This window comes from Protomyctophum bolini (assembly GCF_963924005.1).
Source record: "Protomyctophum bolini genome assembly, chromosome: 17".
NCBI classification, from domain to species: Eukaryota; Metazoa; Chordata; class Actinopteri; order Myctophiformes; family Myctophidae; genus Protomyctophum; species Protomyctophum bolini.
The window spans coordinates 10,101,480-10,245,658 of record NC_137878.1 but is presented as its reverse complement, the minus strand read 5'-3'; the positions used below and the strand labels follow the sequence as shown (position 1 = coordinate 10,245,658).

The window sequence follows — 144,179 nt, the reverse complement described above, 5'->3', positions numbered from 1 at the left end:
AATACCTAAATCTCGTTTGCTGATGATCAAGCATGTTTGAGGCCTCCTTATGCAAATGTAGGCAGACTGAGCATCTAAACAGTCCAACCCATCACTCAGACTCCCACCCACCCACTCAGCCTCTGCTACAGCATGTATTTGGCCGCAGACCCCCATTTGAAAAGATTTCTCAAAAACAGCAGATTTACAAGCTCACTTGATAGCTTTTTGATTGGCCTTTTTTTTTGAGTGGTGCAACCACTCCAAGGAACAGCAATGTCCGTGTTCACCTATGCCGGCCCATCACCTATGTGTCCGTGTGACGTTAATGAGCACGAGTATAACTATTAGTACCAGTAGGGGCGCTGTTGTGCAAGAGAGAGAGAGAGAGAGTGTGCTGCACTGTTGCCTGCTAATGAGAGAGAGAGAGGGGGGGGGGGGGGGGTTGCACCACTCAGTTCACAGATTTTTTATATAATAAAAAGTATTTAATTGTTCATCATTTTGCCCAGCTGGAACCCCCTCAACGTGTACCCGGACTCCACTTTGAGAACCAGCGTGCTACAGTAGCCTACCAACCGCCACCTCTACGTTCATGCACAACACCCGAGACGTGTATAGCTGTCGCCACATCTACCAGAGAGCCGCGGACGTTTTCTCTGTCGGCCAGCTTCTTTTCCCTTTTTTTAGACAGCTGGTGGATGGAAATTAAGCTCCACCCACGCGGCTGACTGTGCATATCACACACACACACACACAGCATAGTTAATACATAAAGTAACGATAAGTGAGTCACTGAGTCATATTCTCAATCTGCTGTAGGGCTGTCGTGTTTTACTCGACTTATACTGTGAAACCGAGTCCGGGGGAAAAGATACATTTGACAAACACAATCCCAGTGTTCACGCTCTGCAGAGGCGCCGTTTGCAGCGACACAATGGCAATCATGAAAATAATATTAGTCAGGTTTGCGCTGGGGCTGAATACAGAACATTTTATACAAGGCCATGGGCTGGCTTTTGGATGTGGCTCATTAAGTTTTGTTTGTGCAGCGTCCTCTTCGGTCCCATCACTCTCCATTGTGTCGTGTCTTATGAAGCGGAAATGTGGTAAAACAAAATTTACGGTATATAATTTATCTGCAAATAACAAAAGCACAGGCTAATGCAGCCTGTTTAGCGGGTGTTTTGTGCCTGTGTACGCGTTCGTGTTCGTTTCTCGGTGGCTTTCTGCAGGCATATTTATAGCCTACTATACTAAGAGTGCTCAATGTGTGTATGGCTTTATCTGGGTGTCAGGGCAGGTCACAGCTATTTGGCTGTCGCGTTATTATGGATCCCACCGTAGCTATAGGCAAACCCTGCTGTGATTGGCCACACTACGCTGTGATTGACACTTCACAACTATAGTCCTTAGGCCAGAGGCCTTAATTATTATCGGATATCGTTGCCATAAAAAGGGACAAAGTGACAATGTGATTTTTCTATTGCTACATGTCTGTAGTTTATGAAATGATGTGATGGCAATGTCAAAATGGCAGCTGATTACTTGTTTTTGGCCCTTATATCTGATATATTGGATGATTCTGACATCAAAGTATACATTTTGTTGATTTAAGAGGTGACTGAAGCAATTCAAGTTCAGGGTCATGTGTCAAAGGTCAATGTCAAGGTCATTTTGGATCCAAAATGTCCTATAATACTAACGTTGCACAGGTTGTGGAAGAGCGCCCTCTATCGTAAACACTGAAAACACCAAATTACCTCTATAGATGTCATTGGCCCGGTTTCCCAAAGGACACATGGTGTGAGAGGTATGGTGTAGCACATGCTCAGATGCCCTCTAGGCCGCACACAGAAGCCTTTGAACATAGACATTTCGTGCATAGATGTGACACGCAATGGTAGGCCTCAGGCCTGGTATGGTAGGCCACCGGTCTACCATTCTGAAATTTAATTTAATAATATTTGGACTGCTGGCCAGCTGACAGTAGGCTCTCTTTACTCTTTAAATATATATATATACACACACACATACACGCACGCACACACACACACACACACACACACACACACACACACACACACACACACACACACACACACACACACACACACACACACAGAGAGAGAGAGCCTACTGTCAGCTGTCCAGCAGTCAGTCCAAATATTATTCAATTACATTTCAGAATGGTAGACCTGAGGCCTACCATACCAGGCACATCTATGCACGGACTGTCTATGTTCACATGCAGGCTTCTGTGTGCGGCCTAGAGGGCATCTGAGCATGTGCTACACCATACCTCTTACACCATGTGTCCTGTTCAACTGTAGGCATGGAATCTTCCTCAGGTGCTTGGTTTGTACAGGTCTGGAGTTTGCAGAGGTCTGTACATCTCAAACCATTGCTGCTGAGACAACTGCAGTTAGGAAGCTTGCATACTTGTGCACATTTACAGGCCGAAAACTCAAGGACTACATCTGAATTGTTAACTCTCCACCATCAACAGTTGTCCATCCACTCTGTATGGGATCTGGTACAGATGGTCTGCAGAGAGCATCTCCATATTCTAGTCTGGTAATTGGCATGGAGGGCATGGAGAAATAGACATTCTCTACATGGTGGGAGTTGACTGGAATCAGCCTCCCCTCTCCTGGCACAGAAAAGATGGTAGCGGATCTCGTTCACATCATTGGAGGTGGTCCCAGACAGGTACCATGCAGCTACAAGTGAACTGCTGCAGTCGGTCAAAGAGCTCTGTTGAAACATCCCAAGTCTGGCCAAGTTATTTGAATGTCTCTTGAAAACGTCTTTCTTCAATAACCTCAGTGCATTCAGATTTCCATGACCAGCAAAGGCACTCACAATTATGTCACATCCTGTAAATATGTGACAGACTCTCACAGAGGTACTCTCCCAAATCAAGGCCACAAACCGTGTGCGGTTTTGTGTACCACACTTCTGATAGATAGGACAAGGGATGTGTTTTTGGAATGCTAAACAGAGAACCATTTCAGTATCTCCAGAAGTAACATAATACTGTGTGTGTGTGTGTGTGTGTGTGTGTGTGTGTGTGTGTGTGTGTGTGTGTGTGTGTGTGTGTGTGTGTGTGTGTTCATTTACTACGTTTTCCTGAGTTGCGTTGTGTGCTGGGGTACAACCTTGAGTTTGATAATTCCTGACTCTTCAAAGTAATGTCTAAATGGTTTATACATACTCATAAACTCATAAAAAGACGTATCACTCATGATTCTATGATGTTTCATTCAGAAATGTAAGATGTACCCTATTTCAGAGTGGCAGGTATTGTGGATTTGCCCGGTATGGCGACAAGAAGTATAATTCAGCATGTCTGTTGTTCTATTATGATGTTGGTCATGCCCATCCATGGTTCAAACATCAGAAATGTGCATAAAAGTGAATCATTTTGGAGTTTAGATAACAATGAATTATATGGTTTTGCATAATCAGATTATACCCCTAAAATTATATTCAGCTGCCCTTCTGAAACTGCTATCACACAATTGAGCACTCCTGGATGTCAGACGAACAAAATGATACCACATACTGTATGTCTTGTCCCTTTTTAGGGCAACGATATCTCACCCGGCCTAAGGACTGCTATGCTTGACCCTAACCTCAGTAAAACTATGCCTAAACCTAACCCTAGCCGTAAACCTAACCTCAGTAAAACTATGCCTAAGCTTAACCCTAGCCGTAAACCTAACCTCAGTAAAACTATGCTTGCCTGGGAGCCAATCAGACGGTTCTATATCCTAGAGCTGTGGTGGGATTCATAATCACGCTTGACTGTGGCGTGCACAGACATTTAGAGGGGCAGGTGATCAAGTGAAAAAAGGGCACCTTGTGCAGTGCGTGGAACCGTCCGGTTGCCTTAATAGTGTGAGATTTATAGATTTTGGGGCATAAATAATACATTAGAAGCTTTTTATCAAGAATTGATCAATGTCACCATGGTCCACATACTGTACACTGTACACTGCAGGGGGATCTTTGCACGCCACTGACGCTTGACTGTCTAGGTAACTTAATACAACTGGCAAAATAATACAAATTCTCATAACAGAACAGAACACCCACAACCTCTTGCACTTGCCGTCAGCAATTTTAACTACTAGAAGTAACTAATTCTAGTTCCACTTGTCCAGGGTGGCCACTTGTTCAGTCATACTATTTGGGTGCGGTGCTGTACCGTACCGTACCGTGTCTATGGGCTCGTGCGTGGACATGAACCATGTGACTGTTCTGTTTTCTCACCCCTCAATATCGCAACTATTAGATGGCTCTGACCGTACCGTACTGTACTGTACCATATGGTACTGTACTGTGCTGTGCTGTACTGTACTGTACTGTTGGAAAATGAATTATGTTTTCCACCTAATGTATAAGCCCAAAATAGGGATGGATTAAATTGATTACATTATTGCAACTGTTTCAGTCCTACATATTTGTAGACCTGAAACAACAAACTCAAACTGACTGGTTATGGGAAAAGGATTTCATGAAACATTTGAGACGGCAACATTAGAGGACCTACAGTAGAGCCTAGAGCGGTTGCATAACCTTTTATTTGGTTATAAGCCAATTTAGCCAATTTTTCATAAAATGAATGATTGTTGTGTGACACGTCCACTAGTCGTAACTGGTGTATAATGAGGATAAGAACTCCCGTTCATCATCTCTGGTGTCTTTGGTCTGTCTCCCTTTGACTTGTTATCCCAGATATAAATCCAGTCGTTAGATACAGCTTTCACTTTGTAGAGAGAGAGCTGAGAGACTTAGATTGCTTCTTTTTTACCATTTTAATGGCCTCCACATTAAATACAATTCACGTCACTCTCATTTGTTTTGATATTTTCAAGCTTGTAATTTTGCTCTCACACATATTTCAAATCCTTTCCTCAGCTGGTTCTCGTTCTCTGGTTAATGAGATGGTTCAGGCAGGGGTTAGGGGGGGGGAAAAGCTTGACAGATGGAGAAGCAATAGTAAGGGTCAACCCTAGAGTGGTGGTGTAAAGACGTTGGCGACAGCTCTATTCACTTTAATGGACCAGTAATGCTTGAGGCCATTGAAGAGGCTGCTGCAGCGGTGTACAATGGTAGGCCAATGCAATGGCGCAGACACGATTGTCCTTTTGTTATAGTTTTAAAACTCCACGTTAAAATTAAAAGAACTAGACCGGTGCCCGGCTGTATAGAGCACCGAGTCGGTGACGATGGGATTTGGAGATCCATGCCCTGCATGCACCCAGCTATGCAATACCCGTTGTACCCGTGTCAAGTACCCGTTCCACCCATCTGTCTGTTTTCCTTTTATGCCCATATATGGAGATTTCTGGATCTGTCTCTCTGTCTACCTTTATTCCTATATATGGAGTTCTGTGTCACGCATGCCCAAATATGGAGTGTCGTGATGTACGAACAGGCCAGCTCCATATATGGACCCTGGGCAAGGGACCCTGTCCAGAGCCCGGGCAGTGGAGGCCTTTTGTGGCGGGTTTGGACAACCGGGCACTGCACTCTCGGTGGCCGTGTGAAACGCGTGTGTCGAATTTGAAGTCAGTGGGGCGAACGGTTCTCGAGAATAAGGATTTCAGACCCATAGTGATTATGAAATTATGACATTATGAAGAATACGGGTCAAAGAATACTGTCAGTTTACCTATGAGGGCTGTGGTTTTCACACTTTTAATTATAAAACACCTGAACAAGTATATAACGGGAATCACACAAGAGTGCTCTTTTTATATTTCTCATCAGCTTCCAATACAATACAGTCTGATATTCTGGTGGCAAAGAAGTTGAACTGAATCCATATTTAATTCATTGGTATGCGTACTTTCTCACTAACGGAGTAAACTACTAATGTTGTTGGTGCTCCTCAGGGTTGTGTAAGCTTAGCTTTACTTTTCACTCTTCGTACTGAGGAATGTCTGTCTGAATGTCGCACTGGCACACCAGACAAATATATTTTAAAGTAGCTATATATTCTGATGATTTTTGATCATTCTAGTTCCTGGACTGCACCAGCACTGTCTAAAAAATACAAAAGAGATTATTTTTCTGTGCACCACCAGAGATACCCATAGGGCCCTATTTGCTAAAGCCCTTATCCCTAAACGTATTTGTCCTTTATTTTTATTTATTTTATTTTTTTTACTATTGTTCAACTGGATGATTTGTTTATTTTCCAAACACAGTTCTTATATGAGGCGATCTAAATCCCCCAATGGGGACTACAATGCAAATAAAAAAGTACACAAACCTGTGGACTTGGCACCCTCTACCAATATTGACGTCAGACAATAATGATGCTGACCCCCCCCCCTCTGCAAGTATGCTGGAGCACAGGAAATGGTCCTGCAGGCCCATATGATCTGGTCCATTTTCGAAGCCAGGGACAAACACTTGAACCCCAGTTTGCCGAATGGAACATTGACAAAAGATAGCTGATCTACATGCTCACAGCGTACGCTGTAGATTGAATATTTCTGGCAGGGCTAGATGTAGACAGAAGAGAAGCACTGTCCATGTACGTTTGTAACTTAGGGCCGTTTTACTATAGAGGTTTTAAGTCCTCAATGATATCTTCATAATCACAGAAACACAGTAAACTATCAGGCGGTTGAATTGGAAACCGCTTGCTCTGCAATCGGAGATACCCTCGAGCTTTTTGCTTGGTTTACCATGATCCTCTATCCATCTTTTCCCCCCAATTAGGAACACATGGATATCTTCCATCCTTATAGGGGAATCCCCAAGTGTGTCCACAAGCTCTGTGAGGTCATATCGATGTTGTGATATAAAAGGCTATTAGGCTGCTATATGGTTCACTGTGCCTTTGACTCTTTGCTGAAGGGTTGCCTTCAGACAATTCCAGGCCCTGGACAAAACCTGTACTAAGCTATAGTAGCCTATGTATTGTGTAGCACAATTCACTCTATAGTCTCATGCCATTGGTTTTGCTTCTTCTTACTTCCCTCTCCTCCTCCTCACTCTTTCTGTTGCCCTTTCATTTCCTGATGCTGTGGTGACATTCTATTCTGTCATCATTTTCATTGGGTTAATTATAGGTCATTGATTGATACTTTTCATATTTTAGCTGACTAATTAATGACTCCCCATCGTACACTACTGTGTGTGTGTGTGTGTGTGTGTGTGTGTGTGTGTGTGTGTGTGTGTGTGTGTGTGTGTGTGTGTGTGTGTGTGTGTGTGTGTGTGTGTGTGTGTGTGTGTGTGTGTGTGCGTGCGTGCGTCCTGTTTTTGACGTTGCCATGCGATTCCCAGTGAGCTTCCTAACTGACAAGTGACCTTCTCCTTTCTGACATCATCACCATGAAGTCATCCAGTTGAGTTATCGGAATAAAAAATACAAGATGAATTAAAACATCACATTTAGATAATGGGGTTGTAGATTTAAAGTGTATAGAGCTTGTTTAAATAATGTTAAAATCTATTAAAGATCAGTGGGGAATACCAATATGCCATTGCCGTAGCCTCACACATTATTACAGCATCATCAATCCCAAATTGATTATAGATCAGTGGTTGCAGTCTCACTTGTCTTCAGAGGTTTGGTGTGGTTCTTTGCCTAACCCTAACTGAATGAATATCTTACCTGCAAATGTAAGTGTATTATGGTTCTAGAATGTGTCTCTCTGTGTGTCTTCGTGGAATTGCTTAAGACTCATTTATTTTGAGTATCCAATTATTTGTATACCTTTACCCCTCAATTTAGTAGTTGTGTTGTTTTATGTGTTTCCGCTGCAATTGTATCCCACTGGCTCACCTGTCAATGAGAAGCCCCCACCGGGAGGACGTAGCACCTCCATCCATCCTACTCCTCCTGTTCAACACCTACCGCTGACAGTGACAGGCACCACCTTAGCTTTAGGTAGGAGTGTTTTGGTCACTTCACTTCGCGACACTGCAGTATATATCTTTTCTCTGTATTTTCACGTCCACGTTAAAACCCCCCTCAATTCATGAGCCAAGTATACCCAAATGGTTACTTTGCATAACAGGTTAAATTCAAAGTGAGTGTCCTCACTGCTCGCATACACGGTAAGCAACACGTCGGTTTTGGGTTCAGTATAGCCGCCGATGCCAGTATCCTATCTGCACGCAACAATGCCTTTTAATAGCCACCGCCAAAGGGTAACAAGACAACTCACCCCTTTTCCGTTTTCCTCCCGGAGTTTCCCCCAGTGACGGGTGGGAGAGGCTGGACGGCAGATGGCTGGACTTTGAATTTCTCTAACTATAAACTTTCATGACAGCCTGCAGTATAAATATAATTTATGAAAAGCTACTACAGTGAAGTCTGTTCACAGAAGTTGTTGTAGGCTATGTGGGGATTATCTGAAGAGGTACCATTTGAGTGGGCAAAACCTTACATATACTAAATAATACTAAATTGTTTATAGGGTCAATATAAGTAAAATAATATAGCCTTTCCACAGGAGTATCTTTTTATATTTTTCCGAATAGAATACAAACAGCCAATAGCATATTATTACAAAGTTATCCCCCTCACTGGGGAAAATCCCGGGAGGAAAAACGGCCAGTTATCCCGCCAAAGAACATAAAGATACTTTGTTCAAAGCAAACTTTTAGTTTCAGCTGAAACATAAGGCAAAATAAAATGTGCACAAACGCGCTTGCCGTGCGACATTATTAAAATAGTGACCGTTCCACCAATAAATAAAAAATCACGACAAAGGTTGTCGTTCCTGTTGTCATCCCCGAATATGGCCAATTGTGTTTGTTAGACGTTCGGTCAAGCCGGCAGCACTGCAATGGATTTGATCCTTACACTGGGTGGGTCTAAGTCTAATTTATACTCCATAGAGTCACTTGTAGTTTATACTCCATAGAGTCACTTGCCTAAAAGAACAGGTCTACAAGCCAACAACATGCAGTGTTGCGAACTTGTTATGCGTTGTTACAGTAGACTGAGTAGAGTATAGCTTGTAGATCAGCTCTTACCCAACACCCCTCATTGTGCTGTTGAATATAAATGAAGGGTTCATTTAGCACATTTTCTCCTGGTTTTCATAAGGAGCAGTAACCTCCCAAGGCCCCTGCTATAGATCCCCAAATATTGGATTCCCACCTCATTAGTATGCCACAGCGGCTGTCTGTAGCTCTGCTACAGCATGGAAACCAACAGGAGCACCGCAGTGATGAATAGAAGCCCCTCCGTATAGAAGCGCACGCTGTGTCTGTGATGGTCATCATCATCCTAACAACTCTGCTGTTCCACCACAGGGGTTTTGTTTTGTTTTATATTGCTTTTTTGTACTTTGCGCTGTATATTATGCTTTTTAGAAACTGCCAGGCATGAATGCTTGCAAAACGTGCATAATAATTCATGCAAATGTGTGTCTTCTTTTTGTCATATTGTACTCACAATCAAACACTTCCACTTTCCAGGCACTCAGATAACACATAATTACATATATTGGTAAATTCCAGAAAGTGCAAATAAATTAAAACTCCAGTCGTTCTCATCAAAATGGAGATGGATCACTTAACAGTAGGCATGCAAAATTATACGCACGCACGCACGCACGCCACGCACACACGCACGCACGCACGCACGCCACGCACGCACGCACATGGACACATTGGTGTAGACGGAAACACAACCATACCGATGCTCCAATTATCTCTCTTCCATACAGCCATTAGCTCTTAATGGCTGTACCCGCTAATGGCACTCCATCATAATAAACGAGCATAGCATCGCTTCTGTTATGCACAGTAAGTAAGTGGCATTAGTGTGACTCTGTAGCTCTGCCGGTTGTACAGTCTGCTGTAGCCGTGTAGAAACATAATTGACTGTATTACTATACAGTACACCATGAAGATAGGCCTGGGGAGAGGAAGCACGCTGTTACAGTAACTATATTGCTAGTATATCTGGGATTTCTGGGATCTACTGTAACTGGTATCTTGAATATATCTATCTGGTTGTATTTTGTATTTCTGTTGCACAGCTGGTATCTTTTATATCGTTACTAGTTTTATCATTGTTATTGGATTTGGTATAGTATCTACAGTAGCTGACGTAATTGATATCTAGTTGGTATACCGTATATCTTTGATATCTCTAGTATTTTGCTCGTACTGTATTTTTGATATATCTGACTCTTTGATATGTCTAGTATGATCTGTAGCGGCATTGCTGTTATCTGCCATCTGTCGTCCAGATCCGACATTCCTGATATACCTCTCGACACAGACATCCACTCTTACCCATTCAGTCGTCGCTCTCAGCTTTTATTTGGCATGTTCAACCCACTGACTCGTGACTCATGGTGCACTTGACATTACGGCTGATCATTTCCTGAAGCATACCGTGATTGATTGATTCTCAGGGAATCCACTGGAAGTAACGAGAGCCGCCCATGCATTGTTTGTCAAGATAACAACCTCCATCTCAACATTCAGAAAAACAAGATACAAGATACAATTAATTAACCCATTTTGGGCGTGAACCCCTTTTGGTGTTAGCATTATGTTATATGCTTTAGCTATTGAAAAATAGCAGATCTACGAGCTCATACTGTAGCTTGTAGGTCTGCTATTTTAGAAAAATCGAAGAACGACTGACATAGAAACATATAGCTTTTTCAGAGAACTGTCAAGATGTAGAAGACATTTTTAGAATCTGAATCAAAATGGGTTAAACGAGATAATTGCTGCCGTCGGGTGGAAACCTTGTATGTCCAACATTCCTATAGTCACCTCAGTGGTGGACTATAGTTCACCCTGGTGCCGTCTGGCAAACGGCACCAGAGCATCGGAACGGGGATCGATGCAGCAGCACACTCGGGGACGGTTTCTATCCCCAGGCTAAAAGACTTTGAAACAGTTATAGAATGTCCACACTGTGACTCTCTTATCTACATGCATAATCACAAATAGTTTGCACTGGCTCACTACTTGTATATCCACACCATTTGCGTTTTTTTTCTTCACTTAACTTTTATTGAAGGAAGAACAGACAAAAAAAAACTCAACTAACAAGACAATACGGGAAAGAAAAAGAAAAGAAAAGGACAAAAAGTAAAAGAAAAAAAAGGCTGCCTTTTTCATATTACAACAAACATTCAATGAAATCCTATTGCAATATATCGCTATAGGCTGAGAGAAGAGATTCCACTTTTCCCACTTTTTATAGAATTTATCCTCTTGTAGTCTCAGTATGAATGTTAGTTTTTCCATAGAATACAGTTCCTCAATAATGTCCATCCATTGATCTTTCGTTGGTGGGTCCTGTTGGTACCAGCGTCGTGTGATTGCTTTTTTTACTTGATGCTAAGAGGATCTTGATTAAATATGTATCGTGTGTTAGAAACTCTTCAGGGATGTTTCCCAACAGTAGAAAAGAAACAGACGGAGGTATCTCAAAACACAGAATGGTCTCCAAGGTGGAGTGAATATCCTGCCAGTATTCCTGAATTTTAGGACAAGACCAGACCATTTGCGTTTTAATGCAATTGCAATGTTGGGACGGTTTCGAAGAATCAAGCTAATTCAGCCAGGGGAGACTAGAGGAAAGATTGAATGCAATTTTATTCAGAGACGAGTGGATGCATACGAGACTGGCGTAAACCTTGGCACCGACTGACATGGGGATCCATCTTCATATACGTACATCTTACAGTACGCATCAAGAATATCTCTCTACCCTATACAGTATTTAATATATATGATTAGATGTAAAATATCCCCTATACTGCAGTGCGGAGCCAGCGAAGGTCCTGGCCCCTGGTGCAGGTGGGCGGAGGTGGCACGTCACTGACAGTGACGGATGTGTAGTTACCAATGACAGGTGTATCGTTGAAATGCATTCATTGGTTCACGCGAGCACAAGACTGACAGACGGAATGACCTGTTTGAACTGAAGCACGGCGGACACATCACCCGTCAACTATTTCTGCCAACTATTTCTATCACTGAAATCTTCCAATCTTTCTGTCCTCCTATATAGACAAATGGGCGCAATAATAGCTTGCGGTGTCACATTAAGTGCACTTGACATGGCAGCGTTGATTGCCTACAGGGCACCGCTCAGACTTGGTCTTGTCTGTGGGAAATCTTAGATTTTCTCTTTTTACACACCATTAATGTTCTTATAGAAGACCCAATTAGTGAGTGTGAAGTCTCCAGGTTTTCTTTAGAATACACCTATTTAGAGTCCAACATACTATTTGTGGTTTTATTTGCACAGACCCCCTTAACTCTCACTCTGAGTGTACAAATGGAACCAAATTGACCCGTAAGGGTCCATTTGAACACTCAAGAGTTACAGACCTGTTATGGTGATTCAGGGCTAACAGTGTTGGTAATATTATTGTCCGCACATTTGTATGTCCGTGGCAAAGATTCAATTTTGACATGAATGTCCACCACGATGATCCCTGATCTTAACGCAGCTGTTGATGTAGCAAATTCAGTCGTTCAAAATCAAGCCACATTTTATACAAGCGGACGGTGCCCGTGGCAATGGTCCGTCGGCGGCTTATTCAAATAGACCATTGGTCACTCATTATTATTATTATTTTTATTTTTTTAAACATATGTTTATTCATTTTCTTTATATTACACAAGTATTTTCAACAATTGACATATATTTTTGGTCACTCATTATTAACAACACTGACCCTTACCCTAACACACTGACAACGTCACTGATGCAAGCGTCACTGCCGTGCATCAAGAGAGCTCTTTTGCTCTTTTGCATAAACGGTCATCAAATCCAAAGCGATCTTGGGGACGTTCGTTCCCTTCGTGACGCACATACACGACTCAAGTTTTCACAGATTATGCTCAAAGCAGTTCAGGACTCTTCTGCTTCTTCTGTCGTCAAGCTATCTAGAATGTTGTCGGTTATACAGGATTTACCCAAACTTCAAAACCAGTGTTGAGGTGGACATTCAGTCACATGCCTGCAGGCTTTGTCTGACTACTGTACATACAGATACACACGTGCGCACGCATGTACGCACGCACGTACGCACGCACGCATGCGCACGCACAGACACACACACACACACACACACACACACACACACACACACACACACACACACACACACACACACACACACACACACACACACGCACACACGCACACACACACACACACTCACTCTGGCACCCCAGTAGAGTGTGATGTGTGATCATCTGTCCACAGTGATCAGTATGGTGCTAATGAGTTGCTATTATGAGATCTAGCTGAATGACCTCTCTATGACTTGAATAGAATACAGCCTACAGGCACACCAGCAAGACACTGCTGCTCCTTAGACTTCAGTCTTTAAAAGTGTCCCTAGCCTTTAATCGAGGCCACCATGCTGCTGTTCCACATGAGGACACAGAATAATTTGGGGGTTTTGTGTTGTTCTACGTTGGTGTCATGTGCTGAAACCCTCACATTTTGTTTATTTGCAGCTGGTAGCCATACTTTATCTTCCTTCCTCTGCCGAATATTACAGTATATCTTTATTATTCTAGATCAGTTCCTGTGATCAAATTGTGATGGTATCTTTAAAGCTATTCTAAGCTGGGAAAAACATAATGAGATTCAGATTGAGAACCAACAGTGCATTATTCTGTTACTGTGTGCGTGCGCGCGTCGTGGTCCAAGGCTGTTTATTGTCACATGCACGTCCGATACTGCTGCTATAGCCAACATTGCAGGCAGTGAAATTCTTGTACTTCTAACTTCAATCGACCGTGTGGAGGACTGAGATAAAAAGATACAAATAGTCTGAATAAACTCAGGGAATTGTTATTAAAATAGCAAAGAAAGATAGCGTGTGAATGTGTGTGTCTTATCAGTGTATGCACAATTACAATTTAAAATGTATCGAGGGAGATTTACAAGGTGCAAGATTGTAGTCAAACCCTAGACATTTCATAAATCGATGCTCTCTACTACTTCATCATACAATAGTGTCATGCAAAAAAAAAGCTAAGCTATAAACACATTTTGAACTTGTACTGTATACATGGAATTTCTGCAATTTTTTTTTACATTTTGGAAAAGTGAACTTGCGTCCCAATACACACAGTATCTTTTTTTTTCTCTGGGACTGCAAGCCTAGAGCTGTGCTGTGATGCATCAATAATGGATGGGCAGTAATGCAGCCGTCGCCCAGGCTAGTGCGCCACAGAGTGGCACTATTAGCGATGAAAAAACACTCACTCTATCTGCACCACTCAGTGGGACATCAATTAATTACTGCTCAGCTCTTCCTCAACTGGCTGCTTGTAACTCAGCCCAAAGTTTAAGAGCCACGCCACGTACACACAAACACACACCCCGGTCCCAACACCCCGCAGAGCTGAGGAATGTTGTTCGGGAATGTGATCCCAGAATGTTCAGAATGCTCATGGGTTGTTGCTCCTGACAAAGTTATCCTCTGAAGTCGGACGGACGCACTAGGCCTACTGGCTTCCCGCTGTGCGGTCGAGGGATGTGGTGGAAAGACCAAAAAATGTTAAGAATCCCAGCTTGAATAGTGATGATCAGATGATTGCATGATATGCAATTAGGCATTACTTGTTAATATATTTTTCAATCATTCTCCACATTGCTTTGTTGCACAGAATCTTCCAGCGAGGGGTACTGTGCACGTTTGTTTGTTCAAAATCTCCTCGCCTTTTTTAGTGGCCTGCTTGGTATCTGAAACTTGACTTGAAAACATTGCAGACTACTGTAATAATAATAATAAACTTTATTTGTATAGCACTTTTAATACAGAGTTGCAGTTCAAAGTGCTTCACAGGCAGGACACAAATCAGGTACTTTACAGTTAGGTCATAACATATCAGACACAATCACATAGTATGCATATAATCATCAACATAAGAGGGGAATAAAAGGTCAGGCATAGAGTTAAAAAAGACAATAGAGTTAAAAAAGACATACATAATTATAAGATCATGAAAATAACATTCATTAATTTAGGTCTAAGGCATTTGAGAGAATAAGCACGGTACCGGGAAACCTTCTATAAAGTGCTATGGGAGGATTGAGAAGGCCAATCTAAAGAGGTGTGTTTTCAATTTTTGTTTAAAGATGTTGATGGAGTTGGCCTCTCTGATTTCCTGAGGAATTGTATTCCATAGTTTTGGTGCATGGAAGGCGAATGCGGCCTCTCCCGTTTTCTTTAGTGGTTTCTTTTTCCTTTTTGTGTCAAGTAAGCCTGCTGTGGAGGATCTTAGTGTTCTGGATGGAGCGTATGGTGATAGAAAGTCTGTTATGTACAGTATGCGGGAGCCAGTGGAGGGTGTGATGTGGTCTCTTTTCGTTGTACTGTACCAGATTGGTCAGAGAGAATCATCACTATAGCAGCATGTAGATTGGCTCCAGAACATTAGCGTTAGCTCTGGCTTTAACTGTGAGTGTGTCAAATGGAAATATTTATATAATATTTGGGACCCCAATTAATCTACACTCTAAAATGTGATAATTTAACTCTGATAGTGTACACATGGGAACAATTGATTCCATAAGTACACTCTCATTGCTACAGACCTGTAACCATCCATTTGGACCACATGGTGGTGGACTAATGGACCATGCTCTCTCTCGCGCTCTCTCTCTCTCTCTCTCTCTCTCTCTCTCTCTCTCTGTCTCTGTCTCTGTCTCTGTCTCTCTCTGTCTCTCTCTCTCTCGTTCTCTCTCTCTTTCATGATCATGAATTATTATAAGCACGGGAGATGCTATTTTGGGGTTTGCTTGACTGTGCCACTCAACAACTATGTCCCCTGTCACCCCCTGATGCCACTGCCACCAGCCCACCACTCACTCTTCCTCCCCCATTCTTAGTCAGGGAATATTATTGCGAACGCAGTGATTGCGAATGCAGTGAGCACTAACTATAGAAGCTGGCCTAAACTGTGTGTGTGTGTGTGTGTGTGTGTGTGTGTGTGTGTGTGTGTGTGTGTGTGTGTGTGTGTGTGTGTGTGTGTGTGTGTGTGTGTGTGTGTGTGTGTGTGTGTGTGTGTGTGTGTGTGTGTGTGTGTGTGTGTGTGTGTGTGTGTGTGTGTGTGTGTGTGTGTGTGTGTGTGTGTGTGTGTCATGCTGTAACACCACTGGCCCACCACCCCAGGGCGCAGCTGTATCACACACAAAAAACACACACACACAAAAACACACACTTAAAAAAAAACGTAACTTAAAAAAAACTAAATCACACCCGTGTGAACCGAGTGGTGCAACTCCCCTCTCCCCCGCCCCTCCTCCTCCTCTATCTCTCTCTCTCATTAGCAGGCAACAGTGCAGCACTGTCTCTCTCTCTCTCTCTGTTTCTGCATGGCACAACAGCGCCCCTACTGGTACTCATACTGGTGCTCATTAACGTCACATAGGTTAACCACACATAGGTGAACACGGACATTGCTGTTCACACACACACACACACATTATTAAAAAAATAAATAAAAAACCCTTAAAGTACGTAATTTATTCTAATTGTTGTTATTGCAATTTACGAGCTGCGTTCGCTTCCAGCGTAAGCGCGTCTTACTTGTCAGTATAATGTCAAATCTGGGAATACATTTCTTACCAAGAATTTTCTTCACCAATGTGTTTGTAAAGGTGTCTACTAACATATCCAACATTGGTTTCTATTCAACCACCCTATGAATCTTTGACAGCATGCATAAAGCTAAATGTTCTAAATATAGACACTTTCCCAAATGTGACCTAATGTACCCAAATGTGCTGACCTCATCACATTTGTGATGAGGGCTATGGCCTTTTTAAGCCCAGGGAGTGTTTTTCGTGCAAAACTAATGCTTGGAATGGATTCAGAATCATGGAAACACGTGACATGCTACTTAAAGCATAATGAAATTCAGAACATTTAGCTTTATAGAGGTTGTATGGTACCCTGTCAGCAGCTGTCAAAAATCCCCCTAGGGTGGTTGAATAGAAACCAATGTGGGATATGATAGTAGACACCTTTACAAACACATTGGTGAAGAAAGTTCTTGGAAAGAAATGTATTCCCAGATTGTATTAATATCCCCCGACTCTCTCTCTCTCTCTCCCCCCCCCCCACTGTGTCTCTCATCCCTTCATTGTTGTCCTCTTCCTCCCGCCATCACAAACCACTCATTTAGACGGTTTCCCATTTGCGCTCTCTCTCTCTCACTCACTCACTCTCTCTCTCTCTCTCTCTCTCTCTCTCTCTCTCTCTCTTATCTCTCACATTCCTAATAGCCACCTCCACCTTTCAGGCCTCGGCTCTGCCTTCTTCCGAGGAGAACCGGCGATGTTCTGTCTGTCACAGGAGGACACTGGGCCGGGATTATTATTGTCATTGTCGGAGTGCGTTGATGCTATAGCTGTTATGCTGAAACACCTGTCCGTTTTCAAAGGCAATGAACGGCGGCCATGTTTTGTTGTACAGAAGGCATATGCCCTCAGGTGTCACGCACACTAGACTGGAACTCACCTATGCTTTCTAGGGCATATAGGCAGCTCCCGGCAGGATCCGCCGGGAGAAACTACACGCAGCTGCAGGACATGAGACTAATTAATTTGAGAGAGAGAGGAGGAGTGTGCGTGTGTGTGTGTGTCTACGTCAATTTAACAATGGTGCAGACGATCAGAAATCAGCAGAGGACTGAGGGACTCGGCCCCAGACTCTTTTTTTTTCTCACCCTGGTCCCCAAATCCTTTTTTCACGAAAAAACAATCAAATTCTACTACACCTGTGAGGACATTTGGTCCCCACAAGAGGGATACAACACGAGCGCACACACACACACACACACACACACACACACACACACACACACACACACACACACACACACACAGTGGCTGGAGGTCACAGTCTGGTGCTATTGTGTTCGGTGGCTCTGCACAACGTTCATTGTGCCCTTTAGCTGATTGCTATCTGCTTGTTTCATTTAACTGTAACGAAAGCCTTTCTCAGACTGACGGCCTAAACGCACACATGCAAGCACACATGTTCATATACACACACACACACACGTACACATGTACACACATGCACACGCACGCACACACACACACACACACACACACACACACACACACACACACACACACACACACACACACACACACACACACACACACACACACACACAGTTTCCCACACTCACTCACCCATGTACACACACGCACGTACGCAGACACACACACACACACACACGATAGGACGAAAACCAGAGGAGCTCGCTCTTTGCCAGAAGTCAATACTAAGCAGTTTGCTATGGCAACCGTTCTCAGTCCAGGCCCCCGGCAGCAGGGCCTGTGGGCCCCATGTACATACAGATACAGGCACGCACACACACACACACACACACACACACACACACACACACACACACACACACACACACACACACACACACACACACACACACACACACACACACACACACACACACACACACAGATCACAAGCTCAAGGGTGCTATATGACATGTGGACATTGACTTTCAAGGACAAGGATATACTTTAGCATAAAGACGAGACACGGAAGACTTTGGGGACACTCCTCCGTATCAGAGGAAATTTAGATTTATTCTGCATCACACAGCAGTATCGCTTGGCGCTTGCTGACAAAGAACCGATATTCAGAGCATCATTGTGCAACGGCGATTTGTTAGCTTGAAGATCCGTTCTTGAAAGCACTTTCAATCTGGTGTCTGGTATTTTGGGCATGCCATCACAGGGGAACACTTTCAAACAAACGTGACAAAGTTTATAGGAATTAAGTGGTTAAATTAAGCAGAAGGGAAATGCTTTAAAGAGCTGGAGGAAGTTGGAGACAGCTGCTGTGAATAATTCGCACCCCGCAGGCAAACAAACTGAGAATAATTTCTCTTTAGGCTATTTCTTTCAGGAACTTTTTAGGACACCCATGTGTCCACAGAGGAGGCCTAGATTTGAGACGCCAAACCAGAAGGGGAAACATTTTTTAATGAATTATGCGCCGTCCCAATTAGTCCCTGCACCGCGGCAATTATAACGGCGCGCAACGCCCTGTGCGCACACACGCTGCATACGCAGACACGCGCCGCACGCACTCGTGCATCAATCAAATCTTGTTGCATTGAGAACCCGGGATGTCCCAAATGCACACCGCATGACAACCCAGAGGATTGTGGGACTTATTTTTATGCCAAGAGGTCAAACGTTTCAGATTCGTTTCCCTGCACACTAATTAGCTGGAATTAACGCGCGTGAAGAATGAAATTAGCAACGTGATATTTAATTCCTCCTACAGTGTATCTCCACCTTCAGGATCTGCAGTGCGTGAGTGCGTGGGTGGTTGCGGGTGTTTATGAAGCACAGTTTGCTCCAACTTGTAATAATCAGCTTATCGCTGTTGCTTTTGTTGTCAATTACTATGGGCGGTTCTTTTTTCTGTGCTTCCTCCTTGACAGGCTTAGCATTTCATCTCATTGATTTGATCCTACGATGGCTGAGTGAACGGGGCTAACTGCACGAGAGGTCGATGGGGAAGGGGTTAAAGGCTGATGTCTTACAAGGCTTGTAGAGAGAGAGAGAGAGAGAGAGAGGGAGAGAGAGAGTGGTGGAAAAGGGGTGATCTAATCCTGATTTGTCGAAAATTGCTGATCTACAAGCATGACGTTGCGAGTTTGTTGACCGGCTATACTTTCAGCGAGTGACACCATTGTACGACGGAGTGGGGAAAAATGAAGCATTAGATAAAGAAGGATAAGTGGACAGAGCCGGCCGCGGTGTATAGTAGATGAGTGCTGAAGGTCTAATGTCAAAGCAAATAATGACAGGCCACAGACAGGAAGCCATTGACTAGACTTGATGGCTTAGCCTTTGGCATCTCGCAAGCTTTAATTAAAATAGATTGGTGATGGGCACAGAAACGGACCCGAGAAACGGAGAGAGGAGGAGGGGGCTGTTCCCATGGAAACTTAGTGAGCAGATTGAGTTCTTATGGCTCTTAATGGTTCTTAACGGGGTGTGTGTGTGTGTGCGTGTGTGTGTGTGTGTGTGTGCGTGTGTGTGTGTGCGTGCGGCCCCGCGCACATGCTTTGGTTCACACCTGTGCATGTACAGTAATGCACTTCTGTGCGTCTCACACCAAAAGGTGTCTAAAGCAAAGCAAAGCAACTATGTTTACCCAGGGTAACTGGACTAAGCTCAAGAACTTGTTTACAGCCAGGCCCTGCCAGTGCTCATAGAACATTTCATGGTGGTAGGGGTTCAATGCCTTGATCAAGGGCACTTCAGCGGTGGTAATTTTAACGTCACAAACTAGCGACCTTCCGATATCAAGACCACTCTGCAAACCATTCGGCCACCGCTGCCCCAACTACATGTCTACCATGTTTACTACATGCTATGCTTTATGCCATACTCGGGGGGGGTGGGGGGGGGGGGCATACAAATTGCCATGTTCATGCCATGATGATTGATGCCACGCTGGATGCCATGCTTAATGCCATGCTTGATGATGCCACGCTTGACGCATTTGAACATGGTGCACTGCATCAGCCCACAGGCAGCACGGACTGGAGGGGAGAGGCTGAAAACTATTCATCAGTCACACAGGATGGGGTGATGACTTGGCTACTGTATACGCAGGGCCTGGGACCTAAATATAGCATCACTATATCACTATATAGCGCCAGGGAGGACCTACACTGGACACATTAGCATCATTGATTATAAGCAGCAGGAGAGACAGCGGTTCACATCTCATTAGTATTCTTCTTCCGATATTAGAGTAAGTTTTAATGGGGCAATGACTTGGGGAAATTCCTCTTGTAGTATTTCTTATACGGCATCTAGCCATCTATAAGTGTGTGTGTGCGTGTGCGTGTGTGTGTGTGTGTGCGTGCGTCATTGCCAGTAGGCTACAAGTACCTCCACACTACAGTTGCTTTTTTTTACATTCATTCAAGTTTTGTTTCTCGAAATTAAACTGAGTAATCAAACTCATTTTCAGTGTTGTCGAGTAATACATACAATCATAATAGAAAATACAGCAGAAGATCAGGAAAAGAAAAACAAAAGATATACATGTGAATTACATAGGTTTACAAATTTCAAAACGATCTAAAAACAGTTTCATATTGTGGGGGTCTGTATGCTCACCAAGGTCAGGGCTTGACATTAACTTTTTTTTGAGGCTACAGTGTAAATTTCCCATTCACTTGTCTGGGCATAAAAGTGGTTGGTTTTGGTGAATACATGTTTGAATATTTGTTGAATATTCTCAGTTTACAGTAGCCCTAGAATGTCTGTGATCTAACATACATTGTTTCTTTCTGCTCACGGTTGGCAGACTGACCTTGTAGGCATTTAAACTTGTAGCACTGTGTGTGCACTCACCCAATAATTAATTCCTAAGGCTTGGAGTCGTTTGGGGACTAGTTTCATATTCATTTAAAAGTTCTGGAATAAAACAGAATTTAGTAAAATATCTCTACTTTTCCACGAGCTGCACACGGACGGCATTCTCTCCAGTGAGTGGCCCGGAATGAGCGCAGGAGTCAGGACTGAACATATCAAAACTTCCTTTGGGAAGCACAAATGTATGGGCCACATAACAAGAGGTCGTGTGATCAATTACCACCTGTCAATGGTGTGCCCCATACGTTTGTGCTTCCCAAACATCAACTGTTCCCAAAGGAGGTTTTCATATTTTCAGTCCAGGTTTTCCTCGTGTAAAAGTGGCGATATTTTACTTAAAACACGTTTTCTGCCAGAACTTTCAAATGGATATGAGACTAGAGCACAATATCTGACTCCAAATCTTAGGAATTAATTACATGGGTGGGTACAAACGCAGTTAGTACAAACGCATTGCTACAAGTTTAAATCAGTTCTGCTAAACGTGCGTAGATAGGACCAATCTATTGCTGTGTATTTGGAATAAATGAAATCTATGTAAGATCACAGACATTCTAGGGCTATTACCAATATTGGAAAGGTGATTATTAGGAAAGCCAGACAATAATGCCAGACAATATTGTTGGCTGCTAGGAGCATCACAGAGAAAGTGAAACCAAGAGTCACATTTTTGATGCACTTCCGGAAAGATTTATTACTTGTCCCGGACAAGCCTTAATGTAAAGCCCTGAAGGTTTTACAATGACTCAACGTTACCAAACGTGGTCAGTTTTCAATGTCGTTTGCAGGTCATTCCATGTATTAGGGCCACAGAAGCCAAATGCAGATCTACCAAGTTCAGAGCTAACTTTTGGTACCTTGACTTTGGGGAAACCACTTGACCGGGTGTGGCAGTGCTCAGAGTCCCACTTCAGAAAATATGAGATTTATTTAGGAGAATCTCCAAGCATGGCTTTATACAAGGACAGGTGCCAATGCAGCTATCGTCTCTCTGTCAGGGAGGACCATCCAACCTTGTTATATAAGATACAATGGTGAGTACCATATACTCACCCGTAATAAATCTAATCGATGAGTGATAAACAGAGTCTAGGGATTTAAGAGTGGATTGCTGCTGCATGTTTTAGAGACTCTTTGAAATCTTTAATACACAATTTTATAATGGAAGTCAATCTGGGTCTGATTGGGGCGGAGACTTTCCCCCTGACTTTGAATATCATAGATATGTCACAGACACAAGTGATGACTGACAATCATAGATGATTGACTGACAACCATTGTGGATCGATGTGGATCCTGAGAGCCACATGATTGGATTCTCTTCTCTGCGATAACTATAGTTTTCCTCCCTCTGTGGTTTGTAGAGCGTAGGTAAAGCCAAGGTGGAATATTGATGGATTCCACACGCAGGAGCATGCAGGTCCATTAACAGACTAAAAATATCTGTATTGACTCTTGAGTCATACCGGTTACATTACGTTGTGCTGAGGCTTAAATAAGATTGATGTCATCGCGGCTGTATTCCTGTGTGAGCTTATTAAAATGAAATGTACTGTTAGGAGAAATGTTAATAATGCTTTGTAGCTGTTCTCATATATATTATGTACAGTAGTCTCCACCCCTTAGGGTATTATCTGTCACTGTATATGCACATATGTGAAATTCATCCTCCCCATCGTATAATCACTATATATCACAGTGAGCAGCTTCTATGGCACTCGGGGAGCAATTAGGGGTTAAGACTAGCGTTGCTCAGGGACACACATCGACACACTGTAGGCCTGGAATCAAACCTGCAACAACCAGGGCCTCTGGCTCTGCCTATAGGCAGGCTCACTAAGCATTCAGCCATGGCCGCCCCATAAATGATGTGCTCTTGGATTTCTGGCTAATTTCGTAAACATAATGTACAGTATAGCCATTAAGGTGAATTCGTTAAACAAAATAAGCATGCAAAGCTATAACGCCACATTGTGAAAAGTGTGGTGTGTCTCTTTGTATGTTTTTTTTTTTTTTCAATCTGTCTGTCGCTCTGTTCTCAGTTCTGACTCTGAGCTGTTCTGAATGATATCTGGGAGGAAATGTCTATTGCCATTATATCACCTCTTTCACGCTTTAAAAATATTTCTGTACGAAAATACTACATTTTCCAAGGCATTGTATACTACTGTACTAATCTTGATTCTATCAAAAGCCAAAATCTATACTCAATCATGCTCTCGGTATTAGAAACTGATTCTGATTCCAACCCTGTGCTCCTAAACCAGTGTGTGACTTCTATACCGAAGCGTAAAGGGGAAGTAAGGGGAGTTTCAGCATCACCAAGCTGATGGCTGCTCAGATGGTCATGATGGGCGTCTGGGGGGGGGGGGGGGGGGGGGAAGTTAGTGGTTAAAGGGACACTTCACCCTTTTTGCAAAAAAATATATGTTAATGACGTTTAGAAGCTTTAGATCACTTTCCTGGGGGTATTTATGTGTGTAATATGTGGTTTTAGCTATTTTAGATTGTAGCAGTGAGCCTGTTGTCTCTGATGTCATGGACACTGGTCTCACTACCTTCCTGGACTACAATTCCCATAATTCTTTGGTGCACTGCTCCTCCTTGTGGATAGGGGGGAGAGCTGTCTTACTGAGACAACATGTAGTCCAGGAAGGTAGTGAGACCAGTGTCCATGACATCAGAGACAACAGGCTCACTGCTACAATCTAAAATAGCTAAAACCACATATTACACGCATAAATACCCCCAGGAAAGTGATCTAAAGCTTCTAAACGTCATTAACATATATTTTTTTGCAAAAAGGGTGAAGTGTCCCTTTAAGTATATCTTTATCTTGACAGGGACACTTTGACACGACTACAGTAACTCTAACCACTAAGTTATACAACCGCCACAAAGCATTTTGTTGATGGACAAGCAGGATCAAGACTTCAGTTTCCATGGCAGAAGCAATGGTGTGTGTAAAGACAAAACTGAGACGGAGAGAGAGAGAGAGAGAGACGGAGTCCAACTCCCCAGATACACATTCTAACGCGCTCGAGTCTAATAGGATGAAACAGTGCCAGGGCTTTGAGGAATGAATGAGTGTCATGACTTGAAAAGAAAAGGAATAAAGACTTACCAAGTTGCTCTTGAAATCTCCGTCTTTAAAGAGCAACACTCCACTCACCTCCTTCAACTCGTGTCAAGTCATAATAAATTCATAAATTCATTTTACAAGCTCAAAACGCGTCGCAGTGAGTGACGTTGAGCTTGTACATCCTACATCCAAAAGTGAATTTCAACGTGTGCAGGATAAACACAATATTGTAAAGAGACATTTGATATGAATTGTATTTGTACGATTCTACCTGTCTGCTCTTCGTCAGGTAGCAAGAAAGGTGTTTTGATGTAATACCATTCTTTCTCTGCATATTGATTTACCTTTCCTGCGTAAAAGATTGAAAGTCTTCAGCCCTTTTACACATGCGGTAAGTCTTGTCATCTTGTCAAGCCCTCTCCAGCATTCTGCTTCTGATCAGGAGAAGGGGTCGATACTACATGAAGCTTGCGACTCCCTACAGGTGAATACCATAGAACGCTCACCTCAAAACACAGTCGCCTCGGGCATATAGCCAAAGCAAAGCAAAAAGCAAAGTTACTATATTTACCCAGGGTAACTGGACTGAGCTCAAGAACTTGTTTACAGCCAGGCCCTGCTCATAGAACATTTCATGGTAGGGGTTCAATGCCTTGCTCAAGGGAACTTCAACTTATTGTGGTGTAGTTGTAGTTCTGGTCTTTTTTTTTTTTTACATCCAACTACTTCCACACAAGTTTTTACATGACAAAGGGTCAGATCTTTCTAGGTTCACACAGAGGTGCTATCTGTGGTTGCTATAACAACGTATATATGTACACTGTAACGACGCATTCAAACCTGGACTGTACTAGATCAGGGAATTTTCTACTGTACATCAAATACATTGGAGGTTTTCAGTGAGCCACACAGTTTCTGCACTAACTACTTTTCTAGTTTCTAACCTTATTGTCACGGGGGCACGTAAAACGAACACAAGAATACTAGAACCGTCCCGCCGGCGTGTGGGGTTTGATCCTCCCAGCTCTGTGTGCGTGTGACGTGTGCACCCCATAACGATCTCTTTGATTGGCTGAGAGCCTAAAAAGTGACGATAAAAAGTGAGGACAGGGGGCACGGTGGCACAGTTGGTAGTGCTGTCGCCTCAAAGACAGAAGGTCCTGGGTTGGATTCCCGCTCGGGACGCTGTGGGCGCTGGGGGGCGTGTTTCCTCCTCTGCGTCATCAGTGCCCATTCCCGAGGCGGGGTTGGCGAAAGGGCCTTTCTGTGTGGAGTTTGCATGTTCTCCCCGTGTCCCCTCACAAAAAACATGCAGTAATCCTGGTCTCTAAACTGCCTCCCCCTGGCCAGCCGGGGTGCCTGATGGAGGGGAAAGGAACTGGTTGGAATAAAGTGTTCCTTCCACGAGCTACGTCCAACCCGGGAAACTCCCCCCTGTCAGGTGTAAAGGAGCAACTTGGACACTTGGCATGAAGGAAGCATGAGTTCAAGTCTGTTGCTCTCCCCATGTCCCCCATATATGGGGACTAGGTTGACGGAGGGTGTGTAGAGCCCAGGATCACATTAGATGATTGACACAGGGGTGAAAATGGGTTACAAAATCATGGGATAAAAAATATTTAGAACAAAAGAAAAAGTGAGGACGCCAAATGTGATTGGTTGGAATGTGATGATGTATGATGATAAGAACGCCCCTCACTTCACATGAGTGTGATTTTATTCAAAAAAATTCAGGGAGGTTTTTGCATGGAAAGGCAAACCAGTCAGAGTAATATCGATCTTTAGTGGCACCATCGGTTATGTGAATGCTTAATCACGCTCTAAATGTATTTCCATGATTGGCATGGAATGGCTAAACCTCGCCCATTCCTGGATTTTTGGTGAGCTCAATGCACGCCCGCGGGAGGTCTGGGTGTAATGATGTAGGCCTAGGTATTCAATGACCCTGTGGTGAAGATCGAAGCATTTTAATGATCCGAGTGTTGTTGATCCCGAGTTTGTGCTCTTAATATTTCAGTACCAGCGGGTACTGCAGCTCACTTGGCTCGACCAGTTTATTTTAGCTGACTGTGTAATCGCAGCATCTTTCAATTCGGCCAATACAAAAAATTTAATGCCTTTAAAATTTAAGGCATTACATTTTTTGGCCTTTTGGTTTAAGGCTTAAACAACGTAAAACAACTCATTCACTTGCCACCCCGCTATGCTAATGCTATGCTACTCTTAATTCTCAATCCACAAGCCTTTAACCTTTCAGTTTTTGAGGGGAGCTATAGCCCCTCCTATGCCCAGCTTTCCAGGTTTGTGTGAACACAAACATCCTATGCCCAGCTTTCCAGGTGTGTGTGAAGTAACACAAACATTGGCTGATGATTGGCTGATCACCCCATAGCGATGATTTGATTGGCTGAGCAAAGTACATATTGAAGATAAAAGTGAGGGCAGAAAAGTGATTTGCCGGAATGACATTTGTGATGTTTTGATTGGCTGAGCACGGAATGTGATGTATGATAATATGAGCGCCACTCACTTCACACAAGTGTGATTTTTTTATAGCGCAGACAGACATAAATCATGCGCAAGAAAGAGAGAATACAACCTGGGACATCGCGATAACATGCTCAACACGCTCTCCATTCATCTACAATTTAGACATTTAGCAGACACTTTTAATCTACCATCGTGCCCACTAGCCTTATTCTTTTTAACAACCTGCTAAGAACCTCAAGTCATAAATCAACACAGTAGAATAATATTTCCAAACGGATCCATGGGATTCTGTGGAATCCTTGAGGCCACCTCCTCATCAATCCATGCAAGTTATCAATACAGACCAGGATGACACTGTGGGGGAGCACATGTCCACCTTGATAAAATGACAGCGCGCGCGCGTGTGTCTGTGTGTGTGTGTGTGTGTGTGTGTGTGTGTGTTGGGGTGCAACCATGCATCTTCTCATTTGTCTCGTGCGTCGTCATGTGTGCGACAGGCCATCAGTCATGATGGAACCTCCATTCTGGGTCTCAGGCGATTACTCGCTGCAAGGTGGTCCACAGGGAGGCCAGATGGAAACTATGAGGCAAAGATGCTTGTGAGTGAAATATGGACAGCAAGAGAGAGAGAGAGAGAGAGACACGGGATAGGCTGGCCCAGGAGCTGGACTGACAAAGAGAGAGAATGAGAGAGAACGTACAGGCACATGAAGTGTAATTCGGAGATCACACCAGTAGTACAGTATAGTAAGTGTAAGAGATGGGGAGACATGGCTCTGCAGAAATTGGAGTTCCATACAGAACTTAGGGTTAGGCTGACTACATGGTTATGTCCACCAGACAGAGCAGCTAATCTCATACTAGTGAAGGGTCAAGACTAATATTTATTTTGTATACGCTCCCAATTTGGGATTGAATTCGTAATCTCACCATCCCTCCATGCTATGGGACATGTGTCTGCTGGGCTGTGGAGTGCAAATCCAGCTGTACGTCCAGTCATCCACTCCACGGTATGGGATCTGATCTATTACCATTGAGAGAGCGTGCGTGCTCCGACGCCACTGTTTCACGAGAGAGAGAGAGAGAGAGAGGATACAGAGTGACAGCGCACCTATGCATGCACATCGGACACAGAGAGGGAAAGAGAGCGGGCGAGAGAAATTAGTATTATTGTTGATCCACTGAGCGTTGATCCACCTTTATTGTATCTATTGAGTGTCCTTGGCAACGGGGCTGACAGCTCATTGATCCGTGCATGTGAGCTGGTTCTTGTTAGTGCATGTGAGCGTGTTCGTGTTGGTGCATGTGAGCTGGTTAGTGCATGTGAGCGTGTTTGTGTTAGTGCATGTGAGCTGGTTAGTGTTATGTTGCGTTCACATGGGCAGATGAAACGATGCAGTCTAGCATTCATTGTCAATGGAAGCCAGCGACATGACACAATGATGCATAGCTGCTCCAAATCAACTCACAACGCGCCTTTGCATCGTTTCATCTGCCCGTGTGAACCTAATGCATTAGTGCATGTGAGCTGGTTAGCGTTAGTCCATGTCATGTGATTATAACGTTCTCTTGAAAGTTTTGTCCAATATGATATACCTTATTCACAAGGACCAGTTGCTGGACTGTTCCATTATGTTCAATTATGTCTCTCAGTCTCATGACAGATGGGTTGGACATAATGTATTTGATCTTTTGAAAGAGCGGATACATAGCCTACATTTTTATGTAGTATTACAATACTCTGGGTTTGCTTCATTTTTATTTTTATAATCTTGGACAAGGCTACTGTTGGACTTCACCTTTGGGCCGAACTTCACTTATCCTTCTCGGTTCTGCATGGGGGCTTGGCCTAAACACACCAAGCTGACCTGGCCTGACATCTCCTGACTATGTCGGGATATCAGGTCGAGAGACGAGAGGTGACAATCAGCTGATGAGAGGAAATAAATCTACCATACTGGGTAGGATGACAAGATGAGAGTATAAGCAGCATAAATCATGTGTGTTCACCATACTCTCTCTAATCGAGATGAGGTGGGTTTTTTGGTCCAAACCATACTCTGAAAGGCCTCTGGCCGTCTTGGTCCAAAGACACAGGTGGGTGGTCTCCAGTCAGGAGAAAGGGGGAACTTAAACAAGCATAGTTAGATCATTCATTAGGGGAGACCTTTTCTCTGACATTTAGGAGAACACCTGCAGTAACACTGGTGAATCCCATGCATGGCGCTGTTAAGCTAGCCACCTGGAAGTTAGAATTTGATTCAGGGTCTGGGGTCTGTTGATCGCTTGTTGATGGCGAAGGCAGCTTGTGTTAATGTACAGACATATGTCTCTCAATCTTTCCTGTCCTCCCCAGTCAGTCCTATCGGAATGGAATGTGTCCTTACTTGGCCTGAGCAGATATAAATCCAGCAAAAACTTTTTCACCATAAATCAGCCTCATTTAATGTCCCAGTCTCGAACTTTACTGATGTGTTGCCAAATGATGTTAACAAGTGCCAAGAAGAGAGCATGTCCGCACCAAGTCTTTTGGAGTTTGTGATTCATTAATTTGTCTCCAGGCGTGCATGAGTCACGCAACAAAAGCAGAACATTTTCTTTCTTTTAAATAAATGATGTATCTTGGGACACCTGAACCACACACATTTGCATGTTGTATATCAACATAACTCAGGGGGGGGGGGGGTGTGTGTGTGTGTGTGTGTGTGTGTGTGTGTGTGTGTGTGTGTGTGTGCGCACGCACACATATGGGTTCCACTGTGGCAGGGCTTAACTGCATAGCTTAGAGGCGAGCTTGGTGTCTTTGGAACAAAGGAAATCCATTCTCATTTATTGTTAGGTTATACTGGGAAGAATGAGGCGGTCTAACGTGGTGAACACTCACTCTCTCTCTGACACGCGCACGCATGCACGCACACACATACACACGCATGCACCTATACACAGATAGAGAGCCTATTCAAATACATGTACTCACAGACTTGTGATAAACAAGGACAAACATGATTTATTGACAGTGATTATGTGCTGTCCATATAGGTCTACCATCGTTGTTGTGTAGCACCTATCAAATTCAGAGCACTTTAGATCGTTTGAGGGAAACAGAACCGTTCCAGTATCATTAGAGTAAAAATATCTATTCATTATTTTATTTAAGACACGGCCGTGGAATTCATAATGCTCCAAAACACATGATGCCGTGAAAGGGGACATGAAGCTACTCACAAAATAATTAACTTGAGTTATAACCGTCAGCAGACAGTGCCAGGTGGTGACTGCCTGACTGACTGGTGGTGAGTATTTGTTATTTGGGCTAAATTGGATTCATAGTTAAGACAAGTGATCTTTATCGGAGGCAACTCACATACCCTGAACGGTAACACCTGATTTAAACGCTGCTAAACAGAAATGGCACGTCTACAAAGTCAGAATAAGTTTCAGCGCAATGCTGTGGAGCAACTCTATTTTCGGTGCACGACATCCGTGTGCAGCTATAACTCTGCAGTCTTTATATCTTAAGCTTTTCATTGTGTAAAAATAGACCCAAAGGGACTGTGTGTACTATGCTATCTAACTAATTATGCAAAACACACCCCAATCACTTTCATTTGCTACTTGCAACTTCCACAAGTTGCAGCTAATATAGCCAAGCTAGTAAGTGTATATATTTGGTTGAACCTATATATATATATATATATATATATATATATATATATATATATATATATACATATATATATACACACACACTTTTAACTGGTTCATGTAAAAAAAATGATGTGTATATATATTTGGTTGAAGCTATATATATATATACTTTGAACTGATTAATATAAAAAATATTGCGATTAAAAACAATTACGCTTTTTAATCACGTTTAGTTTCAGGCGTGCCGATCAGACCACCGATCAGGCCCAGTGGATGAGAAATTTTGATTTAAAAACTCATTTAATTGTCATTTTAATTGAAAGAATAAATAGCTTTTCAGGTCAGATATTTATATGCCATTAAACATTGCGATTCATTTTGATAAATTAATTACAAAGCCTCTAATTAGATTCTTTTTTTAATTCAAATTTACTACAACTTTTCCTGTATGTTTTTTTCCCCCAGTATGGATGAGCTAATGAGCCTTTAATAATGCTGATTGATTAATTTTCTTTCCACATTGTTCACAGCATTAAGTTATTATTATTATTATTACTTTTGTGAATTTTCTGGTGTGCCTTAATACCAGACATTGTAGAGAAGCGTTTCCCACTCTGGTCACAATGATAGGGTTTCTCTCCAGTATGGATGCACTGATGAATCTTTAATGATTGTGCTCGATGAAAACTCTTCCCACATTCTTCACAGCTGTAAGGTTTCTCTCCAGTATGTTTTAGTTGATGTCTCTCCCGTTCGGGAGAAGTTTTTAGTACACAGGCTACAGCTGTAAGGCTTCGCTCCACTATGGATGATCTGATGAGACTTTAATCTCATTAATTAAGTAAAACTCTTCCCACATTCTTCACAGCAGTAAGGCATGTTTTTTCTGGTGTGTTTTAAGACTAGACATTGAGGCAAAACTTTCATAACACTGTCCACAACAGTGGGCTTCTCTCCAGTATGGATGAGCTGATGAGACTTCAATCTCTTTTATTCAGTAAAACTCTTCCCACATTGTTCACAGCATTATGGCTTCTCTCCAGTATGGATGAGCTGATGAGCCTTTAATGTACTTAATTGAATATAACTCTTCCCACATTGGTCACAACTGTAAGGCTTCTCTCCAGTATGGATGAGCTGATGAGCCTTTAATGTGCTTAATTGAATATAACTCTTCCCACATTGGTCACAACTGTAAGGCTTCTCTCCAGTATGGATGAGCTGATGAGCCTTTAATGTGCTTAATTGAATATAACTCTTCCCACATTGGTCACAACTGTAAGGCTTCTCTCCAGCACTGTATTTATTGATTGGGCCATAAACATGTCAAACTTGTTCTGTGCTCGTTAGTGCTCTCTGTAAGCAATCAAAGCATGACAGACAGGCACCTGTTGCCTGTCTGTCAGAGAGAGGAGGAGGAGGAGTGTGTTTGTACACACACAGACTTGCCTAGTATACCTTTAAATATGTTATGCGCACGTTTTCCCCACAATACAGATGCTGGGGTTTAAGTGGTTAAAGGGGTATTTCAGTTTAAGTTTGTGTTCCGGTGGAGCTCTTGCCGAGAGAGCACTGGCAACTCAGCGTATGAGTAGCACGGCTTGGGTGTGGCAAGTCGTGCGGTAAGTCCTGGGAGCTGACGGCAGGTGTGGCACTCCACCTCAGCATTCCATCTCCCAGAGGTCTAGTGCATTGTAACGGATAGACTCCCATGTTCTCAGCTGATACCAACAATAAACCTCTCCGACCTACAGTACCTACTTACTTAGTTTAAGTTCCTTCATTCAATATTTAGGTATTTGATATTCATTTAATCAGACATTCCCCCCCCCCTGTCTTCCCCCAATGTTGTCTGAATGCTTGACTTGGCAAAACTCGCATCATAATTGTCATATACTGTGTAAGTTCCTCCATATGATTATTCTGACAGCATCTCCAATAATATTTAAGACCTTTCAAAAATGAATTAAAGATAAATACTGTATGATGATTTCCCCCTCTATATTTCTTTATAATAATCGTATCCTGCTCCTCCTTACTTAGGAATTCTTCCTTATCGCATTCCTCTTCCAACATCAGGAGGATCCTTTGATATTGTTCTCTGTCCATGGCTTGAGTTGGAGAGTTATAATTATTATTATTATAACATTATAACATTATTATGAAAACATATATTCCTTTCTATAGAGAGGAACAGACTGGCATTCCGTACGTGGCTTCCACGTGCGGTTATAGGATTATAGCCATGGGGACAGATTTAGTAATGTGGTGAGTCAGAATGGCGATGTGTCGGAATAGCATTTAATTATCGGAATAGTCGGAATAAGCTTTGGAATGCTGGTGTGTAAGTTTGTAACCACATTGAAGAAAGGAAAACGCAATCTTGATAGTATGATCCTCTGATCCCCGCCCCCTCCCCTCCTTTCTCTGTAAACTGACCTATACCTAAAGTGAACCTATGATTCTACTGAGCAATATGTTTTGTAGTGTATTTTTATTGTATTGTATTGCATTGTATGCATTACGATAGCCGATGCATTGTAATCCCCATAGGGGTATTTTAGATCGCCTCATATAAGAACTGTGTTTGTTGTTAGAAAACGCTAATGTTACTGCTACTGAATTAGTTACATTTTCGCTAGAAACAGACTGTATCATATATGAGTGATTGACTGTCGCAAACGATGCAGAGACACCTTTTTCCTGTTCGAACCCGGGCTCCTCCAGAGTTAGTGTCGAAGTGTCCTTGAGCAAGACACTGAACCCCAAATTGCTCATGATGTGCTGGTTGGTGCCTTGCATGGTTTCCGCCGCCATCGGTGTATGAATGTGTGTGGGTGAATTGATGCACAATCTATGTAAAGCGCCTTGGATAAAGATGCTATATAAATTTACCATTTAGAGAGCATGAAACATACCAGTGTCCCTTCCACTTCCCTCCCACACACACTTGTCTGGAATGAAGGAATAGAATAAGAACATTAATAATAACTTGACTACTGCATCACACTTCTCATCGGGATCCCTAGCGTATCCAGAAGCGACCAGTATACATTCAGAAGAGTGCTGCTAGGATTCACTCACTCCCTCACTCCCTCCTATCTAAAGGAACTCCTACAACCACCGACATAGCCTACAGGCACTTTAGAGAGATTGTCACCCTGAATGGAGTATTACAGCAGAGTGGTTCATCAAAATATACTTCAATACAAACCTCCTATGGCTCCTACAAATACTTTAACAATGTTTATTCAGGCCTGTGGAGATTTTTTTTAAATCATGCATGTTTTTTAGCTGCTCGCAGACCAACAAGTCCAGCCCAAATATTCCACAGTCTGTTATGGTGTCTAACACCTGTTTCTCCCATTAACCATTCTACGTCCAAACTACATGCAGTTTCTGTCTGCTATAAACAAACTGTTGACTAGAGCAGGGCTTCTCATTGTGGGCGCTGTGGCACTTGACACAAGTCCAGGGGTGCCTCAGACTCAGAGTACTGATAATATTATTTGGAATTTATTTAATCTATGTCACTTCAGTTTAACCACTTCTCTATACTTTATCAGCCTATAGTACACGTGAAGTCTCTGATCAGCAAGTTCACGTTAGGAGCTTGTACTGTAGATTGACTATTTTTGGTAAAATTAATGTTTCCTGAGAATAAGAATTCTGGGGTTTAAAAGGTATTTGCAGTCTGTCCTAATGGAAACAAATATTCTCTCCAGTTTTCATATAGTGACATTACTGTATCTTTGGGGGAAAGATTTATATATTTACATTCATGTGACAAAGGGTGCTATAAAGTAACAACGTAATTCAGGGGTGCCCTGGATGAAAAAGTTATTTACATGGGGTGACCTGAGCCAAGGGCCTTAAGGGCCCTAGATGATACGATAAACACAATTTTACAATGATGAAAAAATATATATATCATTATTATCACCACCTGTGTGAACTGTGCATATCTGAATAGGATAGGGTACTGTATCAGTCATCCTTGGAGAGCCAAATAGTTTCTGTGTAAAAAGGTTGAGAACCACTTATATACAGTATATATACAGTACTTAATGTTTTCAGTGATCATATCAGTGATTATTAAACAATAGGCCTATAGACTTAATATGTCAGTGATCATGATAAAACATTACATATACCGGTACCTATTCTGTGTAACCTGATTCCAACATGGCGGTCTGCATCTCATGCTAACCCAGTTCTCCTCTCACACTGATGTTGGTAGTCCTGGACATGATGATGAATGATTTATGAATAGCTTCTCTAAAATAAAAAGAAAGAAAAAAAAAAGTCCCTGATCAATTCAGCTGTCGTTCTAATCATGCATTAGTGTCCTCGTCTCTGCGTTTTCCCTGTTATGTGTCAATCAAGTAGCAGATTCACACAAGAGAACGAGAGAGGGGGGCGGGGGGGGGGGGGGGGGGGGAGCTAGAAGGCAACAGGTGTTCGCATCAATCACACTGGCAGCTACAAAGCTACAGGCCACCATTTATTTTCAATGGAAGCCACGCAGCGATGTGAAGATGCAAGGATACTTCCAACGTTTGTAGCTGCTACAACAGCTACAAAGATACAGAGCTTAAAGCTTTGTATCGGCCAGTGTGAATGCTGCATTAAGGGCCTTGCAAACATGTGGGAGCGATAAAACGCGTCTATAGTTCACTTTCAATGAGACCTGCGTTTTTGCTTGGAGAAGTGTGACAACGCAAGCGTATTTACGTGAGCCGGTCCCGTGAATTTGGGTCCAGCCAATATATGGAGCTGAGTGCCTGATGATGACACATTGAAGTTAGAGAGATCTGCATAGAGGATGAACGCACCATTGTAGTTAAGGCAGTGTTTCTCAACGTTTTTTTACACCAAGTAGGCTACCACCTCAGACTTTATGACATCAGACCTTATAACTGATGTTAAAATACAGTATACACTCTGAGTTGCCCTATCCCATCCTATTCAGTTATGCACAGGACACACACACACACACACACACACACACACACACACACACACACACACACACACACACACACACACACACACACACACACTTATCCTGATACAGACTTACACCTGCTGTCAACTGCAGGCAGCTATCGGCTGCCTCAGCCAAGCCATTAGAGTGTCTCTGTAATGCCAAGCTCTCCCTCTCAGAGTCTGTTGTTGTTTTCCGACCGGCTTCAAGATGTCCACCGTTATGCCTGTCCCCAAGCACCCCGAGGTAACATGTCTGAACGACTGGAGACCTGTGGCCCTCCTCTCAGTTGTCAGCTAAATGCTTTGCGAGGTTGGTGAGGGACTTTGTTCCATGCGTGCCAGCCATGCTGGACCCCATGGCAATTTGCATATACTGTCAAAATAGATCTACTGACGATGCGGTTGCCATGGCGCTTCACGCCACCCTTTCTCACCTGGACGAGACTTGTGTTGTGTTGTGTTACGAATGCTGTTTGTGGATTACAGTTTCTGCCAAGCTTGACACCAGGCCTGCACGCGGTCACGTGCAGCTGGCCACATGGATTCCTGTCAGGCCGTTGCCAGGTTGCCATGCACAGCTCCGACATCATCAAGTGTGCTCACGGTGGCCTGGGTAAATCAGCATGACGGTGTGTTGCGGGTTCGAGTCCCGATCCCCACAAACTTTACTGTGTGTCCGTCTGTCTATCCCCCCCCCCCCCCCACACACACACACAAACAATTCTTGAGACAGCAGTGATGGACAGGTGTAGCACATTAAAAGTGTCTGATGAGAAGTTCAAGCTTATTAGTCCGCAATCACAGTGCCGGCATGGCATTTGCATTGGCATTCTCTCAATCAGATGAAGTTGGAAACAAAGGAACAGGGAAAGATTGTTAAGGCCTATTAATATTTCTTTATTAAAGACTTTGGGTGATGAAGGGCACAATATTTTGGGACACTGATTGGCTTGTCATCGTGGGATTGCTGCATGTAGTGTCTGCCAAATCATCCAAATGTCCTTCAACCACCTTTTTCCTCTCAAAGGCTACTACTACTACTAGTTTAAAAGCACACTACCACACACTTAAGTTAGATGAACCAGATCTGTCTTTGGGGCAAAAAATAATACTAATATCCAGCTCCCTCTGCCCTCCCCCTCGCCCCTGTCTGCGTCTCTCTCTCCTCTCTCTCTTTACTCACCTTGCTATGTTCTTGTCAGACTCTCATTCTCACACCTTGTGCCATTTCCTAACACTACATGGAGGCCTAGTAATAACCCCTGCGGCGTACGTACTGTACTGTACTGTACTGTACAGTACACCCACCCCCAACCTCGTCTCACCTGCAGAAGGCCACATCTGGTCAACCAACACGGTAAAAACACCATTGTCACAGTAATACATGCAGTTTACAGCATGGGTCTGCAACCTTTTTCACATTAAGTGCCATGTTTTCATTTTCGTGATAGTCAGTGTGCCATATATAATTATGACACCACATCAAAATTAAATATTCCCAACTGATTTTGATTGTCCATGGGATACACCTTAGAAATACTTTCTTTCACATCAGGATGAATACCATTAAACTCAGAGCAATAACCCACCTATCTCCCATCCCCAGTCATGAGTTAGGATTTTAAATGTACAATTATGTGCAGGATGTAATTTGAAGATGTGAGTAGACTTAACTTTTTTGGAATGAAAAGAAAAAACTTCTCTCTCTCACACTTATACCAGTGTGCCAGTGATCACCCTCCCCTGTGCCAATGTTGGCACTCGTGCCTAAGGTTGCCTACCCCTGGTTTACAGTATACTCTGGCTTATGGTCTCTTTATGCAACTCCTATACTCCTTTCTCATTTGCTCATGAATGCGTCTGCAGAATGGATCCTTTATTAAGTACATCCTATGGTAGTGTAAGATCAACCCCCGCTATATGGTTTCCGTTTAGCTTCAGCGACCACTTACAGAATATGATCGCATTGCAGTTGAATTTTAGCGCCTGATGATCGTGTGAAGTGATGGAGTACTGTATTATTCTGTCCTCTTTCAGTCCCCGGGGGGGTCTTCTCCTCATATCGCTCTCATTGTTGTTCCCCTTTCAAACTGATTGGAGGCCTGTTGTACAGCTGGCAACCTGCGTGTGCGTGTGCGTGTGCGTGCGTGTGCGTGCGCGTGCGCGTGTGTGTGTGTCTGTGTGTGTTTATTATGAGCAGTTGCATCATCTCACGCTTAGTAAACACCAACAGAATCAGCCTGCCACTACTGAGGTCATAAAATCTAAATTCCTCAATCTATCAACATTTAGCTGCACTTCCTGTCCCTGTGGTGTTGTTAACAATATGGGGCCAGCGGTTGGCACTTGGCAGTCACTCAGATGCTCTTTATTATTATCATCACACCCCAAACTCAAAAACTCCAGCAAGACCCAGTGAACCTGAATGAATATTATTAGCACTATCCGTCAGACATCAGTAAATGTGTGAGCTGTGAGAGGTCAATGGGTGGGTAATTACCAATACATCCATGATAAACAATTACTAACGAAGGCATATTTTCTGTTATTCCAAAGCAGTTAAGGCCCTGCAGTTGATGCGTTTGGAATTTCCGGCTGAATCACTTGTATTGAGTTTCTCAGAATTAGATATAGGAGATGTGATAATAAAAGCATGCTGTTATGAAAGCCACATGTTAATACAATGCTGCCACCCCATGGCCTGTAGAAGAAAAGCATATCACAGATTTCCAATGGAGATTATGATAGGCGTATACATATTCAACAGCCAGGGGAAAGGGTACAGTACAGGATGACTGGACAAAGGGCATCATTGTGAAGATCCCAAAGAAAGGTGCCCTCAGCAACTGCAACAACTGCCGTGGCATCACCCCTTTTGTCTATCCCCAGCTAAATCCCCAGACAAAATCATCATACAAGGAATATCAGATGCGATAGACAAACGACTACATTGATTGATTGATTGATTGATTCAAGTCAAGTCAAGTCAAGTCAATTGTATTTATATAGCACATTTAAAAACAACAGCAGTTGACCCAAAGTGCTTTCCAGAACAGGTAGACCGTATAGTCTATCACAGGCAGTGCAATAATAAAACATGTAATACAATTTAAAAAAACAGGCCAAAACAAACAAAATAACAACAATAAACATTAAACTATTAAAAGCCAGACTAAAAAGGTGTGTTTTCAGGTTGGATTTGAAAATCTCCAGGGTGGGGCTAGCCTTTATGTGGAGTGGAAGACTATTCCGATTGATTGATTTATTAACAGTTTGCAGAATTACAGTACATTTCAAGTACAACTCAATACAAAAACTGTTAACTGTAATTGGACACACCATAAACTAAGCATTACACTTGTTTACAATAGGGCCCACCATTTTCAATTCATCAAAAAAGTAGTGTCAGAAGTGGGATACAAACAACAAAGAAAGGAACAAGTAGTGTTCCGAAATGATGTGTTGACCATGTAACATCAATGAGCAGTGTAGAGAGTGTTAGAGGCAACTGTATCAACTTTGTGGATTTGGAGAAGGCTTTCGACAGTATTCACAGAGACGGCTTGGAGAATATACTCATCGAAGATTCCAAAACATTTTCTATGTCAACTTCAAATGCCAAATGTGAAGCAGTCAACAAAGACAACTGAAAAGACTGAGAATATTCTTTCCTATTAGTCTAGTAGCCCGGTGAACCCGGACATGTTGAGTACACCAACGTTTTATGTTATAAATGTTTAGTATGGGTCCCCGACTCCCCAGCATGTAGAAACTGCCGGATGCTAACTTGCATTATGTTGAGCATGCATTTTCGTAATTGGCATAATATGTGACGGTTGTGACCATACCATTAACATGCTTTATGTAGCATGTGACATGTCAAACTAGGGGGGTTTTCATGATGCTGAATCCATTCCAAGCATTAGTTTTGCAAAAAATCACTCATTGGGCTAAAAACGGCCATTGCCGTCATCACAAAATTATGTGATGATGTCAGGACAATTGGGCATGGCCGTTTTTAGCCCAATGAGGGCTATGCTTGGAATGGATTCAGCATCATGAAAACCCCCTAGTTTGACATGTCACATGCTACATAAAGCATGATGAAATTTTGAATTTGTTGCCTTCTATAGGTTGTTAATGGTATGGTCACATATTATGCCAATTATGAAAATTGCCCAACATAATGCAAGTTAACATCCGGCAGTTTCTACATGCTGGGGACCCATACTAAACATTTATAACATAAAACGTTGGTGTACTCAACATGTCTGGGTTCACAATGGGGCTCTATGGGCTGGCAACTAGACTATATATCCAACCAACATCTACAGGGCATTAAGTAAGTAAGTACTCTCTGTGTTCAGCAGAGGGCAGCAACAGACAATAACACTAGCTGTTGAGCCTGTTGTTGGTAGAGTCAATCATAGACTTATAGTCAATGGGCTCTCTATGCACACAGAATAACTCTTCCTACTTCCGGGCCCCTTCCCTACTTAATTCCTTCACAGATGTTACCGATGATAGCCTGCTAATTAAGGCTCTGTTCCATTTAGTGTATAGTGGTTCTCCCCATACCTCCCCATAACTTTGAGAGTTTACAAATGGAGCCAAATGGACCCATATAAGTAGGGTTGTCCTGATCTGATCACGTGATTGGAAATCGAGGCTGATCACGTCATTTTCTAATTATCGGAAATCGGAGCGGGAGCCAAAAACGTGATCGGGGACATCCCTAGTATCAATATTATATCCATATCATGATATTAGATTGGATAATGTTTGTGATGTTGTATATTGTACTATTGTGATATGGCATAAGTGTTCTATAAATTTTAAAAACAAATATATATAGAGGGTATATATGCACTATGCGCATGCATAAAGTGAATGGCAGATCGAGTGGCAAAGTTAATTGAATGTGTTTAAAGTCGTTTAATGCGATCAGACAGGACTTTTCTGTTTGGATGTTGGGCTGTCAAGGCCAGAAAGTAGATTTAGCCGCTATAGGCATTCCCGCATAACTTCCGGGTATGATGATGATGTCACGCGCATACCCAGTCTATTGGATCGGGAAAAATCTGTATGGGCAGATACTCAAAATCAGGAATCGGATCAGGAGAAAAAAAACTTGATCAGGACATCCCTATACCCGTAAGGCTCCATTTGGTTCCATACAGACTCGTACGGGGCCCCGTGTACAGGTAGACCCAGACGGGGCCATTTGGAACCCACTCAAGGACACTTTGAGGCTCACTGGTGTAGCAGTGTTTCCAGTGAGCCAACATGCACAATAGCAGCACCAGAATCGACCGGAGCCTTCATTAGTATCATAAAGTATAGGGAAGGGGCCCATGTGCGCATAGAGCCCATTATTGTTGATACAATTGTTGATAGAGTTGATATAGTTCTTGTGCGTGCGCACACACTGTGTCAGTTCACTGTGTCAGTTCATGAGCATGCATTTACAGAGCCACTCTTTTTGGGTCTTGTTTGCTGCATTTGTTTCCTATCTTCACATTTGGATTGGAACTTGTATACTCATGCCTTTCAAATTGACACAATATATAAGTGTTAGGTTTTTGACATGATGATACGTTGCTTCCAGAGTTCTAGTTCAGTCAGATATACTCGAGCGGCTTCATGCTATGCTCAAGGGCGCATACATACTCGAGGGGTTGATACGCTGCATTACTATGTGGGTGTAGTGTTTGCAAGACCCACATGTCATATATGCTGATGTGGCAGTCAGCTCTCATTCCCATTCCATGATGAATATTGGTTAAATCTATTTGTGGGTTATCTGACTAAACTATATTTGAACAATACTACTCAACACTTTATAATATGTTTTTTAAATATATTTATTTGAAAACCAAAACCATATGAAACCAAAATGTTCATATACCATACTGTCATCTACATAATCTCAGCTGCTGCCATGTACAGTAACACAAAATATAATATGTTCTGCTTATTGAATTTTAAGTTGCTGCTGGCCAGCACCTGTATATAATTTGCAATAGTCATTGCAAATGACAATACTGACACTGACAGTGACTTTTCAAAAGCATAAAAATAGATTTTCGATACAATTATTAGAACTAAGACACCGAATGAAATCCATAGCTTCCCTTATGCTTTGGAGAGTGACTCAACTCACTAAACGGTAAACACAGACACTATCAATATTTTCAGCATTTTTCACGCTTTAAAATGATTGATAGGCTACTTATTACATATTTCCCTAATTCCCTTTAATTGCTTAAAGTGAATGGCACATCGAGTGGCAAAGCAACATGCAACGTGAGTTTAACATTGTTTAACGTTGTTTCATGCAATCAGATAGGACTTTTCTGTTTGGATGTATGGGCTGTCAAGGTCAGAAAGTAGTTTCTTGACACTCAGTAGGCGTTCCCGCATAACTTCCTGGTTTGATGATGATGTCACGCGCATACCCTCTATTCACTGTGACCCTCCATAGCTAAACAGAGCTTTTTAGCCTAATGCCATGCGATTGAAAATGCTAAACTATACAATTTGACTGTAATCTCTGGGTGCTTCTGGGTTAATGGTGTATTCATTCAGATGCAAGTCAATAGTAAAAGTAATTCCGGCCAGTCTTTCCTCATACAACAAAGCGCTCATCTAGAAATGTCTTTTGTGCTGCTGAAGACAGAGTCACATTAAGCGGGGCTTGAATGAAAATGAAAGACCTATACTGTACTGTCTGCAGTCTGCACTTCCCATAAGGAAGTGCATGTATTTAAGTCGGTCTGACCAGAAGCAAGGATAAAACGTATCCTCCCAACGACAATAAAAATGAATGACCAGAAGGGAATATCAAAAGCAGTGGCATGGATCCTGCTACCCCCCCCCCCCCCCCCCCCCCCCCCCCCGGTAATCGAACCTGTACTGTATACTGTATATACAGCAGGGTTTTCATAGAGCCGTTAATTCAATGGGATTGGGAGCTGTAACTGGATGAACACATACTGTAACGTAACTCTGAGGATCAAACATCAACATCGTCTCAGGTTCCAGACCTTCATCCACATATGATTTCTAACATAATGTCTTAAAGATACAAAATAAACAATGGATTGTTACATTGTGGAAATGATACATTCCCTCATACTTTGCAGCAGTGATTTTCAAACACGTTGTGCCCCAGGTACACGGTATACCAATAGCCAAAATCAAAATCTCAAGGCACACCTGTATTCATATCCGTGCAAAATAGCCTCTATATAAATGTGCTATCGCTCTTATCACTGTGTGTAAACATGTATTATTTATGAAAATAGTTGAATTTGGTTCAATTTGTTTTTAGGGCATAGATTTGCAACTGTGTTGGAAAAAAGTATAGATATAGTAAATAAAAAAACATAATACTATCAGTAATAATTATTCATAACATGTATGTTTTGCAATAATAATGTAATAATGGTAATAAGTCGCTGTCACAAAATCCCAAGGCACACCTGCACGTGTCTCTCAGCACACCAGTATGCCCCGACACACTACACCGTTTGAACCACTGCTTAGTTCACAGTACAATATCTGAAGAGCACATAATCCAACGCAACACGGATGCTACTAAAACAACACATTCATTTTGGTTTAATTTAGATGTATTTTTCAACAGTGTTTTATTGTTCAATATGTCATCTTCTCACACGCAACTTACTCCACGAATTCTCCTATATTTGCGTGAATCTGAATCCGTTTTCACATTCTGTCCGTCCACACCCTTTCGGTATCTCAGCCCAGGCTAAATTGCTGGCATAGAGCTACTGGTTTCTTATGTTTTGCGTGGATATTTCTGGGCAATGCCATAGGGCACATGGGCAGCAATGGTGCCCATCTCCGCTGCTCCCTCCACGTGGAACATCTGGTCATCGAAATAGATGTGGGGTCTGATCTTCTCCAGCATGGGGCCCTTCGGAGCCCCGGCCAGGAACAGGGCCTCGTCGATCTCCAGGCCCCAGGCTCTCAGCGTCTTCAGGGCCCGGATCCCAGAGCTGGCTGCACTGCGGGCCGTTACCAAGTAGGTCCGTATGGGGCAGTCCAGACGATGTCCCTTCGCGTAGAACTTCTTCTGGAGCTTTCCCAGTGAAGCCAGGAAGCCCTTCAGAGGACCCTGCAGTGCAAGAGTGGCATATAGGAGAACACAAGAGATGGCAAATGAAGGCCATGCAGATTCAGTACCACACCTCTGCTAATGGAGCATAACATGTGGGCCGTGGTTTTCTGGACCCACTGAAAAGTCTGCCATTCATTTTCCCATAGAGATTTGCAAAAATATTATATATCAATTATTTTAAGCCTAGAATCAAGCCATCCAGGATCCTGGTGAATCAAGACCATAAAACCTTTGATTCTGTGAAGAAAGGAAAATGAAAACCGCTAAACAAAGGGTATTTATTAAATGTAGTATATGATATAATTTATCATTCTTTTCTTTTTTCTCACAGAATCAAAGGTTTTATAGTCCAACCCATCACTCGCTTGACACATTAAACTTAAGAGAACATTTGAACTAAAAACCATAGTGTGAAAAAAGCTTGAAATTAAATATTTATTGATAAGCACTCGATAGACATGACACTGAAAATAGCAGATGTACGCTAAAAATGCGTCACAGTGCAACACATTATGATATTATATATAATTAGGTATACAGTACATACATGATCCAGTAGGATGTCCTCATTTTCCCTCTCATGTTCAAAGAACTTGTCCAGGCCATGGGCCTTGAAGATGCGTTCTGATTCATCAGAGAAGAGCACGGCATCGCCATCAAACGCCACCCGTAGCTGGGTCTCTGATACCTCTGTCGATTTATTTGACATGAACATGGTGGCTGCTGCAATGCCTTCATTCAAAGAGAGAGCGAGACACAGGAAAATCATTATAAGCAAGACCTAAAACAAGACTACAAAATTACCTTTGTCAAGGTTGCAGCTTGTCTATGGCCAATCACGTGGGCCATAGGCAACATCATCGGACCCCTTGGCAAATCAACATTAAACGATAAGCAGTTCTTCCTTGCACAAGGAAGGAACAACCTTTTTGTCTTGTACAAATTAATTCAGAACTGCTTGAGATATCCTGCTAAAGGACAAACAAACAAACTGACAGGCTGGGTATATACCTTCTAGGGAGAGGTAGTTGATGCTTGCTACAGACAGAATTGCCTCCAACTACAGTATATGATCGGTTGAAGACAAATTGCCATTTAGCTGCTGCATTACTATGCATTGCAAAGATCTTATACACAGCCTGTTCAAGGCGGGGGAATGCCAGACATAATGACACATGCTGACGCCTGACATGGACATTAGTGCCAAGTATCAGGAGACAGTTGTAAGAAGAGGGAGACATTATTCCTGTCAAAAAGTAGAAATACAGAAATATTTGCATCCTATGGAGATAATGAAAAATCTCCATGAATAATACTTTTCACAGCTGTAGCGCTGTGCAGCATACAATGTTTGCAACCTTTGGTCTACTGCAAGTAGTACAATAATAGATGGCTATCCATTGATAAAAACATGTTGTACACTCGCTTTATTGTCTTTATTGTCACGTAACATTAGTGTTAAATGCTCCTGGTCTGTATAAGGAAGGACCAACAGTGAGGATTTAACAGTGCATGCTTACCTTCTGCCAGTGCCTCCCTGACCTTCTCAGCATCAGCGGACAGGTAGAGGTCAGTCCGCCATGCCTTCAGGTAGCCAATAGGACTGGTCCCTCCGGTCATGCAGAACCTCTCGATGAACAGGTCTGAGAACACAGTGGGGTTATTTTAGTCCTTCTTTTAAACGGAAAGTAATTTCCTTGAAGTGACATACAATGACAGTCAGAACTCGGAACACATTAAGGCTATTGGATATTGGTGAACTATAGAAAACGGCGCTCGGCGGAGCGCAAATCTCCACCAGGCTGGGCTGCCAGGGCTGTGTAAGTCGTGGGTCAGAACGCAAGGCATCTTTTGTGGCACACACACACACGGACAGGGGCGAAAATATCATCTCTGCCTCCCAGCCTGGTGGAGATAATAGCGGGTTAAACTCAGAGATCGGTTGTTATGCTTGGGACACTTGGGACACTCCAGAACAGAATGCACTCTGCAAAGGCGTATGTCTCTTCCTCTTCTTTCGTCAACAAATACTTGCTGAACCTTGTGCCTATCCTGGTGTTGATGGCTGTGAATCCCATGACCAGTAGAAAAGTGTACAGTTGCATTTTGGCTCAGTCGCAATATGCCACTTTGTCCTGAGGATTTTAACAGATGATTTCGGATTTTACTAGGAGGGGAGGCCTGAGGGAGGGTGCAAATGAGATAAGAGTCATATGAGACTGATTTGTAGTAATTGAATAACACAGTTACACCCTTCTATCCAGAGTGTTCGTGCAATTTAACAGCAGCTCTCTGCAAGTAAGGAAGTAATTGAAGGTGGATGTGACAATGTGAGAGGAAGGCGAGGATGGCAGTCACTCACCCAGGAGAGATTGGACAGACCTTTTAACTGGCAGAGAAAGTAATGAGTTGTGACAGCTAAACGGGAGGCCGCAGGGCCAATTATGTAGCTTTTAATTACGTACTGTAGGCTACTTGTTTCTTCAGTATTTACAAATGGCAATACTTGTACTACTACCCCACTACATCTCAGAGGAAAATGTTATACTCTACATTACAATTATTTGAAAATTGTAGTAACTATAGTTACAGGTGGCCTACTGTAGATAGGTCTGGGCCCACCCTTTTTTCCCTTTATATCATATTAACAGATTTTGATAACAGTAGCATCTACACATAACATAATGTGGATGCAATCACTGCATTCAATTTAGCGAAATATGGCAGTGGGTATGTATCGTGTGTATGATTCGCCTTTTCCTATTTGGCTTTCCATAGCCTCTGTGCCTGCGTAGATTGATGGGTCAGGCCTGATGTCTGACACCGACTGTTGTTTATTTGCTGCTTTTAGAATGCTGCAGATTTGTTTCTCTTTCCCCCGGAAACTCGCGTGTTTGTTTATATGATTAAATAATGAATAAAAATGAGAAGCCTTCTGAGCCTCACGATGCCAAACGTCTTATTGCAAAGCTTTTGGAATGTGTTCAGCATTCCCTGGAGGAGCTACAGCAGTTAATTGTATCCTGAGGATTTCACCTTTACTGGGTCGGCAAACTCCAAAACAGCGCCCGCAATTGATTATGGATTACTACGTGATTGAAGACATCAAAGGTCATAATTGTAATTTTTGGCCATTTGAAAATAGCAGATTTTTGGCTATTTTCTATTTTATACATTTTGAACTTGTGAAATTGGACATTCTGCATCAATCAATGAGCACTTTTACCTTTGGTACTTGGTATATTTTGCTGCTGATACTTTTGTGCTTTTACTTGTAAGTACATTTTTAATACAGGACATCTACATTGCAGTATTGATATTTTTACTTCACTGATACTGTATGAACAGAGAGGACGGAAATAGCCCTCAATCTCAAGAGAAACTGTCAAGATTCAATTTAATTCAATGTTTAATGTTTATTTTTGGAGTTTGGTTGTGGTGGATCTGAGCTTGAGTGCTGGCATTCTGTAGCTAATCATTTAAGATTGAGTGTTTTCCTTTCCTTGAAACTGGAGTGCAGGAGCGTGGGAGTGGACTATAGGGAGTGGACTCTAACCACCATGGTGTCTGTATCTTTTCCCTCCGCTGATGTTTTCTCGTCATTTATCATTACACGATCCACTTATAGTTCCGTTTATTTATTTACACAGAGGATCTGAAGCACTAGCAGCAACAGGAAGCTGACACGGAGTGAGACGTGGCACGGTGCAGTCACATGGAACTATGGTGGAACTATCCACATGGAACACCACCACTATAGTCACATCAAAGAATGACTGACTCCATGGTTGCTCCGGGTGTGAGCATATCTCTAGACCAGTGGTTCTCAAAGGGGGTCTCAGGCCTAGGGTCTTTTTCAAAACTGATATTTTCATCCTCTGTTTAAAAAAAATAATCCCTGCCCACACGACAAAGATATCTGTGTCCACACATGAACGCAGAAACGCATTGAACACAGGAGAGAATCACTGCAGTAGCAGGTTTCAATTTTGATTTGTTTTTAAATTTACATTTATTATGAGGGGCATAACAACCACACCTCATAAACACATGAAAAACTCGAGAAAAAAACAAACAAAAATCACGGCACTCCATCTTTAATATAACTCAGACATACCATTTCATGGTTCTGATTGTTATAATACTTTAAACTCTATAGGAAAATTTGACCTCAATTTGGCTTCATTTCACAACTAGGGGAGTCGCCCCCTGTTAGCCATTAGGAGAGAATGCAGGTTTACTTCAGGGTCACTCCGCACTGGCTTCATATTTCAGAATAGGAGCTTCTTGCTCGAAAGCAACGTGTACTGTACTGTATATTCTACAGTTACAGCACTGCCTCATTGCTCTGGGTGTGAGTAACGTAACGTAACATCATCCCTGGCCTGCACTGTCAGTCAGGGAAGAGACTGCACAGCTCAAACACGCATTTACAAGCAAACTAATCAACACACACACACACACGCACACGCACACGTTATTGACATGGCAGATTGGTGTCTGGCAATTGGTGACAGTGACAACTCAGTCCGGAGCTATCAGGAAGACAGGAGTCTTGCAATAATGTAACACCTTAATCTGGACTCATAGTTACAGTAATTAGATTTCACGCCCTGATCTGATGTTATGTTCTGACATCCTGTCCTCATGTTGGGCCTTTTTCTATTTTCTTTGTGTACACCAACACACGTGAAATTTCTCATTTGTAAAAACTAGCTTGGAATATAAATTGACTGAAGATGATTGATGATTTGACAATGATTTTTCTTTATTTAAAGGTATATTCAGTGATTTCACTTAATTCAAATATCACTTCTTTTTTTGTTTTGTTTTGTTGTGATAATCCTCCCTACTATAGAGTGTGCTGACCATATAAGGAGTTCCTCCCTGTCCCCAGTTAACCCCTGGGGTCAAAAAACGTGGTGTGTGTGCTGTTGGCGTGTCCCCCCACTGTAGTGCGTGTGCATGTGCACATCTTGTTACCGAGGTGGATCGGGGGGGGCGGGGGGGGGTCCAAATCTCCTTTAACACACTTATGTCCTAATGCCTAAAGGCCAATCATGTATACTCCACCCCAGCTCTCCTGTTGCTCCAGCACGCGTTATTAGATTATGTTATGTTACTCACCCGACCAAAGTCTATATGCACACGCCTGCAGCTGATTGGCAAGGCCAAACCTACTGTATATTGCCATGCCATAATACAGGAGCCATAATTGCCATGCCATAATACAGGAGTTGAACGTGACTGAAGTCACGTTCAACTCACATCAACATTGATACACTAAAGCCAGTCAGTGAGACAGATACAGGTCAATCAAGGCATTCATGTGGCAATTAAGGCATCATGAAATGACTGCATTTTATACAGTAGTGTTTACTGTATACTGTACTGTAGTGACGGTGGTGGGGTGGCGGTGGAAGAGTGACAGTTACGCGGTGGCCGGATGGCAACTGCAAGGTTCCCAGTTCGAACCCGGGCTCCCCCAGAGTTAGTGTCGAAGTGTCCTTGAGCAAGACACTGAACTCCTAATTGCTTCCGATGAGCAGGTTGGTGCCTTGCATGGTTTCCGCCGCTATTGGTGTACAGTATGAATGTGTGTGTGAATGGGTGAATGTAATGCACCATCTATGTAAAGTGCCTTGGATAAAGGCGCTATATAAATGCACCATTTACCATTTAGTGACCATCTTATCAAGCTTCACAAATCACACTTAATGAATAAATCGAAAAACAAAAACAAAAAAACAAACCTACAGTATATGGGGGACACGGGGGGGACTGATGAGGGAACCCAATTACTAACTATGACTTATGTGTTGGATTTGGGTTCGCACCACACCTGCATGTGCACACTCCTCCTATCAGTCTCTGTCTCCTTGATAAGCCAGCCTTCTCGTGAAATCATTGCTCAGACATAAAATCAGAGATGTTGCCCACGTGCAGATTTAAACGTATCTCAGGTTATCTCTTGTCTCTTTCTGTGCGATACACCCTCTATACCCCCCATGTTGTTCTAGTGTTTGCTTTCACTGCAGGGCCTATCTATCCCAATAACATAGTTTGTTTAGTCAGGTTCCGCAGGAAAGGTCAGGGTTAATAGCCACTAGAGAGATCAGACACAGAAGCAGCATCTGGAGCGACTTCTTCTGTTACTTTGATTCCTGCTCTACGGCACGTTTCTTTTTTTTAAATATAACAACCGACTTCAAGCCTTTTGACCGATTCTGATGTCCCACAAGACAAATGAAGCCTCCACTGTACGTGACCGTGCTATAGCCTGTGATGAAGATGACATTTGTGGGAAGTTTTATGGGAAGGATCTGACAGTCAGCTGTTCATGCACTTGTTTGTATTGCGACAGACTAGAGCTTGTGTCAGTGCATTTAAGGTTATTTTTGGTGTTTCCCCCTATTTTAGTGATTTCACCTTGACTACTGTAAAGTTGTTTTTTTCCAGACTGTCCCAGAAAACAATCAAAAACACCTCCAACTTGTTTTACCTCCACGCTCCCAGAGTCAGTATATTGAAAGACAAGAATACTGTAGTATGTAAATGGGACCGATTATGTTTACATTGGGAAGTGGGCAATCGTGACCAGGTCAAATCTTGCATAATGCATGTGCATGTATATGTTTTGTCAGACTCACTATGATGGTTGATGGTGTTGATGAGTCGTATCCCAACATGTGCATGATTGTAGGTCACCAGAACAATATCGAATAACTCTTCGCTCGCCGGGTACAGTTCTCTCAGGTGAGTATTCACAGCCTCCAGTGCCTGTCGGGAGACAACAAAGGCAGTAGCAATTAAGCAGTCAACCTCTAATCAAACTCATGACATTGGCAATGAGCCACTTTCTTTAGCCTACAGTATCTGACAACATTAATGCCCGTCAGCTGTGACTCACAGCTGACAGGCATTAATGTCACAGAAGCAATGTCACAGAAGCAATTAATTTCACTGATTCACAGCCTGTGAGTCAGTGAAATGAATTGCTTCTGTGATTCCGCAGGGACCACAGAAGTGGGGACAACTAGAATTGGTTCCATTACATTTCAATGCGTGGGTGGGTGCGTGTAAGAATGCATTTGTACACTTATTCAGAGGGCATGTACAGTGACCTTGACAAGTGGGAAAGCAGGTCCCGGGGCGAAGGGTTCGTTCTCGTGTTCCAGTTGGTATTGTAGGTACTCTTCCACCCCTTTTTCTTCGTACACCTGCTGCTCGCGCTCCGTGCGGAACAGGACCCGCGTAGACACGGCAATGGTCACTGCGTTCTCTGGTTTGGGCTGGAGAGGAGAAAGGAGAAAAACTACAATAAACCAAACAAAATAAAATAAATACAAAAATCGTATGAATCAAAGTGCAGGGAATGAATTAGAGTTCAATGGATTTTGACATCCTATATTGACACTGAATGCTGGATGCTGGGAGATTTTAAAAATACGTGCAATAGGAAAAGTAGGTATGGGTGCAAGGCCTGTTTCATTTCACTGTGTGCACATGCTACAGTGGGGTTTTAGAAGACACTTTCTGTAGCATGCATTGTCTGCGTCAACACATGCAAAAACTCCTGTAGCTACACATTTATAACCATTTTTGGCTTCATGTGTCAGTGTTCGCTGTCCATTTTTTTATTTCTTTATTTAACCTTTATTTAACCAGTAAAAACACGTTGAGACAGAATCCCTTTTTCAAGTGAGAACTGGCCAAGAGACCAAAATAAAATTAATATTAAAAAAATGTCAATTTGCAGAACAGTCACTAATACATCTATGATACCCCTAAAGTACATAAAATATAGTACAACAATCTCCAAAGTGATATACTTTAAGTAACCGGGCGCAAAATTGTGCACGGAGAAAAACTAACTATCTAACTAATTATACAGTACAGCATCCAATACAATACAGTGAAGGAGCCTGTCATTATCATAATTGTGGTGATATCTATTCGATGCTGTGTTGAGAATTGTAGTTAGTTACTAATCATTGCTTGAGTTAATGCTCTTATTCCCTATAGCATTAGACAGGGACCGATCTTTCAACAAAATATGCAAAATAATCCTCTAAGGTCTGATGAGCCAAAGTCTATACCATTGCTCTCTAAAAATGGGAGATGTGGTGATATCTATTTTATGCTGTGGTGTGATTCTATGCGTTACTATGACAACCAGATAGCATATAGGAGTAGTAGGATGTGACTATGTATGTTCCCGTGAGTGAATACAGCCTACAGAACAGTACGGTATCTGTGTGGACATTGCCTTATTACAAGAGAACACGACAAGAATGACATCATGTCTGCTCGTGTGTAGAGCTCGGCCGATGCCAGATTTTTTTGTCCGGTGCGATACCTATTTTGGAGAGTCCTAGACCACTGCATGGTCATATGTTTACATTAGATGTCGATCCAGAAGTAAGACCAACTCACAACATATTTCATATTTTTTAACACCTTAAGCATTAAACATTGGTTGAAGGGTGTGTGTAATCACAAACATTGTCCTAACACAAACATTAAATGCCATTGAAAAATGAATGGCCAGTTTTGAGTATTTGTGTGTAAATACAAACATTACGTAAACACAAATGATAAGAGCGCCCCTCACTTCACACTGGTGTGATTTTTCTTACTGTACAACACTCAAACTCAGATATCATTTATCACAAAATTATGATAGGTTAACATGAGTATAGGTTCACAATCACAACATTAATAGTGGAAAGGTTACGTATATATACACAGTATTTTAACTTACTGTATTATGTATTATTAATAGTCTAATAGTCTTATCAATGCTAGTACAATGTCCGAAAGAGCCAAACAAAAACCAATTTTACTCTTCTGTACCTGTACACAAGATGTAACGGTGAAGTGTGTGTGTGTGTGTGTGTGTGTGTTGGCACAACTTGGCAGGGTATACTGACAGGGGGGGGGGGGGGGGGGGGGGTTGGGGTGCATGCCAAACAGGTGTCCACATTGGGCGCTGACGTACGTTTAGTTCGGTGGGAGGAGAGGGGGTGGGGGGTCACATTTAGAACACAGACGGAAAAGGGAGTGTGTGTGTGTGTGTGTGTGTGTGCGTGTGTGTGTGTGTGTGTGTGTGTGTGTCTGACTGACTGACTGACTGACTGACTGCACCGGCATACTCTACAGTATGTGAGTTTAAGCGTCAGTGACTTAATTTAAACGTCAAAGTCTATTATTTATTCTCTTATAGAAATTACCCCTGAATGATGCCTGCTGGGTCAATTTGTGACTTTCATACATTCAGTCCTGCTTGCTGAACGTGCATGTGTATACCGTATGTGTGCATGTATACACGTGTGTGCCTGTGTGGTTGCGCGTGCACATGCGTGTTTGCCTATGAACGCAGATGGCTGCATACTGTGGCTCAGTAAATAGGCCATAGGCAGTCTCTTGCCCTGCACAATTGTCCTTGTAGTTGGCACAGTTCCCCAGTCACAACAGTTCTGCACTGCATGGTTCCAACTGACTATTACCTAATTACTCTCACTCTCTCACGCATGCACACACGCACGCATGCACAAACACATTTGATTTTGATTAAGTAATAAAATAAAACAAATACAATACAGAACATGCATTTTAAGCTTGTAGATATAGGGATAGGCTCTTGTCGCTGCTTAAACCATTTTGACAAATTATGCCCAAAAAGTGATTTTTAAGTCATAGAAGATAGATACATATAAATGAATACTGAGGCAAATGCAATCATAATTTTCTGTGTGAACATTTTCCTCATGCATGCATGCGCTGCAATCCACAGACAATGGAACTCGGAATTATAATATAAACTTTATTTATGTTACACTGTAAAAAGTGCTAAAAAGTACAAAATATAGTAGTAGTAGTAGTAGTAGTAGTATAGGGCAATAATTAAAATAGATGTATTGATTAATTGACTTGAATACATTTTTAGAATTAATATTTTCGGTTATGTTTGAGTCATGTACGGTATAAGCAAAATATTGACACTGGGCTTCACAAAAGCACTTTAAGCACTACTTAAAGCACTACTAGTGTGTGTGTGTGTGTGTGTGTGTGTGTGTGTGTGTGTGTGTGTGTGTGTACAAACACAGGCTGACATATAAGAGTGTTTGTACCAAACACAGATAAACATACAGTATATGACATACTTTTGTTTGTCAATATACCACAGAGGAAATCTATTCAGGTCTTGAAAGGTTAAGGAAAACCATGATAATGAAATGAAACGAGTACACTTCCAGCTGTGGAAAGTAATTATATACATTTACTCAAGTACTCTACTTAAGTGTAGAATACAAAAATCATGCCCGTACGCCACACTCCACGATGCATTGATGAAATGATTGGTTAGTTCAGTGGTTGTGTCCTCAGGCATGTGACACATCCATGACAGACAGGGTTAATGAAGGAGGTGAAAGGTTAAGAGGTCACAGGCAGCCATATGGCATTGACCTTTGACCTCCACTTGGCATGTATACTTACAAAGAATATGCCTCCCTCCACCTTCCGGGTTCGTCTCCCTGTCACCTTAGCAAAATGACAGTTCAAACTCACTTTTATTCACACAGCACTGGTTTTTTACAATGGACACGGGCATAGGACACTTTACACAGCATGCTGCATGCACACAATATTTTTAATTCATAATTACACGTTGATAACCTAGAGTAAGAACTTTGCACACATCTTCAAGCACTGTATAAGCGCTAGTTCACAAAGCTATTCTTAATTATTCCGTATCCTCTTTTTTTATTATTCTTCTTGTTTTTTAATACAGGCCTACAGCTCCTTCTCAAAAACTTTAATATTGTGCAAAAGTAATTTTTCTTCCGTAATATAATTCAAAAAGTGAAACTTTCATATATTCTCGATCCATTGCGCATAAAGTGAAATATTGATGATTATGGCATACAGCTCACGGAAATCAGAAAATCCTATGTCAAAATATTAGAATATTCCCCACACAAGATATTTTAATCCAGAGATCTTGGCCATCTGAAAAGTATATTAATGTGTGCAGTCAATAGGCTGGTTGGTCTGGGCTACTTTTTAACAAATTATTTCATCAACATCAGTCAAAACTGAAGAACTTGATTTCACATAGTTTTTTTTCTTCTTGTAATGTATTTGTGTTCAAATGTATGTTACAGTATGTATAGTGTAATCAGGGCGTCATTGTAAAAGAGAGCTGGTTCTCAATTGACTTCCCTGAATAAATAAAGGTGAAAGAAAAGAAATGAGGTGTGGCATGGAGGTGATCAACCTGTGGCAATGTTGAGGTGGTTTGCTTTGATAACAGCTGTAAGCTTTGTATTGAGTCTTATGTCTCACATCTTCCTCTTGACAATACAACCTAGATTCTCTGTGGGGTTCAGGTCAGGCCAGTTGGCTGGTCAGTTAAGCACAGTAATACCATGGTCAGTAGTTTTGAAACTTTTGACACTGTGGGGCAGATGCCAAATCGAGCTGGAAAGGAAAATCAGCATCTCCATTAAGCTTGTCAACATACTGAAACTGAAGTAAAATATCCTGAGAGATGGCTGTGTTGACTCTGGAACACAGTGGACCAACACCAGCATATCACATCATGGCACCCCAAATCATCACGGACAGTAAAGACCTCACACTGGAGTCAAACACAGCCATCTACCAGGATATTTTTGCTTCAGTATGTTGACAAGTGTATGCAGATGCTGGAATCTCCATCCCTGATGATGTCACGTGATGTCACGAGACATGGGCACCATATATGGGGGCATTCCCATGTATGGGGATATTGAGTGACTGAGTGACGGGAAATACGATTTCATAGTAAATGCGACCTGCAGTTGCAATTATTATTATTTTATTTATTTTTTGAGAAGGAGCTGTATATGAATTGCATGTATTTTATTATGCTAGCCTCCCAACTTGAACCTTGAATGTAACCAGCAATCTGGTTACATAAATTATGGTTTCAAGTATTTTGAAATATCCTCATGTATGATCTATAACAACATTGTGATTTGTGCATCCTTGAATAGATCGAACGCTGTGTGCTATACTGACCAATGCCACAGCCTGGAGGTCAGATGTAGTCTGTATGAGACCTTTGGTGTAGTGTATCCACTAATTGTCCTCTATGAATAACATCTCTTAAGTCATCTATAATCCGTGGTCTTTTTTCAGCTCAGTGGCTGTTAATTGACTCGTTAAAAACTCATTAAACACATGGCATATTATTTTAGTTGATGTTCTTATGTGCGGATCGAGTTAAGGTTACCTTGCTCAGAGACACATTGGATGGTGCACGGATCAAAGCCGTGATCTTTGGAACCTTGTGTAATTTCTCACTGCTCCGCGGCCACAGTGCTAGTGCTATATCGGAGGCCCCTTTTCCACCAAAAGAACTTTGGTTCTAGAACGCTGGTTCCGTTCATGATGGTTTATATCACATCTGCATCTTCCAACCTGAGTAGTGACACGCAAGTATTTTTTGTTTCCAGTTCCGAAGCAAGCAAGGGATTCATTTGGTTCAGAATTAGGCAGGAAAAAACGTTGACGGCAGCAATATTGATGTCAATGTGGTTGCAGTGAGAAAGGCCTTTCTGTCTTTATCAGCTAACCTGCGACTGGGTAATTCAGATCCCTGCTATTTTATTGCTGCAACGGTTTAAAATGTTTTATTATTTTATTTATTTTGTATTTTTTTTATTTTTTTCTCGTAGCAAATCTTTGATCTGTGGGCCATGATTAACTAGCAATTGACTGTGATGTATTTCACCGGTGTACACTCCTGAAGTGACATTATGTAAGCACTAGCAGGTTAAAAGTCTTCAGTTCCATTGATTAATTACATTTCTGTGCAATTGAAACATAAGGATGTGATGAGAGAGACAGAAGGGGTATCTGAACTTCAGATAGGTAAAGTGCGGACTGCGGAGGGACCAACAGGGGAAAGTGAGGCAGAGGTAGAGAGAGGTTATATTTAGAGTGAAAGGGCCAGCAGTCTGAGCATTCATTTCAGACACAGTGCGTAAGGGTGAACAAAACAATGGTCCTGATAACGTGAGTCTTGACAGGCAGGTTGATACATTAGCACTCTTACTGAGAATAGCCTGAGAAAACGTTTGTTTTAATGTATCTACTGTCGAATTCTATGCTAGCGTTGCTTTTACAGTATTGAGCACTGAAGTCTGACACCAGTGTCGATAGAGGGCGCTATTCCTAGGTCACTCACAGCGGCGTTTGAACTGGAACTGTGTTCTAAAAATAAAAAATAAATCACCCATGTGATTTATCATTTTACTCATATGGATATGAAGCATGAACTGAAAAGTACTAATTTATCCAAAGAGTAAGACTTTTAATTTTCTCCAAACACAGATGTTATCAAATGGAACTACATTTCTGGGTCATTACTTTGGCCCTTTATTACATAATGCACTCAATGGCATGAGTGTATTATAATTACCCTTGTCTGTTTGTCTGTCTGTGGAGAACTGTCCACAATTAACAACGCAACACCCATAAGAATTGGGAGTGGTATCTGGATCTGCATTTCTTTTTTTATTATTATATTTATTCAAAATAGGCCAACGGCCGAGGTCACAGCAAAAGGTCAAAAATCCCTATGCTGATAATGACCAGAGCATGTGGTTCTGCTCTAGCAATAGCATCTAGTCGATTATGTATTGATTATAGAAGCAGTGGATGATTCAGTCTCATATCTTATCCAAGAGTCAGCCATGGACTGAAGTGAGCTGAGACTATCTGGTGAAAGCTTAAATGAGTGAACATGAACCCTAGCAGGCAAACATTCGGTAAAAAAATGGTTGGTGTTAGGGGTCGTGTGACTGTGACGGGACCGAACCGGTGGCCTACCAATTCCCACTCGGCTACGCGGGGTCTCTCCCAAGCTTTTCAGTGTACTTTTTGGGTTATAAAGGGTGCACCAACGGATGACTGGGGCCGCTTGGCTTGTGAGAAGTGATTGGACTAATCCCAAACACTCTAAACGGTAGCTGGATCAAAGCCATGGTATGAAAGCCCTCCATGCTAGCGTGTAACCAGCAGAGAGGTTAGGGGGGTTCATTTACTTGATGCTGATTGCTTGTTAAAAATCAGAGAGGGAGAGAGAAAGAGATTGTTAGATATTTAACAATGGTCTACAGTAGATATTCAACGGTGAGTTTTACTCATTTTTTTAAATCATTTTCTATGCATATTGTCTTTGTCCGTGTTTTTATTTTAATCTAATGCTATATAATCCTCTTGGTTGTTAATGGATTTCACTGTGACTGTAGCCTGTCATACACAGAATAATCCATACTATTAATACAGTACTAAGACTGAAAATACAACTGCTTTACAAAAAGTGCAACACAACACATATTATAAGCACATGTACACACACACACACACACACACACACACACACACACACACACACACACACACACACACTGTGACACACACACACAGGTCACACAAGCTGGTCCACACGTGTCTGTTTGTTGTGGTGTACAGTGACGGACTGGCCGGTGTCGTATTTTCACTGCAGTCGGTCTTTAGACTTTTGACTGACAGGAGGTTAGAATCGCTGCTCTTTAAGCGTTGGATCTTAACGAGTCTGAAAATACACCAGTGTGCAGCCCACCCACACTAATCCTGCACCAGCACAGAACAGATTAGTCAGCTTTTACCTTTAGCTCCCATACCTGCCCTTTAGCTTGCCTTTCCAATCTCTCGGTATCTCTCTCTCTCTGTAACTTAATCCTCCTGCCCCACCTTCCCTCCCCAGCAGCGTCCACCACCCCCCAGCCTGTCTCTCTGTCCCGCTGTGCCCCGTCCAGTATGTAGATGCATGGTGATGTGGCTGCTATAAACAGCATGTAAACCTCCCGACCTGGAGCTGTCCATCTTTCAGATTGGGTGATCTTTCTTATATGGACGGAGGTATAGGGCCCGCACACCATATTCTTTTGGTAAAGAATTACTTTATTGAATAAATAAACGTTTCGATCTTGATAGACCTTCGTCAGGTCAGTATACGATACGATATGACGAAGATCTATCAAGATCGAAACGTTGTCGTTTATTTATTCAATAAGGTCATTCTTTACCAAAAGAATGGTGTGCAAAGTTACAAGGTTACACTGGGAATTTGGGAAAACATTGTTAGTAACCGGCTTCCACACTCTTCTGTCTCTTATTAAGCCTATATGTTTTCTCAAAGTATCCCAATCAATCAAGTCAATAATCAGTGACTCTCTCACTCTCTTTCTCTCATCACTGACACTATGTCTTGCTCACTCTGTGGCACGTACTCACTCACACTGTCCCTTCTGAGCTCACACATATAGACAGGGTTATTAAGCAATTCATTATCAATTATCAAGATAGCCAAAGAGGCTCTGCCCTCAATACCCTCATACCTGACTGACCTCATCAAGTGAGTGACACCCACAGCCACAACAACACTCTGGTACCACCCAGCCTATAGAACAAACATGCACTGCAACTAAAGGGTGGAATGCCCTGACACGGTCCCTTGAAGGAAGCCAATCACTGGCTACCTTTCAAAACGGGCCTGAAAATCCATCTTTCAGGTAAACTCACTTTTCCCATAGAAAGGTGATTCACTGCCTACAGTTTATTTATTTTTGAGGGGGTGCCGATAGCCCCTCCTATATGTCCAGTTTTTGGTGTGTGTAACCCAAACGAAACACAAACATGAAATGCCATTGACAATGAATGGACAATTTCGAGTGTTTGTGTAAAGTGTAAACACAAACATTGCGTAACACAAACGTTGATGACGAAGGTGAGGGCGCAAATTGTGATTGGCTGGAATGAGATGATGATGATGTACGATTTGAGCTGCCAGTCTGAACAAAGCCTAATTCTCCTGTTTCTGTTATCTTATACTGTAAGTATCACTTACATGTGATATACTGTAAGTTCATGCCAGTCACAGTAACGTTAACCTGTAGCTTCTGTGTTTGTTTACCGTCTCTGTGACTCTGTATGCGTGCCACTGCCTGCATATGTGTGTACGCACTTGCATTTGGGGGGAGGTCTGGGCTTTCGTCAGATATAATAATCAATGGTTGGGTACCGCTGCTCTCTCACGTTAGCAGACATTCCTTTCCTCCACATGACCCACATCGGATCTACGTTTCAATCGGGGTTGAGAGGAGGACAAAACAAGTGAGGAGAGGAGGAGAAATAAGGATAGAGATGGGAGGAGCAGCTTGTATCCCTATACGTCTTAGTTGACCGGGGTCTCCCAGGGGTCTATACTAGGTTCCACTTGTATTTCCCTGTAGGCCTACAGTACAACAAATCCTTTCACTGAAAACAAAGTGACTGAATGTTTGTCCTCGGAATAAGTGGATATAACTACAGTATATTCATCAAACAGGTGCACCAAACCAAAGGATACGTTGCATGCCCGTACAAGAGACCGACCTACCATTTTTGGCTTGGTGGTGAGACCCAGGTTGTCCTGGTCAAACTCCGCTTTCTCTTCCCAGGGTCCTTTGCTGTCTCCGTTGGAGGCAGGGGACACTTTGAGCTCCTCGACCTGCCCGGTCAGTGTCCGTACAGGGTCCAAACTCATCTTGACCATAGAATCCCCACTGTGATCCAAACTGCTGGAGTCGTCTCTCTTTCTACTTTCTCAACTCCTGTCCTCTGGGACGTGGCTGAGGTGTTTAAGGACACCCCAGTGTCCAGTCCTTAAAACAAGGTTGCTGTGTATGTGAAACACAATTTCCTTCCTTGTTTTAAATCAATCCGCAAATGTTGTGTGTACATATACACACACACCCTCCCCTGACTTCTTTCTCACTTATACATTCATGCACACAACACACCCACACACACACACTCTCACATGTACAGATACATACACAGAAACAATCCAAAGCTGGTCCAGTTCTCTACTGCTGCTGGTGGCCCTGTCTGTTAAATGCAGCAATCCCCAACTGATGCAGTGCTCTGGCTGTCCTCAGTCTATCTGACAGAACACACACACACACACACGCGCGCACACACACACGCACACACACACGCACACACACGCACACACACACACACACACACACACACACACACACACACACACACACACACGCCCTCTAATTTTCTCTCTTTCTCTCTCTCACCCCTCCTTCTCTGTCTCATTCAGTGACATTGCTCCCTGCATTCCCCAGCTGTCCTCCTACTGACCAATCACAGACTTGCTTCCTTATGCAGAACCGCCTCCTCCTCTTACACACAATTGTTATGTAACACAGAGCCATGGAGGTAATCGGTAATCCTTAGAGGCTCATATGGGACATTCTGCTGCATCATAGACTGCAGTATAAACAGCTAGCTTTTTACAGTAAGCTATATGCACCTTGGAGATATAGCCCCTGCAAGGATTGCATGTGATTTGTTTTAGCATTGTAACACAAATTGCCCCTGTCTTGAATATGCTGTGTGTAGGGGCTGTGCCTACTGCCTACAGTATGTTTGCAAGTTTGCCTGTGATTGTATGTGCACAGCTGCCTCTAAGTGCGTGCGTGCGTGCGTGCGTGTGTGTGCGTGTGTGTGTGCGTGTGTGCGTGCGTGCGTGCGTGCGTGCGTGCGTGCGTGCGTGCGTGTGCGTGCGTGCGTGCGTGCGTGCGTGCGTGCGTGCGTGCGTGTGTGTGTGTGTGTGTGTGCGCGCGTGCGTGCGTGTGACAGGCTGACCGCCAAAGGCCTTTAGTGTGTATTGTTCATAAATAAATATGCCTGGTGGAAATAACTGTCCTGGAGCCAGGCTTTGAGGCTGGAGAACAGACCTCTTGCCAGATGTTGGCTGAAACAATCCATTGTTGGGGTGGCTGGGGTCTTTGATAATCCTATATGGGCTTTACTGACACATCGTCCGTTTAATATGTCCTGATTCCACTGTTGCTCTGGGCTGTCAGCACAATTAACCCTCTGCAGTATATTTTGCGGTTTAGTTGAGGAGAGTGTATAGTTCCCCTGACAGGTGGTGATGCTAAACATGATTGGGATTAGATAGTAGAATGGTGCAGTCGTATCAATGGAGATCTCTGTCGATTAATCTTTTGTCAGGGAATCATCACGTGTGTGTGTGTGTGTGTGTGTGTGTGTGTGTGTGTGTGTGTGTGTGTGTGTGTGTGTGTGTGTGTGTGTGTGTGTGTGTGTGTGTGTGTGTGTGTGTGTGTGTGTGTGTGTGTGTGTGTGGGCGTGGGCGTGGGCGTGTGTGTGGGCGTGTGTGGGCGGGCTTAAAAGTATAGTTAATGGGGAAATAATGGTTTTAACCTTGGCTTAAAACAGAGGTTGTATGCCAAGTGCATGGAAAAATAGGTTCATTGGCATCTTTTCACATCTGTGCTAAATGCAGCACACAGTCAGGCCTAAAAATGAGCCCAGAACCCTCAGTACATTTTGCCTGACAAACGTTCTTTCCTCCCCCTGGTACTTCTCTTAAGTGATCAATCTCTTTAAGAGAAGGACCTTCTCTCAAAGAGATTAATATCCCTAAACCAGCCTTTTGACCCCCCCCCCCCCATCTCCCCAGCACTTCGTAGAAGTGGACACTCACAGCGTATACTCGGGGAACGGTTGCTAAGCAGCCCAAGCCTCTTGTCTGTCATTAACAGACAAGAGGCTTGGGCCAAAAATACAAAGTGTTGTTTGTCCCCGTATCAGCTGGCTCCCTGTTTGGGGACTTCAGGTGAGATTTGACATGCAGCAAACCGATATAGACTCAGGCGTCAGGCGGATTCTTGTCCAATTTAATCATTCTAAATCCTTCATCAATAAAACGTAATGTATTTTGTTTGATTCATTCATCACTCACAGTATGCTATGCAGCTAGGGGAATGGTTAATACGCAGAATCCTCTATCTGCCTGTTCATTGGCTAGTGTATAACTGTGACCCCAACCCACAGCCCACAGCAAGTGTTGCTTGTTGTTTCGGACACGAGATTTGACTTAGGTCTAGCAGGAGGATAGACCATAATAACGGTAAACCTCAGGTTGGTTATTAGCCTAGTATTTAGACTCTCGTAGATGTATTGATCGATTTTGACATTTTCAATATCCGAGAGTATAGGCTTATAACTTCCCTGAGGGTGGAGGACGAGTCGGAGAGCAGCAGAGACCTTAATAGGACTCCGAGTCCAAACATGTACAAATTCAAAATCTAATGTGCTTAATACATTACCCGGATTCCCCAAATGAGGACTTGTGTGCAATGTATTAGTATGTAGTTTAGGACCATACTGTACGTATGTTGCCCAGGTTCTATTTTCCTCTTTGTTCCCTATAGCTTACACAGCAGCTGTGGCTCAGGAGGTAGAGCAGCGGTCATCCAATGATCCCTGGGTCGGCTGTTAAAATCCCGGCTCCTCCTGTCCACATGTAGAAGTGTTCTTGGGCAAGACACTGAACCCTACACTGCCTCCAATGAGTTGGTCGGTGTGAGCTCGCCACCATTGGTGTGGGAAGTGAGGATGCTGGCGTCTCGCCGCTTCACCTCCCAATGTATGAATGAATGGACCATAATTTGTAAAGCGCTTTGAGCACTTGGAAAAGCGCTATAAAAAAAACAATAACCCTAACCCTGAGCCTGAACCCTAATCCTAACACTAGGTAAGTGGGGAGCATAGAACCCAGGGAACATTAGAACCCAGGGTTCTAATTAAGACCGGCCACAAACAGGATTAATTCACTTCTTTATTGAAAACTACGGACTAATATTCCACAAGCACCCTGTAGACCCTCTCTAACATTTGGGGCTTCAGGGTAAGTACCTAATATTTTGCACTTATCTAATACTTATGCCCTATAAAGTAAGGTCTCAGCTGGTGTCCGTCCTCCACCCTCAGGGAAATGAAGCCTTAGACTCTCATAGATTGAAAATATCAAAATCGATAAAATCTATACCATAGTCAAAATCTTAGGCCATTTGGCTATAGTCCTTTTTAATCCAAACTTAAGGCTTCACTCCAATCATGGCTTGATGGCCTTCATTCAACACACTGTAGCCTACTGTTCCATACACTCTGACCCCTTTTCCACCGGTTAGTTCCCTATGGGAACCGGTTCAGTTCTTTTTGGTTTTTAGTCCATGAGCCAGAGCTCCAAAATTGGTGGGCAAACTATACCCTACATTAAATTGTTTATAGGATCAATACAAGTAAATTAATACATGATTACCCTTCCACAGTAGTAGCTTTTTCATATTTGTTATTATTTTTCATATTTTCCTACATAATGCCTCATTTGCATATTCAAATATGTAAAATGTGTAATACAATAAATCATTGTCTTCGTGTAAGTACTCAATTGGGGAAGTTTAATGGTGATAACAATCTAATATAGGTATGGTTTTGCACACTCAATTCATAATTAACGTTTCAATTTTGGAGCTCTGGCTCATGGACTAAAAACCAAAAAGAACTGAACCGGTTCCCACTGGGAACCAAGGTGGAAAAGGGACCTCTGTATGGTATAGAGGAGTTTGACTGTATACCAGTAGTTACACCTCCCTCTTGTGGCCACCACTGGGTGAAGTGCACAGACCAACCTCTATGATCCTGCCGTTGTGTATATATGGTGGAGAGTGACGTATATAATCTATATTATATACGTCTATAATAGTGGTAGCCTTGAAACATGACTGTCAGTGTCAGACGACCGTCGTGTGAGAGTCGAGACGCTGCTGAGTCTGGTTGTAACATGAAAACATGTGCCATGCCATGTATGTTTGTAAATGTAACCTATCTGCACCTGTAATGTTTGTGTCCTTGTGAACTTCGTGTGGACATTGACTTAAAATATGTGTGATAGAACAGCTGTAGTATGGGTAACTATAAGCATTGAAACTCAAACTTTGCTCAACTGAGATTTTTGTTTGGCTTTACAGTTCACATGTTTAAAGCCACAATCCCTAAGTTTTATGTCATTGTCTCCCTGTCCTGATGGAGAAAGGAATTGGAATTATCTGATAGAGTAAGGATGGTAGCACGCATGTCCAATTCGTTCATATCCCTAATATGTATGGCATGGTGTAGTACAGTTGAGTTTGGGTTTTGCACCCCAGCCTACTGACAGGAAATATGCTGAGCTGTGTATCGGACGGTTATTCTCTTGAAACCACATGGTTTCATGGAAATCATCCACCCACATTTCTTATCTCTTTACCCAACTAACGGTAATAAAACAGGGGAGTGAATTATGCCACTCAGTCACACATCATTATGATATCAGATTATCAGATCTAATTGTGACAGTACAACAGAGGTTAACGTTATGCGTGAAAAGCATTTATTAGTTTCAGTTTTACACAGTAAGTAAAGGTAAAGGTTTTTAAAGGTAAATAATGTGTGTGTGTGTGTGTGTGTGTGTGTGTGTGTGTGTGTGCGCGTGCGTGCGTGCTATGGAATATATTTCAGTATAGTGGTGGCCGCCATCTTCAAATGGTCCATTTTGAGGGCTTAGCATCCATTTTTTAGTTATACATACAGCAGATTTGGATTCAGCAGCCCTTAATACCCCTAGAAAACATGTATGTAATAAATTAATACGATTTGCCTTCAGCACTTTAATTAAATAAGCACATTTTCTGAAATCAAGCCTATTAACATGGCCTCTCAGCCAACGAGTTCCACCTGGGGAAATGCTTGGTGATTAACAAACATGAGGGGCAAGTGCAATGTGGGTTATTATAGATGCAATATGTTTGGGAAGTGCAATAATGTGGAGTTCTATTGTTGAGGTTTGATTGAATGCCTAACAATTGCCTGTGATGTGTTTCAGTAAGGATAATTTAATTGGGCTGGACCATGTCAGGATATAGAGAGGGTTAAGATGTGCTGTTGTGATTGCTTATTTATGTTGTAGTGTGAAGGACATAATAACTTGTGTAGTTCACAAACTTGTAACATTTGTATGGTTTTTAAGGATATTTATGTATTTATGGTATGTTCTCACACCCCTGTAAATGGTATAGTCCATTCTCATTAGCTACAGCTGGGTATAAAAGGCTGCCATTTTTCCAGTGAACTGAAGTCTGTGCTGGGAGTAGAGAGCTTCCTGTATTCATGCCAGTTGGTAGTGCTCGTTTGGTGAATAAACATACCATTGGTTAACCTTTACCAATACTGTACAGCCACTAACACGGTCATTCCTACACCATTGCTGAACAACAGTATCGATCGAAGGGGGGGTCAGAGGTAGCATTGCAAGATTCAGTTGCAATTTTGTTGGTAGCTAAGTTGTTATGATTCCAGAGGTTTAGAGGTGACCTAGCCACATCTGTGACCTTCCTTCCCTCTGCCATACTGTAACTCCCAGAGCTATACAGTGGATGGACGAAAAGGCACAGGTGGGGCTAGAGGTGGTTTCTATGTAACTTCAGGAACATCTAGGCTGATAACCATTCAACCAGTAACTTTGTGCAGGCCGGAGTGATATTTAGATTGCCGTAGTCCCCTTGCACTCTGTCTGCAGTCCAGTAGCCAGCTAGGCCTATACGGCTATACTGTGCATTCAGTATCGCATGCAGTAGGCTACTGCATTATAGTAACTGAATGCATTCAGTATGTACAGTATGTGGTACTGTCATTCGATGCAGCACACACAAGTCCAGTCCCTGAATGAATCAATTGTAATAACAGTAGGCAGGCAAGGCAGCCCAAATCTTTTGCACATAATAGTTCACTTATTTCCACCTGTCCAAATCCATGTGCTGGTGCGCGGTGGCTATAGTTCTTGCATTTCAGAACTTTTAATTGTGCAACCAAATGAATATAGTCCAACTCTGCCTGTGAGGCTCCGTCCTGACCTGAGCACATATAGTTCACTTATTTCCACCTCACCAAATCCATGTGCTGGTGGCTATAGTTCTTGCATTTCAGAACTTTTAATTGTGCAATCAAACGAATATAGTCCAACTCTGCCTGTGAGGCTCCGCCCTGAGCATATAAAAACAGCAACAGGTAGTCTATATAAAATGACAGTTGCATGTTGTGCATGGTTAAGTGACGTGGCTAAAGAAAATAAAATCAGGTGTAAAATCTCATCAATATGAAATATTGGGTGGGTCCTGTGTACACGACGACACAGAGACTCACAACACATCTACAGTACGGTGGCCAAAGGCTCTGGCCTTAGCTATTATTCTCTGTTAATCGTGAGTGTGTGCTTTCATAAAATCACATCACGTCTGCATTCTTTCATTCACTTCAAATGTTAATGTTTTCTCATCTCTGCTGAGACGGTAGTGTATGTGAAGTGCCCGTAGCACTTGCCGTAGCACTTGCACCATGCCTCGACGACCTTGCAGGCGTATGCAAATTAACTTAAACATAGCACTCTTTAGTGTATACTCATACTCATAGGTTCATTATACATTGTACATATATTCTACTGTTAGACAGATGTTGGGTTCTTAGCTTAACTCTCTCTCTAGGTCGTCCTCAGACGAGCCTATCATCGTCGTTTCCAGTCATCCCGGTTCTCCATACATCCGGCCAGCTCGTTGGTACTTTGCGCTCCTGCATCTTTCTTGAGTACATCCACATATATGTTAGTATGGGACGTCCTCGTGACCGGTGCCCATGTGTTGGTTCCCACAGCACCAGTTTGCTGGCTGGCAGCTCCTGGTGTCTTTGGCAGTGTCCTGCAAGTCTCATTCTTTTGGCTGCTATATTCACCCTGAATATTCCAGCATACAGATTCTCGTTGGTATGTGTATATATGGCATACTCTTGTTTATGATCCTTGATGACTATTTCTATGAATTTGATGTATTACCATGTGTTGTTCTTGCTTACTGTAAATCCCTCTGATTTTAGAGTGTCTGCTAAATGCCCAAATTGTAAGTTGAAGTGCAGGGACGGATTAAGACTCAAGGAGGCTCGTAGGCTAATTACCTTCATGGCCCCCACCTCCCGATCCCACACTATACCCTGAACAGGCAGTAGTGAGCAGGAAAACAAGATACTCAAGTTGTAAGGCATGTGTGGATGAAGAAAGCATCTGTAGACATTTTACATTATTGATTAAAGTGCAATTAAATTAAATACAAAATCCATAGCTCTAATAGTCTAATAGACGTGAATGCTGAGTGGATTTATTTCAATTTTGAGCGTTAACCTATATTTAAATTAAATATATATTCCATGTAAATATATATTTATACTTTATATTGTAGATGGGCTTCGAGGTCCAGGGCCCCCAGGATCCCCTGGCAGTCGAGGCCCCCGGCCGGTGCACTGGCCTCAATGGCCCGTTGTGACAACATTAACATATTAATGACAGAAATGCAGACGTGGCCATACTTATTTGGAAAGATCCATGTTTAAATTTGAAATCTGACAATGTATTAATCTCTGCAGAGAATGTTATTGTCTGTAGTCATCCTAATTGGGCTGTTTAGGAGTTGGCATAGCCGTTTTCATGAATGTACTACTGACCTGGTCTAAGAAAAGAACAAGGCATGGCAGGCAAATTTTGTATTGCCGAATAAAGTCCCGCTAGGTCCGAACTTTTTCAGAAAAATTGCTTTTCCACTGTAGGTCCTCATCTGATTGAGGGTATACTGAAGGTCCTACAGTATGCCATCAATCAAAAGTGGTATGTGGTATACCACAAAAAACTTATTTTTGTAATGTTTTTTTTTGTGGCTTTCACCTTTATTTTATATGGTAACCCAGTCTGGCAGTGTGCCGCGGGTTCGACTCCCGATCCCGACGGCCTTCACTGCATGTCTTCCCCCCCATCTCTCTCCCAATTTCCTGTCGGCCTACTGTCTGTGACTCCATAAAATATATAAAATAAAGCCACAATATCATTTTAAAAGTGGTATGAGCCACTTTTTCAAAATGGTATACCACTTTTGAAAGTGGTATACCGTTTTTGTAGGGGAAAAATAACTCCTTACTTGGAAATAAAAGAAAGAAGTCAATGATCACAACGTATACCCCTACCAGGGCAGACAGGTGGAATAGATGCTTGTTCTCCACATGCATCCTACCACATACCTTTTGTTTAAGAATCAGTACGGTAATACCGCTCAATTGAAATTGTTCTGCGAAAACTATGCTCCGGTAATATATAACGGCCAAAACAATACTTGTGACCATGAATGTGGCCATTTTGATAAAGATGACTCAGTTCGATCTGGTATTTGATAGACATCAGATACCATGATTATTAAAGTATATGTATTTGGAATGTGTAATAGGTTTGAAAACCTTCAGAGTAAAATAGATGTTTGATTTATGATAGAGTAAGAAAGTTATATAAAAGTGAATTGAATGATTGGTTGAATACCTTAATAACCTTATTAGTAAAAAGATGTTGGCTAAACAGATAGCACACGAAAGTCCTGGGGACTTCATTGTTTCCATTGTGGTTCTATGTATTCAATTCATCAACAGGAGTATAGAATATGAACACATTAATGTTCTGAATGTCTGTATTGAGGCGTAGCGTCAACCATAATTTATTTTCTTCAATTATTTCTCAATTACTGGCCAGATTAATTAAATGACAGACAGCTAATTCCAGAGGCAAAATTAATTTCCTCTTCAGTAATTTTCAACATTGTGTGTGTGTGTGTGTGTATGTGTGTGTGTGTGTGTGCGCGCGCACACGCTGCATGCTCACGTGTGTGTGTGTGTGTGTGTGTGTGTGTGTGTGTGTGTGTGTGTGGCATAAAAGTGTGTCCACCTTCATGGCCTCAGTCTGGTTACCATGACAACAGCCTGAAGGGTGACATCACTGCAGTAATCTTACATCATTGCTACATGGTGACTCACTCTTGGGTGTGCGTGCACGTTCTATTGAAAACAGAATCAAAATAAACTCAGACACACACACAAAAGAGCAGCAACAATGTTGTTTTGTATTTTTTTTCCACATCCATGTCTTTTATTCTATGTAAGAAAAATAATTACATCATTTTTGATCTAAAAGCTTAACAGTATTGGACAAAAATAAAGCAAAAACAATGTAAGTAAACGGGACAGAAGTTGCATTTACTGTACATGAACAAACATCACATATAAATGGTGGAGAACAGAATCGTATATTGTTCAACCGAGCACAAATGAGTCCCTGTGAAAAAGTAGAATATTAATATTCAAGTCATACAGATTATGGGAAAGAGCTTCCAATATGTCTGTGTCCGGCACCTTTCCCCAAACATGATGGGACTGATAATTATGTAGGCTACTATATCTAAATAGTTAATTTACAAATTATCAAAAGCTGAACAAAACTACCCTCTATATTGTGTTGACTGGAGTCTCCCAGGGCTCTATACTAGGCCCCACCTGTTGTTTTTACACTTATCTTTGCTGAGAAAATAGACAATCTACAGTTCAAGCGATGTGTTGAGAGCTTGTAGATCGACTATTTCCAATGTAGAATCAGCGGTTCTTTCAGCGGTGGAATTAAATCTTTGCCAAATGTTCGCCCCCATAATAAGGAAGCTGGTTCAATGAGTACATCTTCTTATTCTGTCCCTTCACTCAGTCATACTGTCTTTGGCACATAGTCATAGTCACTGTTACTGACTGACTGGGGAATTGGATAGGCCTACTATGCATTTAAATAGCAAGGAGATTTAAATGTAAAAACTAAGCAAAAATCACTTCACTGTTATTTTGATGGGAGAGAAAGGTGAAGGGGTATGTAAGCAACAATACAGTTAAGGATTGTGGTCACTGCGGGATCGTGTAAGACTATTTATGTTTTCATGCGGTAGCAGTCTTACATGTGGCAAGTAGCAATTAAGTAGCACAAAATACTGAGAGAGGAAACATACAGTAGACAATATTATTTGCAAAGGTACATTCAATTCCTCTAGATTTTCTTCAGCCATGTCTGTCATTCTTAAAAAATAAATACAAAATAAAGTAAAAAGGGAAAAAGAAAATTGGCCTACAATACATTGTACGGTCCTAAAAGCGCTTACACATTCCTAAGCATGTCATTTACACTTCCTATCACTGGGTGGCATTGTGACACAGGACTGCATCTGTACCTTCAATTCCCTGGCTATCAAACAGGTCATCTTCATTACTAGCATGACCTGATACCTATATAATGTAAATACTATTTCTCTAACTGCAACGGTATAGACTACAGTGTATATCTGAACAAAACACGTCCCGTTACGGGAGAGACAGTATATAGGCCTACACTGTATTCCAGCGGAGCACAAAAAGCATTAAGTGTGAGAGTTTAGTAGTTAATACTCAGTGCTTCGGTGTGAGCGTGTGTTAATTTACAAAGTTAAATTAGACTATAGGCATCTTTGTTTACACAAAATGACACAAACACGCATACAAAAACACGGGTGAATGCTTGTAAAAATGCGGCCACACACACAGAAGCCCAATGTATACACTTCATCGTACGATTGTGCTGCACGCTGTAAATAGCAGATCTACAAGCTCACGTTTTGCATGGCACACCACTGTACGACAGAGACCATACATTAGGCCCGTTCACATTCTGTCACTTTATTCCTCGCACGCACGCACGCACGCACACGCACGCACGCACGCACGCACAAACACACACACACACACACACACACACACACACACACACACACACACACACACATTCTTTGTACACAAATCACTGTACAGTAGCTGTTCATTCATTATATGAAAGAAGGTCTAAGCTAGTGGTACATATACATATACATATTATACGTTTATATTCATAAATACGATTATTGTCGTATTATCATGTACATTTCATTTTATCATTACATTACATCGCCCAATGGAGGCCAGGGTTTGTCATTCTTCAGCAGTAGTGGGACATGGATGGCCCCTTTTTTATTGGCCGGGGGAGAAGGAGAGATCTGATAGGCTGGCAGAAGAGAATAGCTTTTTTTGGGAACCGTCAGTCCTGTGACCTTAATTAGGACCGGACAGGTAACATTTTGCATGCTCTGCGCCTCCCGGCAAGTAGACGCACGCACGCACACACACAAAGACCAAAGGCTCATTCTTTTCACATCGATTTCAGTTGGAAGCAGAGCTGAGCTATTAAGAGCATCTTTTCCACATATTATCAAAGAACTCCTCCTCTCTGACATTTAGACATGAGGGAGAGGAAAGGCAGGAAGAGGAAGAGCAGAGATGGCCGGACCTATTTCAGGATTTCAAGGGGGCTCTGGCCTTTTGGATGAATACTAACACTGTCTGTCTGCCCTGTAATTATAGTCCTGACCCCTGTTTGAGCAGCTGTAATAATTGCTGGTTGTGTTCAAACTAGCGTGCATATTATATTATGCTGGGAGGCTAGAGTATGCTTTCTCCGTTTATGCTAGTATCGTGTGACTTGTCTGTCAACAAAGAGTCATTAACATTTAACACGGTTACACCATTAAGCCAGATTTATACTTTGTTGCCAGATAAATTAGGCAACATTATTAGCGTTCAACTTTTGTTTCCCTCGAGGGCCAGCTAAATCACGGATGGCATTAAGCAAACACAGAATGCATAAAACGATCAGAGAGCCAGCAAACCCATTAATCTGCTGGACCGGGGTCTTGAGTAGACTGCATCACCTGGGGGGCTCGGCCTCGCTTATAAATAACCCAGCTGAATTGCATTTTAATTGAAGTAGCTCCACTCGTGTTTGTGAGCATTAATGGTTTTCTTTCGTACTCAAGTAGTCATAACATATATAGGCACAGTAAAAGTCGACATGAGGTTAAGTCCATAATGGAAATGTGAACGTACGCACACACACTTAACATGGGTATTTACTGTACGCACCCACGGCTCCCCAAGCCGATGGGCTTGGGGCGAAAATATTTTCAGTTGCGATATACTGTAGCATGAGCTGTACCTCCACCATGCATGCAAACACCCACCTATACACATACACATGCATGTATGCACCCAACCACCCACCCACATCACATCACACACACACACACACACACACACACACACACACACACACACACACACACACACACACACACACACACACAGATCATGGTATTGTTTTTCATTATCTCGCTCTCTTCTCTCCATGGACCACGTGTAAGCGGTTCTGAAGCTCACTGTTATCTTTTCACATCTTTCCTTTAGGGCAGACGGTCCATCAGCATCAGGTGTGTTTGTAAACCGGCGCGGTCAGAGCGGTCAAAGCCTAAAACAGATTACAATTTAAACACTCAATAAGACGTCCCTGCAAGGCTGCAAATGACGTGTGTAGTGCATTGCGTTGAGGTATATGGGCTAGTATAGGATAGGACGACATCACCCCCAATATTATTCTATCTTTCTCAAGCCATACTCCTGTTTCAATAAACGTTGACTTCACACACACCCACCCCCACCCGCACCACCCCTATGCTTTCCTCTCATCCTCTCAATGGAGAGCAGTGGTGGACATTTACTTTATTAAGGTGGACAGTAACTTGTATTTGTACATGTACTTTATTAATTATTTTGTTTTCGTTTTTTTGTTTATCAGCTTGCAGAGCTGATCAATGATCGGACTTTTTAGTCTAGTCACGTGGTGTAGTTCTTTTTTTTTTTTTGCAATGTATTGATATTAAAAAGAAAATGTAGGCGACTTTTGGTAATATGTCCGTTAGGTTAGAACTTGTAGCTCAAGTACAAATGCGACTGAACAACTTTCCCTAGCAGTTGAGTAATATTTTTCCAGACCAGGAGTATCTATTCTTTGACTGAGCACCACTGCCCATCACATCTCTCCTTCTCTCCGTCCTCCTCCCTTGTTCTCTCATTCCCTCCGTCCCTCCAATCCATCCATCCATCACTCCCTCCCTCCCTCGCTCCCTCGGCCTCCGCCTACTTCTGCATCTCACACTGCAGCAGTAGAACAATGGAGGGGTCAGACTTGGCGGCCTCTTTGAACTCCTCCAGGGTGATCTCGTCGTTGTGGTCCTTGTCCATCTTGGAGAAGATCTTGTCCACGCGCTGCTGCGGGGTCAGCCCGTCCTCGTTCATACGCATCATGATCACCGTGCCCACCATCTTGTAGATGGCCTGGAGATGAGGAGAAGTTGCCTTGTTAGTTAGTTGTAACTAACGATATTAGAGTTAGTTGTGCTCCTCGGAGTCGGAGCACAGGGAACCGCCAGGCCGGGTACCGGTCAATCTGGGAACCCATGGGCAAAAAAAAGGAAAAGAAACGGCACCCTCTGCTGTTTGTTTCCTTTGAATTTGCCTCAGATTCGGCAGCAGCACAGAATCTGTTCTTGAGAGATATAGGCACCGGTAGGTGACTAGGTCATTGTGGGCCAGAACTGTTGAGAATTCGCCAATCAGGATGGGATATGAAAAATCTGATGGATCCGTCTTGATCACTTATCTATAGAGATCATGTGTTCGGATTTGAGTGATTTGATTGAGTTTTACACAGATCAGTGCAGTTAGAGGTAAAAAAAACACACGATGGCCTGTTATAGCACCACCATGAGGCTGATTTAAAAATAATTCTTCCTCAACCTAATGGGAGTGTGCGTGCAAAGTGTGGATGGAATATGAAAAATCTGAAAGACGTTTCATTTAATCGTTTTGTTTAATGACTAGATACCGTGTACCAATTTGCGTGACACAAAAATGTGTTTTGAAAACATCAGCAGTTTGCCACACACTATAGAGCGCCGAAGTCCTGACGTCACTGTCAGTAGAGGGCGTCAATCCACATAGGTTCGTGTACTTTTTATTTGCATTGTAATCTCCATAGGGGGATTTTAGATCGCCTCATATAAGAACTGTGTTTGAAAAATAAACCGATCACCCCGGGCCTTTTCACTCATATGGATATGAAGCATCGACTGAAGGTGGAAATGTACAAATGTACCCAAAGACATTTGTACATACCCAAACAAAATAAGCGTTAGAAACGAGTCAAACAACTATATTTCTATATTTCTATATTTCCGGGTAGGCGGGTGGCTGCATCTGCCCGTCGCACAACAGAAACTGAATGTTAATTACGTTTATTTTTATTTTATTGATATTTAATGTTTCGTGGGTAGTACGAGTCGAGTCACCACCAGCTGAGCTTACGTCAACGAGGAATTTCAGGAACGCAATGTGTTGACAGCTGGGCGTGATGTATATTAGCAGCGACATTGCCTTCATATGTAGTTTCAAGGCTTTTGCAGCCACATTAATTCCATTTTCTCCAGAAACTGGCTGTATCAAATATGAATGGACATCATTAACGACGCACAGCCACTCCCCTGACATAAAGGCCGGGGTGGTCGGTTTATTGTTCAAACACAGTTCTTATATATGAAGCAACCTAAAACCCACCTCGATGATCTCCAGCATCTCCACGCGTGTGATCTTTCCGTCACCGTCCAAGTCGTACATGTTGAAGGCCCAGTTGAGCTTCTGCTCGAAGCTACCCCTGGAGGTGATGGAGAGCGCACAAATGAACTCCCTGAAGTCGATGGTTCCGTCTCCGTTCTTGTCGAACGTCCGGAAAGCGTGCTGGGCGAACTTGGACGCGTCGCCGTAGGGGAAGAACTGAAGGAGGCAGAGGGCAGAGTGAGGCTACTTGTACTTGCATAATACTGCTGTCGGGGAGAAACCACCTTACTCGAAATGTTCATTTATCAGGAAATGAAAAATATACTCTTTTTCAGGAAATTAAGAAAACCTTGTATTTCTTTAAAACAATGCCTCATCAAAGTTGGTATTGTGACTTTATATATTGTCAATTACTTGCATGAGAGGGGGGGGGGAGGTTGTGGAGTTAGCTGCTTTAGCAGAGAGTTTGAGGGTCCAATGGATTTCAATGCACTTTATACTGCTTTTCATGGGTTCAATTATATATTTTTAACCAAAACACACTGCAAATTGACTTAGTAGGTGGTTTCCTCCCGACAACAACTATTGTTGCGCAGTATAACTAATGTGACACACATGCAGCTTCTCTTGGTATAGAGCCGGTACGGTATAGATGTGTGTTAGGCTATGAACAGGAAAATAACTCTTAATACTCACCTTCACATAGAGCTGTTGGAATTCATCCAGGTTGAGGATACCAGTTGGGCAGTCTTTCAGGAAGCCCTTGTACCACTGTTTGAGCTCTACCTCGTTGAACTCGGTGCTCTTGGTCAGGTCCTCCAGGACCTCAGGGGCCAGTTTGCTGTTATGTTTCCCCATGACTCTTCACCTCTCTAGAAAGAGAGAGAGGGAGGGAGGGAGGGAGGGAGGGGGGAGAGCTTTAGATAAATGGTACAAAACAACAGTGTCCCTGGACCTGTGTTGCTGAAGCAGCCATAGGGATAGACACAAATATTAGATAAGGTAGAATGACGTGAGCAGGGAACCATGAACTTAAAATGCACGCAAGCACTTATATGCAGCTCTGTACAAGCGCGCGCGCACACAGACATAACGATGTGCCTGTTTCCGTGTGGTTAGTTCAGACACCCGTGCCGAGCATCTGTTACTCTGCTACAGTTTACATGCAAGCTGTGAGCTGTCCCTCCTCCTCCACTCCACAATAATGAATTCCCACCATCTCACCGAGCCCCGTCAACCCCTCGTATATATACGCGCACGGAGCCCCCTTGAGAGCATCCCTGCTCTCTCTCTCTCTCTCTCTCTCTCTGGCTGTAACACCACGGCCCATTACCTGGCCAATGTGCCACTTGCCCTGACACGCTTCACTCAGCCCGGAGGCAGTGCACGGTGGAAAATATACTCGCATTTTTTGAGGGGCCTATGTGTCCAGCTTTGAGGGGCTGTGTAAACACAAGCGTCGAAGACAAAAGTATATGTAAACGCAAACACTGAAGACAAAAGTATATGTAAACACAAACACTGAAGACAAAAGTATGTAAAGTAACACTGAAGACAAAAGTATGTAAAGTAACACTGAAGACAAAGGTGTGTAAACAAACACTGTCAAAAGTCAAAAGTGAGGACGCAAATTGTGATTGACATCTGATTTTACTAAAAGTATCAATACTTCTAATATAGAAATACTCATTATGCAGAATGTCCCATTTCAAGTTTTCAAATGTATAAACATCTTTTGAAAATAGCTTATATAGCAAAATAGCTTGTAGATCGGCTATTTTCGAATGGCCGAAAGGTAGATGCTGAAGTTGTTAATGTATGTTAGTAACTATAGTAACTAAAGTTGTCAAATAATTGTAGTGGACTAAAAGTACAATATTTGCCTCTGAAATGTAGTGGAGTAGAAGTAAAAGCACTGACGTAAAGTGCAAATACCTCAAAACTGTATACTTCAGTACAGTATACTTAAGTACATGCACTTTACACCACACCACTGCCCAGGGGCCACAGCGTCCCTCTGCGCTACGGGGCCTCAGTCCGTGACGCCACGTCTGACCAACCGTGGCAAAAAAAACCCAGCTTTAGCACTCTGATACCGCGACTCTGATACTTGACCTCCGAGCCAGCCTGGCACAAATCCCCCCTCTCTTAATGTATATGGATATAGATTATTCGGGAAAGCGATGGCTTATAATGGGCTTAAATGGCTTCCAAGTCCTACGTTTTATGATCGGTGAGTCATCTATAGTAGTCTAGACTTCATATCAGCATGGCACTAGTATTTCAGGTTTATTACGCCCTGACAAGGAACGAAGGACGCGTAATGGTCAATTTTACACCGTGGCTCTGTAGGAGGCTAACCATAATAACCATGAACCCCTCCAACCCCTCCTCTTCCAGACATAGTGAGACAGGTCAAAACTGTGCTCATTTCACTGTGAAACGTACATTTTTTTCCAATTTGTCTGAACCCCTCCAATCTTTTTACATTTTTAAATTGAATGGCTATATTTAAAGCTGCAATATTTTTACATGTCCCACCTGGGATTCTAACCCGGGGTCCCTCACACAAGCGCTGACATTTCTACAGTACAGAAAACCATTGCACTTTTGATCTCCATGCAATATTCACTTGGCGACAACAATACAAATGTTTCAGTAGAAGAGCAGGGAGACCAACTAAAACCACCACAGTTGAGTTAGTAATATTGCAACATACTCTACTATACAGATTTGGTTTTATTAATAAAAACAACATTGTGGATTCACATGGGAACAGTGTGACTCCAATGTGTATCTCAGACTTCATGTAAGTCTGTCATAATATGACAGTGGTTTTCAACCAGTGGTCCTTGAGAGGCTTCCAGGTGGTCCCCAGCTAAATGACTAAATGAGAGTTGGTTTTAACTCTTGAGAGTGTAAACTATTCCTTAGTGCTGGGTCTGAGTAAGCTAAATGTCATCAGTGGTCTGTGAATCAATTGCAGAATAATATAAATAACGGGCCTTGATATGAAAAAAGGTTGAAAACCACTGATCTATGACATATCTATGACTAAGCATTTTAAACTTTAATTTGTGGTTTCCGGGTTACCTTTGTCGGAAATCATACGTTATAGATGATGGTAATAATAGATGACCGATGTCACAGGCTGGGCACAAGAAAGTCTCGGATCCAAATGAAGCCAAGGCCCTGTCTTGTTACATTAACTCTGTGTTTTGGATTGGCGCAAAGCCCCTCCTATATGTCCAGCTCTGAGTGTTTGTGTAAGACGAGAGTGAGGACGCGAATCGTGATTGGGCCGGCGTGGTTGGGTGGGAGACGTGCCATCGGTTGAGAATGAGATGATGTATGACGGTGACGACGTGCGGCATGATGATGATAAGAGCGCCCCTCACTTCACAGTTCACATGCACGAGTGTGATTTTTACTGTGTACATAATATACGGTATACAACAGGATCTTGCAGGGTTAACTGTTGGGGGAGATTGGACGGAGACAGAGGAGTGTGAGATGCAACACATTAAGGGGTCGCGGTGTCGTGGCTGCAACGCCTGCAGCGCCATTATCCCCAGCGAGACAGAAGGTCACTTTGGAGGGGAACAGCACTGAACCGGACTGTGTAGTAGCTCCATCTAGCTCTCTCCCCCACCTCTCTCTCCGTCTATGTCTCTCTCTCTCTCTCTCTCCTCGTTCTCTCTAGGGTCTCTTCCTCACGCGGTGACATTCCAGATGGTTCTAGAGGTAGACGGTTTCACTTCCTCTAAAAATGATTGACAGCCCCGGTATCCACTTGTGTGCCTCTATGTAAATCACTGACTACGAGAACACACGTGTATGTATATAAACACAGCAGATGCAAACACACATGGACATCACACAACACCGCACAATCCTTTGCGGGCGCCTTGTTTGTGGCTCACGCCCATGTTGGTGCACAGACCATAATATGCTCCCTGTGAGCGTGACGAGGACTCTGCCTCCAGTCTGACTTCCGTCTCGTGTTGAACGATCTCGAGAGAAAGCATGAGGCTGCAATACATAACTTTGTGTGTGAATGCGTATGACGGCATGTATGTGAATACAATATAATGAGTGACACAACTCCAGCGGTTTGAGGTGGTCTCCCTGCACTTATTGAGAAATGTATCTCCTGTGGTCAGGTTGACATCCTAGAGGTACAGGTACGGCATGAAGCACAAAGTGTAATATCTCCCTGGCCCTCCCTCGTCTTAGGCCACACATACATAAGTATTGTATGTGTATTGTAAGAAAAGAAAACCCACGGGTGTATGTTTGTTTCTTGTGTAACCGAATCCAATGTAGCATGATAATTCCTCGAGACAAAAATGGCTGGCATGCCTACTGGGAACTGCATCCTGATAAACAAGGGGAAATGAACAGTGCCCGCAGCAGCACAGGGCCAATTAGAATGTCTCCTGTGTGTGATGCTGTTTACCAGGAATCTCCCCTCAGCTCTCCTCCCAGAGGCGAACCGTCGCTTTTCCTCCCCGAAAATCACAAACGATTGGCGACGCCCCGTTCTGTGACGCACACAGAACTGCGTCACATTCCAGGAGGACAGCACTGGCCAGCTTTCCTCTGTGATCTGGAAATATTGCGGGGAGGAAAAGTGCCATAATTCGCCTCCCAGAGTGGAAGCTCTCACAAGGGCAGTGTGCTGCCCTTGAGGCGGTTCCTCTGTCTAGACTCTAGAGAACTTCTTTCCCTATCTCTGGTTTCCCTCTGAGGGAAAATGATTATAGACGTGAGATTAACTCGCCTCCACACCATTCCGTCACACACCTTGGACATTGGGGTGTGTGTGTGTGTGTGTGTGTGTGTGTGTAGCAACTGGACCCGTATGGATCCTAAGCATACATTTAAGGTCCTTTCAGACAAGGAGTGGGTGACACTGGCGTTGTCGCCTGGATCAACGATATGTCTGCTCCAGGTGAGGGGCGTACAGCGTACATGAAATGAGCATGCACGTGACAATGAATTCACGGAGCCGCGCCCACGAAAAAACGCTTGCGTTGCTGCCCCTGCAACTTCTCCGCATGTCCAAATTGAAAATGAATTACTAGGCGCGTCAGTCGCTGCCTATAGCCTGGGGTCCACCTATGCTTATATGGCATAGGCAGCTCCCGGCAGGATCCGCCTCGAGAATCTAGACACAGCTGCACGACATGAGACTAATTAATTAGAGCGACAGAGAGAGAGAGGAGCCTGTGTGTGTGTACGTGTGCGCGTCAATTTAACAAAGTGCAGACGATCAGAAATCGGCAGAGTGATCCACGTTTGTGCTACTATATGCCGAATTGAAGTGGACTCGGTCCCAGACTTTTCTTTTTCTCCCTGGAAATAAAAACGTCTAGGCTAGTCGTAGTCTCTGCCCATCTGAAAGGACCGTAACATGTTAACACAATCTAAGTACAGTACAGTGCCCTATAGTGTCAGGTAGTCAACTACTGGTTGACAAGTAGTACTGCCTGAAGGTGCAATATCTCCCACCATGGCAAGTAGGGAGTGCCTTTTAGCTGGGGGGGGGTGGAAATTCCGGTCTCTCGTGCCAAGAGGCCGCGCGTTCCGAGATCTCCCTGCTCTGACACTGGTATTCTTTGTGTTTACAGGTTGCGGTATTATGTCATCATTGACACAGGCTGATATGTAAAAGAGAAGGATCGCAAGGTAACTGGCTCAAATTTAGGGGAGTGGAACTGTTTCGCTTCTCGATTATTCTGTTAATCCAAAAAGGTAATAATCAAGACAATCAAATTCGTCTACTCAAATGCCACATACATGGCAAATACTTAGATCTGCTCCAATATGCCCCTACTCCCTACAAATACAATATAGGCCTACCTGTACATATATTTGTAAGTAAGTGATACGTTTAAAATAGATCTACTCTAATAGCCCCTACTTCCTACAATATAGGCCTATATTTCTAAGTAAGTCATGTGTTTAAAATAGATCTGCTCTAATAGCAAAGTGGTCAAACGCATATACCCACTGGCGCTCGTATGAATAGCTTTATGCTCTGCATGCTGTAGTGTCCCATGGACATACTGTAGTGTCCCATGGACATACTGTAGTCTGTGCAGTCCAGGGAGGATGGTGATACCTTTGTCCGTACACGTTAAATGCGTACCAGAGGCTCAAAACACACACACACACACACACACACACACACACACACACACACACACACACACACACACAGTATAGTAGCCTATACTATACGGTATACACAGAGAGAGAGAAGATAGAGTCTGCCCAGCAGAAGCTAATAATTCTAATGTGACAAAAGGAGATATTATATCGCTGGGTGTAGAAAAATGATAAGGCTGAAAGAGAAAGGATGTATACTCTGTCTGCGATGTCTATTCACACTTCTGAGTGACCAGACAAACAGACAGACCAGACAGTGTGGAGAAGGGAGGATGAAGATGCCAATGTGATCTGTGGGGCAGATAAGAAGGCAGAGGAGAAATATCAGAGTGTCAGTCTGAGAGTGGAGAGAGTACGTGTGTTTCGTTCACTCTGAACTGTACCGAATTCCGTGTTCTTCACGGCTGTCGAAAGCAAATGGCAAACAAGGAAGGAAGCGTGGTCTGAGTTGTTAATGCGTGGATGACTCAGACAGGGGGAGGGAGGGTGGCAGCAAAATCCTGAGTGTTCGTTTGACTCTCACTGAGTGTGAAATTAGACCCCCACACAGGTCACTTTTTACTCTCTTGTGATGACTTGAGTTAAATAACGTTTGCCCAACACTAGCTTGACAGCAAAAAACGTGTTTGAGGATATCTGTTGGCAGGTGTTAGCAATGTGCTGCCATGAAGGTGATTGTGTCATGAAGCATATTAGTCTCTCAAGGCCTGACAACTCATCCACAATCTGCGAATGCTACAGTCTGAAATTGTGCCTGGTAAAAGTTCTGCACTGGAAGCTGTCATCTGTTTGTCATTTACTACTACTTTGATCTACTTTCAACTTTACACACTATACTATAATATACTTACCATAGAGCATGCATAAAGTGAATGGCAAATCGAGTGGCAAAGTGAGTTTTTAAATGTCAGCTCCACTCGGATCTCAGAACCAATTTCAGGGTCCATCATTTTGAACCCGTGAAGAGTTCTATGTGTATACTATAGGCCTATATAGCCTAATTTATTATCTATAATAATATTTATTCATGTATGCAATCCAATGTTTCATATAGTCATTCCAACTTTCTGACCCCGCACTTTTGAGCGCCTGATTGTAACGTTGGAAAGAGATGAAAACGAGCTTGTCTCGTCAATCTTGAGCCTTGAATCAAGATTGACTCAACCAAAAAATGAAACAGATTCGCTCGAGCATGCCCTCACCTCTGCAGCAGGCAGGCCTAATTGCTTATTGCCTACAGCCCTACACTATCTTCACATTGTGTGCCACTGCATTCGGGGAGAAGGCTGCTCCTTCTCTTATTAACAATATATATCCTGTAATCCCGTGGTGGCGAATATGCGTTCTGATGGCATGGAAGTGGCGGGGATACAAAGACAGTGTTTTGCTGCCCAAGTTTTGGTATAGCGGTCACAATTTGCCTTCCAAAGTTCCACCACACTAGGGGCCCAGACTTCGCTTTGGACTTGTCGTGAAGGGCAATCCATCTCTTTTTTTGGCACCTGTAGTGTAGTCTGTACGTGCGTGATTGCGTGCAGTCCAGTCCAGTGGAGTGTTTGTCTCCTCTCCTGCTGTCATGCAGGACTTTCAAATGATTGCAAACACAACATGAACATAGTACTCTTATTATGCATATCGCATTGATAGCCTAGATATATTTTCGAGTAAAAGGGTTTGAGCCCATTAATTAAGATTTGAGTGCCAACTATAACGAGTGATTGTTCGAACCCACTAATGTTCGGGGACAGCCTTACTCACTATGCTCACTATACTCACTATGCTCACTATATACTCACTTTTCTCACTATGCTCACTATATACTCACTTTTCTCACTATGCTCACTATATACTCACTATGCTCACTATATACTCACTTTTCTCACTATGCTCACTATATACTCACTATACTCACTATATACTCACTATATACTCACTATGCTCACTATATACTCACTATGCTCACTATATACTCACTATATACTCACTATGCTCACTATATACTCACTATGCTCACTATATACTCACTATGCTCACTATATACTCACTATTCTCACTATGCTCACTATATACTCACTATGCTCACTAGACAGAGAGAGGTGGTTTTGGACTGCAGGCCTACCAACAATACCATAGGATAAAACTACTAAACTACGAGTAGGCTAAAGATCCTGCATTTAAAATCTTGCTTAAATCAAAAGTTGTACTCATTATGCAGATTTAAGATCATACAGTACATGTTATTGAACTATATGCTTGCATTTTTGATCATTACTAATCGGCTATATATTTTTTGAAAGATTACTACGACCTAAAGCTGTCAAATGTAGTGGATTAAAAGTACATTTCCCAGTAGAAGTAGAAGTATCAAGGAACTGATACTCGAGTAAAGTAAAGTACCTTAATACCTGAGCAAATGTACACGCTTAACACGGGTCAAGTGGTCAGATGGGTGGGCCACCAACACTTTTCAAGTGGTCCCTGGGTCCAGGTTGAGAGCCACTGACAACGGCTAACGATACAGAGATGCATGTATATGCAGAGCAGTTATTGAGATATGGATGAAAGATCATTTACTGGACTGCCACTCCCCGCAGCTCACCCACTCCGTCAAGAGGAGACAGTGAATGATCGGTCGCCCTGACAACCGTTGCCCAGCACCCTGCCAAATGGCCATGGGGCTGTTGCCGTCAGGCTGTGTGTGTGTGTGTGTGTGTGTGTGTGTGTGTGTGTGTGTGTGTGTGTGTGTGTGTGTGTGTGTGTGTGTGTGTGTGTGTGTGTGTGTGTGTGTGTGTGTGTGTGTGTGTGTGTGTGTGTGTGTGTGTGTGTGTGTGTGCGCGCTTGTATGCATTGTATTTCTGATTAATTGAAAATGGAGGACCCTGTTGTAAACAAGTCTTAGTACTTTTCTGGTTTCATCCTCGTAGCTTGTTTTTGTATTGACTTGTGCTTTCCTTTGAAATGTACCCATTCTACATACTGTGAATTTAAAAAAATCAATCAATCAATCAATCAATCAATCAATCAATCAAACCAAAAATGGCATTCATAAAATCACTGTCCTTAAATGTTGATGCCCTCACATGTATAGTACTACAGATGTGTGTGTGTGTGTGTGTGTGTGTGTGTGTGCGCGTGCGAATGTGTGTGTCCACACAGTAGAATGTGTGTGTCTATGACTCAGCCCCCTTTGTGCATGAACAACGCTAACCTTTAGCGCCCCATATCTCCAAAACATCATTTATTAATTTCAGCATTCATTACCGTCACCCTGTGCGGCTGTGCCTCATGTCTTGGGGATGCTGTAATGCGTCTGCAGCATTGTTTCTCTCTGGGATAATTTGACAGCATACCGTCCATTAAATGCACAAATCAAAGCCCAACCGATGCCATATTTCTGGGTCTGATTCTGATAGCCTATACCGCATTTTGGATTCCTGTCCCACTGTTACCGATGTGTTAAGAGATAGTTTGGCAAAAGGTGCAACATTAATAGCCAAAAATATGGCTATAGGTTGAACGTCACACCGTGGAGAAATGCTCTACCTGTTCACCCACTCTTTAGATTCCTAAATCTGAAGGCCCTATTTCATCCATGCTAAACCACTTATCCCTTAAGTTCTTTGCTTTAAAAAAACGAAACATTTTTGAATAGTTCAACTAGCCGATCTACATCGACACGTAGTGACTTGTGAGATTGTCGATTGGCTATTTTCACTATTCAAACATGTTTTTCAAAATAGTAAAAATAAATAAAAAAGGGAAAGGCAAAGATGTTTAGGGATAAGGGGTTTAGCATGGACGAAAGTAGAGCCCTTTGGTCTCCATTTTCGTCACCGCTGAACCCCTTATCCCTAAACTTCTTTGCCTTTTTTACTATTTCGAAAAACATTTTTTAATAGTTCAACTAGCCAATCTACATTGACACGTTGTGAGCTTGTAGACTGGCTATTTTAACTATTCAAAAATGTTTTGCACACACACACACACACACACACACACACACCTAGATACAGTACTGTAGCTATAAATCTGTTTACTGTCCGACTTACTGTACTTAAGCAGGGAACCTGGACAAATGACTGTAATATGTGAAAATATCCTTCTGCATGTGGAGTGTTAAACACTGACGTTTACAGACCCGATGCTTTTTACCAAAGCATTTGTGAGGAGGTTAGGAAGCAGGAAGATGGGGACGCTGTGGGCACTGGGGGGGCGTGTTCCACGTTATCAGTGCCCATACACCCTGAGTGGGGTTAGCAAGATGCATGGCCTTTCTGTGTGGAGTTTGCATGTTCTCCCGTTTCCCCTAGGGTAGGTATAGGTACCCTCACCAAAAAACATGCAGTACTCCTGGTCTCTATACTGCCTCCCCCTGGCTCATGCATAGAAGGAAGCATGAGGTCAGTCTGTTGTTTATTGAATGGATCCCCATTAGCTGACGCTCTCCCCAGGTTGGCAGAGGAAGTGTAGCACCCAGGATTACATTAGATGATTGACACTGGGTGAAAAAATGGGTTGCAAAATCGTGGGATAAAAATAAAAAAGGAGGCAGGAAGTTATATATTATATTGTATAGTATACCAGTGTATAAGTACATGGGAACCACAGCAGGGGTTCTCAAGATTTCCCATGTAATGCCAACCCCAAATACAGATGGGTCCATTTTTAAATGTCACAATTAACATGAACCATAGAGGCTAAATATAATTGTGATAATGATGATAATAATTCAAGTACAAAAGATGTTGAAAATGTGGTAATACAGATGAAGAGCTTTCCAGACAAAAGACCTGTAGCCTACAATCCTACATGGATGGATTTAAAGTTGTTGTTTTATAGAGGGTATGTGCATGCATAAAGTGAGTGGCAAATCCACTGGCAAAGTGAGTTTAACGTTGTTTAACGTCTTTGACTCGTTACTGATACATTATGGGGTTTCTACATACAGATAACTAGTACAGTATGTAATTTCTGCTTGGATATTATAGTTAACTACAGTATGGACTCGGTTTTTGATAACTAGTACAAGGCAGTTAAAAGATGATGCCACACTCAACATTCCTTTGTTGTCATTCAATGCCTATAGTGGCCAATTCAGGAACTCATAGGAGCTGTGTGTGTATGCGTGCGTGCGGCGTGCGTCCACAAGTCCTGATATAACATCCGTATCTTTGATAATAAAGGATGTGACGCAAATTAATCTATCAATCAGTCAGAGACTCATGCATTCAGCGCAAGTGTCATCTCGCTACAAGCGCGCCAGCACGAACACACAACAAATGCACGCACACTCACTCACTTAACCAGTGGTGCATGGCAGAGACACAGAACACCTGGCTTACAGGCTTTTGTCGCTCAACAAACATACTGTAGAGATGGAGAGAGAGACATAAATTGAGAGAGAGAGAGAGAGAGAGAGGTACACAAAGGGTGGTGAGAGAGATGGTGAGATAGAGATATAGGTACACAAAGGGTGGCGAGAGAGATGGAGAGAGAGAGACAGGTACATAAAGGATGGAGAGAGAGAGAGAGAGACTCCTGTCGTCATTCATGTTGTGAATAGTGAAACACACATACAGAACTGAGGTCATAAAATGCACATGAGCCCAGATATAGACTACACTCTATCAAAGATGAGACACAACGGCCTACAAGCTCACCACGTGTTGCAGATGCAAAGTGTTTGTAGGTTTGTAGGTTGGCTATTTTCAGCGTCCATCACTATAGCTATACTCCAGAGAATATACATTTAAGCATGAATGTTTCAGGCAATACCGTTCGCAGTGTTCATTTCAGGGCTGCCCTCTTATGGATGAATCGTTATGATTTGGTCAGTTTGCTCTTAGACGAACAAGACTTTGTAAGTCGATTATTTAATTATTATTATTTTCCAGCTTTCTGCATTCTGAACAAATTATTTCTTGTGAGCACAGTTCTTGTAAACTCTAGATCAATCTGAAAGGATTTGACGATTAAATCAACTAATCAACAAACCAACAAATTCCTATGACAGCAAGAATTGATTTAGTCCGGGATAGCCCTACTCTAAGAGCGCACACACACACACACACACACACACACACACACACACACACACACACACACACACACACACACACACACACACACGACACTCTACCATGTACCATGGATGGGCCTGCTATTCTATACCAACACATCTTGTACAAAACAGCATAATAGATCAATAGGTATTTCCATGGAACGGAAAGCAGCAATAATCGTGTGTGCGTGTGTGTGTGTGTGTGTGTGTGTGTGCGTGTGTGTGCGCGCCATTCCGTGCTGTGTGACTCGCATCAATTAGCCCTTTCACTATACTTTCCACCTAGCCTACATACAGTACATGACAAGCTAGACTGAGCGTCGCAGCCAGTCCCGCCCCCTTTCAGAACGACGAGCTGCCCGGCAGAAAATTCATTTTTCCCATGGACGTTTTTCAAAAAGTATTCATTTAAAGACATTTAAGCCTGGGACAAAGCCAACTGTTGTTGTGACAAATCATGACAATAAACACAATGTTTTTTAGAAAGAAGAAAAACACATAAGAAATGTGTTGTAGGCTGTATACCCTGCCCTTATTTTCTTCTTTTCTATTTATTTGATCGGCCCAAAACATTGTTTATTGTCATGACTGCCTCAATGCATTTCCAATGGGAGTCACATGGTTTGAAGACACCACCTTGTTGCATGGGGGGGGGGGGGGCAGAAGACAGCCATGCAACAGCCATGCAACAGCCATGCAACAAGGTTGTGTCATGAAACCATGTGTGTCTTGCGTGTGTCTTAGGTGTGAGTGAGGCCTTACTGCTGCAGTCTGGCAGCTAAACGCACACAGCACCAGACTGAGTTGTCACTTCCACCAATTGCCTGCCACCAATCTACTGTGTGTGTGTGTGTGTGTGTGTGTGTGTGTGTGTGTGGCGTGTGTGGCGTGTGTGCGTGCGGGCACGCGTGAGTGCGGGCCATGTGTGCGTGATGTGTTTTGATTGGATGTGTGCGTTTTCTTTCCAAATCGATGATCATTGAACGTTGGTTGCATCACATCATGGACACATGCACGCACACATGAGCCAGGTTCACTGGTGCAAATGTGATCTGATCGGATATGACCCTGTGATGTACTCGTGATGTCACATGATGGTCGTCATCATTCAATATCGTTAACAAACACTGGAGATATATAAAGTTGGCCCCATTGATTGTGCATGACCTGATGCCATCCACATCCACAGCACTGGCATGAACAAAATCACTGTTCTCTCTCTCTCTTTGTGTGTGTGTGTGCGTGTGTGTGTGTGTGTGTGTGTGTGGAAGAGGAATACGTGATGCAGGGCCCAGAAAGATCTAACTAATCAGCATATTGCATCAGCACTTTTCTGTTCTCTGCAAAACAGATTCTCTTCTGATGAATAACAATTTGCGGCATTGAAAAGGCATAGGCTTGAAGCTGAAGCTATACACACATTCAAAGATTCTCTCTCGCACACATAGGCCTGCACACGCACACACGCGCTCGCACGCACACACACGCTCGCGCGCACACACACACACACACACACACACACACACACACGGAGGCTATATGCACGCATGCCTTTCTTCATATAATTGGTCCTCACTAATGTTCATGATAAAATTCCACTTTTATTTCCTACTCAGTCTGTGTCTCATGGGAGTGTGCAGTTTAATAGAAACGGCATAGGCTTTCTATTCCTGGGAAGTTGCAATGTGATAGGCTAATGGGAGCCATTGTTCTCACGATAATACAAATCTAAATGTATACATATTTAAAAAAATCTTGTTTAAAAAAATCCGCCTTAAAGGACCACTTCACCACTTTTCAAACTATCTTCATTATAATTGGTCTTCATTAATGTTCATGATAAAATGAACATCTATAGTCTGTGTCTCATGGGAGGGCTGTGTCCATCAGTGACATCATCAATGGGGAATCCAAGCGAATAGAAACTGAATCTGCCTAACAATGATGTCACTGGTGGATGGGTTTCTGAACTGCGCACAGCCCTCGAGATAGACTGAGTATACAGAAGAATTGTAATATTTTATCATGAACATCAGTGAGGACTGAGGACCAATTATATGAAGATATATTGAAAAGTGGTGAAGTGGTCGTTTAGTCGGGGGCGCACTTGTAAAGATTTGGCTTTTGGTGACTAGTTTTTTAATTTTGGCGTGGTGTTAGTTATGTTTTTCAAAAAGCCCCCCTATGCGTTTTCAAGATGGCGCCCACGGTGACAAAAATGAGCTAAAATGCCTATAAACTGGGATTTAACATGTAAAAAATCACAAGAATTATGCACTTGGTAACTACTGAATTTTGGCATGGTGTTAGGTATGGGCATAAGGTTTTCAAAAACCATGGCAAAATAATTTGGCTCGCCCCCTAGTGGTCGGTTTGCAATGAAACCACTATTAGATATGTCAGTATTGAAACACCAAATAATTGATAGAAGAGATTTTTCAATGGATTATGTATAGTGGGTGTGCTAATAACATACTAAATTCTTACGAAAAACAAACAGAAGGCATCGTTTTCAAGATGGCGTCCCGATGGAGCTGCTGGGAGCTTAAAATGCCTAATCTATTTTATCAATTATTTTAGTTTATACAACCATTATGTATAAAATATTTGAGCTTCAAAAGGTATTTAGCCCAAGGAGTGTTTTTGCAAAACTAATGCTTGGAATGGATTCAGCATCATGAAAACCTCCTAGTTTGACATGTCACATGATACATAAAGCATGATGACATTTTGAATATTAGCCCTCTTGTTATTGGTATGGTCTCATATTATGCCGATTATGACAATTGCTCAACATATGCAAGTTAGCATCTGGCAGTTTCTACATGCTGCGGACCCATGCTCAACATTTATAACATAAAACGTTGGTGTACTCAACATGCCTGCAGGGTCACATTCTGCCAAGTGGACTAATAGGCCTACCTAACACCAAAATTCAAAAAGTATAGTCACCAAAAGCCAAATCTTGGTGATTTCTTACGAGTTCTCCCCCAGCTACTTTAAGTCACATGAGGAAACACATATTCTGATGATTTATTACAAAATATTATTTATAGGTCTATTCATTGCAACAGTAAAGACGCATCGACTAACAAACATACAATTAAAATGTACACTCGGGCGCGCGCGCACGCTCGCACGCGCGCATAAGTAAACATCTTTAATTGCGTAATGTGGTAGGTTGCATGCCTTTTAGAATAGCTCGCGGTGCACGTGCAGGTATAGCCAATAGCCTACTTATTTCAATAGGTTAACAATAACTGTTTTCCTGAGCATGCGGTCCATGCGGACGTTTCTCCGCACCGTCCTCAGGAGCGCCATGCACGATCCTCATTGATCCAAAACGTACGTAGGCCTATGTTTACGCACGCGTACGGTCAGCCTGTCATACCCATGCAACTCTATGGTCAGACTGAAGACTCATATAGTCTCATACCAACGTTACATCGCACCTGTGGCACGTATAAATATCTAATAGCTATATAGGCCTTGGATAATCGGACATCTATATGCCGATATAGAGCAAGAGCGCGCCTATACGAAAGTCTCCAAAAATACATTCGCCTGTTGCTATAGCACCTGTGCGAAGGTCTAGCCTATTGTTGTTTAATCAATATGGATGAGAGAAGTAGCTCATGTTGATCTTTCAATTCTAGACCTATATATAATGTAGCCTATTTCTAAACCTCTGTCGCCTTGCCATCTTGTTTCCATTCCATTGCGAATGGAAAAAGGGAAAAAAGGGTGTCTAACATTGTTTGACAGGTATAGCCAACCCATACTCATTAACAGCATTGAGCTAGTGGACATATAGCCCAATACACTCTATGAGTTGGTTATGAAAACAAGTCGCTCCTTACTTACCCTGAAATGTCCTGGAGGAAAAGTTAGATCCTTTGTGCTGCAAAAGACAGGTGCGCTTCTTCCTCGGAGATCTTCTCGGCGCAAAGTTTGGCCAAACAAACAGCACTCATGTACTGTACGATAAACCCTCGAACAGAAGTTATTGCTGCGCGCCTCCTTCCTTTCACACTCTCGCTGAAAAACGAATGAACCGCTGTCCCTCTCTTCGCCAACACATTTGCATAAAGACCGCCCCAACGTGTCCGCCGATTGGCTGCGACGGGATTTATAGGCGATTCTCGGAACATCAGCCTCGCCTAACTGGACGCTCCGCCACGTCAATCAAAGCTCTCACTCTCCTCAGCAGCAGCGGGCAGCGCCGCGGCGCGCGCTTCGCTCGTGCCTGGCTGCAGCGCGTCCTTTGTAACCCCTGCCGACGGTGACAGAGGGCTGGTACAGTCATTTTTGTCGCATGTGTCTGTCGCATCATGCAAGCTGAAGAAGATGCCATGGGAGTGGGACTGTATAGTCTCCTCTTGACTTCTTCACACATGTGGATAGTCAGTGAAGAGTGATCGTTTCGTTTGTATAATACTCTCTGAGAAGGTACCATGCACCAATTATGTAACCAAATGGACCCGTATAAGGGTGCATTTTTTTCTTCATATTTGCACATGTATTCTCAGAGTTGAACAGTCGTGACTCTATTATTTTACTGTGAGTGACTATAAAGAGACAGAGTGAGCACGCACAGCGCTTGCGTGCGTGCGTGTGTGTGTGTGTGTGTGTGTGTGTGTGCGTGTGTGTGTGTGTGTGCGTGTGTGCGTGTGGTGGGTGGGGGGGGGTCACTTAGACAAGGTCATACAGGACCAGTCCCAGAGAGTGACTTGACCTTTAACACAATAACTGTCAGTCTTCCTGCAGCATGTGTTTTCATTTCAGTGTATAGGCCTGTCACTGTGATATAGCATGTCACTGTCACAGCTGTGCGTCGTGCCGTGTGTGTGTGTGTGTGTGTGTGTGTGTGTGAGAGAGAGAGAGAGAGAGAGAGAGAGAGAGAGAGAGAGAGAGAGAGAGAGAGAGAGAGAGAGAGTAGAGAGAGACCGACCTTCGATTGAAGGTATGCATCACTCACTCTGACTGATGGGGGAATCAAGAGGCCATGTTATGTTGGTCTGTTGCCAACTCGTCCCAACATCATGGACCCAGAGAAACTTCAAACTGTGGTGCCCGTCTTTCCTCTGACAGGAAAGGGAAATGTTCACATGGTCATCAGCCGGGGCGAAATTAGCCAGCACTGATTAATCCTACTAAATTAATTAAAGACAAATCTATCTATTTCTGTGCCTGTCTGCCCGCATGCCTCGCGCCCTTCATGCCCTCGCTCTCAATCTATATAACTCGACAGAAATGGTAATAATTGATGGAATATTAATCTATTTCCATACCTCTGTAATTGAAACATGCTTTATTGAAATTACATTAATATATAGGCCTACTATTAATCTCTCTCTCTCTCTCTCTCTCTCTCTCTCTCTCTCTCTCTCTCTCCCCCCCTTCGGGGCTCACTCTGCCATTCTCCCGCCAGTTTTGTTTTACCCTCATGCATATTCATGTGTGTGTCCATGGGCAACAGAGGGTTGCCACGGGAGACATCAGCGCCAGAGCATGACTAGCCATCCTCTCTCTCTCTCTCTCTCTCTCTCTCTCTCTCTCTCTCTCCCACCATTAATGTCTCTCTCATAACTGCTGCTGTATTCTGTAATCCTTATCACTCCTTCTGTAACCCTCACCGCTTTCTGTGTGTGTGTGTGTGTGTGTTTCTGATTTTGTTTTATCTCTTCTCTTTTCCTGTCCTCTCATTGAAATGAGCGACTGAGCGAGGGAGGGAGGGAGGGAGGGAAAGGCTGCAGAGTCTAGAGTGTGACAGAAAATAATGTGTGCTAACGTGTAATTATCACATTCACAGCTGATGTTTACACACACACACACACACACACACAATTAACAGTGGGCCTGAGTAGGAGCGCCATTCATTACGCCGATCAATGGAGCAGCGACGTGATGGCTCATTCATGTGTCACCACATGATGCATGTGGCCTATTGGAGGAACTAGAAACATGGGCCGCGGGCCACTGGCAGCCCGGGGGCCACATGCGGCCCCCACCATCACTTAATGCGGCCCGCAGGTTAATATCCGAACATTGATATAATATTGATTTCAGCTAATTACTAGTATTAATGCTATTGTCTTTTTTTATGTCCAATGTACTGTATTTGCCTTTAAGTTCATAAAGTTAACATAATAAACTAAATGCATTTGAAATTAAATACAAAAGAAATGCTTTTCAGGATTCCAATTAAAAAATATATGGCAAAGAATTATTCACTATTTCAATTCAAATGTAGCAAAGAAATAGCTCTACAAGAGATCGGCTATTTTTTCTACACCATGTATGCAATGTGGAGTGAGTGTGGAAATATAGTGGCCCTCTCATTGTCAAAGTTGCCCACCCAAATATGGGAACGATCCCAAATATGGGTCGGGGACAGGTGCCGAGAGATTCCCACCTTCCTGGGGTTTCCCGGAAGGGACAGACGGGATTCTCTTGAACGAGCGGTTCTTGTAGGGCGGTCATTATAGCGCGATCCTGGCATAAAGTCCTCAGTTCAGCGTCTTCGGTCTCCGTTCTTAGCTAAAGTCCGTCTTCTGCTCGCAGGCACTAGTATTTATATAGTGTTGAGATGAGATGTCAGAGGTGACATCACCTCTGACACCAGAGGTGATGTCTCCCTCCCTCCCTCCCTCGCTCACCTCTGACACCCCGGTTATGATGTCGGAGCGACCCCCATGGTTCCTTCGTAACAATCACTCACGGTCATCCTCCGGGGAGCAACGAATAGTTTTGTGGCAATCCACCCGTTGTCACCAGAGGAAAGGCCACAGGAGTCACCAAAATGACTAGAGCTCATCCTCCTAGGACAATGAAGGTGCCTATATAGCCAGTACTGGTTTGAGATACCTCGTTCGGGGCCAAATTGTTGGACGGATTTCATGATCGTCCGACATCGGCATTCAATCTTTGAAAGTATACACTGTTTCGTGGATTTTGTTGTTGTCATGGCATGGCTGTCGTGTCAAACGTGATATACCCAGCATGTGCATGCATTGCCCGTGTATGGGTGACTGATTGGTCATGTGATGTGTTTTAGGTATGGACAGAGGTTACAGTAGGATTTCAATGAAAACGCCTTAGTGTAGGCTACTATAACATTATAACCGTTCCAAGTCTCAGTATTGACTATACTTTCAGCCTGAAGTCCAACCAATTGTGGGCAGGTTATTATAGGCAGCAATTTAAATAAATATAGTGAAAATAGCAGATCTGCAAGGTCGTGTCACATAAAGAAACCAATAAATAGTTGCCATATAATTTAGAATGTTCAAAATAACCTCTCAAGTCATAATTTAGAATGACCTCAAGTCACGAACACAGAGATTTCTCTATAGCAAAATCATTTTAACAGAGGACTGCAGCGTGTTTCTCTGTCACAAATGCTGAGAGTGGAGACTGCATGATAAGGGTCGCAAATCATTCATAACGATAATGATGTTAGCATCCACACTGATGAACAATAACATTCTGTAAATATATTGAACACGAGTGATGCGCTGAACGTGACATCCTGTGAAATGGGAGGTCTAGACTCTTTGTCAAATTGAAGAGGTCATCTCTGGAGGAGTGACTGTTATTACAGGATTACCCACTCAGTCGAGTCTCAGTGCCAGACAGTGAGCCTTCAGTCCTGAATAATGATACAGAAAGAACTTTTCCAGGGCACCAAAACTTTGGCTCTTGTCGCGCAAGAAGACGTTGTTGTCTGTATATAGGCTGGTATAGGCGCTAATGACCCTGTCTCTTAGACCAATGGATGAGACACCCACGCGGCGGGCGGGCGGTGGGCCTCTTAATCATTAAGAAGGGGGAAAAATAAGACAGGAGGAGAGAGAAAAGAAGGATAACAAGTGGGAAGGGAAGGAGGGCGCAGGCAGGCAACCATGACGATCACCTCAATTCATACAACTAATCCAGTTCACTGGCTTTACTTATTAGAGAGATGGAGATGGAGGGGGGGGGGGGGGGGAGGAGAGAGAAAGGGATAGGGGGTGGGGGGCTTATGGTAAAACGAGCCTTAGAGAAAAAGCGAATAAAAAGGGTGGAGAAGGAATGGTTGCTACTGTAAGTCAATGTGACACATACCTAATTACATGTGGTAATGAGTTAGGGAGGAGAGAGGAGGAGGAGAGGAAGGGAGGAGGAGCTGGGTGGAAAGGAACAGTATAGGATTTTCTTCTTTCTTTTTTACACCTTGATGCAACTGCAAGTTTTAATGCTGGTCTATAGGGTGGGCAGCCATATGTGCAGCTACTGTAGTCTAAAAGGCTTATACTCTAAGCTACACTTAAACAATAATGGCACAGGTTTTGTTCAGAGTATTGACCCCTAGTGTGACAGTGTGTGTGTGTGTGTGTGTGTGTGTGTGTGTGTGTGTGTGTGTGTGTGTGTGTGTGTGTGTGTGTGTGTGTGTGTGTGTGTGTGTGTGTGTGTGTGTGTGTGTGTGTGTGCGTACATGTGTGCATGTGTGCGCACACACACACACACACACACACACACACACACACACACACACCTGTGAAATGCCATTTGTCCGCCATGGCTATACTGTGAAGCTGTCCCAGTTTCCATGGTGATGGAGATGGGAGGTGGGCTTGTTGCCGTTCCAAAGGATACACCCCTCAGTCCTTCATCTCATGGAGAGAATTCCATTGGGCCAGAGAGGTGTCTGAGTGGAAAGCAAAACCAAAATAAGTTTGGGGAAAGAAGTTCCCCAAAGTTTGAGTTATCAGATAGATGAGAGGAAGAGATGATGGTGAAATACAACAACATGGCAGATAAGAGAGTATAGAGAAAGGAATAACGTGTTTTAATGTAGGAGAACATTTTGGAGCAAGAGGATGAAATCCTCAGGAAAAACCTGTCCCATGTGGGAACAAGTAGGCCTAAATTCCTTTTTTCTCCTGTGTCTGTACACACACCCTCTGCTCATTATCAACTTTGCGATCCCGCCCCACCCTCAATCTCATCCCATCACACCCCATCTCCCTGCAGCCCAGCCCACACTATATATCCCGTCCCGTCCCAACCCTCCCCATCATGAAACAAAGCAGATCATCTATTCTTGTAGAGCTAAATTTATTCCAGTGGACTCCAATTGATGACTGAGATAAAAGGGACCAAAATAACTGCTTGGTGTATTTATTGAGGTTTCGTGCCATTGGGTTCAACATGAGCGAGTGAATGAATAATGTTGTTTATACTGGTCGTTTATTGTGTATTGTTTTTCAAGGATCCCCATTAATTTACACCGTAGTGGAGACTATTCTTTTTGCAAAAAAACATCACAATACAAAATATGAAATGCAGTACAGCATGTTGCATGGTGCAATATAAAAACAGGGTTTTCTCTTTGAAACTACATAAAATAACAACCTCATCTAATCTAATTCCCTTTCTGATCATTGCTCCCTTAAGTTTTTCAACTATTTTTGTGCACGGAAAGTATACGTATAGACGGTGAACTGCAAGCTCACAACGTGTGGAAATGTCTTTACAGATAACGGGCAGCAGCCATTTCTGGATTTCTGATCTTATTGTTATGTTTGTGTGCTGTGCTGTGCATATGTTAATATATCTGTACACTCACTATAGGCCTATGACTTATAAGTGTGTTGAACCCACATGAGAGAGAGAGAGAGAGTGAGAGAGTAGAAAGGAGGAAAGGAATGAGAGAAGGTGACAGGGATTGTCTCTTCAAACGTAGACGGAAACACCGGCCAGATTAAAGCACAACAGGAATCAAAGACCATCAGGTGGTAGGCAATACACAGGTGTCCTCTCTGTACAGTACACTGTGTGTGTGTGTGTGTGTGTGTGTGTGTGTGTGTGTGTGTGTGTGTGTGTGTGTGTGTGTGTGTGTGTGTGCGCGCGCGAGTATGCATGAGCTGAGTGAGTGAGTGAACAAGAGAGAGAATCTATTTTCATCTCTCTCATCTCTCCACTCTTCCAGAGCGCTGTGTTGATGGTTCTTTTGATCCGTGCGCAATGGAGGAGCTGAGAGACTGAACAACAAATTGCTTTTCCTTTTTGCCATACAATCACACAGTTTTCCCACCCTGACTCAGTTTGTCTCTCTTTCTCTCTCTGCTGCACTTTCTTAGGCCACTCATGGTCAGTTTATGCAGATGGCCCAGGCTTCCGAATATCAGTATGGCAAATCTACAGCGATACCCCAGGTTTGTTATACTTCCAAGTAATGGTTGATACTTAGAACATTTATCTTAGAATGCCTGGTCCATGTACAAATCAAAGACACAGCCCCCCCACACACACACACACACACACACACACACACACACACACACACACACACACACACACACACACACACACACACGCACACACACCAACCGCACACACACCAACCGCACACACACACACACACACACACACACACACACACACACACACACACACACACACACACACACACCAACCCCACCCCCATTGACAGTAGGCCTACTTTTCAACCCTCTCTGTCCAGTTCAATAATTCCCAGCTATTGATTCACTGGCCAGGGGAGATAGCGTGCAGGAAAAAGGGATGGAGAGAAGTGGAAAGGGAGATGTAGTGAACGACAAGATAGAGCTAGTGTGAGGAAGGACGGGGTGAATATCAATTCATAAGTTGATGAGCTGAGATTGTGAAAAGTGAAGATAAATATATTGTTTACCTGTTTTCCTATAGTAATTCACCATGCAATAAAACCGGTTGCAAATGGGAGTGTGTGGACTTAAAGAACGTCAGACATATGCAGGAGATGTTGTCTAGACTCTAGTCCAAGGGTAAACCCCAGCAAAGCAGCAGGTGTGGTGCTGGCCCGGGCTTTAATGAGGCCAACGCACAGTCGTTGTGCTCACTGCAGCGGTAGCCATGAGGTAAGAGGTCAACTGGGAGGCGTGGTGTTGTTTCACCACTCGCAGGAGTGAGTCAGGTGTAGCCCCGAGGCTGCACCGATGTGCAAACCAAGCGCTGTATTCTGTGGACACACCAGCTGACCAAGCATGGTGTGGCAGAACCAGCTAACGAGCAACAGGGAAACACACTGTGTTTATGCAGACATCAATCAGCCACTGATGAGTGGCCTGGGTGGGGGATGGGCCGTGACAGTGTGGTGACCTCACGCCCATCCTGCCACACATGCAATATCTGGTCCATATGCCTATACAGTAGTTGGTCAGCCAGGTCAGGGGTTCTTCCTAGGCAAGATAATGATCCAAAACATATACCCCCAGGCTATGTCGGTACTAAAGAACAAGACAGAAAGGCTTTAAATTGAATCCATTGCTGATCTGGGCTCTGGGATGAGCTGGACAACAGAGTGAATTAAGCAAAGCAATATACGAGTGCAGTGCATTGATATAGAGTGTATGCACGTGACATCATCATATACCTGGAAGTTAATGTGGGAACGCCTACTGAGTGGCAAAAAACTACTTTCTGGCCTTGACAGCCCATACTGTACATTCCATACAGTAAGGTTCTATATCTGATTGCATTAAACGTTGTTTAACAACGTTAAACTCACTTTGCCACTCGATTTGCCACTCACCTCATGCATGTGCATACCCTCTATTGTGGGAACTTCTCCAACAGTGCTGGGAAGGACTTTCCGTAGAGTAGTGTAAGTGTAGAAAGTTTTAAGAAAAGGATTATTTATTTTGTATTATCTCCAATCATCTGTATATTTATCATATACCATGTTCTTTCCTTTAATTTCACATAATGCAGAGACATTGAGACATTGTGTGTGCATGTGTGTGTGCGAGAGAGAGAATGTACGCACACACACACACGCACACGCACACAGGCACACACCACACACTGTACTGTACTGTGTTTTTCACACCTGTAATGGCTGTGTGTGAAGGCAGGAATCTCCTGCCAGACAGCAAAACTCCTCCATCAGTGGATGTGCGAATTGAAACACGTTCCTTCTGATAGAATGAGAGAAGGAGATAAAGGCGATAATTGTCAGCAGGCTTTCCTCTGCATGGTGTCCTGTCCTGAAGGGTCTGTGTAAATGCACCATTTACCTGTTATGTTGCATAGTTATCACACACAACGCACTTTGGATAAAGATGCTAAAAAACGCAGACTATTTATCATTTTGATGCTCTTGGCCACGCTTTTAGTTGTAATATAGGATCTCTTTCCGAACCCCACTCTGCGCCAGTCATCCACATCCCACTGATTACATCCCTGACACAGTGTTCCAGTGGGGTGTGTGTGTGTGTGTGTGTGTGTGTGTGTGTGTGTGTGTGGGGGGGGGGGGTTCTCAGTGTTCATGTATGTTTGTAACTCCGAGAGTGTACAACATGTTTGGACACTCAGAGTAAAATGAACACAACACACATCATTCTAGTGTGTAGAAGGGTTCTGTTGATGAAGGCAGGAGGGGCAATATGAACAGGCTCTTTAGACTGTTGACATTTCCTTTGCATTGCACATGGGAAGTGAAGAGCGCAAAGTGACCATAGGTGGATAGGGAGAACTAGAGCAAACAAACACATTTTAACAATTTATGTATGTCCACACAGAGGAAATTGCATACAAGGACATAAATAGTTCAGGTGCAGCAAAGTTACATCAACAAAATCAAGGCATACTGTATGTCCTCGTCACGATACAACAAGCATATGTCATGTCACCCACTATTCCATGGGCACAAGTAGTGTAGTCATCCTAAATTCGAAACCCCCTCCAACAACCAGTCCACGGGTACGTCCCAGGCCATGCACCAGAGGAAACAATTTCCCAGTACACTCCTGCATTGCCGACTGTGTCATATTGTTCTGTGTAGTCAACAAAAACACCTTGAAGACCCTAACAGGAGCCCTCGTACAAGGTTTATTTGACTACCGGTATGCATGCACCTCTTGGTACCACAGCACCTCAAAGGCCCTTAAAACAAGGCTGCAATTCGAAACTGGTCCCCGTAAAATCTGAATCCCCCCCCCACCCCTTTTTCCCCTCACTGTATATGTTTCTTTTCCCTTTTTACCTCCTTTATGATGAATTCCTGTTCTGTTCTTTGGCTATACATAAGTGTCTATTTGTACACCTCTAACTGTTTTGATGAATTGAACAAGGTGGACCCTCTTGTAAACAAGTGTAATGCTTTATTGGGTCGTCCACTCACAGTTAACAGTCTTTGTATTGCGTTGTGCTTGAAATGTACTGTAATTCTGCAAACTGTTAATAAATATTTCAATTCATCAATCAAATAGTGTGGTTGATCCCATGGGCCCAATTTCCACCCACTGTTGTTTCGACAGCGGAAGGACACACTGGTAGAAGGTCAGGCCCAACGCCTCTCTTCTCAGTAGCAGCTCAAGGGAAGGGCCACCAGGCAGCACCCGCTGTCGGTATACGTCATCGGTGAGCAGTACCTTGTTGTATGCAAGCTTGCGATCATGTTGAAGAAGCACACAGTCCACAGAGATTGCAAATGCATCTTAAATCTGCACCCACTATACATTAACGGTGGTAGTTACAATACAATGCAACGTTATCATATTAACAATTGTGTGTGTCTTCAGAACGGTTACACCCAAAATATTAATATAATCAATAACATACCCACGCACGCACAAACACACACACGCGTGTTATGCAAGTACATAAATACTTTCCCTGCGTAAACCTCTAAAGGGTTTTCCCTGTTGGCACTTTTGACATTCATCATAACAACCAACCGCTCCACTCAACCAGACAGCGATCATGGATGGAACAAAACAGGGCTGTTATCCTCCCACACTCCGTCCATAGGCGCAGAGCCTCTCAGCCTCCCCTGGCCCTGACCCCGGCCCTCCACACACGCCCCCACGCCACTCGCAACCACACGAGAGTGCGTGAACTCCATTTGACACCCAGTCACTCGAGTAGTGTTGTGCAATGCTATAAAACCGTCTCGTGAAATGTGCTGTGCATCAGTGCTCTCTTTGTACTTTGCTGCAAGGTGGTGCCCATTTAAATACACACGTACACCAACATATTTCCGCAACCTGAAAAGAGTACGCTTCAGTGCTGGACTGCTGGTTGTCATAGCAACACCTTCAGCGGCGTACTTGGGCGCACTTTGGCATCATTGAGCATGACAGCTAGGTTACTCAGTGCTACTCAGAGCGCACATCACACACGTTTACTTGTGAAGATATTTTGTGAAGTGAAGTGAAGTTTTTTTCTGGATTCCATTCTTTTTTTTCTATTAAGCCAAAAATACCTGCTGAAAGCCAGCTTGATCATTTTGTGCATTTGTGTGTTTATTTTTTTGCCTTGTGAGTGTCAAATTCTGCTATATGTGAGAACATTTGACCCTCACAACTCACTAGTATAGTATTACAAGGACACACACACACACACACACACACTCACGCATGTCGCACGCACGCACGCACGCACACACACACACACACACGCACACGCACATGCACATGCACACACACACACCTTGGCCTACATTATCTAAAAATCATGCTCAAAAGACTCAAGTCATTTGAATGTATACAGTTATTAGGTGATGGTATATAGGTTTTCTATTTTCTATTTGGTACAGAACTGTATGTCAAATCCTTTCTAACCAGAAACCAGCGGTCATTGTGTGCCCAGCTGAGAACTGGTATCCTGCTTCTGGCTATTGAGGTAGGGCGGTTTTCAGCGGTCCCAGAAGAGAATAGATTATGCATTGTATGTGACCTAAATGATGTGGAAAATTAATTTCATGTTATGTTTTATTGTACTCTGTATGATGATTTGAGGGTTCCACTGTTTGAGGTAATGCAACAAAGAAATCCTGATCTATTCTGGGAAGATGATGGCCAGAAGCCCAGAAGTTAGACTGGTTATTTTAATTATGAAGTATTTAGAACAGCCCAGTTTGTTTCTAGAGCCTGGAGTAGAAGACAATCCCAGCTTTTCAAGTATAGGTACATGTGTCTCCTGTCACAGGCCTAATGGTGTATTTTATTTTATTTTATGTTGTATATTATGTAATCTGCCTCGTAGGGATCTGGAGTGTCAGTTTGGTATACACTTGATCATTGTTTGCAAACCGTCATGTGGGTTTATTGTAATTGTTTATGTAAACTGTAAAAAGTGTCCTGTAAGTCCACTTAAATAGACACTTAAATAAAGAATCAATCACAGCGGCGGCTGTGGCTCAGGAGGTAGAGCAGGTCGTCCAATGATCCATGGGTCAGCGGTTCGAATCCCGGCTCCTCCTGTCTACATGTCGAAGTGTCCTTGGGCAAGACACTGATCGGTATCGGTGACATTGCCGGTGACATTGCTCCCGATGTGCTGGTTGGTACCTTGCATGGCTTCCGCCGCAATCGGTGTATGAATGGGTGAATGTAATGCACAATCTATGTAAAGCGCCTTGGATAAAGGCGCGATATATAAATGCACCATTTACCATTTACCAATCAATCAATCATATAACATTTAGAAATAACAATACTGCAGTGCACACTGTTGTTCCTTTAGAAATACTGCTCTCTGCAGGTGAAATACTGTAAGTGCACCAGGTAACGGCCAGGCCTGTTATTATTACAGAACTTTTTATTCTTTTCTTTTCTTTCACATAAAGATTGTTCAGCACCATGGTCAGTGACATACAGAGCAGCTGTAATGAGCATATGTAGCCACTGGAGGGCACACCATCACCGGTTAGACTTACATCAGTGGTTCTCAAACTTTTTCATGTCATGGGCCGCTGCCACATTATGTATTTGACCGTGGACAGCCAAGAGTTTTTAGTAAAATAGCAGATCTACAAGCTTCAAATAGCAGATATATTAAAGTCGTTAACTGTTTTATACTGTACTAATTTTGACTTAAATATTGCACACTATGTGGTATATATGGTATAGGCTATAGTCGCTGTTTCTCATATCAGACTGCATGAGCTCTAGGTTTATTCATATTAAAGATTCATGTTATTATCATAACCCTGTAAATGATAATTAAAGCACATGGCAATGCTCACTGTTTTAAAGAACAAACTTATATAACAAAGCTTTTCATTCACCATGCAGTTTGGTTTCTGTAGGCCTACACTGGACAGTCACACAGAAAACCTACATCTAAAACACAAGATAAACAAAAACATTTGGATGCTATGAAACCTAAACATGAGCAGACAAAACATTGGAACTGGAACATAAGCTGATACGTGATATTTGCACGACACTCTCTCCTGATTAGATGGAATTTGTATTTTGTAACTCTAGCAATTACTATTGCAATTAAGGGATGTCCTGATGTCCTGTCGCTTCTGATCCCGATACATCAATTTCTGTGTTAGCCGATACCGAAATACCAGTGTCGTGATCTCATGTTGTTTATAGCTATCTAGCTATATATATCCTCACTCAAATGTACACATACCGTTTGGGCAACTCCAAAGCAAACTCCACATGTCCAGACATTTTATTTACCTGCCATAGTGTCAACCCCTTACCCCTGTGTCGGATCGGTGGTTAGACTGCAGGCATATTCACCGATATGACAAATAAGGGCCGATCCGATAGTTTTCCCCGATACGATACATGCAGTATCGGGGACATCTCTAATTGCAATGTAGAGGTGTAACTCTTTAGGCCAAGCTGCAGCGGGTCATACGATCAGCAGAGAGGGCTGCCATTTGCCCCCCCCCCCTTGAGGCCCTGTTTAGGAGTAGGGCTTTGAGGACATTCAAACTGCTTTTTCCCCACGGCTATCCGGCTCAACGCTGCTGGTGTCCCGGTCCCCCCTGACTCCCTTCTATCCTCCCTCCATCTCCACTCAAGAGTGGAACGGACTGACTTGTGCTCTGCACACTTTAACTCTCTGCACTTTATATTTATTCACTATTCATTGCATGTTCTTTTTGCACTGTCTTGTCCTGTTTTGCACTGGTCCTAATGTTGTGACTGCACTCTGCTGTCCACCAAACCAAAATTCCTAACATGTTTACATGTCATGGCAATAACGTCTTCTAATTCTGAAAAATAGTGATGTATCAGTAGATAATACCAGGAAAAGACAACACTTAAATGGCTTAAGTGGCACAATATGCAAAACTCCAGACAACCATCATCACGATATACAGTATATTGACTATACGATGGAGTTTTTTTTTTATCTTCCCGGTTTTTCACTGTAACACCATCGGTTATTAAATGCTCTTTGGTCGAGTCGTGTAGTCACACTTTAATGCATTTATGCACACTGACACTTTATAGTATAATTTTCTATTTTCTGTCTGGTCAAGTTATACTGCTGACTGTAGGCCCATCACAAACTATCTATACCCGTCAGAGATACTCCTTGAACCTTCAACATGGTGCAGTGCAGTGATTCTCAATTTCTCATAGTATAATATTAAATGGGATGTAATGAATCTAGAGTTGCAACACTAGAGGTCCAGTGGTCCAAATGTGAAACGTTGAGAACCAGTGTTCTATACAATCGTTCCCAGGATTAAGGGTCATTTTGAAATGGGTTGTTGGTGCTGCACGTCCGTCCCAGCTTGTGACATGAGATCAGAGACGTTCTTCTCCAGGCCATCGATGCGTGTCCCCATCTCATCTAGTGTCAATGTTAGGGAACAGTTTTCAGGAGAGGCAGGGTCAAACTAACCTGACTCCGCCAGACGGGGCAGCAGAGAGTACACTGGGTAGGGGGGGGGGGACCCAGTGTACGGAGTCAGGTTAGGGTCAAACAAATTAAGACACAATCAGTACAGTGGTTCTCAAGGTGGTGGCAGGGATCCTGAGGGTTCAATGTGTTCCATTTTGGCCCAAGGAATAGGGAGTTCCCTTAATTATGGGTCCATTTGTACACTCTCAGCGTTATGGGGTCCTTGAAATAAAAAGGTGAGACCCACAGACTGACATATCATTCTTAGAAGAACATAGGCTACTGTAGGAGTAGGACTACTACCATTTAGCAGTGAGTATAGCTTATTGCTATCTCATGAATACATCATATCAAGAGTTTAGGACTAATTCATTATGATGACTGAACCTCATTTCACAAATGTATAGTGACGCTGAAGGATATTGTTTGATAGTAACTTATTGGAGATTGTTTGGAATCTTCCTTGAAGTCTCTCCATTGTTTCTTCCATCTAAAAGAGATCAAAAACATAGAATCAAGTAAATAGCTTGTTTGATGTTTGTTGGTTTTGTGATAATGTTTTATAGGGTGACATTCAACTTCTTACTGTTTCCGTCAAGACTTTAGTTGCCGTAGATTCTGTTTTTGACATTGTGCCGTCAGTTCCTCCTCGATCGGACGCCTTTCTTCCTGTTTCACAAATAGGCTACCCGGTATTGCCCTGGGTGTAGAATAGCTCGAACCCGAAATCAAATGAATGCTTAATGTATGCACACCTGATATAGAGATTGCTGAAAGTCCCCCAGCTGGCATGTGATCAAACTTTTCCGATTCCCAGAACTAGCCTACAACTCTCTTCTTGGCTATTTTAACCCTTTGCAAACTGTTCCCAAAACTTTGTAATCCACATTTATTTGGTCATCATCAGTCTATAATAGTATTCATTTAGAATGATTTAAGTCTTAGATTATACTTCTTTTTTATACTTCTTAGATATTTTGTATTATGATACCAAAATATAGGCCCTTATGTAAATACTACTACAACTACAACTACTACAATATAATAATAGCGTATATACATTGATAATATAATATTAAATAAATAAATACATCTCTAAGTACGTCAAAGCTTGTTCATAAGTATAACAATAGCTCAACAACTCCTATAGCTCAAATCATGTTTACTTCAAAGTTCAAAGCAGCTGAAACATGACTGTTACTTTAGGACCCTGCACGTACAATGGGAGAGTCTACATCCCATGGCGCGGGGGGACTGTGTTGGTTGCCCGGGCTACGGTTCACCACCGACAGCGTGTGCAGCGTTGGCCCGACAACCAAAGTAGCCAATCACTGTCCGAACATCTATTCGGCCTATGGGAAGTATAGTCAAATGACTTCCTTGGTTGACGTATCAGGAAGTGTTTCCTGCTGTCCACCTCAGTCAAAATGATTAAAACCAGACAGGCAGAACATTGAGACCAGATTTCTATTTAATATCGGTTCTTTTGATACATGAATGCGTTTTTAATGTCTCCCAGAACGCTGGGAGCGTTAGAACGCTAGAACGCTTTAGAAACTTTAATTTGCCATCCAGCCCCCTCCTTTTTTTCTATTTTTTTTCCTAAAGAAAACAATTACATGAGACAATGGGATGTGTCTTAGGTATGTTTTGTTATTAATCACATATCGGGCGGTGTGTTAATTTGTTGCATTCATTCTGGGGGTTTGTCGCCTGTTCTCTACTGTCTGTTACATGTACTGTAACGATAACAACTCGGATTTCCGATCCAGTAGAATGTGTTTTGTGATGGCGGGGCGTGGGTTGTCTGTGGACATCAGCAGACAATGAATGGAAACGATCAGTGCCATAATCATCACAAACGGATCAATTGGACTTCTTTGTTGGGGCCTAAAAAGGACCCCGAGGACCGTCGTCATCATATCTCATCCTGTCCAGGAAAGCATCTTCATCTTTAGCCAAAGAAGGGGTAGATCAGGGTCGCCATGGAAGATGAGGTGTTTGATCAGATGATGGATATATTTAACTGGTTGGTGTCGTGGATCGCTGCTGGTGCCATGGTGTTTGGAGGAGTGGTGCCATACGTCCCCCAGTACAGAGACATACGCAGGACGCAGAATGCCGAGGGCTTCTCCATCTACGTGTGTCTAGTCCTCCTGGTGGCCAACATACTGAGAATTCTGTTCAGGTAAACTTGGGACAAAAGTTGTTTTCCTTATCACATCTTTGCAAAGTATATGCACCTGTAGCAGAGTGGCTCCCCCGGTCCATGGGGATATCCCTTTGGTCTATAGTGGTTAAGAAAATGGTCTATAGGCCTATAGTGGTTAAGAAATTGGACTTTCACGTGGGAGACCCGAATTCGACTCTCTCTGTAACACACCCACACTCATAACTTTGAGAATATACTGTACAATCTCAGAGTTACACATTGATAAATAAAGTGCAGATACTTTGAATGACAATACAAAATGACAACGACAAAATGAATCACATTCTGTATAATATTATGCAGTCTTGCAGAATAATCACTTTATGTAGTTCCCTTCTAACTTAACCACTCCTACTCTGTTTCCCTGATATTGTCCATGTTGTATCCGTGCATGGTGTTGAGAGGAGGAAGTGAGCAGAATGGTTTTGGGATGAACCCTGGGCCAGCTATCAAGTTTCTGATCCATTTATGTAACTCGAGGGCACCATCATGTGCACATATGAGCTTGCACATTTAATGTGCATGCATCCTCCCCAAAGATCAGAAGAAAGTAGCACTAGAGCACAGGAAAGAAGCACAAGAAAGAACACAAATCAAAATCGCCTAATTTCATTTTATTGTATTTAACAGACACAATGATATTTTCACTTTCACTTGGAACAAAATGTTGGTAGTTGCAATCCATAGGATCTTTGTCCTACATTCGATTTGAAGCCGTCTCCCCCACATGGGGAACTATACCAAGCATCTGCACCAAGATGGAAGCTTGCTCAGCGCCTGTCGGCTTCAGGCAGTGCTACTTGACAACCAATACTGTCTACTAGTTAAGATACACTACCAGCCCATACAGATTGGTTAACATAATGATTTGTTAATTCAAATAAGTTCCAGATTTCAGCTTTAAAAGTTTTCTGTTTTGTTTTTGTTCCAGATTTGGACGTTACTTTGAAACCCCTCTGCTCTGGCAGAGCATCATAATGATTGCTACCATGCTGGTGATGCTCTCTCTCTGCACTGATGTCCGCGTGGCCACAGAACTCCACACAAACCGCCGCTCATTCACAGGTCAGAATCCATCTCTCAGCCATCTGGGTGGTATTCCCATCTCTCTCTCTCTCTCTCTCTCTTTCTCGCGTGTGGGTGTGTGTGTGTGTGTGCACATGAGAATACTGTACATGTCTATGGGAGCAGGTAGTACTTGCCCCTTCTCCCATGACCCTCACAAGCGTATTTCCAATTAGACATGAGCTTTCCAGTTCGTAGCTGCTGCTATAGACTTCACTGAGATTATGTTTTTATTGACTTGATTTGATTTGAAGGACATCAGTACTAGAATCAGAATATCATATACCTAGGTACTGTAGTTGCTTGGTTTCATAACTGTCTCAACTTACTTTCATCTAGTTGACAACTTGACATGTGACGTTCAAAATTAATTTAGTTCCTACATACTGTAGATAAGAGTGTTTTGGAGAATAAGGAGGGACTGTTTTATGTTTGTATACAATAATGTGAAAGACAATTAACTGATGAACAAAAACATTATTACCTGGTAGGATATCTCCCTGCCGGGTTGACTAAAGCCTAAAATAGTACCTTAATTGTATTGTCCCAATATAGCTATTAGCACTCGTAAATGATATACCAATTGAGAAAGCCATGTGGTTCTATATGCATCCTAATGTACCATCTAATTGTTATTGTTCTTAAAGTTCTTCAGGAAATGAATCTCTTTCTTAGTGATCTGGTAATGAACAACAAACACCCTCCATTGGTTGAGCCACCATATATTGCCTATCTTATCCCAGAATACTCGCAGGAGTCATTTCAAATGGAGACAGATTGTCCCAAGACTGCAGCTGTTTCCACAGCACAGTCTATAAACCTTTCCAGTGATTCTGCCAAAGTAACAGATGCTTCCAGTTAAGACTCCTGCTTCCATAAGCAGACACTGACTTAGGACTTAGGGCAAATATATGCTCAGTTCACTGTTCGCACAAACTATGTTGTATGACAAACACGTTTCTCTTCCAGTGTTGTGTACTGCTGGGCTTATCATATCATTATAGTTCATCTGCACAAGGATACTCTGTTTACACCTGTACAAAGTTGAACTATAGACAAAAGTGCTGGGTGATATGGACAACATGAAATATCACACAATCTTTGACCAGAAAAAATGATTTTGACGATATTGTGCAGATGTCTTCATGTGCTTTAAAAATATATTTACAGTTACACAATGAGAGTTTTAATAAACAGTCATCCGTAAGTGCCTAACTAAGTGGGTAAAGGCTAGGCTGATACAACAATATCGCTATAATATTGATAACTATATACAATTCATTGCCCAGCCCCAATAGAAAAGTCCCATTGTGGCTTGCAGAATTGGTTGTACTGTGGCCTGTATTATCCCTCTGACTGTGGCCTCTGGCGTGTTGTAGTTACACCTCTTTTTTTTCCTTTTTTTTTTTAGTAGTAGTAGTAGTTACACATCTAAGCATTCTGTCATGGTCCAGGAGGGACTCAGGAGTCAGTAGAGATTTATGGTGTCCTCTAAATCAGTGGTTCCCAAACCTTTTCATGTCAGGGACTTCCAAAATTATGCTCATTAGCCTGCGGATCCCCATTTGAAAATTTATGCCAGGGACCCCCATAAGAGAAGATTTTTACGGCTCTAGCAGTGATTCTCAACCCGTTTCAAGGACACCCATTTAATGGCATTTCTATCTCTGGGACCCCCAATTTTGTATTTTAAAACCAATGTTAATTTAACTCTGAGAGTGTACAAATGGAACACTGTTGTACACTCTCAGAGTTACAGACCCATAAGGGTCCATTTGGTTCCTAACTATCATTTATCTGGGGACCCCCTGGAACTCCCCGGACCCCACTTTGGGAACCACTGCTCTGAATGAACCAGATAGAGCTAATGAGGACAGATGGATCATTGCACTGAACTACAGGGCATGACAATGGATGCTATTGTGCATCCGACCGGACCCGTGTCAGATCAGATGCTCCATAGACTCTATTCAGTGGTTTCTTGTGTTACAGTGTCTCTGTTGTTGCATGTAAAGTGTTCATTTATTACTACGTACTTAAGGAAATATAAAAGTGGTCGCTTTCAGGATTTCACTGTGTAGTCCCTCTGGTCCAATGTTGGTTGAGAGAGTGAGGTAGGGGCTCCAAAAAAAGTACCATTGGTAAGGGTCGATTCATACTCCTATTTTAGAACCGAATAAAAGTCGGTTCGGCGCTGTAGAGCCTACAATTTGACGTCATTTGAGGTTCGGGGGGCGGGTACCGTCCTAAAGTCGGCTCTTCGGTGCTACTGAAATTTTCTGACGAGCCGAAATCATTTCGGCACTACAGCGCCGAAACAAGAGTATGAATCGGCCCTAACACTTTCTATGAAGCCCGTATCTATAATGCATTATTATAAACATTTATAATTCATTGTATTCTGCTCATAACAAGATACAATTACAGTTTAAGATACACTTTTTTCTACAGTAATCTTTACATTATTATTTAATTATTTTATATTGATGGACAAATATAATATGACTTAAAACATTACCAGCTCAGCGGCCTTGTGGATGTGGTTAAGAGTCAAAGAGTGTCCGCCCTGAGACTGGATCTCTGCCCGCATAAGACTATAAAAATATGGGACCCAACACCTCACTTCTTGGCAGTCAACATCAAGGGTCGGACTGGGGGTAACTCCCTGCCATGCTAGTCATGTCCACGGGGTGTACTTGCAGTCTTGTACATCCGTCTGTACAGTACGTCTTGCTCCTGCCCTATGGGCCTCATGGCTCTGCAAGGCTTAAGGCCTATTCATAGTCCAGTTTTCGGTGAAGAGGTGACCACCGAAACGGTGGTTAGTAATAACAGAGAGATGTGTTTGTGTGAGCGGTGACCACCGCGGTGTGATGTCATGTTTTCGGTGGTCACCTCTTCACCGAACACTGTACTATGAATAGGCCTATAAGGCTCATTCATAGTCTGGATTTTCGGTGGTGGGGTGACCACCGCTCCGGTGGTGAGGTGACCACCGGAGCTGTAATAACATTGAGCGGTGGTGAGTAAAAACGGAGAGAAGGGCTGCATGGGGCGGTGGTTTGCTCTTCACCGCGGCTCGTGACGTCATGTTGTAGCTCGGTGGTCACCTCACCACCGAAAATCCAGACTATGAATGAGCCTTCACTTACTTACCGGTAGTTAAAACCATACGTACACTATACCAGTGGTTCCCCAAAGTGGGTTCTGGGGACGGCCCAGGGTCCTTGAGAGAGTTCCAGGGGGTCCCCAGCTAAATGATAATTAAGAACCAAATGGACGCTTATGGGTCTGTAACTCTCAGAGTTAAATTTACAGTGATTTTACAATATACAATATACAAGTATAGAAATGCTAGAAATGCCATTAAATGAGGGACTGTAGCCTAATTCACTTCAAACCTGGGAGCTCTTGAAATGAAAATGGCTGAAAATTACTGCTAGAGTCGTAAATATCTTCTCTTATTGGGGTTCTTGGCATATATTTTCAAATGGGGGGGTCCGCGGGCTAATGAGTATCATCTTGGGGGTCCTTGACATGAAAAAGTTTGGGAACAACTGCATTATACTATACTATAGTATACACTATCACAATGAAAAACTCAGTGACAAGCAATTATGAAAGATTATTATGTAATAATGATATGCTTCATAATGTGCTATGATTATTCCTATAAAACTGAGACATTTGAGCCTTTATAAGAGTAATTATACTAGTGTTATAAGCAGTTTTATGCTTGACCTTGTAAGTCATTATCAAATGCTTTATAATGTGTTGATTACTGTTATAAAGCATTGTTAGTATTTAATTATGAGTGCTTATACAGTGACTATAAAGCAGATTGTAATGCAATTGTACCTCTAAGTATGCCTAATAATGCATTATAGACATGGGCTATTGGGCTTCTTAGAAAGTGTTACTGTCTACTCAGTCATTCCACTCTACTGTCGTCATGGGGTCTTTTTGCTTCATTGAGGGTTTTTTATAGGCAGCCGTAGTCCTAGTAGTAGACTGAGAAACTGAGGAAACCGGCTCAGTGTTCTACACTTTCAAGACTGAACTGCTTTTGCCTGAGTGGAGATTCATCTGACTTAGACTTGCATAAGTGCGCCCTGCAGAGGAACTACAAAATCAACCTCCCAGTCCCAGCCTAGACGATCCTGGCACGTCATGGTATGGAATGGATTGGTTTGGGGTGTTCCAAATGAGAAACCAAGCTTTCTGTCTGTCTCTTTCCCTTCTTCTCTCCTATTCTGTTCTTTTGTTTGTGTCTGTAGTGACAGACATTAAGGACGAGGAGGTCAAAGTCCCTAAGAGGCTCTTTCTGGGTATGTACGATAGCCAACTCTGTCGACCACAGGACATCAGTCGTAGTTCATCTCCGCCTCTCATCTTGTTCTTTCATCTGCATGACCCCCAGTGTGGTTGTTCTTCCTCTGCCCAATCAGGACTAATAAGTAACTGAGGACTAACATGTCTCTCCTTCATTCATTGATAAACCCTGCATCCCTTGCATGTAAACCCTGGCATGGCGTCCAATGCCGTATGTGATGCATGTACGTTACCCTTCATTGTTTCATTGTGGTGTTGCATCTGATGTACTATAATACATGTTATTGTATTAACCCCCCACCCCAAAGAATAACATAAAATAACTAAAGCCCTTTATACGTCGTGCTATGGCAAACATATAGCAGATCTGCAAGCTCACAATGTGATATGCTATTATTTTTTACATTTATATTCTGACATTTTGTGAATTTGTTTGCAATTGCAAAAGATAACTTTTGAAATGTAGCCCAAATAGGAATGCATGGTGAAAACGGTAAAAATTATCATTCCATATACTGCTTGCCCTATATTGGGGGTGATTTCCATGTACAGTATAGGCCTACTGTGCATAACTTGTGTGGAGCGTGGCTTTTCAACTTTTCAGATATATATATTTTCAATTACTCAAGTGTTTGTACTTTTATTTTAGTCTAAGTTACTAACTTCTTATTGTGCGTAATGCACTCGCACTCGCTCCCTGCACTTACTGTATGTAGCTCGGGAAAAAAATGATAACACTACCTTTTGTTGCTTTAAAAAATTGAATTATGAAATGGTGTTAATGCCTAATTTGCTTGCATATTATCTTAACTCTACAGCTGGGCAGTGTAATAAGTGTACTTATCTCATACCAGCTTGCTGTTGTGTCAATGTGTCTGAACTTAACTTATGCTGATTTATATGCCTATACTATGTCCTTTGGCTTAATGCCTTCTAACTCTTAACCTTTTCATTGTGGCTTTGTTTGAACTACCGCTTAGTCTGAACGCATTACTTTCTCTCTAATCTGTATAGTAAAGGGCAGGGAGAGTCAGCTGTCACTGAAAAGCATAATGTAGCGTTTGAAAAGATTGTGTGCTAAATGTTCTCTTATGGGGTAAGCTCACAACGTATTGCACCACGAATCGGCAAGTGTTTAAACTGTACCTCATTTAACTGGACCTCGCTTTGAGAACCAGTGGCTTAATGTCAAAATACTAGAGCCTATTGAATAGCTAAATAAACTCCTGCACGTTGTCTTCCTCACTGGCATGGAGAAATATTATAGACGTTTCGATCGCATCTGTCTCTCACCAAAACATTTGTCTAAATAATGGTTCTATATGCAAGTGACTGTGCAGGAGTTTATTTTTATATTATGAACGGCATTTCTTTCTCCTACCCAACTGTCACTTTCCACTTCCACAATCGGCAATCTTCGAACGCTCCAGTGACTCCGTAAAAGTTGAGAAGAGCTAGCTGAAGATGACGGCTTCCTCTTTCTGAATAATTGTGAAGTTCATAAACCATCAAATCAAAAATAGTCAGTCGGACTTGATATCTGCGGTCCGAATGACAAGTCGGACCGCAAGGCAGCAAGCTAGCTAGTCTGTGGAGCAGTGCCCTGTAGGCAGTCAATGCTGTGGTGTCAAGCTGCACTTAAATCAAGGGGACACAACAGCTATGATTGCACCAGGGCAGCCTGTGTGGATTTGTCTGTTCTGGGCATGTCATAATAGTGAAAATAGTGTAGAGGGGGACAAAGGAGGGGACCAAGTATACTCTACTTGGACCACTGGGCTTCCCCGGTCAGCTAACTTTAAAGTGAGTCAATTATGGACCAAATGAGCTGTTATGATACACTCCACCTCATTCACAGTGACATTATGACATTCTAAAGAACATTGTGTTTGCACAGGGTGAGAATGTAAACAAACTTTGCACATCTTTGGTCCACTTTATTATTAGGGAATGGCTCTCATTCGAGTACATCTTATGGCCACTAGATGGCGGTAGCAGACAACATTTACAATACATGATGTGAAAGTAGTTGGCTACACACAGGCATGGCTCTGCTATGATGTGATTCTAATATGTTTAAATTGAAGAAAGTGTCAAAGGAATTTAAAGAAGACAGTAATTAGGCCCCCAGTTGGTTTGACTGCACAGTAAAAAAAGAAAAGAAATTAAAAAAATTGTAACTCTGACACTGAGAGTGGAACCAAAGAGATCCATCTGGTTTCATTTGGTTTTCTGGCTGGCTGGAGGCTTGACAGAGGGCCGGGGTGGGGGTCACTCTGCTCCAATGCTGGACATGACTATGGTTCCCCTGGTCTGCCCCGATTCTAAACCTCTCCACCCAGTGCCTAAGGGCTGTTAACCTCTTCCCCCAAGGGCATGTCCATCAATCACTGAGCTCTGGTGAGGCTCATTACGATTGACAGAAACTCATTTCCTTTAATTGCAACTTTGCTGGTCTGCGATTTGACAATTGAAATGGCAGGAGCCGGACAAGATGTTGTCCACTACTGACCTCATTTATACCTTGTTGTACAGCTGTAGAAAAACTACCTGTTTTTTTTCTCTTGAAAATCGGTTGTTCTTCGAGCAACATGGCCTTCATACAGAAAAGTATAGATTAGGCTAAAGGCATTCAGCCTTTCTCAGATGCTTTGACCAAAGGTTGAAATCTTGCGCCACCCCTTCCCTTATCCCTAAACTAATTTGCCGTTTCCTACTATTTTAAAACATATTTAAATTGTTCAACTAGCCATTCTACATCGACACGTGGTGAACTTGTAGATTTCAACTATTTTAAAATAGTAAAAAATGGCAAATAAGTTTAGGCATAAGGTGTAAGGGCTGGCGCAAGATATAGCTGTGGGTCTTTTTACTCTGTTTACTTATATTAATAATACCGGTAGTCCATCATATTCATATGCCATTCATACAAAAGGTTTTTGTGTATACAAATTATACCCATTTCAATGGGGAATGAGTGCTATCCTTAAGTACACACTGAGGGAGGTCGGATGGCTAAAAACATTTTGTATGGAATGGCATATGATTGACTATTAAATTAAGTAAACAGACCTTTTGAGTTTGACCCTTTCCTTTTACAAATGTTAACAGTATACAAAGCACAAGGCAATGAGAGCACAGTGGAATACAAACAAAATTTAAATTAGACACTACAAATATAAGGGGATTTTAGTACGCTAAAAGTAACACCAGGCATGCACTGAATTTCACTCAGTTGGTGTGAGTGTCGTAGCTGTAGTACAGCATGCAGTTCTCAATGTGCAGTCCGAGAAGAGAGCCCCCAGTGGTCCTTGAGGGGTTTCCAGGGGGCCGGGAGTCCCCAACTGTATGCCCCCTAACGGGTCCATTTGGTTCCATGTGTACACTCTCAGAGTTAAGTTAAAACGGAGGATTTTACAGTATAGTCCCAGAAATCTAAAAATAAATCGTGTGAAATTGATGCGTAATGCCTAAAGCATATCGAACTTGGGGTCCTTGTAGGGATGTCAATTATCAATTAATTAATTCATTGATGATTGATAACCTTAACCGGTTCGTTTATAAGCAGCGTTTTAAAAAGAAAATCTGAGAAATGAGAATCTTTCCCACAATGTCTAACATAAATATCTACATTTGCTCATATACAAATAATCAAATGTTTATTTGACCATTTGAGATACAGGGCCAGGCAATGGCATCTTTGTATTTTAATACTTTTATTCGGGGAATAAAAAGAAAAGAAAGGTGCATTGTCTTGTCTGTCACATCACATGCAAAAGCAGAGACGTTTCTGTGGCTACCAAGCTGGTGTTGATCTTTTTTAACCGGCCCACATGTGCGTTCCTCGGCCACACGCACACAGCATTACATTCACAGAAACTCGCCCAATGGTAGAACCGCAGAATTTTCAATTAATTGAATTTCTTAACGTGGGGACTCGAACACGCGACACGCTGTCAGGCCAGAGCCTATGTATATGTGGCATGTGCCTGGACCACTAGGCCAGCGGGCGCCCCCGCTGGAAGAAGGCTTGACGGCAAAGCGCGTCCCGTGTCGATTTGCTGTGTTTGTCCGTTCTGCACTATGAATTAAAAGTTCCAGAAGGACTTGCTGGCTAATGGCTATTTTGTTCTTACTGTGAATCTTCGTGAACCGTGCACCCGGTAAACTGCGTATACAGACTCAGTGCTTGCTTTTCTCATCTTCTACTGGTATTACAGAGCAGCTGTGCATATTAGGGTTTAAGTGTCAATTTCACGTACTGTATGTGCTGTGACAAAAATACCTTTTCTTTTCCCTTTCACTTCCTACTATTAAGAGCAGTCTTGCCTGTCAGCACATCTGCATCTGAGCCTGTATGTGTGTATTTGACTGTTGACTTGACTCTCATTGTGAGGTCTGTCATCCATCACAAATTCACAGGTGGAGGCGTACTTTGTAGCACCATTAGAACGACAGGTGGCCCACATCAACCACAATTACAGGTTGTCTGCTCTGAAAAATAACCCATTATGTGCCATTAAACGTACCTTCTGTACGCATTGTACATGAATAAGTATACAGTATGCAAGATCACACACAGTGTAGTTCTGGGGCAATATTGGGCCTACATCAGTAACACCGCGAGCACCAACCTATATGAATTTCATTGGATTTAAAAATGAGGCATTTCACACCACATGTTGGGGACAGCTGTGCTGTTTCTTGTTTTGGATAATAAGTATCCTTATAATGGAGCAATCCTAGTCATTGGCTGTGTCCAACCAAGGCATCTTTCAACTCTACGACCACAAAAAAGAAAAAGCAAACGCCAGACGTGCACGTTGTGCAAAGCTCAGCACAGGATAGTGCTGAGCACAGTGCTCCCATTATCTATAAAATAATAATAACAGTGTTGATTTCGTCGACTAAAACGAAGACGAAATATGTTCGTCGACTACCTTTTTCCACTGACGAAAACTACATGGAAACTAAATAAAAACTAAGCTATGGTGACTAAAACTAAGACTAAAAATATACAATTTCGTCAACAAATAAAAACTAGACTCAAATGTTAGGAAGGGACTAGTGGATAAGAGATCCAGTATAAGTCATTTTACAATTAGTTGCATGCTGAAAATAGCCGATCTACAAAATCACAATGCGTCGCGCTGTGACGCGTTGTGGGCTTGCAGATCGGCTATTTTCAGCAAGTGAAAAAAAAAACAGTCATTACGACGGCATCAAGGCCCGCCGAAATACATTTTGTTCGACTAAATCAACTGTAGATTTAGTCGACTAAAACTAGACACACTAAAACTAGACGCACTAAAACTAGACGACACTAAAACATTCCAGGTGACTAAAATGTGACTAAAACTAAATGAAAACTATTCAAGAGACTATGACTAAAACTAAAATCAAAATTTGCTGCCAAAAACAACACTGTTCACACCTCCATGTAACTGTATGTGGAAAACGTTTGGCCTTTTTATATCAGAATAAACCTCATTATTCTGGTAGAGGTATATAAATGTCCATATAGACTCATGGCTTGGAACTTCTTTCTCGCTTTCCAGTTGCCTGTTCAAACAAAGCATGAAATTGATCATGGACAAAAGTAAATGCTTGTGAAATGTGCCTGCCATCTCTGATCGATGATCGTTGGTGTCCTTTACAAGCGGCATCACAGGCCTCTGTGCCTTTTGGAATAGAAAACATCAGGTCTATACTAGGTCTGATGTGAATGAGGGTCTAATGTCCTCTTTCGGGCACAATCATCAGCCTGACCTAATTTTAAGATCTCTGCTATTAGCTCTGAGGAAGAGGTTCCATGTCTTGATATCACTGCATAGGAAATGAATACGAAATGGGTAGAACTAGAGCCCTCCAAGAGCAGTGGAGAAAACCCTTTCATCCAAAAATTAAAGGTATTTCCTTCGAAAAATGTTGGAGTGGAAAGTAAAACTTTTGGAGCGGGGTGAAACGACCGCTTACATCAGGCTTAAATTGCTTTTTAGTCAGCCTGTGTCCAGTCAACCGCCATCCGCATGCACAGTGCTGCTTCTGTAAGACAGATTGGGAAGTCGTGGCACTGGCTGACTTTATAAGCTTTGTAAGTGGTTCTTTCACGGCCCACTCTAAAAAGTTTTTTGTTTGTTTTAATTATTTTTAAACACTGCAAAAAACCACTGCAATATTGCATCACAGGCACACTTTGGTAGCCCTGTCCTGTTTTGATGACAATATATAGCCTTTGCAACAGATATAATTTTTTAAGGGACGGGTCGATTTAAAAGAAAGTGCAATCATACACATTTGAATTCATAAAATAGTCAATCAATGAGCCAAGGAGTGAAGTGAGAAGTGGGATGCATCGATTGGATGACATACGAGAGAAGAATATATATAATAAAATAAAGCATGCTGCTCCCTGATTGATTTTCCTCCGTGCACATCTCTGGGTCTCTGTAATCTCAGGACCCTGGATAGCTCCTCTATTAGCCTCCCTGTGATTCCCTCTGCAGCACTGCCCATTACCCCCTCCCCATGATGTCCGCTAGAAAGCTCTCTGCGCAATCACTAGACATCACTACTTTAGGCAGTGCGTTTATGGCTAAAACCTTTGTATTATTTTGGTCTACGTCACCCCTAAACCGCTGTAACTCTCTACTACTCCCTGAAGGCAATATATCACCTCTATGAAGAATCACTATCTGTGTCACGAGTTAATGATTTTAACTGATGACATGATTTAGAAAAGCTGAAGCTTTGTTTTCTCAATGTGAGAATGAAATGTGTTGTTTAGTAACACAGTATCCATAAGACCATTAACATTTGTTCTGACTTTGCTTGAGTGCAACTTTCACTATTCAGAAAATACTGTGTCGGCACTTGTTCAGTTGACATTTGAAAACACATTTTTGTTGAACATGACTTCTCGAAAGGCATACTCGTATTGTAGAACTGTACAAATTAGCCTTAATTATGCTACAGAGGTGCATTGGCAATCAATTTTTTGATTCCCTTGGGGAGAAAAAGAAAATATGTAGCTGTGCTCTGTTTTTGTAGAAAAATCACCTCTATTCTGTCGATGCAGCTCTTTCTGCTTAGAGATTTATTTTTTATTTCCCTAGAGATTACTTGAGACCTGGCTTAGACCTCGAGACCTGACCTGGTCATACATGGAGCATTTAAAATCCTTGTCCACATGTCCCCCATGGTGGAGCTTAAAAGCTCTGGGGGAAGAAAAAAAAAACGGGTCAATAAATGTTCATTTCAAGTATTTGTCTTACTACCAAAAACGTCCCTGAAGGATACGACATCTTTTTCACTATATTAGTGGGGTTATGAAGAATGAAAAAAAGAAAAATCCAGGATTTTCATGGACAAGCTACTAAAATATTAACAAACAAACAAACAAACAAACATGTTTTTTTGGGACAGTGGGACTTAACAGTGGGATGTGGAGGCCCCAATGCACATTACACAATAACAGATGCTTTGCTTACAGCTCAGCGTCTGTTTTACATTCTCTTCTGCTCCTTATGGACAAACAAGCTCTCATACTTGAAATATTCAGGAATGAAGCTTGTTGGGGAAAAAAACAACAGTAAATTCACCTGCTTACTTTCTCCCCAAAAATGTTTTCTGGCTCTCCCGTTGAGTGACGGGCGGCAAACGATTATACCAACCGCCTCCGCGACATTACAACTTCTCGCCAAATATTGGCAGGTAACAGTAGGTGAAAAACCCAACTGAATTCTGCTCCTCTGACCCGTCTGCCTACCTGTTGTGCCACAGCTCTATTTGACGGAGAGCAGAGCTGTGTACAGAACGCTTGGGCACCACGTGGGCCTTTTTTTAAACGGCACCGGGGTGCTCCCACACAATGACCAAACCTCTTGGTTGGAAGAGGGAGATGAGGCTATCACAGTGGTAGTGCTGTGATAAACGCTGCTTATTTACTCCATGTAGAGTATAATGGGCCTGTTATTGTACCCCCTGTTTGAAAGTGGCCTCTTATTGCACCCGGTTTGAGGCCTTCTTCCTCTGCCCAACCTTCACACTTTTTATACAAGTCTCTTTCAGTGTTTCTGATGATGTGGGGGCATAATCACTGCACTGTTTTAATTTCAAGGACCACCCCCCCCCCCCCCCCCCCAGTTTTATATGCTGCATTAGCCATTAATTAGGCCACGGTTGGACCCCCATTCGATATGATTTGGGATCCCAATCTAAACTCGCAATTTGGTTCATAACTTTCAATAATTTACCCCCAGGAGCCCCTTCAAGGACCTCACAGTGACAATCGGTGGCATTGAAGATATCTGCTCATCAGTGAGATCCACACCTGATGGTGTCAATTTAAGAAGATAACGACCAATTACTGTAGCTGCAGACAAATCTTACACAAAACCATACGTTTGAATTGCAGTATATATAAGTCGTCTTTGACAATTTAACTCTGACGAGTGTGTGTGAAGCTTTATTTATCATTCGTTTTTGTGGCCAGGTGACACAGTCACTGTCACCAATCCTTGCTCTTTCTCTGTGCCAGGCTGTTATCAGTACAGGCCAGGCATCCTCTACACAGGGGTTACTGTACTCTTGTCAAGCTGCCAACATGGGGGGTCCACAGCTGCCAGAGCGCTTGAGAACTGAAAAATGATGAACATTCATGAAAGGGACTTACTGTAGATGACATTCCATAGCGATGGTCCCGCTCAACAGAAATAGACCGGTAACAACCGGTGGAATGAATCAGTGCTGACAACTTCTGCCGATTGGACTCTCTTTTATTGTGTTACTCACATAAATGTGTCTGTGACAACACGGTTAAATGAGGAAACTGGAGAGAGGCTCAACACGGCTAGCTACCAATCTCTATCACGGGGACGCGGCAATTAAACATTTATAAATAACGGCATGTACTGTAACACATGTCACGAACCCCATGACGCATTGTTAAACCCAATAAACATCCCCTTGCACGCGCTAAGTAAATAATGAAGTGCAATAAAACATAGCAGACAGACACCGAGAAATCCCAGTTCAGCCAACTAAACAACCCGCAATGCTACAATATTGTTACTTTTTAAACCGCCATTCTGCATCAACATAGTGGCTTATCCAGTTAATGCTTTGATCGCATATGACTTGCCCTCTAGGGCAAAAAATACAAACAAGAAATCAATAATAGCTGAGTATCATGTTAGTGATATACCGCACATTTTCTCAATGCTGTCTGTTAAAGGACCACTTAACCCATTTCCAACCTAAATGTAGTACAGTATGTTCATATAAATGGTCCTCACTAAATGGCCATTTTAAGATGGCACCATTTCTGTCTACTTGGTCTGTGTGTCTCAGAGGAGGGCTGTAGACAGAATGTTAAACAATATTTCATAGTTAGCAAGACCACACTGGCTTCTATTTCAACCTTTCACGAAGAGAACAGACATATCTTGCGCCACCCCTTAACCCTTATCCCTAAACTTATTTGCCATTTTTTTACTATTTTATAAAACCTTTTAACCCATTCTGGGCGGGAACCCCTTTTGGTGTTATAACCCTTCTGGATGGGAACCCCTCTTGGGGTTCTGTACAGTATTCAAAAAAATATTTGATGCTGGTATATAAATATTTGAAGTTTTTCCAGAACTTTTTAGAATCGGCCTCGGTCCAAAATGGGTTAAAATAGTTAAAATAGCTGATCTACAAGCTCACAACGTGTAGATGTAGATCGGCTAGTTGAACTATTTTAAAATGATTTTCAAAATAGTAAAAGATGGCAAATAAGTTTAGGGATAAGGCATGTGGGTGGCGCAAGATGGAGCCCTATGGTAATCAAATCACCATGGATGTCATCGGTAGACAGGGTTCTGATAAGATAGATACGTTTGAAAATGGTATTCAAGGTGGTAAATCTTGCTCAACTAAAAGTATGTTTAAATTGTGCATGCATTATAGATGTGTTGAACGCATCATATTTGAATGTGCTGTACATAACCGTATTATATTTGTCTATCCAGGTGTTTTTCCTGGAATAGGGCCCACTAGGGAGTGTCCACGGCCCATTTTGCGGCCCAGCCACTGACCACTGCGGCCTATAGGTCAGATGGCGGGCCGCGGGGCCGTGTGCATTTTTCAGCATGTTTATTTTATTGACCAATCGATCAATTGTGTTCCGCTTGGATTGATGAAACCAACGTAGTTTGCAATGTATCATCCTAATATATCAATCCCTTTAGTGTTGCACATGTGTCATGCATTGGGATACAGTGCGTGAATCATATTGTGACACATATATTCTACGGTGATCTGAGCTCCCTGTCAATACCCAACCCCCGCTACCCCTCACTTTACTGTTTCTTGTCCCAATGAAGCGATAAAACTGAAAATCCCAGCTCTGAAATGTACCGGTATCTCATCTTTGTCAACACATGGTGAAATGATAGGATCCGGGCACACAAAGTTTAAAAAGCATTCTTGCCCTGATGAAGACCTGTTAGGTCGAAACATGTCATTTTTTTAACTTTGTGTGCCCGGATCCTTCTCTTTTTAAAGTTTTTATGTATTGATCCCGTTTTTTGATCCGTGTGAGCACCTTTTTTATCATTTATCACATCCTGCTACCTCCATTGAGCACCTGGTTAGTTCCTCTTTTTCTACATGGTGAAATGATTCGATCAGTTGATGTTGTACACACTTGAGGTATGAAGGACATTTTCGATGCCATTATAAAAGGAACCAGGCCTGAATTGCCTTTAGAAAGTCATTCACGTTACTTTATTATGGGATTTGTTGACCTTGTCCATCGCAAAGCGATCCATTCACTTCAATACCACAAAGACATTCCATCTTGCACTCCTAACTAAACAAAACAGAAAGCTTAAAAAAAAAAAAAAAAAAAAAACGTATTATTAACTGACCTTGGTTTAGAAGAGATTAGCACACGTGCGTCAGCTAAATGTCAGGTTGTCTCGCGAGCAGTCTGCTAATGAAACAAAACTATGCCCATGGACCAGAAGCTCAAATGTCATAAGCCTTTCCATTGTTTGGCTTTGGATATTGCCCACTATTACAAGATATTTGTATAACTATATTTCAATTAATACTATTTCAGTGGTGGGGTAAATTGAAGCTGTCGTTTGAACAATGCCCTTTCCCTTGTTTTAATCTCTTTTAAAGCCCATGTCTCCTACTGTATTAGCCGCTGTATAGAGGCCTGTAGGGAGAGCAGTTTCCAGATGTGGGTTCCTGATAAAGCAGAACCTCATTTAAACAGGATTAAATGAATTGCAGGAGGACTGTTCGTATCCCATTTTAGATACAGCAGCGCGGTAAACGTGATTAGATTTTCTCGATTTATTCTACTCGGTCCCCATTTCCTATTGGAACAGCTGGAATACTTGTGCTGCACCAGTAGCCTAAAGATATCTTAGAGGAGGAGCTGTGTCATGGTGAATTATCAAAGTGCTTTACATTTCACCCCCATTCACACACATATTAACACATTAACACCGTCTATGAAGGAAACCATGTATGGCACCATCCTAGGGCTTCATTGTTATTGGGGGTAAACCAGTCTTACTGTTTGTTTTTAGAAGAAAGAAATCACACCCATTGTCGTCGTACATCATCCAATACAAATTGAATATACTTCTTCATGAATTAATTTGTCAACTTAAGTTATCTTTTAACCATGATGATACAATGTTTTTAAAAAATCCTCTTTTCACCATGACCATGTACAGTAAGATCACAACTGAATTGAACTAAGATGACGTAAATGTTCCTTTCATTGTCAATGGCATTTAATGTTTGTGTTGCCACAAATTTACGTCATATTTCAGGCACATATGACGTAAATTCTCCTCTCATTGTCAATGGCAAATGTGAGAAGTGACGGGATGAAAAGCTGTATATATGAGGGCCCTCAAAAACATCACACTTTTGTGAAGTTTATCATCTCAATTTGGTACACACAAAGACAGAGAGACACTGTATGTGTTGTGAGCTTGTAGATCTGTTATTTACACTTAAAACACTTTGTGATTTAAGTTTGTGATTTGCACCGATCCGACTGATATGCTCATATTTGGAGATCTCTGTATCTGTTGGTCCTCGTCACTTTTGTGCCCATATATGGAGATCCTTGATGTATCATCAGTATATGCATATGCAGTAAATATAGGATTAATGGTAAAGTCGTTCTAAGCCATACTCCCGATGAACGGTACTGTATACTCTACTCTAGTCTCAATCAATGAACAAGAACAACCATTTGAACACCGACCGACATGTCTTGAATCTACAGTGTCTTATATAATAAGACTATATATAACATAAGCTAATATTATGTTATATATACACAGCTAACAATATACATTTTTAGCTGCGTTGCTACAGCTAAAAATGGTATATTGCACCTAGCTTTGACTTTTTACTTGACAAAAGGTTGCTTCTGGATCTGTTCTTTTTGGCAAGCAACAACCATTAACCCATTTTAGGCAGGAACCCCTTTTGGTGTTAGCATTATGTTATGCTTTAGCTATTGAAAAAAATAGCAGATCTACAAGCTCGGTGGCGCGCTACGAGCTTGTAGGTCTGCTATTTTTGAAAGATCGAAGAACTGCTGACATAGAAACATGGCTTTTTCAGAAAACTGTCAGGATGTAGAAGACATTTTTAGAATCTGATCTCAGGTCAGAATGGGTTAAATAAACTACTGTGTGTACTGTGTGTGCGTGTGCATGTGTGCCTCAGACTTTGATTGGAACCACTTCTGGTCGTGGAGTCGCTTCGTGGACTACCTGCAGTGCGTGGTGACCTTCACGCTGCTGGCGGCCTACGTCACCTACCTGCTCCTGGACTCGGCGCTGTTCGTGGAGAGTCTGGGCTTCCTGGCCGTGTTCACCGAGGCCATGCTGGGCACGCCGCAGCTCTACTGCAACTACCAGAACAAGTCCACCGAGGGAATGAGGTACCCAACCATACCCACCCCACCCAATCTACAACCAATCTAGAGCCAAGCACGCTCGACACGCACGCCGCCCGACACCAATGAGACGGCCTTAGTCTGAATCATATACCGGTCTGGACGATATATACAGTATATCGGCTATTATTTGACCGGGGGAATTTATCGGGGAATTATGCAGCTGATGTGCGACGTGCTGTTGTAGGCTTGTAGATCTGCTATTTTCGGGTTTTTGAAAAACTTGATCAGAATTGATATAGCTAGAGTTTTAGGAAATATCGGTTCAAAACAACAAATTTGGGATCTGTATTCAGACCCCAAAACATCTTGACGTCGGCAAACCGAGCACATTCACACGGGCCAACAGAAATGTCATGGGTTATTGCAGTGCTTCATATATCTTTCATATTGTCTCACGTCGTCCTCCGCTGTGATGGATAACCTTGTCTAGGCATAAGACGTTTCCTTTGACTCGTTATGAATGAAAAACGGCAAAACACTTTAATTTCCTCATCCACTTCACCGCAGGTATGACTCACTAAGCACCGGTTATATAAAGATGAAGTTGTTTTCAGCGCCGTAACCTCGGTCGGACATTACATTCTCATTATCACTGCTATTATTTATTGATTCTTGAGAGCTGCTTCCATTATAGACGACAGAGGGTCACGGGGCGCACACGTGAGGTTTTTGTTATTGTTTTACTCTCTGAGTTATGGATTGATATGACATATACACGCACAAACACACACACACACACACACACACACACACACACACCACGGCTCTTTAGAGATTCAGAGTGCAGGTTGTTATAAAATAGACGGAAACAATTCCAACTCTCAGCCTGGCTTTGGTATTATTGCCCATCATCCAGCTGCCAGGATTCTCCACCGCTCTCCTGAATAAATCACCTTTCACATGACCAGCAGTCTATAATTAATCAGGTCCAGTTAGCCTCTGCTCTATGTAAAACCTGCTGGCCCTGGATCTGTTTTAATGACCCGTCCCTGACAGGTCATTATAACAGGAAGTGTTACATCATTAACGCTGAGTCGCTGACACGGTACTGTACTTATTATTAAGTATTTATGGTATCTGACTTACTGTTCGTGTTGCCACGAACAGCAAGGACACGGCGTCTTCTGAGAGCAATTTGTTGACGCCAACTCTTCGAGAAATCGATAAAGTGACGAATCGGCCGTCCCATACGTATTCGATATTTATCCATGTTTATTTGTACCACAATGAAGGCTTCTGTTACGTGTTGTTGCCAGGAGTGGTTATCGTATAGACCGAAGCTACTTTTTCGTTGGAAGACGCCAAATGCATGGTAACTGGAGTTGATTGGGCTCGGGGTGCCGGGCAAGCTTGTATAGCCTTGGAAATCAATTGTTCCCGAGCCATATTGCTCATAGGTCCTGTTTCTGTGGAAGAAGGCAGCTTGATGTACAAGTGCAGCCGCAAGGACATGTCACGAGCATGTAATTACCTCCAACCCTTAAGGCTGAGTGTGAAGCATCTTATAGTCTTTCATAATGACTGCCATGGATTGAACCCCAACGTCCCAGTCTTGGCACATTAGGACACTGGGCTAACCTCTGAACGACCTACACAACCTACGTAAAAACCTGTCTGGTCTTTCATGTGGTGCGAGTCTCTTATCCATTACCTCTATGTGTAAGACATTATGGTTTGTGGGAGAGGACAGTACTTCCGGGAGAGAAGGCTGGCATCCCTGTATTTAATACTTCCAGGGGCGCCCACGACCAATGCCAGTGTCAGCCTCTCTTGCGTATGACATTGAAGACCATTCAAAATAAGAGTTCTCAACAACCGGAGATGCCGTTAAATCTGTCTGGGGAAAAGTTTGTGTGCGTGCATGCACGTGCATGTGTGTTCCGTTGTCCACAGAACAAACAGCCTTGGTCTTATACTCTCTCTATACATCACTATTTCCGCTACTTTAGCTGGACTCAGTCATACAACGAAGCAGGGCATTAACTAACGGAAAAACATTTAAAACATTGAAATGTGGAGATACAAGGTTTCTGTGGGAGAAACCTCTTTCGCCTTGCTGCTCGCCAGCGCTGTCCTCACTCTCAGCCGGTCACAGTGTGCAGGTAGCTGCCATAGAAACCAGTGGACAATGTCATTTGCAGCTCTGCTTCATTGTTTGTTATCCATCTATCCTCCCTCTGTCCTCAACCTGTTGAGCCGGAATATTGCCCGCTGTTGCTAGGTTACTTTACTACAAGCGCTCTCCAGGTTTGTGTGTGTGTGTGTGTGTGTGTGTGTGTGTGTGTGTGTGTGCAATTGTGCAACAATTAAATTAAACGTTTCGACCGACTAGGTCGAAACGTTGCAATTAATTGTTGCTTTAAAATGAAGTACGTCTCGGAGCTCTACGAACTGGTGTGCGGATGTTCTTCCTCTTCCCAGATACTGTACCACCCAGCCTTGAGCCTTCAACCCCTCGGTTCTGCTGACATTGTTGATGTTATGTGCATGCGCGCGTGTGTGTGTGTGTGTGTGTGTGTGTGTGTGTGTTTGCCAGTGTGCCACACGTTTCAGTACACGTGTAACTGTGAAGCAAGTCAGCCACAAGCCATTAACTGAAAAAAATAAACACAAAGAAAACAACACATACTGTAGCACTGACTTCCTCCCAATTATGTCCTGTCCAATATGCCCATACGCTTTGAAGTGGCCACGCTTCTCCCGGAAGCCGTGCCATTTGAATACCTACGCATGAAACACTTCAGGCAGAGCACAGGAAGTTGTCAGCACAGAACATGTTCCATCTGTCGACAACGGGTCAGGAGGAATGTCTCCAATTCTATCCCCGGCGTCTGTTATTGTGTCGAAGTGTCCTAGAGCAAGACACGGAACCCCTAATTGCTCCCAATGAGTGGGCTGCTGCCACCGTGCATGGTTGCCTCCGTGTTTGGTATGTGAATGTTTGTATGTGAATGGGTGAGTAGTACTAGACATTGTAAACAAGCAGAACCCCTGTCATGTCAGCTGTAATGCGTTTTAATAATAATAATAATACAAAACTATCCTCCAGGGTTAAGGTTACACGCTTGGCAGCAACCAATTGTAATTTTTTGAATGTGTCAATATACAACCAAGCCAGCATAATTGGCACAGACTGGGAAGGAATAATTTAGTACTGGTACCCTCTAGATACTGTCTCACAAGACACGGTTAAAATAGTTTGATTTCAGTTTGCCCTAGCATTCTCTCCATTATAAATGGCTCCATCATCACTGGTTAAGTGCCATCTGTCTTTACCTCCCGTGCCCTCATCAAATCACTTCTTAAAAACGTATTTATTTATTTGCAATTTTAGGACCATCCCAAGTCTTAGTGAAAGTTGTGCAGAAACACTTTGTGACGACTTGAACAACGACCGCATTATTTAGAAACTTCCAGTCATGTTCTCGCTATGCCACAGTGCACAAACCGCTCTACTGAAAGTCACTAATGGTCTTCTTTCAGTTGCTCAGGCAGGACAATGCCCCATTTTAATCCTCCATATTTTGCTGTATTTGTTTTTGGTTATTTGTATTCTTCTTATTTATCAGGATAATCATTTTCCAACTGGCGCAGGTGAATTACGGTGGCGCAAGGCTCTCTTCTCAGCCCCATATTATTCAAACTCTTCCCATAGGTCATATTATCCATAATCACTGTAGTGTCGATGATACACTACTAACCTATCAATTACTTATCTGAATTATAGATGCCAAATTACTTAAAGCACGTTTTGATGATTTACACTGTTGGGTGGCTCAATCTCGACTTCTCAAGCTCAATCTTGCTGATTTAGCTGACCGTAAAGCCTACAGCCAGAACAGTGATCAATCATTAAACACAGTTAAACAAGGTGGTCCAGCCATTTTAACAGCTAAGAAACATCTCTAAAAAATATAAGTATTTTGTAACTCCAGGCTGATGGTGAAGAAGTAATTTATGCTTTTATCAACCAGATTACTGTGTGGAATTCCATATTATGTTGGCAAAACAAAAAAAAGCTACACCAATTAATTCAGAACACAGCCAACCAAAAGAGCAGAGCCCATTAGACATAGCCTTCCTTCATTGATTACCTATTCGTTTTAGAATTGATTTCAAGAATGAATTGATTACTTGTATACAACAGGGCTCGGTCAAGACCCTTCGCTCCTCCATCACTAGACCTTTTAACCCCATATGAGCAGGACGGCCGTTCTGCTCGTTCCAAAGTCTAGACGGAAGACGAAAGGCCATCAGACCTTTGCCACTATAGAGTCTATGGACTTTAGACGACCTCTCTGAGGAGATCGGACCAACAAATGCAGTCTTTTAACCCATTCTGACCTGAGATCAGATTCATACGAGGTTTCCACTGGACAACACACTGGTCTGATGAACCCATTCTGACCTGAGATCAGATTCTAAAAATGTCAGTCGCTCTTCGATTTTTCAAAAAATAGCAGACCTACAAGCTCGTATCGCGCCACTCGGTGGCGCGATATGAGCTTGTAGATCTGCTATTTTTCAATAGGTAAAGCATAACATGATGCTAACACCAAAATGGGTGCCCGGTCAGAATGGGTTAAAACACACTTTATTAATTGTGGGCTCGAGTAGCCAGTCCTAACTATTGTTATCGTACGTTGTTATTTATTCCCGGGCTGTTACATCATGTGGGACAACCAATAGGAAGACAGAGGGTGGGGGGGGGGGTTGTGACATGTGGGTCAATACATCATCGAGTAGAGAGCTTCTCGAACCCACACTGTTTTTCTAGTTGTTGTTAAGTGAGGGAGCCAATTGCAAATGTCCACAAAAATGTTCTCAAACAAGTCCTTGAAAAAGCATAACGAACTGTACTGTACTGTACTGTACTGTACTGTACTGTACTGTACTGTACTGTACTGTACTGTACTGTACTGTACTGTACCTGCATCGGCAACGGCATCAGTGCTCAGCCGTGCGGTCAATTACAGACGGCGACAAATACATGAAAGATTGATGACAAAATGGAGAGTCCAGTGAGAGGGTGATGAGCCGCGTGTCTGGAGCGTCGGGTCCCCGGGGTGTCGTTGCCTCTCAGTGACAGTGTTATGTATCTGTTGTTTAATTCACCCCCCTGGGTCTGCACGTTAACCTTACTTAACCTTACTTAGGTGAGGTGTTGGACACCCGTGAAGTACCGTCACTGTAATGGGCCATTAGAGGGTTGCATTATAAGTAACACTCATACATATTATGTTATGATGCTGAACCACCACATTCATATCTCTCTCTCTCTCTCTCTCTCTCTCTCTCTCTCTCTCTGAGTCTCTCTCTCTCTCTCGTGCTCAGAGATAATCACTTCAGCCCTATATACTTTGTAGTACGATCTACAGCCGTGACAAGATCACAATGCACTGCACGCACTGTGCATGTTGTTAGCTATTTATAGGCTATTTTCACTATTTTACATATTCTTTTCAGCAAACCCATTTCCAAATGTTAAAGATAAGGTGTGAAAGTGGCAAAATGTACCTTCAGGACTTTACTGCGCGAGAGATGCTTGGCGGTGGTTCTGTGCAGTATAGCACTAATAATAATGGCTTTATCCATATTGGCACTTTCCCCACATCATGTGGCACGCAGCAAGAAAAACAAAGTGAAGTTTATTACACCAAGATGGGATACAAATGAATGGAATTAAATCAAATCAAGGGGAATAAGGGATGGGTGTGCAGTGTAGGTGCAGCTCAGATGGAGGGTGTGGGTGCTTGATGGAGGTTGTGCTAATGGGTTTTGCCATGCTTGTTGTGAATCGTGCCTGCTGGCGCCGTCATTAAGTGATCCCCTGCTTGTGCACCCAGCTGCCTCTGGCCAGCCCGCCATAAAGCAAAAGAAGTAAACAAACACGCACACACTTACTTTATCAACCACTTAATCTCTGTACTTATTGTACCTTGTACAATTTATAGCAAAAATTGCAATTTCACAAAAATCTTTATTTTATTTTTTTATTGCCCAAAAGTGGGATGCCAGGTTTAATGGCGCTAACATAGTTTTTTAATTAAATAGTTTCTTTGTGATATTATCAAATACATTTGTTTTGTACTTTTATATTATTTATTATACATTTTTATCAGTCTAAGCAGAAGCAGGGAATGGGACCATAACAATGAATCCAGAGGGGGTGATATCTAAAGGAGAGGCATTGACACCCGCAGTAAATCGAACCCTGCTCATACATACCAATGAAGAGATGGGGCTCACTGCCAACTGACTGTGCCCTTATAAGGCCTCTGGCCAGGAGTTGCATCCCACCACGGCAGATAGCTGTGCCAAAGCCTTATTTAGCCTGCAGGCGCACGCACGCACGCACGCACACACACACACACACACACACACACACACACACACACACACACACACACACTCCCTCTCTCTGATCCTGACATCCACAATGGAGCAGTGGTGGTCGGGAACCTTTTGATCTGCCGTCCAAGTCTCCAGGCCGACCACACACGCACCACAGCGTTTCCTCTCATCTGCTCTTAGGAGGAGACGACCAACACATGGATGAAAAGAATCCTGTTTAGTGTTTACACACCTGAAGTGCCTTTGTACTTCAGGTGCAAAGGTGCAGGTACTTCTTTGTATAAAACTAGAATTCTAATCCCAGAGTTACTTCGCCACGCACTCCGCGGCAGAAGTGCCCTGTTTGCATGAATGAAACTGTATGTAATCGCGCCTGTGTGTGTGTGTGTGTGTGTGTGTGTGGGGGGGGGTGGCTTACAGACGTGCGTGTGCGTGTGTGTGTGTGTGTGTGAAATCCAAAGTACTTGGCAGTAGCGCCAAAGCGATCGTTGTAATGTTAATATCGGCACGAACCAAGTAGTGACAAAGAACAATGTTGATGTAAGTAAGGGATTCGCTGTGTCAGTGATATTTTAAAGACAGACATTTAGAAGGAATAAGCAAAAGCGCCTTCAATTCCTTTTCCTTGTTTCTGTTGTCCTGCGTGAGATCAGATTCTTCTCCTGCGGGCCTCGGAGAGAGAGGGATCAAATTGCAGGCTCGCACGGGGAGGGTCTGAGAGCTCTGATGTCCACAGCTTTTGGCGCTTTTCATTGGCTAGTTGGCGACCTGTTCACATCTTTTGCCGCTTTTCATTGGCGACAAACTTGACAATTGTAATAATAGATGTCGCAAAACCTCCATTCTTGACTTTCTTGTAACTGAAACTTTTTTGTTTTAAATATATAATTATGTTGTGTACATAATTATGTTGTGTACAGTATGTACAGCACAGGTCGTCGGGATTGGGAGTCAAACCTGCGACACACCGTCAGGCTGGATTAGCAGCCTAGGGGCTGTATTTTGCGTGTCTTAAGTACCGGGTCTTATTACCTAACTGGAGGCGTGATCAATGCCATTTGGCTATTCTGAGTGGCCAAAGAGCATTGACCACGCCTCCAGATCTTAAGTTAAGTAATGAGACCTGGAGGTGGTTGCACCACCTCGCACTAAGTTCAAACGTAGCCTAGTAATTGCGTAAATGGCCTTTACGTCAAGACTTATGCATTACTAAAATGTAAGCTGTTGCACCACACAAATTAGTTATAACGTATCTCTAAGTAACAACTAAATATTTACGCAAGCCATGTGGCAGCACTAAGTCCCTAGGAGCAGTCTACTAACTTGTTATCATCATGGCTGACCGGGTTGATTTCATTGACGCATTAATTCAATATAACGAAAGACCCCGTCCTCGCCAACGCGTTTTGCGAGACCGACTACACCCGCTTGATATTTATGATGATGTCGACATATTTGCCAGATTCCGTTTTAAAAGAGACGGCATTATGAAAATAACAGACGTGTTGGCTGAAGACATACAGCACAATAGCGACTTGAACGGTGCGCTTCCCCCGAGTCTCCAAGTATGCGTCGCCCTGCGTTACTTTGCAACGGGGTCTATGCAAAACGTGGTTGGCGACACAATACAAATACACAAGTCTACAGTATGCAGGGCCGTGCGCAGGGTTGCGCTCGCCCTGTGCACGCGCATGAATGACTTTGTATACATGCCAGAAGAAAGCAAAAGCTAAATTACATCAGACAAAAGTTCCATGCTGTGTCAGGGTTCCCAGACGTGATTGGCTGTATAGATGGGACAGCAGACGAAACGGCGAGTTTTTTTTTTATTTTTTTGACAAGATAACGTTTACTTCCTAGTGTAGAAACCGCTCGTTTTCATTGGATCCGGGAGCTATGACATCATTTTATGAGACTATACATTATTTTAGGAACAGTCTAGGCACTACTAGTTACGTTATGCCTTAACCAGTCGTGGTGCAACTCAATTTAGTAAGTCACTAGTTACAAACTACCTAGTAGTTACTAAGGCTCTAGTAAGGACTTTACTCCACAATTTAAGACAGAATTTACCTTCTGGTGGTGCAACCACCTCCTGGTACTTAAGACACGCAAAATACAGCCCTATGTGCCCAGACCGCTACACTAGCCACCCGGGCCACAAGGCACCTTTTTCTTTTATGTCTAGATTAAATGAAAACCATTTTAGGACATATCTGTGGTCATATTGTGCACGTACTGTGTACAAAATGTGCTAGTTCAAACAGAACATCGGACACATACAGCTACAGTAGACTACTGACTTAAGTTACTAAGGTATATAGGAGGGCGGACCGACATCTAACTATGGTGGGGGTGGGAGGAGGTGGTGGGGGGGACAGTCAGATCTTTGCCTTTTCTCCGTTGCTCGTTAAGCAGGTCACACAATGGAGGGATCACTGACTGATACTTATCCAGCCAGGTCGGTCATTCGTAATATCATTCACGCTGCGCACACACTTTTGTAAGCGAGCTGCGAGGTGCTAAGGTTGTTTTTGATGGATACAGTATCAATACGTCCACTCCATGTGCGTGCGTGCGCGCGTGTACTCTTTGCGTGCACGGCTGCACGCTGTTTCACCCGTGTTTGGTTCAAAGTTACCGGTATATATAATATTCTGTTATATCCTGCTGCGTTCGCTCTGTCTGCTGCCTGCTGCTGCAGACAGGGAAGAGCACAGAGCAGCGACACAGGGAGGGCCTGGGGCGGGGCGGTTGGAGCCAGGGGAATAGATCTTCGAATGAACTCTGAATGAGCTCTTTTTGGCGAACGACACCGCCGTACTGCAAATATATAAATTAAGGTATAGAACTGTGACTCATAGAATGTGTACTTGCTGTATCAGAGCCCTGTCTTCATCACGATTGAACGGTCAAATTCTGTAGTAGCACTGCATGGTGCTACTAATTGCATTTGACAACTCGCACTGTACTATTTTTAGTAGCAAATGAGACTACCTACTGTATAGTCGCACTGTCGAGCCCTGACTAGACATTTCCTTTGCAAAAGATGATGATATCCTATAACATTATGAAATCGTATCCCTTTTAGAATGGAGGAAAATGCCCTCACAATATTAGTTACACTGCAAAACAAGTGTTGATTGAGTGATTGAATGGATGGATATTTTCACGGACTGGATGTGTTTCTAGGTGTTGAGACTGAGCGGTCGTGGTAAAGAGTTCATGTGATATGACAGAAAAAGGCCCTCAAACTCGACCCGGCTCTCCGAGCATCCACCTGGCGGTCACTGTGTCTGTCCACATTCTGAATAATAAGAGCATACACATACACCGTGGCCCTGTCCTTATAATATGGACAGGGCCACTGTTCGAATCAGCTGCCCATGTCCACCTCCACGATTTCGTCCGGGGGACATACTGTAGCTCGCCTTGCCTCTGCTCAGGCCCTCTTGTCTTGACAAGAAAAATGACGTGATAAGGCACCAGGCGTGTTCTCACACCGTCCATCTCTGACCCTGCCTCTTATTAGGCAGACGGCAGAGGAATTGAGCCACCCTAATTCCTCCGTCCCTTATTATTAGCCACCAGCGGTGCACACCATCATAACTCAGGACAGCGCCTGCTGAGCTATACTGAAGAGGGTGTTTTTTTCGTCATGGGCAGAACTAACGAGCTCCTTACTTCCAGAGAACAGCAGGGAAGATGAGAGTAGAGCCCGACCGATGTATTGGTCTGGCCAATTACCATTATTTAACTTTTTTAACGACATAGGCAATTATGTAGCCGGTGTCCTGAGTTTTAACCACTTTTAACCTGGCATCTCTATTTTGGGCATGTCATTAAAGGAGATTTTTATATATACCGTATATTTTTTTTTGTAATCCTAAATGGCAAATTAGCAGCACGTTGCACCGTGACACAATGTGAGTTTGTCGATCTGCTGTTTTTGAAAATGTTTAAATTTATTTGTGTATAAGTTAAAAACGTTTCTCAGGGTCTTGTCACGAGTGAGGACAGAACAGAACAGGAGATCAGCCGGAGAATCGGAGCAGCAGGAGCGGTATTGCAGTCGCTGTACCGCAATGTTGTAACGAAAAGAGAGCTGAGCCAGAAGGCAAAGCTCTCGACATACCGAGCAATCTTCATCCCTACACTCACCTACTGTATGGTCGGGAAGTGTGGGTCATGACCGAAAGAGTTAGATTGAGGATACAAGCGGCCGAACGCGAGGGACTCTAAGTGGAGCCGCTGCTCCTTGACTTGGAAAGGAGACGGCTTATGTTGTTCAGGCATGTAGTACGGATGCCTTCCAACTTCCAAGTGTCTCCCTATAGGACGTCCCACTGAGAAGAGACCCTGTGAAATTTGTTCTTCGCATTTGATTTGACCCATCTCTTGGAGCGGTGAGCCGCCGCCAAGGAGCGGTGAGCTGCAGCCGCTCACCGCTCGGATAGGGTGGGGAGATTAACTAAATGCAAGAAGTCTTTACAAATGAAAGGGCCAAGCCGCCAAGGTGAAGCCTGAGTTATGAATAATGCACAAGGAGATTTGACAAGCCTCGGCCGCGAGGTCTGCCCCTGCTCCTCTGGCAGACAGCCCAACACAGGGGCACGGGAAGGGGGTAAAGGGCGAAGCTCTCCTTATACAATCAGTCAGGCTGGGCAGAGACTGCATTAAATGACTTTCCGCCCCTCTCTTACATCTCTTAAGTGGCCTCTGCTGAAGAGAAGGGGCCTGTTTAAACACAGAGGCCCTTTCTCTGTGCCACTAAAGATCAAGAATGATTGTCAGGCTCGTGGCTCCTTTGCTGTTTCTCTGCTCCCAGACTGCTGCATAGTAGTGTTTTCATTTCAAGCCAAGTTCTTCGCACAGTTACAAATAATCACACCCGTGTGAAGTGAGTGTTGAAACCCCCCCCCCCTCCTCTCTCTCTCTCTCTCTCTCTCTCTCTCATTAGCAGGCAACAGTGCAGCACTATGTCTCTCTCTGTTTCTGGCACAACAGCGCCCCTACTGGTACTAACTGGTACTATACTGGTGCTCATAGTCACATAGGTGCATAGGTGGGTTAATGTCACATAGGTAGGTGAACACGGACATTGCTGTTCCTTGGAGTGGTTGCACCACTCAAAACTAACAAGAGAAACGGACAGAACAGGAAGTGGACCAAATTACAAATTATTGTTATTCGTTTATGGTCAATGCTGGATGCCGTTGTAGTATAATGATGGTGCCTTTTTAAGATGATGGACGTCTTTTTTTATAGATGGGCTATTTCAGTCAGAAATGTCACAAATGTCAGAGTTCAAAACAATATGAAGAGTTAAACAAATTATTACCATCTTGGCCATTCACAAGATCATGAGATTTGATTAAATAGCTTTAATCCAGCTTAAAAAAATATAAATTAGCTTCCGTAATGAGAGTGTCGATCTTGAGGAGGCGCTCAAGATAATTCCAAGTGTTTGGTGCAGGGGTGGCTTTTCCAAATTCAATTCATCATGCATAAGACAGTTATTAGAGCGAGTTTGGATATACAGCTACAGTATATTGGGTATATTTGATGGTGAATGTCCAATAAAGGATTTATTGCTCAAAGGATACAAGTGTTTATCATGCCTCTGTGCCAGAGGGAACCAACCAGCTGTGTAGAATGCAATGGCCAGTGTCCTAGTATAGGGATCTCCGGTAATGAATCTGAAGGAGAACGATAAAATGAGTCATTGGGTTTGAAAGTAGATTATATCAGCATAGTCTAGGACTGATAGTAATACTCTTTCTACAATTCAAAGGGAAAGAGAACCTGTTTTCAGTACACCAAGTTTCTGCTGCAGTTTGCTTTGGTATCATATGATTTATCAAGCCAAAGAGCTAAATGAAAGAAGAAGAAAATAAAAAAAGCTGTGGACAGTTCCAGCTTTCACACGATGTAATCTTTAGTTGGGTGGTGAGGCAGAGGCAGTAGGCTGAAGTGGCTTAGGAGTTAGGACTGATAGAAAGACCATCTCAAGTAATACTCTTTCTACAATTCAAAGGGAAAGAGAACCTGTTTTCAGTACACCGAGTATTTGCTGCAGTTTGTTAACATTTTCGGTAATCATAAGATTTATCAAGCCAAAGACCTAAATGGAAAAAGAAGAAAATAAACAAAAGCTGTGGACAGTTCCAGCTTTCACACGATGTAATCTTTTAGTTGGGTGGTGAGGCGGTAGGCTGAAGTGGCTTAGGTTGACTGTAATAAATGTATCTGACACAGCAGTTGAATACACTGAATGCATAGGATAAAGTCTAGGCATAATGCTCACCACAATATTATGTATGAGCCCAGGGAAGAGGACTCAGGTGGGTCCATTATAGGCCAGAAGGTAAAAGCTTAGAGGAATGCAAAGTCAGTTCATTGTTCGTTGATATATTAAAAAAAATAAAGGTTGGAGCCTTTCTGGGAAGCATGGAGGCCATCTAGTTTAAAAAGCGGAGTCATATTTAAAAAGGCAGCTCATTTTTTATGTGCAGTGAAATGTCAACTCTGAATTATTTATTGGTTATTTCTAAACACGCGCACAAAGTATAAAAAAATGAACCTTTTGCTCGGCACGAGATTAGGTACCAGCCCCCGTTTGCCCCACAGCGTTTTAGCATCATGATATTAATAGCTTGTATTTATAGAGCAGTGCTATCTGCTTTACAGTATATAAATCCATCCATACATACATTTAGAATTTTAGATTAATCTTCAATCCCCTGGAACAATGCAATCTCTTGCTTGGCTTGGTGTTATGGGAAAGTGCTGACAGGCCAAAAGGACACGAGCTGCAACGCTAAGCACGGTGCAGTGGAAATATGAAGAAATGCAAACGCGTTCGTTTGTTTACCTGCCTAGGTCATTGAGGCACGCGCAGGTCTGCAAAGCTGTGAGAATGCGTGTGCCAGTATGGGCGCGCACACACGTGGCAGGTGGAATGCATCCATGTGTGCTTGCACATTTGGTCACGCTTTGTTTGTTCTGTGTGCATGTAATGCAGAATCGGTTCCTTCTCTGTCAGCATCAAAATGTACTATTTAAACATTTATCAGACGCTTCTTATCCTTCTCAATTTACATAGTGCAATGATGATAGTAGTAAATGGCATGAACCCTTGTCAAAACGACAGGCCGAGTCAATGGTCAAAGAAATGGAGGAGCAAAGAAAGTGCTACAAAGTAGGATATCGGGTAAACCAACAAAAACACATCTGTTTAACCCATTTAGACCTGAGTTAAAAACATTCACTTTGAAAGAATATATATATTCAAAGATTTGCGCCACATTTTTACGATTTTTCAAAAATAGCAGACCTACAAGCTCGTAGTGCGCCACTCTGTGGCGTGCTATGAGCTTGTAGATCTGCTATTTTGCTTGCGGAACTCGACTTCGTCTCGTTCCTGACCGCATCCCTGTCGTGGCAATAATCACGTTAACCCACACCCTCTCGTGTAATATTGCTTAAGTGTCACAGACAGTTGATCTGAGGCACTTTGACAGAGTTTAAAAAGACGTGATATACCAGCGTGTGTCTTTTAGTTTGAAGACGTACGTACAGTCAATCAAAACTTTATTTATATAGCATGCATGAATATTGTTTATAGAAAAGAAAGACGGTGGTTTAAAAACCGGGACACAGTGAACACTACACTGTTGAGAACAAGTGCTTTTCCTTCTCATTAGTTTAGGACATGACACACACACACACACAGTGCCAACTGTAGCCAATCTACAAGCATGGCATCATGATTCATGATGCTTTTTTCCCCCTTTTCTTTTTTTGCCTATAATGATACTGTACACCCAAAACAGGGGCACCAGAGGTTAATGCAATATACAGGGCTCTCTGTGGGGATTTGTAGACCCTGGTGTGGGGGAGGACAACTACCGCTTGGCAATGATGGACACTACAGTAGATACGCTACCGCTATCTCTATTGTAGTTTGGACATTGGCAATTACTCTGTTGGAAGAAGAGGACACACACTGCAGCTTTAACTTATTGTTTAGTTTATTTGTTTTTATATTGTTATTATGATTCTACTGTAACTTTCCCCCTGATTTGAGCTATACTCCCGTGCGGGCCGCATGCGCTCGCTGCCTGGCGGCCCCATAAATATGAGTTTCATCAGAAGCTGGGATAAAGAGATGATGGGCAGTCTGCTCTGCACCCATGGGGAATTTCCATTATTTCAATTTCAGATGTGTCTGTTATTGTGCCGTTGTGCATTGTACCACACACACATGCCTCCCTGGCAGGACTGTTAACGTTTGTTTCCTTTGTCTCTCTGCCCGCAGCCAGTATGACTCATTCCACAGAGTAGATAATTCAATCTCTCTCTGTCTCCCCCCCCTCCCTCTCTCTCTCTCTCTCTCCTCCCTCCGTCAGCATTAAGATGGTGTTCATGTGGACCAGTGGGGACACCTTCAAGACCGGGTACTTCCTACTCACGCAGGCTCCCGTGCAGTTCTGGACGTGTGGCCTGCTCCAGGTGTGCGTGGACTTTGCCATCCTGTTTCAGGTGTACTACTACAGCCGCTACCCGCAGAAACCTGTGTCCCACACCGTGTCGCACACGACCAGCGCCAAGGCCCTCTGAAAGCACCTATACAGTAGCTCAGGCAAGAGAACGCCCCGTGCAAGTTAAAGTCATACTGTGCAACTTTACCAATGAAACAAAAGTAGGTTTTCACTTGGATATTTTCCACAACAACCATTTCACATATGTGTTAAAAACAAACCATTGTCACAAAATTATGCAGGGACCGGAAACATTAATACAGGTGACAATGTTTCTTTCAAAATGTTATCTTCTGTGCTAGGACCCTGACACTTTGGCTTTGGAGCAGTACTTTTTGTTTTGAACTGAGTTCTGTACAACACAGTTCGAACAGGCCATAGACGGATGCTGTAAAGACAACGGAGCTACCAGATGTATCGCCAAAAAAACTAAAACACTAAAACAACTGTTACAGTTACACAGTGTGACTTCAACTCTCACATACATAGGCTCTGTTACGGCCCAGCCAATCAGACATGTGATTCAGACCCTCCGTCGCTGAAATAGTTTTCATTAGACGGTGGGTCTTAACTGTGTGAGATTTAAATCTTACGCGTAACACGCATGCAATGCACAGAGGGTCTTCGAGTGGTGGTGGTGTGATTACACACACACACACACACACACACGCACACACACACACACACACACACACACACACGACGGTGCCAAGACAAGTACAGGAGCACCCTGTCTCTATGTACACACACTCATAAATAAGGCATGCACGTGCACAAACACTTGGTAGTGTTTGACTGTTGTGCTGCCACACAGGATTGATGAAGGACACTTGTATACATTCAAATGAACAGGACCTTTAGCTTATTTATTACTCGGTCAACGGGTCTGTGTATGCGACTGTGTCCGTGTGCTTGTGTGACTGGTGAAGGAGTATTATATCCTGGAATATACCTGTGCATGTATACGGAATATTATGCACATAAAATGAACATATTTAGCAGCTGCACGCACTGAGAACCTGTGCAGACACTCCAGGAGGTGTGGACCAGCTTGCTTTTCCTTTTACACTGAAGAATGTTGCATGAAAAACCTCTGCCTTAACCGATTTACCAAACATGACTCTGGGCTGGCTACTTACACCAGCAATATAATAAAAAATGTGAGTATACATACAGTAGGCACACAGCTTTCACTGAATGTATAAAATGGCATCGTTATGCTCCCCGCTGTGGAGAAAGGTTAGTCAGTCTACTCTCACGTGGATTGGAGAGATGTGCTGTGTGTGCTGGAATTGGAAAACAGACTTACAGGCCATCTAAAAAAAAGAAAAAAGAACTTTACCAAAACAATACAAAATAAATAAAACATTCATAAATAAATGAAAAGGCTTGGGAAGCCAGTGTGCAATCTGAAGCTTCACATGACCGGAAAAGTTGATGACAGAGAAAGTTTGCTGTATTGCTCCACTATCCTGAAAAGTTGGCAAAATGCTGAAAGTTTTTAAACTTAACTTGGGGCATTTTTTTTGTGGTACAGTAACGCTGTGTAGTGTTGTTTGTTTAAAAACAAATGAGAAAAATGTTTTTGTTAAAAATACAAAGCTCTATATTTTCTGATGTTTGTTCAGTCGGGATATAAATGTTATCCAATCAGGAGAGAGAACCCCATTAAACGTGTTTCAGTTGAGATGATTTGTCTGTTCGTATTTTAGTTCCATCACTTCCAGTTTCACTTGTTTGACCTGTATCCTTTATGACGTTTCTCTCCTGATTGGATACATTTTTGCATTCCGACCTGAAAATTTATTTTCTGTTTACTAAAGATGGGGAGACCCCTGTTTCTGAACAAACTTGTTAAAGCAACGATTATTATCAGAATATATATTTAACACTTATTTTAACAATGTCATGCGAGTAAACCCAGTCTTTTCTAAAGAAATAGCAGTCATGTTCATTACCCACAGCCAAGGCATTTCTTGTCATTTTATATTGTATACAAAAATACTGTTATGTAACCGCCGGTCATTCAATGCCATTTTTGTCCGTTTGTCAATAGGGTCCAGTAGACTAGTTTAATCTTCCGCCCTCGTCCAAGCCTCAAGCAGGGTTTCACATTTTGTTCAAAGGGGGACCGCAATGAATTCCCTATGTATATGTCGTTGTTTAATATTTCAGATGTCTCAGCTGTCAGCTGCAGGGCAGACATGGTAGAATAGTTCACAGTGGATGAAGTACAATACAGTATATATAGCACTTCTGCCCAACACACATAGTACATACAGTTACTAGTACTACAGTACCAGCCCTTGAATTCACTGGCCAATAGATTTTTTTTGTCCTTTTAAATTGTATCTTTAACCACACGTCTTTGTTGTACGTCAAATTGTGAAAATAAGCAACCTACAAGCTCACAAAGCGGTGTGTTGAAGCACTTCTTGATCTTGTAAATCAGCTATTTTCACTGAATGTTCACCTGTTATGACATTGAGCAGAATAGAGGGACGTTCATGTGGTTATCCCTGGTGTTTTTTTTTTGCTTGCTTGCTTTGTTTTTGTCACATAACAAAGTATAGGGCTCAATGCAAAAACAATCCTCTTTGTCCCGACTGTACTTAATTGTCCCAAATACATATGTTTTCTCAAGCCCTGCTTACTGTATGTGGTCAAATAGTTGTACACCTTTTACGCTAACATGTGTCCTGTTGGTCGGTGATAATGAAGATTATGCACTGTACAACATAGAATGACAGGATGGACACGGTAAAGTTACACTCTTGTTGTGCTCAACAGGACCAAAGTCCAAAGTGACCTCACAGTTTCTACGTGGATTATCACTGTTCCAATGATGTACTCTTTGTGATCAATCTTACTAATATTTACTTACTGCCATTTTCTGTTATATTTCTATTTGTGTTGTTTTTTATGTTACATCCTTAGATAGATCCGTTTTGAATTCATACTGGACATTTCTATGAAATGTATGTTATTCTCTTTCATATAATTTTCTATTCTAGTTCCTCCATCTACAGTTTCTGGGTTTTTTAGAACTGAAGTCCTCTGGCAATAAAGGATACCCCCGGTGTTTGGTTCCATAGGCGTAGTCCATCATTGGTAAGCATGGTCATAATTATAATAATACCCCATTACAGCCAAAAAGACAAATTAGGGTACTGCATTAAACAAGATTGTTGTTGTTGGACTGTAGTATTTGTGACTGCATTTTCACATTATGTGGAATTTGTCTTCTGCATTTAGCACAACCTAGTCTCTCAAGACAGACTGTTGCCTCGCGTCAGGGGAGGCGTTCAGATTGAGCACAACCTAACCGTTATATGTAATGGGTGGTAATAAATTGAAGCCGTGGAGCAGTCAAGTTTGTTGTCCGGATCCACTTCGACACGTGGACTGGGCAGACTGGGGAGTGACAACCTTCCCATTCCAGGCGGGGGGAAAAAAAGAAGTACATGTACTTCAGTAATGTCAAAGTATATTATCGTAGTATCGCCACATTGGCTCTAATCATTGGTGGAACTGATGTCACACACCGGCAGTATCCCTTAATGCTCCGTCATCACTAACGAAGCCAAATGTGGTATTGTTGCCAAATAAAGAGGTCATGGAAAGAAGGAGAGTTGTTGAACCATTCTTAAAACTTCGGTTGATGGAGATGTTTTTTTTCCTCTTTTTAAATTTGTGTTTCAT

At 42.7% G+C, this 144,179-nt stretch overlaps 3 protein-coding genes across 5 annotated transcripts; 1 reads left to right on the top strand and 2 right to left on the bottom strand.

The window, feature by feature from the left end:
- Positions 1 to 42,513: 42,513 nt before the first annotated feature.
- On the bottom strand, positions 42,514 to 60,796 carry nt5c1aa (5'-nucleotidase, cytosolic IAa). Its single transcript, XM_080787474.1, has 7 exons — positions 60,236 to 60,796; positions 54,262 to 54,306; positions 50,886 to 51,053; positions 50,412 to 50,541; positions 45,282 to 45,404; positions 44,309 to 44,493; positions 42,514 to 43,758 (listed from the first exon to the last, which is right to left on the bottom strand). The coding sequence occupies exons 1-7, from the start codon at positions 60,389 to 60,391 to the stop codon at positions 43,420 to 43,422; spliced, it is 1,146 nt and encodes a 381-aa protein (XP_080643600.1). The 5' UTR covers positions 60,392 to 60,796; the 3' UTR covers positions 42,514 to 43,419.
- Positions 60,797 to 73,629: 12,833 nt separating this feature from the next.
- Positions 73,630 to 91,308, bottom strand: LOC308331501 (visinin-like protein 1; the record flags this gene model as incomplete). Its single annotated transcript, XM_080786962.1, has 4 exons — positions 91,205 to 91,308; positions 75,802 to 75,977; positions 75,106 to 75,321; positions 73,630 to 73,827 (listed from the first exon to the last, which is right to left on the bottom strand). The coding sequence occupies exons 2-4, from the start codon at positions 75,961 to 75,963 to the stop codon at positions 73,630 to 73,632; spliced, it is 576 nt and encodes a 191-aa protein (XP_080643088.1). The 5' UTR covers positions 75,964 to 75,977; positions 91,205 to 91,308.
- Positions 91,309 to 105,190: 13,882 nt separating this feature from the next.
- On the top strand, positions 105,191 to 143,557 carry slc66a2 (solute carrier family 66 member 2). Of its 3 annotated transcripts, XM_080787463.1 has the most exons (6): positions 105,191 to 105,222; positions 106,762 to 107,174; positions 108,130 to 108,263; positions 112,541 to 112,591; positions 125,346 to 125,562; positions 140,346 to 143,557. In XM_080787463.1, the coding sequence occupies exons 2-6, from the start codon at positions 106,972 to 106,974 to the stop codon at positions 140,554 to 140,556; spliced, it is 816 nt and encodes a 271-aa protein (XP_080643589.1). In that variant the 5' UTR covers positions 105,191 to 105,222; positions 106,762 to 106,971; the 3' UTR covers positions 140,557 to 143,557. The 3 variants fall into 3 exon arrangements, with proteins under 3 accessions (XP_080643589.1, XP_080643588.1, XP_080643590.1); XM_080787462.1 differs by lacking the exon at positions 105,191 to 105,222 and having other exon boundaries at positions 106,399 to 107,174; XM_080787464.1 differs by lacking the exons at positions 105,191 to 105,222; positions 112,541 to 112,591 and having other exon boundaries at positions 106,399 to 107,174.
- Positions 143,558 to 144,179: the final 622 nt, after the last annotated feature.

Bases quoted from the DNA above. Each gene is read 5' to 3' on its own strand.
- nt5c1aa (XM_080787474.1), bottom strand. From the start codon at position 60,391: ATGGTCAAGATGAGTTTGGACCCTGTACGGACACTGACCGGGCAGGTC. The intron at 54,307-60,235 runs GTAGGTCGGTCT...CATTTTGCTAAG, and splicing joins TCACCACCAAGCCAAAAATG to GTGACAGGGAGACGAACCCG. The intron at 44,494-45,281 runs GTAAGCATGCAC...CTTTGAATGAAG, and splicing joins CAGGGAGGCACTGGCAGAAG to GCATTGCAGCAGCCACCATG.
- slc66a2 (XM_080787463.1), top strand. From the start codon at position 106,972: ATGGAAGATGAGGTGTTTGATCAGATGATGGATATATTTAACTGGTTG. The intron at 108,264-112,540 runs GTCAGAATCCAT...TTGTGTCTGTAG, and splicing joins AAACCGCCGCTCATTCACAG to TGACAGACATTAAGGACGAG. The intron at 112,592-125,345 runs GTATGTACGATA...TGTGTGCCTCAG, and splicing joins CCCTAAGAGGCTCTTTCTGG to ACTTTGATTGGAACCACTTC.